This window comes from Pyrus communis, chromosome 7 (assembly GCF_963583255.1).
Source record: "Pyrus communis chromosome 7, drPyrComm1.1, whole genome shotgun sequence".
In the NCBI taxonomy this organism is placed as follows: Eukaryota; Viridiplantae; Streptophyta; class Magnoliopsida; order Rosales; family Rosaceae; genus Pyrus; species Pyrus communis.
Genome location: NC_084809.1, coordinates 3979214 through 4099425, shown reverse-complemented (window position 1 = coordinate 4099425; position 120212 = coordinate 3979214). Strand labels below are relative to the sequence as shown.

General features: G+C 37.8%; 15 protein-coding genes and 2 pseudogenes across 27 annotated transcripts; 10 read left to right on the top strand and 7 right to left on the bottom strand.

The window, feature by feature from the left end:
• Window positions 1-6421: 6421 nt before the first annotated feature.
• On the top strand, window positions 6422-9969 carry LOC137741129 (protein NSP-INTERACTING KINASE 1-like). Its single transcript, XM_068480929.1, has 11 exons — window positions 6422-6812; window positions 6914-7046; window positions 7166-7237; window positions 7341-7484; window positions 7574-7645; window positions 7783-7842; window positions 7944-8041; window positions 8176-8322; window positions 8411-8752; window positions 8845-9224; window positions 9445-9969. The coding sequence occupies exons 1-11, from the start codon at window positions 6671-6673 to the stop codon at window positions 9763-9765; spliced, it is 1911 nt and encodes a 636-aa protein (XP_068337030.1). The 5' UTR covers window positions 6422-6670; the 3' UTR covers window positions 9766-9969.
• LOC137741130 (F-box/FBD/LRR-repeat protein At1g13570-like) lies at window positions 9851-12816 on the bottom strand. 4 transcript variants are annotated; one of them, XM_068480934.1, is made up of 4 exons: window positions 12630-12816; window positions 10864-11889; window positions 10583-10743; window positions 9851-10465 (listed from the first exon to the last, which is right to left on the bottom strand). In XM_068480934.1, exons 2-4 carry the CDS (start codon window positions 11782-11784, stop codon window positions 10195-10197), a joined length of 1353 nt encoding a protein of 450 aa, XP_068337035.1. In that variant the 5' UTR covers window positions 11785-11889; window positions 12630-12816; the 3' UTR covers window positions 9851-10194. The 4 variants fall into 4 exon arrangements, with proteins under 4 accessions (XP_068337035.1, XP_068337032.1, XP_068337034.1 ...); XM_068480931.1 differs by having other exon boundaries at window positions 9851-10470; window positions 10585-10743; XM_068480933.1 differs by having other exon boundaries at window positions 9851-10470; window positions 10585-10743; window positions 10864-11886.
• A 3583-nt stretch (window positions 12817-16399) lies between these two features.
• On the top strand, window positions 16400-18827 carry LOC137739163 (zinc finger protein CONSTANS-LIKE 2-like). Its single transcript, XM_068478678.1, has 2 exons — window positions 16400-17285; window positions 18224-18827. The coding sequence occupies exons 1-2, from the start codon at window positions 16452-16454 to the stop codon at window positions 18581-18583; spliced, it is 1194 nt and encodes a 397-aa protein (XP_068334779.1). The 5' UTR covers window positions 16400-16451; the 3' UTR covers window positions 18584-18827.
• A 5706-nt stretch (window positions 18828-24533) lies between these two features.
• On the top strand, window positions 24534-24863 carry LOC137739396 (protein GLUTAMINE DUMPER 1-like). Its single transcript, XM_068478965.1, has one exon. It carries the CDS (start codon window positions 24534-24536, stop codon window positions 24861-24863), a length of 330 nt encoding a protein of 109 aa, XP_068335066.1.
• Window positions 24864-36858: 11995 nt separating this feature from the next.
• LOC137739395 (protein GLUTAMINE DUMPER 2-like) lies at window positions 36859-37194 on the top strand. Its single transcript, XM_068478964.1, has one exon. It carries the CDS (start codon window positions 36859-36861, stop codon window positions 37192-37194), a length of 336 nt encoding a protein of 111 aa, XP_068335065.1.
• An 8547-nt stretch (window positions 37195-45741) lies between these two features.
• On the top strand, window positions 45742-46116 carry LOC137739394 (protein SOB FIVE-LIKE 3-like). Its single transcript, XM_068478963.1, has one exon. It carries the CDS (start codon window positions 45742-45744, stop codon window positions 46114-46116), a length of 375 nt encoding a protein of 124 aa, XP_068335064.1.
• Window positions 46117-53522: 7406 nt separating this feature from the next.
• On the bottom strand, window positions 53523-56469 carry LOC137739369 (6-phosphogluconate dehydrogenase, decarboxylating 2). Of its 5 annotated transcripts, none has more exons than XM_068478938.1 (2): window positions 56286-56469; window positions 53523-55392 (listed from the first exon to the last, which is right to left on the bottom strand). In XM_068478938.1, the coding sequence occupies exon 2, from the start codon at window positions 55309-55311 to the stop codon at window positions 53845-53847; it is 1467 nt and encodes a 488-aa protein (XP_068335039.1). In that variant the 5' UTR covers window positions 55312-55392; window positions 56286-56469; the 3' UTR covers window positions 53523-53844. The 5 variants fall into 5 exon arrangements, with proteins under 5 accessions (XP_068335039.1, XP_068335037.1, XP_068335038.1 ...); XM_068478936.1 differs by having other exon boundaries at window positions 53523-55369; XM_068478937.1 differs by having other exon boundaries at window positions 53523-55329.
• Window positions 56470-58284: 1815 nt separating this feature from the next.
• Window positions 58285-60977, bottom strand: LOC137738695 (probable galacturonosyltransferase 9). Its single transcript, XM_068478171.1, has 3 exons — window positions 60612-60977; window positions 59101-60339; window positions 58285-58867 (listed from the first exon to the last, which is right to left on the bottom strand). Exons 1-3 carry the CDS (start codon window positions 60780-60782, stop codon window positions 58592-58594), a joined length of 1686 nt encoding a protein of 561 aa, XP_068334272.1. The 5' UTR covers window positions 60783-60977; the 3' UTR covers window positions 58285-58591.
• Window positions 60978-61603: 626 nt separating this feature from the next.
• LOC137738692 (pentatricopeptide repeat-containing protein At3g49170, chloroplastic-like) lies at window positions 61604-64399 on the top strand (annotated as a pseudogene).
• A 1212-nt stretch (window positions 64400-65611) lies between these two features.
• On the bottom strand, window positions 65612-66388 carry LOC137738694 (basic leucine zipper 43-like). Its single transcript, XM_068478170.1, has one exon. It carries the CDS (start codon window positions 66312-66314, stop codon window positions 65706-65708), a length of 609 nt encoding a protein of 202 aa, XP_068334271.1. The 5' UTR covers window positions 66315-66388; the 3' UTR covers window positions 65612-65705.
• Window positions 66389-78917: 12529 nt separating this feature from the next.
• Window positions 78918-80740, top strand: LOC137739391 (protein MICRORCHIDIA 4-like). The gene is made up of 2 exons (XM_068478960.1): window positions 78918-80641; window positions 80734-80740. Exons 1-2 carry the CDS (start codon window positions 78918-78920, stop codon window positions 80738-80740), a joined length of 1731 nt encoding a protein of 576 aa, XP_068335061.1.
• On the bottom strand, window positions 80642-82730 carry LOC137738693 (uncharacterized). Of its 2 annotated transcripts, none has more exons than XM_068478167.1 (2): window positions 81549-82730; window positions 80642-80876 (listed from the first exon to the last, which is right to left on the bottom strand). In XM_068478167.1, the coding sequence occupies exons 1-2, from the start codon at window positions 82680-82682 to the stop codon at window positions 80784-80786; spliced, it is 1227 nt and encodes a 408-aa protein (XP_068334268.1). In that variant the 5' UTR covers window positions 82683-82730; the 3' UTR covers window positions 80642-80783. The 2 variants fall into 2 exon arrangements, with proteins under 2 accessions (XP_068334268.1, XP_068334269.1); XM_068478168.1 differs by having other exon boundaries at window positions 80642-80855.
• Window positions 82731-84618: 1888 nt separating this feature from the next.
• Window positions 84619-85919, bottom strand: LOC137739390 (UMP-CMP kinase 4-like). The gene is made up of 6 exons (XM_068478959.1): window positions 85863-85919; window positions 85662-85713; window positions 85316-85433; window positions 85014-85170; window positions 84830-84910; window positions 84619-84723 (listed from the first exon to the last, which is right to left on the bottom strand). The coding sequence occupies exons 1-6, from the start codon at window positions 85917-85919 to the stop codon at window positions 84619-84621; spliced, it is 570 nt and encodes a 189-aa protein (XP_068335060.1).
• Window positions 85920-90062: 4143 nt separating this feature from the next.
• On the top strand, window positions 90063-92731 carry LOC137738690 (pentatricopeptide repeat-containing protein At3g02330, mitochondrial-like; annotated as a pseudogene).
• Window positions 92732-93003: 272 nt separating this feature from the next.
• Window positions 93004-106928, top strand: LOC137738961 (uncharacterized). Its single transcript, XM_068478430.1, has 17 exons — window positions 93004-93249; window positions 93821-93939; window positions 94135-94180; window positions 94323-94395; window positions 94486-94543; window positions 96590-96685; window positions 97109-97226; window positions 97297-97563; window positions 98233-98334; window positions 98515-98872; window positions 98954-99067; window positions 99540-100168; window positions 100298-100494; window positions 100614-100836; window positions 101179-101298; window positions 101930-102703; window positions 103540-106928. Exons 1-17 carry the CDS (start codon window positions 93154-93156, stop codon window positions 106606-106608), a joined length of 6459 nt encoding a protein of 2152 aa, XP_068334531.1. The 5' UTR covers window positions 93004-93153; the 3' UTR covers window positions 106609-106928.
• Window positions 106929-108332: 1404 nt separating this feature from the next.
• LOC137738921 (amino acid transporter AVT6A-like) lies at window positions 108333-111841 on the bottom strand. Its single transcript, XM_068478389.1, has 5 exons — window positions 110648-111841; window positions 110330-110482; window positions 109673-109876; window positions 108924-109389; window positions 108333-108735 (listed from the first exon to the last, which is right to left on the bottom strand). Exons 1-5 carry the CDS (start codon window positions 111072-111074, stop codon window positions 108600-108602), a joined length of 1386 nt encoding a protein of 461 aa, XP_068334490.1. The 5' UTR covers window positions 111075-111841; the 3' UTR covers window positions 108333-108599.
• Window positions 111842-115141: 3300 nt separating this feature from the next.
• Window positions 115142-119363, top strand: LOC137739702 (WPP domain-interacting tail-anchored protein 1-like). Of its 5 annotated transcripts, XM_068479380.1 has the most exons (6): window positions 115185-115218; window positions 115931-116029; window positions 116169-116767; window positions 116989-118127; window positions 118341-118514; window positions 118773-119363. In XM_068479380.1, the coding sequence occupies exons 3-6, from the start codon at window positions 116203-116205 to the stop codon at window positions 118971-118973; spliced, it is 2079 nt and encodes a 692-aa protein (XP_068335481.1). In that variant the 5' UTR covers window positions 115185-115218; window positions 115931-116029; window positions 116169-116202; the 3' UTR covers window positions 118974-119363. The 5 variants fall into 5 exon arrangements, with proteins under 5 accessions (XP_068335479.1, XP_068335477.1, XP_068335478.1 ...); XM_068479378.1 differs by lacking the exon at window positions 115931-116029 and having other exon boundaries at window positions 115142-115218; XM_068479376.1 differs by having other exon boundaries at window positions 115170-115218; window positions 115931-116767.
• Window positions 119364-120212: the final 849 nt, after the last annotated feature.

The following is a 120212-nucleotide window of genomic DNA, read 5'->3' as shown; positions in this document are numbered from 1 at the left end:
TAGGATTGAGGCACATGATCTCGGCGTCAGAACATTTCGATACAGGTATCCTCGAGTCTTCTTCATGTAGATATTATTCCATTGTCCATGTCTTTTCCTAGAAATTCTTTCGTATTATTCTTAGTAGTTATATGCTCTAAACACATTCCTAAAGTGGTTTATTTCGTTCTAAATGCATATCTTTTATTTGTAGGCATGTTTTAAATGATTTCGTCACCCTCAGATGTCGACCAGCATGTGCCTATTTGGTATGTGAGGATATCGGGGTTGGGATGTGTCAATGCCGAACTCATAAACTTTTTATTCTTCTTTAACAGTACTTGTTTCCTGGAGCTGATGAAAGTTGTTTCCTGGAGCTGGTTATACCTATCATCGGAAATTAAATAACACATCGAACGTCTTTTCTGTTCTGCTATGAATTGCACTGGTCTTAGCAATAGATTTTGCCATAACATACCGAGCACCAAAGATTGTTGTTAGTACCTCAGTATGTGTTTTCATCAAAGTTTGAACAGATTTACGAAGATTTTTCCGGAAAAATGTGATCTTGAATTGAAGTTGGGAACTGCATCTTTAGTCTCAGTTGCAGTTCACAGGCATGCATCTTGATATCTTTCTTGTGTTCTTAATCTTTTTGTTGTTTTCAAGACAATGCTAAATTTGCCTCATTTTATCTTCTTTTCTGTTTCGAAATTCGTTTTCGAGCTTGCTAAATCTGCTCTTTTTTCCTTTATTCTGCATCCCAAAAGAGATTGATGAGGTGAAGACAGGCATGCCAATCTGGAAACCAAAATGGATGGAATGAGACTTTTCAACGAGCAAAACGCGATGAGTGCGACTGAACATGCCGTTAGGTACAACATTGGGACTTTTTTTCCCAATTCACACCAGACATATCAAATTACTACATTTGAGTTTTACGGGAAGTGCAGGAAAGAAACAAGACAAGTGATATTCTTACAGACAATGTGACAAAATGCCATCCTCTTTTGATGATAAGTAGCTATTGGTTCCCTGCACGGTTTCCATCTCTGTTTTGACAACAAGTTTTCTGCAGTGGGGGACCAAAATTTGGACCCTTGAAGCAAATGCAATGCATAGGAGTTTTACACACACACACACACATCTCTCAGGTTTTAGGCCCATCAACTCTGCATGCTACGCATATGCGAGTGAGTTAGGACAGTGTGCTCGTCTCCTCATATCCAAGTTTGATATTTTTCTCCTCGTAAACTGTTGTGGTTTATAATACATATGATCTCGTCAAAGAAAAAAAAAAAAAAAAAAAACCTGGAGGCGGCAATATAATGTGATATCTTAAGGGCTTAAACCTTGTAACCCCGTAACGACTTTTTACTTTCTCAGTTACATGTGAGGGAATCAAACCCTGTGCTTGTTCTAATCCTAATCCGTTACCCTAACTTTCCCTCACCGTTCGAGCTAACCCCACACGCTTGCAACAAAGTATGCTTTAGCACTACGTCGGCAGTGCGCAAAAATCATATCACACGGCTTAAATTAAAGTGACGAGTAACTGTTTAGGAGGCAATTTTTCCCACCCAAAAAGGAAAAAGAAGCCAAAGGTGAGGATGAAACATTATTGTGTAACAGTTTTAAAGAGATAAAAAGTTAAAAGAGAGACGCGTGAGCAAATCGACAGAATAATTTTGGTAAAAAGAAGAAAAGATGGGGCATCTTGTTCCCTTAAACTTAAGCTTTATCCAAGCAATCCATCTCTGGTAATCTGAATGTCTTTCGTCTTGTGAACATGTTAATCAGTTTAGATTTCTTGTGAATGAGACCTCACATCACATAACTTCAGGTAATGGTCACCTTCTAGAGCCCTAGAGTCGGAATAGGAGAACGTCGTCGTCCTCTTGTACATCCTTGTATATTTATGGTATTTGAATTGAATAAATCAAAGAGAAATTAAGAGAAAAACATGAACCTAAATGTGTAGAAGGAGAAAAAAGAGAATGCGAAAATAATTTTCCTATACAGAATAACGTTAAGAAAACTAGACAACAGTGCAAATGTTGTTGATGTTACATTTCTATTTATTTTATACTAGAAATGATACAAAAAGTGTTCATACATGATCCTAAGAGTAATGTTTTCTTTGTCATAGTGCGGTATCTTATGTTATCGGACTTTGAATCTAAGATCGTGCATTGAAAAAATTGAATGGCATAATATCATTGATCTCTTTCTTCAATATTAATTAGGAAATTTGAGAAATGTTTTGGCTATCTTGTACACTAAACCGTTCCTCACAAGGATTGAAGAGAAAAAAAGAGAGCTTATCACCAAATGAAACCAAATGATGTTTTTTTGGGTTGGTAAAAGACCAAATGATGTTCATTCTATAGGGAATCATTATTGCAATGAGGAGGGCCAGAAGCTCACTCTTAGGGCCACACAAAAGATGCCCATGTCCCTTAAAAAAGCACTTTTGATACCTTCACAACATAATTACTACTAATCTTAATTTTACAGAATACACTATTAAGATGTTAATTTGTAACACTTCTCTGATATACATCAACATTAATTATAAATTTAGAGCTCATCAATATAATACTGCCAATGAACATTGTCATGATTAGTTTTCCCTTTGGATTCCATGCCTTGGAGAATAAAATGGAATTATGGATCCACTTATTTTGTGACCAATAATGGTGGGCATCAGATTTTTACTGTGATAAGCACAATTTTTGTGACATATGGGGTCTATAATTTCTTAACATTTTAGCTTTGTTTTTGTTGTGTAATGTCATATACTCAATGGCTTAGCCAAAGCAAGAAGCATGTGGGTTTGTACTTGGTTTGATCAAATGGAGGGAGAACTGCAGGAGTGGAGAGGCCTAAAGGGTTCTTTTCTTCCATTGAATATATTCAACTAAGTGGAAACAACAATTATTTCCTACTCATTTGGATGATGCCCTTGTTTCACTCTCCCTTGTTATAATCTTACAAAGCACATAGAAACAAGAAGTAAGTTATTCAAATATAACCATCCAAGTGGTTAGAAATGAAAATTAGGAGTAATTTGTTTTTAAAGAAAAATTACAATTTAACGTGTTTAGAAAACATAATAGCGGTGGTCAAATATGGAACACTATAAATATGATAAGTGTAGCATTTTTAATATCATTGTTTTAATTAGTTACTTTTGCATGCGTGGCAAATTGTGATTTACATGTAAGTAGAATGATCCCTTAAATATAACGAGCCAAGTAGATTAGCAAGTCAACTAACTTGTTCAAGTTCTTTCAACCTACTTTTGATATAAGATCGTTCACCTTATCGTAAGCAATCATTAAGAAAGTAAGTTACCTTGCTCGGTTAAAAATCTTCTGTAAAAATTGAAAACCTGTTGTAACCCTCCTTTCCCATGGAAATAGATACAATAAACAATGAAAGATGTATTTAGTTTTTGGTTAGAAAACAATGATTCATGTTAACTTTCATTATTCGTAGTGCTTTAAATTGATGGTTTTGAGAAAAATGGGGTTTGCTGCTGATGATTGTTCTTTGCGAAATCCAAGTATAATTTATAAACAAACCCCTTGCGGAGAGCATAAGCAAACAACTCCTAAGTTTGTCAAATAAGACAACTTCCCACTATTTAAAAGGGACCCGACAGATCATGTGATATTTTCTTAATCAAGAGAGCCTTGCTAAATTGATCATTTTACCTAACACAAATTCGTAAATTATAAATTTATGAAAAAGTTCAATCAAATTAGCTTATACACGAACAATTAGATTATGAAGGAAAATATTGCTTAATCTCGATTTTATTGTAGAAGTTCATGGCTTCAAATTTCATGATATTACCTAAATACGACACGCAATATTCGATTCCTAAAACCCTAATTAAATCACAGACATAAAAGATGTACCAGCTAATTTTCTTTTATCATGCAAATGGTAGTGCATGTCTTGTTCGATCAGCATCCCACCTAAATGCTCACTGCATGCCCACATTTTCATTCAAACTACGTCTCTGATCCTTATGAATATGTGCTTTCCTCCTTTATGGAAGTGCATACAGCTGCCGCTCAATCCCCCTTTCATGCAGGTCAATCAGAAAATGGCACGTGTAAAACCCAAAATCCAAATCGCCTTCTCTGTGCACTTGTCTTCTTCCCGCAGGCTGTTCTTTCTTCAGCATCATGCAGCACCCACATTGTATCCTTGCCTCACTGTCAACCTTCTTCGGCGATAAAGGAGAAAGGGGCATGCAATGGGGACAAAGGGTGGGTTAAAACTTTATCTTTGGGGTTTATTGGATTCAAAATCTAAGTTCATGGTTCTGAGAATCTGCTAGTGGGAATGCCCTTTTTTGGAGGATTGAGGTGATGTGAAGAAAGGGACAATAATGCCTTAGCCCCCACCCCCATATATATTATTTATTTTCTCTGTTCTCTTATTCTGTTTGGTCAATTTTCATTTTCTTTTTAGTCACAGTATATTTGGCCATTTGGTGCATTGGGTCCTAACACATCAAAAACCAATATTAGAAAATGAAACTACAACTAAAAGCTCATGGATAAAGAAGAGTTGAAGTGTAATCGGTTGCATAAAGTTAGAGAAAATTTTTGCTTGTCTTAATTAACTTATCCGATTTAAATTTTGTGTGTATAATTTCTCTTGTCTAGAAAATTATTTTCATTTTGATGTTATAGATAATCCATGGGTACAAGAACAACAATTGTTGTCTGCAGCTTGAGGCATGAGAACGAAATAGTATGATTTGGTCTCAATATAATTTAGAGGGAGGGAGAGGGAGAGGGAGGGGGAGGGGGAGGGAGAGGGAGACATGTCGTGGAGAAAAGCGATTTTGGATGGCAGCTTTTGCTTTTCACAGTTTCTGCTTTTGAACAAGTCGTGGGGAATGACCGTTTGCTGAAGGTGAGAAGAGGAGAGCATGTGTGAGATTGTTAGCAGATAGTGCTTTGTGGAATCTTAAAAAGCTTCCAACATTTCCAGCACAAAAGCTGCCAAAATTATAATTAAAATATTTATTTAGTATTTCAAAAATATAATTGTGCATTTAAAAAAAAATTATATTAAAAAATACTCATATAAAGATTGCATAATTAAAATTTTAAAGCGTCAATAATAGTTTTTTTAAAAAATACCTACATATAGTAATATATTTAAGTGTGTGTGTATATATTGATCATATTGCCAAATGGTTATATAGTAGAATCTTAATTTTTTTTATAGTATCGGAGCAGGTTATCATGCATGAAACTTAACGGTCACACGTGCTCTATATCACCTTTGCGTTGTCCCCATGTTCGCCACACTTAAGAGGGTGTGTTGAGAGTATCAATCTCTCGTCAAGAAACAAATGACCTTACATGTGCTTGCAAATAAATAAATTTCCTTTCATATTATCAATTAATTTTATGTGAAATTTTTGTCTATATATAAATACATATAATATAATTATTCTACATGATGTAAACAAAAAATTCAAAACAAAATTGTAACAAAGATGAGGGTGGTTGTTGACCAAATCCAGCGTTACTTTCATGTCCTCCTCGAGATTCTCACATTCTCATATTTCTTGAAAAAGGAAGACGATGTTTTTGTAATTTTACTGGATGGCCAAGCGCAGGGAATGTTGGATTCCTTATGGTCAAGCAAGGCATTTCCCAGTTCCACATACATACCGACCATTTTGTGTCCAATATTTGAGAAAAATTCAATAAATATCACCGGATAAAAAAATAAAAAAAAAAAAATAAATAAAATAACACCCATCTCTAGGTAAATGATATGTATGACTCATAGAAATTTGGTTCTATCTGTAGGAAAGTTTATAATATTATTCAGCATTTTATTTTTTTTTGTTTTCTTGACTACCCAATTAACACTTATAATCACAGAAAATACAAATTCATTACTTTATTTCTAATTTTTAAAAACATTTGTCATTCAATGGGGATTATCTTCACAATAGAGAGATTATGTCATGTATCAATTTCGATCTCATTCTTTGTTTATCCCTTTCATCACGTAATTAGAGAGATAATAATAATAAAATAATTACGATAAAGATTTACCCTTACAGTTGCTTGTCTTCCTGCTTTGTGGAAAAAATGTGTACACTTTATGAGAGAGAAAGGAAAGAATGACAGTGAAACTGTTACATTCAAGATCTTGCACGCTTACAACAGATTAAACTCTTTAAATACTATTGATACAAGCTGATTGTTCGTTTTTTATTTTGCGGGTACAAAGCATAGTTCACTAGCTTAACATATTTATGTGTTTTTTCTTTTTCTTTTTATTAAAAAAAAAAAACTGATGATAAGTCACGATTATCTACTTTTTCCAGATCTAGATGGGGCAAGTTGTTCTTTCTTTTTAGGATTAGAGCCATTTTTTTTATATAATTTCCTTCACAGCCTCATGACTCAAATACAGGCATGCTAGTGTCTTTTTTATACCCCAAAACAAGTGGCTTTTTCATGGCTCCTGACACAGAGTTTCGGTGAATGGGATTCCCGCATGGACAGAGAGAGATAAGAGAGAAACGAGAAAAGTGGTTGCAACTTGAAGATCAAACAACTTAAACAAAACAAACCCAATTGAGATTTTGTCATCCCAAAAGCACTCTCAGTCACCATAAGCAGCTTTCAGCTTCTGGGTTATGCTTGTGCCATTTGAAGCAATGGGAATGGGGATGGGAATGAGAATGAGAGGAACAAACGCTGCTCTCTGTTTTCTGGCATTTCTATGGTCCTTCACATGTGTGAATGGGTTGCTTTCTCCCAAAGGTGTAAACTTTGAAGGTAAGTTGCAAAATTTCTGCAAAAAATGGATTGCTTTCTTCAAAAGCTGTAAACTTTGGAGGTAACTTGCAGAATCCTCACCTGGGTTTTTTTCATCTCAGTGCAAGCTTTAATGGGCATCAAGGGCTCTCTGGTGGATCCTCATGGTGTTTTAGATAACTGGGATGATGATTCTGTTGATCCATGTAGCTGGACTATGGTCACTTGCTCTCCTGAAAGCCTAGTTATTGGCCTGTGAGTATTTTTTAAGGAAAATTTAAATTTTATGAGAGCTACATGTTTAATTAGTAGAACATCATAAATTTAATGAGTGGATTATGAAGTAATTGGAATTTGAAATGGTGTTTTTGCAGAGGGACTCCAAGCCAAAGTTTATCAGGCACTCTTTCTCCGAGCATAGGCAACTTAACAAATCTTCAGATTGTGTAAGTTCTCCAAAAAAATGCCAAATCTCAATGCTTTTTTTTGTTCTCATGGAATTAATTAAGTTATGGTGTTTTATTTTTCTGAATTTCTGCTCCTCTACAGGCTATTACAGAACAACAACATAACGGGAGCGATCCCTTCGGAGATTGAGAAGCTCTCAAAGCTACATACACTTGATATTTCCAATAATATGTTTACTGGGGCAGTTCCTTCCTCTTTAGGTCACCTGAGAAGCCTCCAATACTTGTAAGCATTTTGTGATCCATGCACATGAATTCAAGTATGTTTTCTACTTGTTTTATAAGGCTAATGTAGATTATTTCAACTGGGTTTAGGAGGCTCAACAATAACAGTCTCAGTGGAGCATTTCCGGTTTCGTTGGCTAACATGAGCCAGCTTGCCTTTCTGTAAATCTCTCCCCCCTATCCATCTTATTCTTTTATATGTATATATGTATATATGTATATACACACCCACATATATATAGTTTTAAAATTGTGTTTCTGAAGTGAGATTTTGTTATTCTGTGGTTTGTGCAACCCAGAGACCTGTCCTACAATAACCTGAGTGGCCCTGTACCTAGATTTGCTGCTAAAACATTCAAGTAATCTCTCTTTCTCTCTCTCTCTCTCTCTCTCTCTCTCTCTCATAACAGAGAATTGATTGCTAAACTCTCTCCACCCCCTCTCTTTGCTGGTGTTGCAGCATAATTGGAAATCCTCTGATCTGCGCAACGGGGTCTGAAGCAGAATGCAATGGGACGACGCTGTTGCCAATGTCGATGAACTTGAATACTACACAAAGTACGGAGTTTGCATTAATTCATTATGCAGAGACTATGCATAAACTACTTCCGGCTTCCACAAAGTTCACAATTTCAATTTTTCGTGCGATACTTGTTCTGATCCTGACTTCATTTTGATTTTTTCTTTTCAAGCTGCTCTTCCCGGGGGACCTAAAAGTCACAAAATAGCACTTGCATTTGGTTTGAGCCTAGGGTGCCTCTGCCTGATTGTTCTTGGATTTGGAGCAGTTATATGGTGGAGGCAAAGGCGCAACCAGCAGGCATTCTTCGGTGTTAAAGGTACTTTTTGGATGAAAAAAATCTGTGTTCTGAGAAAGTAATTGGATAACCAACCCTCTACTTAATGCCGTGTATTATGAAATTTCAGACCGGCATCACGAGGAAATTTCCCTTGGGAACCTGAAGAGATTCCAGTTCAGAGAACTTCAGAATGCAACACACAACTTCAGCAGCAAGAACATACTAGGAAAAGGTGGATTTGGACATGTCTACAAAGGAACTCTCCAAGATGGGACTTTTATAGCGGTCAAGCGGCTTAAAGATGGCAGTGCACTTGGTGGAGAGATTCAATTCCAGACTGAAGTTGAAATGATCAGCCTAGCAGTTCACCGCAACCTTCTCAGGCTATACGGCTTTTGCATCACACCAACCGAAAGACTTCTAGTTTATCCATACATGTCCAATGGCAGCGTTGCTTCCCGTCTCAAAGGTAAGATATCAACAGCTCAAACTAACTGTAATCGGTCCATTTAGAATCCCTATGATGTGTAGCTAATTGCAAATTTTATTGATTTTTTGCAGGGAAACCGGTCTTGGATTGGGGCACTAGGAAGCGGATTGCCTTGGGAGCTGGAAGAGGATTGTTGTATCTTCATGAGCAGTGTGATCCGAAAATAATCCATAGGGATGTGAAGGCTGCAAATATACTTCTTGATGACTACTGTGAAGCTGTGGTGGGAGATTTCGGGTTAGCAAAGCTTCTGGATCACCAAGACTCACATGTCACCACAGCTGTTAGGGGTACTGTGGGGCATATAGCCCCTGAGTACCTCTCCACCGGCCAGTCCTCTGAGAAAACTGATGTTTTCGGATTTGGGATCCTTCTACTTGAACTAATCACAGGCCAGAGAGCACTGGAATTTGGCAAGGCAGCTAACCAGAAAGGAGCAATACTTGATTGGGTGAGCACACAAATCTCATTTACTTCTTACTATTGCATAACGCTCGTTTGGTGGCTGGGACTGGAAATAATTGGTATTAAGTCCATGCTAGTACTGTAGAGTCCCACCGCTCCGGATCGAACTTGGAAGACGTAATATGTTGGACTGTTGTCCAATTTGATAAGTCCAGACCCGAGATTTTACTTCATTTAGCTGACGTTTATCGTTTATTTGATCACAGGTTAAAAGGATTCATCAGGAAAAGAAGCTTGAGATGCTTGTGGACAAGGATCTGAAAACCAACTATGACAGGATTGAGCTTGAGGAAATGGTTCAAGTGGCACTCTTGTGCACACAGTACCTTCCCAGCCACAGACCGAAAATGTCTGAAGTGGTAAGGATGCTTGAAGGTGATGGACTTGTGGAAAGATGGGAAGCCTCTCAGAAAGCAGAATCAACAAAGTCCAAAGCCCCCGAGTTCTCGTCCTCGGACAGATACTCCGATCTCACTGACGACTCTTCGCTACTAGTACAAGCAATGGAACTCTCCGGTCCACGGTGATTTCCAACTTGAAAATTTTCTGCTTCAAAAGAAAGCATATCATAGCAAGAAGTTATAGTTGAAGGCTTGAAGCTATTAGGTTACATGAAGATTATAAGTTTATGTTGTATATTAGCAGTTTGCCAGAGCTCCGAAAATTTTGATGTTTTCTTTCCAATTGTACAGATTCTTCTTCAATAAATTGACAATCTTAGATTCATAGTTCTTCGAAATCTTGATTCCTGAGGTGCAAAAAGAAAGTAATTTCCGGGAGACCGTTTCAGCGGTTGCTTCTCTCCAACCGTTTCAGCAGGTAGCTGCTCTTCAAAAGTGTTTAATAATGTAATCAAACCAATAAATAGGGGATTAAAAAGCTTGTTATATGCTAAAGAAAGGTACCAAATTCAAGTTAAACCACAAAAACACAGGAATGTCTCGATGAGATGAGATTTATACGCTTAAGTTGAAGATTTCAACATCTTTTGAAGCCGGCACAGATTGCTCCAGCACTTCTGTTGGAAGAATTTTGCTTCCATAATGTACAATGGTCATTCTTTTCAGCACGGGCGACTGAGCGAGTAAGAGCTGGATGAATATTGTCTCATTTTGAACATTTTGTACCGCTCTTATCTTCGCTACTTTAAGTTGTTCGAAGTAATGGTTTGACAACTTAGTGATGAGGAAGTCAGCAGCAGGTCTGGAATACTCAGTTGTATCAGCAGCAACCTGTAAGTCCAAAAACGAAAAACAAATCAAAAACCAAAGTCATCTTGTAATTCAAAGTCCTAGAGCAGATGAAAAATGCTTGAACTAAATTGCTAGTTGTTCAGAGAAACTAACTGAAAGGTGTAGTTCCTCTAAATTTGGAGCACTTCGAAAAATGCAGACACAAACCAACAATTCTATCAAAGAATCCAACCGTACGTCCTTGAGTTCGAGAACTGACAGATGCGGAAGCAGAGTAGGAAGTTTGTCTGGTACGTCAATATTGCCCAGAAACTAGAAAGTAAAAACAAATGAAAGCAATGATCATATCAGACACAAACAAATGTTATGCCAACCAAATAGCAAAAGAGGCCAAACAAAACTGTGAGAAAAAAATAAAAAGAGAAACATTACCGCTAGGATGGCACTGGATAAGGTCAGTTTCTTGATAGCATGCAGACATCCTATAACCCTGATTAGATTCCCTCCTTCGGACCCAAAAGATCGCGGTATGACCCTCACCCTCAAGCCAATGTCAACACTAGCCAGAGATGGACTATTTTCAAGATATATGTCGTCAAAGTTGGAATCTACTTTCAGATACTTGAGATTCGCGTTGCCAATTCTAAGAACAATTTGATGATCAATGTTCAACAGTGTCAATCTTTCAAGAACCGGGGAGTTTAGAACCAAACATTCTAGCGTGCCACCAGTTACACAAACTTCATTAAGATGGAGGTTCGTGAGGCTCTTGAATCCGATAGCTTCAGAAGATGGCTTGATTCTACAACCGAAAAGCTCCAAGCGATTCAAAAGTGGACATGAGAATAGACAAAAAGGCAAGTTAAAACGTTTTATAGTGTCAAACTCCTGCAGGATGAACTCCTTGAGACCTTTGTCAGTTAAATAATGAATCCACTGGTCTAAATCAGAATGGTCTGGCCGGCAATAAGCAGCGAGCTTAAACTTTTCTATAGGACCGGTGTGATGCAATTGAACTTGACGAAGAATTTCCATGATCAATTCCCATCTTGCGACTTTGTCTGATATCCGGCTTGGTATGCATTTGTCATCAATAACAAACTGTGAAATGCCAGTCCATTTATGTCTCCACCATCTGGATAAGATGCTAGTCCTTACAACTTCTTTCAAAGGCAAGCGAACGAGGATCCCATCCAATACATCCCAAGGCAGATTGCTAATTCTATCTTTTTTTGTAACGCTTTCCATCTCAGTAATCTCATTACCAGAAGACTGATCAATTCTTTTTGTATTCCTCTTCAATACTTTCCAAAGCAGCTCTCTCAGACCATAACTGCAGTTGGAAGCTGGCATTTATCCGAATCCAACCTGTGACATCGTTTCATGTAAAATACCAAAATTTGAAACTACCCATTATCCATTTAAAACCGAAGATTTTCACCAAGGTATCATGATCTGCTGCCAGGACGAATAAGCAAAATAAGGAGTATAAAACAAAACTGCATACAATTTAGTGCTTGAAGACATCCCCAAGCAAAAAGAGAAGTGTGTTCAATGACACCACAAAGCAGACAACTTTTTTTGCCGAAAAACAATCAAATACATTTTGTAAAATGTACATAACTCTAGCACATATAGAAAAAATACAACAACAACAAAGCCTTATCCCACTAAGTGACGTCGGCTATATAAATCCCACAACCCCATTGTGATCGGTTTTGCAACATATAGAAACAATAAATTTGAAAAATTTACTTAGGTGATCCAATTATAGGCACATCCCAGATACCATAATTCTGAAAAAAAATTAAAGAAAATCAAGTCCTAAAAATGGGGAAAAAAATATTCCATTTCTTTGTGATCAATTCTGATCAGATAAAAAAGATAGAAACTTTAAGGTATGATTTTTCAGTAGATCATCGAAATTTGATTCATCGTTATGCCGTTGATATTTAATTTTGATCAGTTCAGCAATTGAAACTTCTGATAATTTTAGCCAAATTCCCAAACTTTTACTAACCAACTAAGCATATGAAGAAGATCAAATCCAAAATCATACTGAGAAAAACCCAGCAGTAAAAAATTCTCAAACTTCCACATCAATCTTGGTATTTTATGCAAAGAAACCAACCCACAAGTATTTATTGTTTATTCAAACAAACATACATAGAGGACGGAGGAAGGAGGAAGAAGGTTACCGGAGAAACAGAGTGAGTGATCGGCGGTGGCGGCAGCAACAAAGTTGAGACTTATGTGAATTTGAACTCCTATGAAACAGAAGATTCTGATCACTGCACTGGCATGGCATCAGGTCTTTTGCTCCTCAATCCAATAAAGTCGCTTTTACATTCCATTTTTACTTTAAGGACTAACACTGTAATAACAAAGAAATGCGCGCTACACTTTTTATCTTTTTATTTTATTTTAAAAGGACGACAACGGATGACAAGAGCAAGTCATGGTTATCCATTATTTAGATGCCCAAAAATTCGTACGCAGAAAAGGGAGAGGGTCCGAGGGTGGAGCTGCATGTCAACAAGGCAAGACGAGCAATCCTGAATTGGCTTAACTTTGTTAGCGACCTCATTTTTTTATTGAAAAAACGACTCAAGGGGTAGCACACAAAGATGTTATCAAGAGTGAGACTATTGTTTTTCTTTTCTTATCTTTTTAGCGGGATTGGAGTTCATCAGGTATTCCTAAACTCAACCTTTGGGTTAACATCTCTTGTATTTTATGTTACAACAAATTATAGCGTGATATGTAACGTAACGTATTTAACTTTATAATTAGATACTATCGTCGGTGTCAATTTCGTATCATGTGTAGAATTAGTTTGGAAAATATGCGCCAATGGAACCTTTGACAAATTTTCAATGAACACTAGACTCTGTTCACTTGAGGAACACTAAACGAATAACAAATATGTATGGAAACGTGCTTCAAATCTTCAATGAACACTAGACTCTTTTCACTTGAGGAACACTAAACGAATAACAAATATGTATGGAAACGTGCTTTATTGTTTGTTTAGTGCTCCTTTTAACTCATGGAAACACAACTTACCTAATATGCTACTAGAAATGAAGTTTTGTAAACCGAAATAAGAAACTACATGCTGTTATCAAGGCCCATGGTCAGTACTCAAGGTCCAAATCGTGAACAATCTCTAACCATTTTCCGGTTTTCCAAGGTCCTTGGGCCTAACCTTACAAAAAAAAAAAAAAAAAAAAAAAGCTCCCCTGGGCTTCACGATAATAAATATTTAAAGATTTAATTAAGTCGATTGGAATAAGCACGGTGAGTTACGTCGGTTGATTAAAATAGTGTGTTCAATTCGTTGAGTGTGAGTTCAGAGCTGTACTCACATAAAGTAGAGTAGTTCAGATAGTCGCCTTGTAAAAAACAAGATTTGATTCAAAAATAATGAGTTTGTAGCTCAGTTAGTTCATAATTTTATCTTGATCTTGTGTTCGGTTTTGTATTTTCCCAATACCGCTAGCTTATATATATTAAGAAAAATTTGGGTACGAAAGTATTGATTTTGAGCTTTGATAACAGATCGATGATCAAGACAAGAAGGTGCAGATGAGTAATTTGAATGCAAACACTACTGAAACAACACTCATGGAATGGTTAGCAAAAAAGAACCTGAGCTGGGCAAATCAGTAAATATGTCCAGCTGAAAGTGATAGATACATGTATACATAGAACTTGTGGTAGAGGTGCATCCTAATCTAGTCTCTTAAGTGGCAGTATCCTATTGACTGCAGGAATTTGGCCCATATGGATTGTCTGAGTCAGCATCTGTGCTGTTATAGATGTATCGTACTGGAGGAGTTGAGAACTCTGTCTAGATCTCACTGTTCGGAATCCACATTCTAAGAAATTCGGACCATTCAAATTGAATTATACGGTCCTCATTAATCTATTCCAATAGCTTACCTCACATAAAATAAAAGCGTGCACCTCTCTCTTTCTCTTGAAACGGTCTGGATAATGAGATCCGGAGATAATCCTAATTCGTACTAAAGTACTCAAGTTCCACGTCACCACTGAATACTAACGGGGGAGCGAGAGTGTTGCTGATGAAGTTATACAATTCAACATCCAACTCAGTATTACATGTGTTCGATCCAAAACTGCCAAATCTCTCTCTTGAGAGAGAGATACTTGCTATTTCTGCGATTAATTGTAATATTACAAATCAATAACGCACTTGTGCCTGTAGCAAAATCCCATGCATGCATTCTCAATTTAGCAACACATTTGATATGTTGGTCTGTGTTTCCCTTTTTTTTTGCAAGGTGGAGTGTAAGACTTTTATTGGGCTTACATCTATTTAGGAGTCCTAATTGATTAAGAATACAAGATAGGAAGTAATATTTATCTTGATTACTTGATGGTGAAGTAAAACAATAATCAATGGGAATATCTATCCTATTAGATCATGGATTATGGAGATGCTAAAAATATGTATTAAGCTATAATTTCACCAATACAAAGTGATCAAGCACTACCTTTCATTAGTTATGAACTTCTTTAATTCTACAAACTCATTTTCATTATTTATAAGATCAAGGCAATATATAAGCTATAACATCGTTTAGCTTTAAGGTGAAATTAGGATTTAATTAATCTAACATTTATGTTTGACCTAAGTTCAAATCCATTCCGTTGATAAAAAAACATATATCCAAATGATATTATTAAAGTTGATGAACATAAAAAATTAGTGAGTTTTATATCAAATAAAATCTTTCTTTTAACATAACTTCGAATTGATTAATCCTTAAAGTAGTATTAAAGGGAGACACCATGCAATTTGAAGCTTGTCAAATGCCAAATCGTAGGGGAAAACACACCATATTCATTCACCCTTCTTGTGGTCGGCAAATTATAATGAACTTTTTCTTTCGTACTGTGACAACAACACGAAATTTGCTTTAAAGTTGTGACAGGCTTGACAACTGCACACCAGCCAAGCAAATTGGCATTGTAGATGCATGTCTATATCATTCTTACTTTACTAACCATATGTCAAACTAATTACCACATAAATATTATGCTACATTACTCAATATCGATACATGCCATATCAACCAGAGAAACTTTTATGAATTAGGGACGTAATGGTGGAAAGTGTCCCAAACTTATTATGCGTCGGCATATGTTTAACTTTTTTATATAACAATGTGTAATTGATTAAAGACATCACCGTCTTAGTGCCTATAACATATCCAAATGATCACAGTATATAGTTGAATTATTTGCTACAAGAATCCGAGTTTTTCCTTTTGTCCATTTTGCCCGGTTGTAGTCTGATGAATCCCATCCATACATCTCGTGTCAATTCGTTGTTGCATTATCCAAGCAAGCAGAAAACACGAGTCTTTCCTTTTTCTTGGTAGTGTGAGATTGAACTACTGTTCGATCCAACTGGCGGCAAAACCACCCAAGCCTTCTCCACCACATCTTCTACTGCATTGCCACATGTACTCCCCGAATCTAAGCTGCTCAGAGTGGGCCAGCGCCAAAGCTCTAGTAGCCCTAGTAGCCAGCCATGGACCCCACAAGAACCTCTGACTTGACAGGGGGACCCACACCCCACAAAGCATAGCCAACTGAATGAGGATTTGTGAGGATCTTGAAATCATCTAATTACTAATTACGTCTGTTTACAGTGTAATTATAAATTATTAAAAGAAATTTTATTTAAGATTGAATATGCAAAAACTGATCGTGTAATATACGATAAACGAACGTGATCGAAGAATTTCCGAAATTCTCATCCGGAGAAAACCCTTATTCATAGCCAACCACAAGATAACGTAACAACTTTTCTAGGCCACTTATTATTTTCCACGTGTCGCTTCCTGATTCCTTCCCTCCCCACTGTTCCTTTGGCGCTCTGCCTACGGTTAGACCCCCAAACTACCTCTCCCTCCGCACTCACAAGTCACAGGACTCACAACTCAATTATTACTCAAAATTTTAGAGTCTGAGTAGTCGAGAGAGAGATGTTGAAGGAAGATCAGAGCAATGGGACTGCTGCCAACCACAAGTGGGCACGTGTTTGCGACACGTGCCGGGCAGCAGCTTGCACGGTGTTCTGTCGTGCAGACTCGGCGTACCTATGCTCGGGCTGCGACGCCACCATTCATGCGGCTAATTGTGTGGCGTCGCGCCATGAGCGTGTGTGGGTATGCGAGGCGTGCGAGCGTGCCCCAGCCGCTTTTCTGTGCAAAGCGGATTCGGCCTCGCTTTGCACGGCCTGCGACGCGGACATCCACTCTGCCAATCCTCTGGCGAGGCGCCACCAGCGCGTGCCCATCCTGCCTATTTCTGGTTGCCCGTACGGCCCTCAGGCAATTGAACAAGGCAGGATGAAGTTGGTGAGGTCCGCCACGGCGGAGATGGAGGATGGGTTTATGAGCCAGGAAGGAGATGAAACCATTGATGAGGAAGATGAGGATGAGGCAGCATCATGGTTGTTGCTCAACCCAGTGAAAAACAACAACAACAACAACAACACCACCACCACCACAAAGAACAATGGGCTTTTCTTTGGAGTGGAGGTTGATGAGTATTTGGATCTTGTGGAGTACAACTCATGTGCTGATCAGAATAATCAGTTCACTGATCATCATCAGCAAGAACAGCAGCAGGAACAACATTATGGGGTCCCACACAAGAATTATGGAGGAGATAGTGTTGTGCCAGTTCATCAGTATGGAGAAGTAGGGAAAGCCCACCAGATGCAGCAGCTGCAGAAGCAAAGTTTTCATCAGTTGGGTTTGGAGTATGAGTCCTCAAAAGCTGCATACAGTTACAATGGTTCTCTAAGTCACAGTGTAAGCTTCTTAATTCTCTCTACTCTACTGTCTAATCATGGTTACTGTTAATTAATTAACTACTCCAGTTAATGTTGATAGTTTGTTAAACTTTGATTATCAGAAGTCAAAACCCTAGATAATTTGAACAACAGTTTTTAATTAACATATCCGGTGGTTTATCTTGGAAACCCTAATTGTGTTCCTCCTAATAATCTAATCAAGTCTAATTTCTGTGCTCCACTACACTATCACACTTTTATCATTTTTCTTTTTAATTTGTACACCTTCTGAGCTTGATAGATTGCCATGTAATTCTATCCACATAAACTTTTCTTTCTACAATGGTACACAGATATTAAGTTTTTGCGCATAAATTCAATTTATAGGGTGTGACTTTCAATGCTATGTAATACTAAGTGCTAAGGGTGTTTTAGTTGTTAGATTTGATTTTCACAACTATTACATCTTCTATTTTCAACTTCAACCATTTATTTTTCGTATCAGTCAATGATACTTACTAATGAAGAAAAATTACAATTTTTTAGGACTTTTGTAAGCTCTTTTTCTTTGCTTTTGTTGTTCAAAGGGTGGAATCTCAAAGGGTGGAATCGAACACCACGAATGTTTTCGTTCCCTTTCTTTTGCCGTCCCGTTTTTAACTCCAAGTCAGAGAAAATAGAATCTGGTCCAAATGTGCTGTACCAAATTGTCATGATTTGCTTAGAAAATTTGCCTTTTCAAGTTTATCCATAGATAATTTTTACTTAACAGGATTTATGCTCTCATTTTGCTTTGAGTAACTCAGTTAGCTCGTCGCACATGATGTTGTGGATTATCCAAAAAAAAATCGCTATAAAGAGGTTTTACTGTACCTTATATTTCTACATATTTTCATTTTCAAAGCCACTTGAACTAGCAATTAAATATGCTGCTGTTTTCCTTTGGTCATGTAATAGGTTTCTGTTTCATCCATGGATGTTGGAGTTGTACCGAATTCAACGATGATCGATATCTCAATTTCGCACCCGAGAACTCCCAAAGGAACTATTGACCTTTTCAGTGGATCTTCCATTCAAATGCCAACCCAACTAAGTCCAATGGACAGGGAGGCCAGGGTTCTCAGGTACAGAGAGAAGAAAAAGACGAGGAAGTTTGAGAAAACAATCCGGTATGCCTCAAGGAAGGCCTACGCCGAGACCAGACCCCGAATCAAGGGCCGATTTGCAAAGCGAACTGAAATGGAAGTTGAAGTCGACCAAATGTTCTCCACAACGCTGATGGCGGAAAATGGATATGGCATTGTTCCATCATTCTAGTTACGACATTCAAAAGATGAAAGATGACCCTATCTCTTCAAATAACACCTTGTGCTGGTTTTCAGTCATATCAATTAAGTCTGCTACTGATATTTAGTGCATCTTTTTCCAGTTTAGTTGGTCTAAATTATTGAGATGTGTGAAGTGTGATTGGTAATTCTGTATATTGTTCTCATCTCCTTGCAAATTCTGTGTTGTAAATGCATTTACATCTTTTTAACTAAAAATTTAACATTCTCAGAAATTTCAACTTCAATGTTTAGAAGTAATTATCCATGAATTTGCAATTCTGCAGTAGTTGCTTGTTTTCTTGAAGCACAAGGAGCCTTCTTTTCTTTTGTTTTGGAGCTTGATTCTTCTAGAGTCTTGCTCTTTCCACACGGGATATACATTTCAGTAGTGCCAACTTACTGGACTCACTTGTCTACCCTCAAGAACTTTGCTAGAGGCATATTTTTACTGCACCCAACTTATACCGCAAAAAGGTCCACCAGCTCGATTACGGTCTATGATCTACTAATTGCAACTTTTAACGAAATGAAAAAATGGCATCCAAGAAGCAGTTTTCCATGTATATCCGATTCGGAGGTTGATCTAAATTTCTTAACCGCTGAACGATGGTGAAAGAAGTGAAAGGTGATTGAATGCCATTGTAAACTCTAACAATGACATTCCTTCGATAGGATATTTGGGGTATTTTCCTTATAGGAAATATGATGGAGGTCCTGTTTGCTTTATTTGCTAGTGTCATTGTGATTGTGCTGTCTAGAAGTTAAAATGCTACTTAATTTATGCAAGCAATCAAAGCTCATATTTCATCAGAAAAAACTGTGACCACCAATCCTTACACGGCCTTATTTTCATCAACGTTCGTCCTCAATTTTCTCAAAAATCAAAACATTGCTAGCTACACTTACGAAAATTCGGTTTTGTGTGAAAGGATTATGTATTGAATATTGGACTACTGTATTGCTACTAGAGGCTCAATGATATCTGAAAGTGAAACTTAAGACAAATAGACACATTGGCTCAATGATATGTGAAAGTGAAACTAATTAAAGTTCAGCCGCTGAAAGTAGCTTCATGCATATGGAACTTATTGAAGATTTAAAGCTGGATGTGTGTTGGTTGCTCCGAATTTTGTCCGATCAAACTCAAGAAGATACCAGAATCTGTGAGTAATGGGTTGAGCATCTGCCTCGCTGATTTCCCTTCACTCCTTTAGACAGATTCTAACTTCATCATCACCTGCAAACGCTCATAGCAACTAAAACGAATGTCCAGATGCATTCATTAATATGTGCGCCCTTTTTAACCAAGGATGAAGATTACTTTCTGTGCAAGAATGGCCTTGCAAGGGTGAAGTAGCTCCGGCGGTGTACGGTGTGGATTGACATAGGACATGGTCCTTAAGTGCATCCACAGAAGACATTCATGGGATGTAATCTGTCACGAATATCTTATCTCAGTATTCGAAGGGAACACCTCTGATTTGAACTTGCAGCAGAATCTGCAAATTATTCATACAATTTGGTGGTTTTTACTTTTTTCATTCCAAATTGCCATCCATTAACCATGAGTGCATAGAACAAACTGAATAGTGAGTTTCCATGGGTAGGATCTACATCAACAAGGACATACTGCATTTTCTTCACCCTTTTCAAAAGATATATGCACATGATCAGCACATGGGAGAACAAAAGTTGCACCAAAATCATAGATATATGTAGATTTTATCGTATAAAGGATTCTTAACTTCATTGTGGTGTGTATCAAGTTGCACCAAATCGGTAATTAGTTGACAAAGAAAAATCCTCAATATGATGAACGCTTAAGTTCTGTATGTACATCGATTTTGTTGAAAATGCATCGGTAACATGCTACATTTGTTAGCAACAATAATACTTACACATTAACAGTTGCATATAGACAATCCGTAAAATCTTTTACATAGCGAGAGTATGCTAAAACACTCCAAGTTTATGTTAACTTGTTCGTGCTTGGATATTTGATCACGAAGAAGCAAAAAGTGCACAGAAAATTGTATGCAGTTGTGTGAGAAAAGTTCACTCCACTTTTCACTTTGCAGTATGCACAAGGGCAAAAAAATGAAGGGAATGAAAGAATATGCAAAATGCCAAGTTGCCAACTTTTATTATAAAAGCTAGATAGTGTTGGATGATGATTTTGGATAGCCCAGAAGGTCTTATTCTCTTGTCTCATCAATAAAACAATTTAAGCATGGCCAAGTGCCCTCGCATGTTTACCTTTATCTCTTCTTCTTTCTCCTGGCTGGTTGGGCAAAGATGACTAGTCGTTGTGCCTCACTTTTCTACATGATCATGCATCATGAGCCACGTACTAATCATAATCATTGCGAGGAAATTCTCTTGTCCAGACGTCAATATCATGTCATCGTTCAGATAAAAACATGAAACACCTCATACACAATACATCATCATTGAACATCAAACATTAAACATAATTAAGATAATGCTAAACTCTTCTCATGTAAAGGGTTATTCTTTTTTCAACGAAGACGTAACATTATTTGATCATACAATGTTATAATACATCACTATATTGTTATTTGTAAAAACTTCGTTCAATTTAGAGTCCATTTAGTCACACATATATGCATGAACAAACTAACGATTATGTTTAGAAGTAAAATCATGATAAAAAATCGTTAATTTATTTAATTCATAAGGAGAAAATGGTCTATAAATTAAATGAATTTTTCTAGGGTTGATCTTTAAATGATAATAAACAAAATTACTTAATGATTTTGATTATAATGTTTATACAATAAATGAAGTCACATTTCAGTTGAATCAACTGGGAAATGCAGTTAGTTATCAGTGTGAGCTAGCTTCTGGGAATCTTAGGCTTCCACATTTCAGTTGTGAAGATTGAAAGTCGAGAGAGAGAGAGAGAGAGTTGGATTTTCAGCAGAAAATATTTGGGTCAGGTAATTAAGGTCGAAATGTTGTTCTTCTTCCTCCAGAATCCAGAAAAAGGAAAAAGCATAATGATGAATGATTCAGTTGCATCATTTTTGTCAGCAAAAATGGAAGAGAAAAAACAAGGAAGGTGGAATCGGGGGTAGAAATATAACGGGCTGCTCAAGAATGTTCAGGACCTACAAACTCCCCAATTGGGGGAGGCCCAGCACTTGTAACCCAACTAAAAAACACTGCTACTTATGTAACGAGACAAAATTACCGAAGACTTTGTCAACTAAAAATCAATTAGAACATGATAAATAGCTGAATGGCTTATTTTTCTTCTTCGATTCAGCTTTTTAAGTGTTATTTTGATTTGTCACAAAAAAGAAGTTTGCGTACCCATGGATTCTAAATCCGTCCCTATCTACATATAACAGTAAACTAATTTCAATTACATCTCACAAACATGAGTCCCAAATCTTGTAACTGCTAGATAACTTCAATTGCATCTTACAAATGTAATCTCCAAATCCCATCTCTTCTCATCCTTCTTTCTTCCTTCCTAGATTTAACATTTCAACCAAATTAATTGACAAAAACATAATGTTACTCACACACACCTATTTTTACCTCTCACACATTCTTAATAATTTTTTGTTATTGATTTTCTTTAATTCATTTGATCTACAGTAAAAATTTGACAATGTGTGAAAAGTAAAAATAATTGTACGAATAACACTATTCTTAATGGGATTAAGTCTACTTGGATTTTTTTTTTTTGGAAATTACTCGGATATTTTTCTAACACAATTAATTATAGCTAGATTTGGAATTACGTGCATCAGTAAAACCTTCCAAATAACGCCATAATATCATCATTCACCTAACACATGGCGATACAGTAAAATATGCCCATTTGATGTTGCAGAATTTAATTACTCGGACGCTTTTAAAAAATAAAAGTAGGTACATTGCAATCATTTTGTGTAAAACTAATCCCATATATCTTTGTAAATGTCCTAAATTTATACATCAATCAAACTTTCCTGTTGTCATCAGATCACTTATACGAGTGTGATAGATCGGAAATTGAACTGGAGAGCAAAGCATCAGATGGCTATCTAGCTAGACAGTGTGATATAGCAATGTGGACTGCAAATTCCACCACCGCGCCTGGCGGTTTCGTTGGGCTCGTACGGAATCCAGCGACGCCTGCCACCGCCATAGCCTTCATTCTTGGCTTTCCGACGGCGGTCCTGATTCTAGTTTGCCTCTTACATTATTTTCTTAAAACTTGGCCCAACTCAAGAAGTGATGCAAGAAGTGATGCAGGTGATTCTTGTGAGCCAAAGATTCTAGTGATAATGCCTGGAGAGCAAACACCCACATACTTGGCAAAGCCCCTCCCTAATCCCACTCACCAGACTCAAAATGCATGACATGTCTTTGCTTCTTATTCCACATGCATGATTCTGTAATCACTTATCTTGCAGGATTTCTTTCTTCTGGTTTTAAGTTACTAGTTAGTTAGCGCGATCGCTCATGGTATAATGTATATGTATGTGTATTTACATTTTTTTACAGAATATTGTTGGCAAATTGTTTTGATGGGTGGTTGGTTTTGTATATATTTATGTATTTTACGATGATGTTGTGATCTCTACTATGGGAGAGCTCTTAAATAGGCATGCTGTACCCGGTATATCAGATCTGCTCATCATTTTCATTTTCTTCGTTGATAAAACGCTTCCGTTTTCTTTCCAGCAGATTTTGTACTGTGATGTGGTTTCATTTGTCATAAGAATGTTCTGATTCAATCGAAAAAAAGAGAAAAGTATGCTAATGGACATTCACGAAACGTCGATACCAGATGGAATTTAGGTCTAGAACAAAATCAGCAAGTCGCCACAACGAAGGTCTTCCTATTTGGTTAGCTACAGCATCTGAAAAGTAAACTATCCTTTAATCATCCAGATCTAGTAGGAACATTCACCAAATTAAACCGGCCTGTACTAGTTAAAACAACGGAGATTTTGACGTTGGTAGGGTGCTAACCCTGCGGGGGAAAGTTCTAGTAAACCAATTTTAACCTCCAAGAGAGCGTCTTTCAGTGTTAGCGACCGTATCAAGAATAATTTCTTGCAAAGCTCTTCCATGTTTAAGCAGAAACCTCGCGAAGTTGATCACACCCTCATGATTTTCACCACCTTTAGGTGACGGAGGAAGGGACTTAACTTTTTTTATAGTATCAGAGCAGGTTGTCCCACGTGTAAAGCCAAACAGCTGCACCCACTCCACGTCACCCCTTTGTATTGTTCACGTATTAGGCTTGAAAATTTGTCACACGTGAGGAAGCGTGTTGAGAATGAATCTCACATTGATGGGCTTATAAATAAGTTGGGGTACTCCTTATATTGCAAATTGGTTTTATGATGGAATCTCTCTAACTTCTTCAAAGTCCCCCATTGGTGAGGAACCAAACCATGCAAAAGCTTATAAGAGGTTGAACGATTCCCCATATTGCGAACTTTCTTCACCGAATACTAATTTTTCGTAGCAAATTTTTAGGCGAGCACAGCCTGCTAATCCAAGTTCTTGTATGAACACAAATTCAAGGAAAGAAAAAACAGTTCCGCCAATCAACAACAGCTAGCTCCGTGAAGTTCATTTTCCTTAGCTTTTGTGATAAGTACGTAAGAAACAAATATTGGATTCGAATATAATTCCGAAATAGAGAGAAAGAGACGCATGTGAAAACAAGAAAACTTCTATAACAATCCATGACCAGGTGGCCAAGCAAAGTCCAAAAAAAAAAAAAATCACTATCACTATTCATGTACAACAAAGGCAATAATTGTAAATTTATAGCTTAGATGATAAAATTTCCTTTCTTCTTATCAGGTCACTGTGGAACTTTATATAAAGCTAATGCCAGCTTATAAAACCAAAGCATAGTTCATTCATTTGTCACATTTGCATTGTAAAAAACCAGAGAGACAGCAATGAGGCCTTCAGCTGCAAACTCCACCACCGCCGCTACTGGTCACGACGCCATATTCAGAAACTGGAATTCTCCGATCCCATACCTCTTTGGAGGCCTAGCACTCATGTTGGGGCTCGTTGCGGCAGCGTTGCTGATTCTTGCTTGCTCCTTACACAACAGCTCAAGCAGCAGCAGTAGTGATCAAGATCAGAAACCAACTAGACCAGTGGGCATAGAGGCTGGAGATTCTGAACCCAAAATTCTTGTCATAATGGCTGGAGAGAAAACACCAACATACTTGGCAAACCCCATCACATGTTCTACTACTCTCTCTCATGCACCAATCTGATCATCAAAACGTCTGAGTTGAGCTTTGGTTTGGTTTTTCTAGTTTAATTCTAGTTTCAGTCTCCTCCTCCTACTACTACTGCAGGCTTGTCGGATCTTGCGGAAATTTATGTAAATTGAAGAGAGCATTATAATTGTTATACAAACCATTTTCTTCCCTTGATTTCTGTTTTATTGTGAGTGTTATGATCATGGTTTCTCCTTCTAGTTTTGGGATCAATCTGAAAGTGCGATTCAATTTGTTAGGCTTTAAATTTTAGGACAATTGCATGGCACCTAGGTTTGAAATTACACTTTTTAGGCTTTTTAGCTAAAAAAATGGTCTTTGAGGTTAACATAACTCCTCAAATTTTGGTTCGTCACAATAAAAATCGATCGAAGTGATCTTTAATTTTGTCCACTGTAAATCCTTTTGGTCCTTCAGTAAAAAACCAACTTTTAATTTTCTGCTGGGTTTTCTTCTTCTTTTTCATGGTTTGGAATATTTGTTGGGCATGGTTTATGATGATGTTCAGATCTGAAAGGCAAGCAAACTAAAAGTTTGGCATATCTTGGGAAGCAATTAAACTTGAAAGTTCAGTTCAACCTTCCATACACAGGTGGTGATTTAACCAACTCAAATTACCTCCAAAATTACACCCTTTTAGTAGCTATTCCAAAACTCAAATGAGAAGAAATTGCACATCAATTAATGTTTACGCTTCTTAATCGTACACGGCGGTGGCCAATGATATTTGCTAGCACTATAACACTCTGGTATCTTAATTTTGATGTATATGTAGATTACTAAAGAAGACTATTAAAATCTGAGGATTATTGTGTGATACTGAAACACTTTCACGTGATATAACCAATCTATTATTGCTCTAGTGTGACAGCTCGTCTCAGATTTTTCGTACCATAGGGGTAAAATGACGGTTTTGCCCCTAGCGATTTTGTTTCGTTGTGTGGTTGTTTTGGGGATTTGGTTGGCTGCTTTTGGACCACACACACACCCACACTCATCCTTATCACCTTCCATGTCCCGTATCTCTCTCTCTCTCCCCCTCTTCTTCATCATTTACGTACGGACAAGAACCAAAGTACTCGAAAACGTTACGGATCGAGGAAGAAAATTATACCTTTGTGTTCGTGAGGTTCATACGAGTTCAACCATACCCATTTTAGGTAAGGAAACCTTTGTCTTCACATCGAACTCGAGATCCCCGATTTGGTCACTGTTCATGCACACGTAAAATCGTGCGTTTTTGGGAATTTCAGGTTTATAGGAAGCTTGGTGAGGTTCTTAGAAAGCTTGAGGTGGTTTGTTTAAAGGTTTTGGACGTCGGGATCGTGAGTTGCAGGTTTGGCCGGATTTTGTGAAGTTTTTCCGACGAGATTTTGTTGGTTTTAGTGCTTGAAAGTGGTAAGGTTTTGTTCCTCTAGTTGTAAGCTTCATTTTGGTACCAATTTCATGAAATTTGGGTGAAAAACGAGTGAGAAACGAAGGTTTGAAGTTTTTCCAGTTTTCCAGCGATGGCGACGGCGCTGGAGGTTGGCCGGAGAAGACGACGGAATATTCCGTCAGTTTGGACGAAATATTCCTAACGGCATTAGGTTAACTTTAACGGAATATGTTAGTTTTAATGGAATATTCCTGACGGCGTTAACTAACGTCGTCAGTGTGCCAGGCACGTGCCTGTGAGTGGGCGACGCATGTGGCTGTGCCTTGGCCGGTGCGTGGGGGCGCGTGTGACGTCAGAAAATTATTTTAAAAATATAGGGATGTTCGTGAGGTTGAGTAGATCACGTTGGTGTATTCATACACCCCATTTGAGCATTGTATGAGAAGTTATTACCTAGTTTTGGTTATGTGCTTTAAATTAACGTTTTTATAGTTGTTTCGCATATAGGTGAGACCTATCCCGAGGATGAGCGCAGTCACTCGAGGCAAGGGGGTTATGACCTTTCTACATACCAGTGAGTGGGCTTTTGGTTTTCCGTATATACCTATATACTTGTGATTTTCCTAGAAAATGAAATGATACGTTCATATGTTTTAAATGCCATGCATTGCGTTTGCCTATTTAATGATGCATTAATAGTTGCATATATGTATGTTTGGTGCTGCGGACGCACAGGTAAGTGTCAGGTAAGTTATGGTTTATGTTTGTGATTAGTAGTGATATGAGATGCATAGACAGCTCATAACTTGCACTCCCGGTGTTAGTGCTCCCGCCCAGAGTAGGGCACAATCCTTCATGTGATGTTCACCTTCCGCACCACACGCTCATCTTGGATCCAAGTTAGGTGCACAGTCCTGTCGTACAGACCACTATAGGTGGTTCCGACTCGTAGGTGACCCGTGATTATTCGCCCAGTCTTCACATGATCGTAGCAGTTGAGCGTACTTATTTACACCCAGTCCTGTCTTACATACCACTTTAGATGGTTCCGACTCGTGTGCAGGTATAGTTAATGAGTTGGAGATTTAAGCTCTAGATTTAGCCATACAGGTCACGTTAGGTGACTCTGGCTGACAGATTGCATTGCATTGATTGACATTACCTGGTTTCCTTACATTTGATGTAGAGGCATTCGACATGGCATATTTCTGAGCATGTTTTCTATATGTGTTTATTTTCTATTTTCTGGGAAACTATATAGGTTTTACGGCGAGGGGTTAGAACTTTGTTAATGAAATGGTTTTGAAAAACTTTGTTTTTGCCCACTCACTTTTTTTTTTTTGCGCCCCTCCAGGTTCTAGTTTGGATTGCTCTTTTGGTGGCTCTCGAGGGATTCACGGCATATCTGACAGATTATCACCAGTGTAGGACCACCTCTAGGTGTGTTTCGTTAGTGTTTGTTCTTCTAGATTGCACTAGGTCTTTTGTGCTTTGAATATTATTTTTCACACTTACGCTTGCACATGTGTGTTATCTACTAAGTGTATAGCTTGATTTTTTATTTATTCGTACTTTTATTATTATTCTTAGCTTCCACACTGTGCACATGGTTACGTCACTCTCACGTGACGGCCGGCATGCCTTGATCTCGGTTGGGATGTGTCATCTAGTACCATAGATTAACGCTTCATAATTGTACGCGTTGGCTAATGATTTCAAATTTCATTTTTTAGCTTTTTATACTCCTTTTGTGAGAGCTGATAAAAATTGTAATATATATATATATATATATATATATATATATATTTTAGTACATAGGAGGAGTTCAGCTAAGTCACAAAGTGGACAACCTAATTTGGTATTGTTGACCCTAAAAATTACAAAACCTACGTGGCGCGCAGGCCGAGTAACTAATAAGCTAACTACGTCCTTCGGTCGAATGCGGGGCGTGCCAACTCGTCGGCCGAGCCTGGCCGAGGAGTAAAATTTGTTGATGTAGCTTTGAGCGCGTTGCTGACTTCTTTAACTTGCGATTGCGACCGAGGAAGGAACACTCTCGGTCTCTGGGTTCTACAGCCTGAAGACAAGGCTGCTAATTCTGCGGAGTTCACAAATCGTCCGAGCCCGATTCGGTCACTGTGATTATATTCGTGAGAGTATAAGCACGTTGAATCGAGACCAAGGTGTATGGGCACAGGTACTCGAACGTGATATATGTCTTGACGGTAAACGTAGTTCGGCCGTCGGAATGCCGAACCCTGAAACTCACCTGTGAGTATCCAATCATAAAACCACTCGGCGACCAGTACGCCGAGCAATGTAATTCGTAACACCTAACTATGCCAAGAAAGCTTAGCAAGGTGACCTCTGCCAACAAAGGTTCGAAAACCTTTCTCGACCGAGACTTGGATAGATAATCGGTCGACCTCGACGCAGTGCTGTTTATCCAAACTGAAGATGCTTCTCGGTCGGCTGATTCTGCGGCAGCAGTGCTGTTTATCCAAACTGAAGGTGCTCGCCGGGCGCTTCCACAGTGCTGTTTATCCAAACTGAAGGTGTCGGCAAAAAAAGAAAAGGAAAAAATCTCAAGATGTTGAGAGGTTTTGCGCAGGGCAATTGTATTCTGATTTGAAGGTCCTTTCTGTTTGCATGATTTCTTGTATTTATAGTGCCCCATTCCTTGAAACTGACTCCGATTTGGGTTGGGAGTTCTTGTCATATTTCGCTTCTTCCTCGATCAAACCTACTCCTACTGGGATTCTGAATTTTCCTTCTTTTCGGGACTTCATTCCTTGCTGTTCGAGAATCCTGGTTGCAACAGGACTCCCTCGACCTTTCTATTTATCTGGACTATTTATGATAGGATTTGGCCGACCCTGTTAGCTGGCCCGGGCCTTATTATTCGGCCCATAGTTTTTATCATCTCCTTGGGCCGAGCACATCTTGCTGCTCGGCCCAACAATAATATTTTGGGCCCAAACAGGTATCGAATTCGTCATCCACTAGATTCGAACCTAAGACCTCTTATTTTCAAGGGAAGTAATACTACAAAACTGTAGTACTTAGTGACATAATTTGGATTATATATGATTAGTAAAAGAAGTGTGTCAATTAGGTATTATGTGATATTGAAACTACAACTATGATATAATCAAATCCATTACGTTCTCTAATACCATATAATTTCGCAGCCCCATGGAATTATACCTTCCACCATGTAGACTTCTAATTACAAGCTTTTCACTGTTACAGCTTTGCCAATGAATTCTAACTACGATCACCTTTTTTTTTTTTTTTTTTTTTTTTTTTGGAGCAAAACTATCACTTAAGTGATAACTCTGAAGATTATGTAATTAAAGAAAGCTAATTGCAAGGGTTTTATTTAATTAATTGATCAATATGCTGACTTAATTGGAAGAAGTGTCCTACTTTGAGAACCTGCCGTCCGCAAGAGTCTTTTAGTAGGTTACTTTTTCACATCATTAGCCAACTAAATTTGACAGATCAAAACGCAAAAGCCAAAAAGTAACTGATGGATTAGATCAAAAGAGACGTGGCTTCTCGGAGTACGTATTTATCATTTTTGGTAAATCCACTGTCTCCATTTTCTTGGACATTTGGCAAGAATAATACTTACATTTCATTTCCCTTTTAGTAGATGAGTTCATTCTTTATTGTAAAAATTTTAAAATCAGAATCGTTTAATGTTTTATCTTTATTTAAAAATCATCTACATAAAAAATCATTCAAATCGGATACCATTTGGACATCTAAATGTATCAAATAAATCAATGATTCATTATGAATATACAACTTGATACTTTCGTCGTTAATTTATTTATTTGAAACATTTGGATGACTAAATGATGTCCGTTTTGAATGATTTTTTTGTTGAAATGATCTTCAAATGAAGATTAAGCAATTAAACAGTTTCGATTATAATATTTTACAACGAAGATACATTATAAGTAAGTAGGGGTATGAATTCATCCCAAGAAGGAATGCAAGCATTATCCTTTGAAAAATTAGTCCAAAAGGAATACAATTTCCATTTTCTACGTCAACTTTAGTGGGGAGCATAGGAAATGATGAGATCCACTGGGTTTTTATATTTATAGTCACATTTCTATGAAGTTTCTTGTGAAAGTTGATAGAAATTGACCAAATCTAGCAAATCTCTCTCTCAACCAATGTTCATGGACAGCATCAAAGAAAAAACCAATGCTCATGGATATTATAATATCAATTTCTTTTGATAGCGCGGCAAAGTTTATGTGTAGTTGGTTTAGTGGGGCCAATGTTTTGCACCATTTTACCAGCAGCAAAACATATATACACACATGCATATACATAAGTTTTTAGGGTTATTCCAATAATAAGGAGGGATAAAGTAATGGATAGGCATATCACGTATGTCATTTGAATTAGTTCAGAATAATTCCATATTATTATTTGGCATTTTAGTCAAAATCGTCATTGAGATTGACACAATTCCTCACTTTGGTCCATGAGATTTGGATTTGTTAAAAGTGGTCCCTGAATTTGTTCATCATCAATAATTTTGGTCATTCCATAAAAATTTCTATTAAATTAGGATCAAAATGACTAAATACCCTCAATTTAAAAAACAACAAGCCAAAATGATTTGACAAAAATTGGGCAGTTTTTTTCATTTTGGTCTTATTTAACAGAGATTTTCACGAAATGATCAAAATGATTAATGTCAGACAAACTCATGAACCATTTTTGTCGATTTTAAATCTCAGAAACTATTTTGGCTAAAAAGCCTTATTATTTTGCACCAAAATTTTATTCCTAGATGGGATTAGAAAGAGGTTGATTTTGAAGCACCCTTATAGCCTCTCTCACACCCCTCAAATAATCATAGTTAAATAGGAATATATAAAACCCTAAATAGGGTGTGTGTTTATTATCTTTCATTTATCCAGAAAATTTGGGCGCAGGGATATATATGATGACTGAAAATTCACTAACGTTAGTTATTGGAGAAACACCTAAACATAGAATAAGTTACCAGAATTTCTCTGTAGCTCAATCCCTTGGCTTACGGTTAGAGTCTTCCACCACCGGTTGCCCTAGTAGATTACTAATTTTATACTATATTAGTCTCGTATTAGAGCATTATTTTATAATTTATTCAACTATATTAATTTCTCTATGGCTCAATCCCTTGGCGTACGGTTAGACCAAAGAGTCTTCCACCACCGGTTGCCCTAATAAATTTCAAATTTTATACTATAGTCTCGTATTATAGGCTTAAAGCATTAGTTTATAATTTATTCAACTAATATGGTTGAGGTTGTGGAGGTTTGGCAGAACACATGGATCATGGTGTTTTTATCCTAAGAGAAGTGGCATCTCGGAAAAGTGTTTTAGTTACTGTTACTAATGGACGACCTAGAAATTTAGACCCACAGAATATTAACACTAAATGGAGAAAAAGGTGGTGGTTTTCTTAGTAGAATTATCTTGGATATTGCTAATTAGTCTAAAGGGAAGTGCATTTCCACATCAACATTTCTATAGTGGAAAACATCGGGCATGCGAAATGCTAATTTCCCACTAGGTATTGTATTTTATTTACGTTTTTTACATTTAAAAAAAAAATTCTCATGCAGAGCTACGAGTTAATTAATCAGCTTTATTCTCCTTGCTATATCGTATGATAACGTACATGCCGTGTGTGAACGATTTTATAATATTTGTTCGTTACGTTAAACATATCATAAATCTTATTAACTATGCAAATCAGAAATTTTTTAAATAGAAAACTTCATTTTAATTTTTAAAAAAATATGAGTTTTAGATTATAACCTTGTGTAAGATTAAAATTCAATTTTAGTGCCTAGTACATTTAATCATCTCATTTATTAGTTATATTTTGATGTTTTATTTATCTTTTTATTTTTATTTTAATGTATTAATTACATTTAAATTTAATTTTTATTTCATTCATCATAATATATTTTAATGTCTACATTTAGGCAACTAATTTTTTTTATAATATATATTTTGATAACAATTTTGTGTGTTAATTATAATACATTTCGGGTTTAGGGTTTTAGTAAATCAGATGGTTCATTTATAATTAAAGAACTAAATATGTGCATATTAATAAAATTAAAATTTAACGTGGAAAGATTAAATAAAAATACACATTAAATAACAAAAATTGAATATAAATTTTAATAAAAGTACACTTCAAGGGATTAAATTGAATATGTAATCTAGCATCAATTTTTTTTTAATTTTAATCTTTTGCAAGGACTAATGTTCAAAAACTCATTTTTTAAATATTAGATAAAAATTTCAACATTGAACCTAGCTTATTTCTACTTATTATCTCACTCATCCTCACCACTAGACTGGCTCGATCCAATGGCTTAGCTAAGAATCGATGTTGATCTTTCTTTCAGTCTTCCTCTTGGCAAAGAAAATATGTTAAAAGAAATTATTAGCTAGTAAGCCGTATTTGATTAGGCAAATACTGTCTGCCATTATCATAAGGACGATCATAACCTGGACCAGGAAAAGGAAAATGTTTCTATGCTGTAGGGTTTATGTGTCTGTGCATGTATATATGCGACGGCTCGAACACGCAGGTTTACAATGCTATACATGTGGATGATATGAATCAAACCGAAAATTCGAAGCTAATAGTCATGTGGGAACAAATTTGTTGGGTTGGGAGAGGTTGAAAAGTTTTCAAAAAGTTGGTTCTCCATTTCAACAATTCTTTAAAATTGTGGGGCAATATGTTAACATGAATATTTCTTCATAAATTAGTTAATTACAAATAAGGACCCAGCTATGACAACTTTTAGATCGCACTCAGAAATTAAGGGGAAGATGTAAACATCTATAGCTGGCATGCCTATCCGTACCTCATAATATTTGATGGGTTTTTGACATTACACGCCAACAAATTGATTGAAGCTGCTAACCACATGTAATAAGCTAATCCACACAATTTTGTTCATACATATAATTATTATCTTAAAAGTTATACGCAATGGCATGCTGCAAGAAATTTAAGGAAGTTTCGCCATCACTCTCATAACTTTTTTTCAACCATTATTGCTTACAAAATTTGAATTGATAACCTTTTTTTGACAAAATAGATTAATAGAGGCTAAATATAACTAGACTACAATCTTTAATAGAGGCTAAATATAACTAGACTACAATCTTTAGGATAATATCGAATTTCTGGGCGTGAGCAGCATGAGGATCTCATTTGACAAACAAAATGAATGATTAAATTGATATAGTAGTGTCGGCATATGCTGAGGTAGAATGTGGAGTTAAGGGTCTAATTTTCTTTTTCTTGCTCTTTTGGTTCGTTGGACGACAGGACATGGATTTGGCACATCCTTAAGAGTGTTGGGAGGGATCGAGGGTGAAATATTATGGTGGGCTAGCTACTTCTATTCCAAATAATGGAGGGATCACTAACCAACTTTTACATCAATTTTTTAAAGAGTCTTCTTTACAATATGCTAGGCTTTCAACCAGTTGAAGAAAAAAGAGTATCACACATCAAACTATTATACAACAATATTTACCTCTAGTAAAGAGTTAATGACTACATCAAAAGGTTCCTCAAATCAACCACTACGTACATTAGAAGGTTTCTCGAACTAAGTTACCTCTCGAGCCAAAGATAAGTCATACCATGGGAGTTGATGCACCACTCACTCACATCTCGCTTATTTAATTAAGAAAGACCAACATTGGAACAATGTATCATTTCAATCTTTAACCTACGCCTTAAATTATTACTAAATTCTTCTTTAGAAATTGAACCAATAAGGTACTAAATGACATATAGCTTTCATACAAGAGATTTAAGCACTTTTCAAGATAGATTGAGATGGCTAGCTAAGAGCTTGTACGTGGATCACCAAGGACCACATAAAACAAAAACTTGCATGCAGTTGCCATCTGATTTACTAAAGCTAATTAAGATTGGGAAGTGAGTCAGATAGAGTGAGCATCTAAGCAACTACACCAGATGGAAATAAAGATTTTAATACAATAAATTGGAAGGTTAAGGAGAACATATGATATTTGCAGGCGGAAAAAGATTGAATATAATACTATATATGTAGTAATTTTTAGGTCCACTTATGTTCCCTTCTCTTTTCCCATGGATGCTGACGAGGAAAAGAAAACGAATAGCTTCAAGGACAAAAATCTTATATGTCTTCGACCATGAGCAGGGGAGAATCGATTCCATGCATCATTCATTCTTCTTCGCTGTCCAGTTCTATTGATTAATGCTGCGTTTCAGGAGGGAGAAGAAGATAAAAAATGAAGGACAATACTTGCATTCAATCATGGGTGCATATCTTGTCCACCCACTTACAATTAATATATTGTTTTTCAATTGTACAAGTTCTATAATTGGATGGAGTCATTTATTTTCTTAATCATTATTAAATTATCATATACGATAAAAATCAAACAAATTTGAGATAGATTAGTTATCTACGGTCGCATAAATGAACATTTTATCATGAGTTGTTATTGATTTGTTCGATACTTATAATTAAATGTCTAAATAATTACAAGTTAATTAATTTTTTCTAGAGAAAACAATTAAGAAAATAAACGGTTGAGATTAAAAAAAATTATGAGAAGACTACGTTAATTATAATTATTGCTCAAGGTGGTGCACCCATGGAGTGTATATAACATTTCAAAAACCGAAACCATAGCACTTGTTCTGCACATTAGGTGCAGGAAGTTTGGACCACCACATCCCCCAATTATTTTGAGTTAAATCCTCGATCGGAAGTTCTATGGATGTGTCCTGTTGCTAATTATACAGTTAAAGAGAAAAGAATCTAGCAAGCGTCAGCGTACGTGCTACGTACTTAATGGCTAATGCTATGCATATATCTGGAAGAGACATACAAGTCTTAAGAATTCCACAATATGTTCTCATTTTCCCACTAATTATTTATATCATTTCGTGTAGACATGTATAAACTACTACAGTTGGGGGGCTTCTCTTATACTTAGGTCCTCTCAAGATGACAATGGAATTAGGACATAAACCATATCCAAAAGAATAGTTTTTGTGTTTTCCTCATATGGTGTGCACATATCTCACCTTCTGTGAATCAGAATAATGTATATTCATCGTATAAATTTCATAATCTAAACCGTTCACTTTCTTAGTCTTCATTTAAAAATCATCCCTACGAAAAAATTATTTGAATCAGAGATCGTTTAGTCATTCAAATGTATAAAATAAATGGGCACTTCATCATGAATATGTTACTTGGTACTCATATTGTCGATTTGTTTCATGCATTTAGATAACTAAATGATCTCCAATTTGAATGATTTTTTTTTAGAGATTTTCAAATAGAGATTAAAAAACTAATTGATTCCGATTATGAAATTTATATAGTGGATATACGTTCTTCAAAAGAAGTGAAATGTATATTCTCTCATGGGAAATGCAAGTATTGATGTTGCTAGCTAGCTACACAAGCAACCCACACATCTACACTAGAACCAGCTAGGAGAAATTTTTCTAGGTTTTCAAAACACCAGCTCAGAATTGGCAGTTAATTATTAAATTTTCAGCTAATTCTGATATTTAACAAGTGAATGAAAAAAAATGAGTATAAATTTATAGATTTGCAGGTAAATATGAAGAGCTCCTCCAGCAACAGTCGAACATATCCTTTAAGATTTCTCGAGTGGTTAAAATTTTAAAAGTTACAAGAAAAAAGACTATAAGCCTCTAACGTGTCTGAAATGTAACTACTTTCTAAATTTCCCTCAAAATATATTACATATCGGCAAAACCGATCAGCAGACTCCATTTTCTTATGTTGTTGACATCATTTCTGGTACTGCGGAAGTTTCCTGATAATTACGAATGACTTTTAGAGTTTTGATCTTAATCAACACTTTAAAAACAGTTATAGAGAGACCTCTTATATATATCTATGAGCTGTGTTTGAAAATTAGGGCCAAACCGACCCCTAATAAACCTAATTAATGCCAGTTGCACAGATTTTCTTCTTTCAAATGATCAATGAGCCACCAAGAAATAGAAAGAAACACTTCAAAGCATATTCTTTGGTCTTTTTAGGAACTTAGGGATAAACTCACAAGTGATACTAGAAAGACTATCCATTTAAACAATATTTTGTAGACTAAATAATTGGCGATTGATGATTGAACTTAGACATAAATATCATTTAAGAAAAAATCTAACCACATCAACTGCTACATCATGTGATCTACAAAATATAGTTCAAAAACATGATTTCCCTAACACTTTCTAAAGTAATTAACTAGCAAGTATGATGATTTCTAATACCAAATGACATGCACTTTTTTAACATCCAAATTTATCACACCAAGTCACTTTTGGCATCTGAGAAAGCACAAGGAATAATCTTCCTTCCTCTTACCAAAGGCCACATAAGGGCCTTATGGTCATTGACAACCCCATTACCAAAGGCCGCTTAACCTCATAAATTAAACCCTATAAATTGCTGCCACACCACCCTCGTTTCTCCACCCAAAACAAAAAAAAACCTATTAGAGAATAACAAGAGAGAGATGAGTCCTGCAACCACAAGCGCCATATCAGCAACCACCAAAGTCCACAACCTATGGAGGTCTCCGCTGCCGTACCTCTTCGGCGGCTTAGGTTTGATGCTGCTACTCATTTCTGTTGCATTGGTCATCCTCGCGTGTTCATACCGCAAACCCTCTTCTAGTGAAGATGATGAAGAGAAGCCAGCAAAGCCCATGAGCACAGTTCTTGGCGACGAGAGAAGGATTGCAATCGTCATAATGGCCGGGGATGACATGCCGACGCATTTAGCTACAGAGGTGATCACTCCAACAACTCACCACTGTACTTGCTCCTCTGAGACCGATCAGAAAGTTTAAGGGGATCATAAATTAAAAAACTTTGGTCTATTTAGATAGAAAACAGGAATAGGAAAAACTGAAATGTCTTTGTAAGTCTTGTCGTTCTTGTAGGGTGGATTGTCGTAGCTTCGCCACTGGTCTCCTTTTTATTAAAAAAAAAAAGAGAGAAAATAGCGACTAAATTCTGTCCCTTGATTTGGAACTTCTTTAAATTTTGTTTCCAATTGTTTGTTGTTTTTTTGTAATTCTCTATTAGCGTTTGGCGGGAATATGTAAATTGATTCTGAGCTAGTATTGGAAAGTCGAACTTTTCTGAGCAATCATATTTTATAGCCAGGAACCTGGGTTTAATTAGTTGCTCCTGATATATTAATTGATTAAAACGTATATCGATCAAAATTTGTGAACAGAGAAAAAACAGTAGAACTATTTCCAGGGTTTTTGAAGTCCATTTAAAAAGATTGAAAGTGCTTTTGATAAAAATGTCTTTTGACCAATTTTTAGTAAAAACGTAATTGAATCCTAAAAAAGTACTTAAAGTGCTTCTGGGAATAAGCACATATATAATTAGTGCTTCTTCAGGAAGCACTTCAAGTGCTTTTAGAACCTAAAAATATTTTCTCTAAAAATACTCATTTTAAAAGTATTTCCAAACAAACTCTTAGAGAAAATTGAAATCTAATTATATCTTGATATAGTATTGTGGGTTCGATCGTCCACTTTCAGTCAATATCATCTGAAATTTAACCATGGTAGTAGTGAGGTGGAAACCTAATTACATCTTCTGCGTTCCAACTGAACCATCGGATCTAATACCAACTTTTGAGCATAGCCTGTATCATTCCTGTTACGCCTATATTGTTCCCCAGTTTAATTATTTTGTACCATTCGGAAATTCAATATTGGTGGATGTCAATCTTAAGGAAAACTAATGAAAAAGACTTAAAAATTTTGAGTTTTAACTATAAGGACAAAATAAAAGGTAAAGTGAGAATAGTACCATGATTGACTTTTTAGTGTAAAAATGTGGTTTTTCGTTAAAATGAACAATACCGGAAGCTTTTCATTAAAGTTCCCTTTATCTTAAGGGCTCGGTGCAAGTTAAAAAGATATAGTAAATGTTGGATATATAGTCACTTATTTGATATGGGAGAAGTGTACTTAACTCTCAACTCCTATCGCATTGATGTGGTTCTTACTTATAATTGTTGCGATCCGAGAAAATCGTAAATTGGAAAGTGAAAAAAGAAATCAGTCTTGGATCTTTTAGCATCCCCGATCGGTCTAATTTATAACTTTTCAGGTTTTAAATTACATATTTTAGAAGAAAAAACTAAATTTTGGTTACATATGAGTTAGTAAGCATAGGAAAATCATAACATGTTTTAGTAAGGGTACTCAAAGAAACTAGAGAAATGCTAAGGGGACTCTCAATATGAAAACTCTCCATGGACTCTCTGTCACTGCTCGCAGTCTAACGTCAATTTTTTTTGTGCCAACATAAAAACTGTGCCAAAAACATAAGGTGACAGAGTCCATAGAGAGTCTTCTCTTAGCATAATCAGAATAATTACAATTTCGATTTCCTTAAACCCTAAACGCTAAGCCCTAATACGCTATAAAATTCCAAATGGGGTTCATTGTACTTGGACAGAAACCAACCAAGGAACTAAAGACTCAAAAAGGGAGCTAATTAGATATCTAATTGGGAGGTGATGGCTGATGCTTCCTCATCTGAGTGCTAGAAATAACGCCATTGGAGGATACAGAGCATCTTGGCATCTGAGAGTGTCCCTTTCTGCTGTTGTCAAACAGTATTTCGTTAGCCAGGCATCGATGGCTATGAGCCTAAGAGACCATCAGACCATGACTTTGCTTTGCCTAAAAAGTTGTTTTGTTGTTGCTGATTTTATGTTTAGTGCGCTTAGACGCGGCGGCATGTAAATGCAAATAGGATCTATAACGATGCCCTAGTTGAACGGCTTTGACAAAAGGGTCTCTTGGCACTGTGCCTAGTGGGGGGACATGTGCGAGGTTTATTTTTCAACTTTCCTTTTAGTAAACAAAGATATACTAGCTTTTTGCACAGATAGGTTAATGTGAATCGTGAATGCATATTATATAAGTGATTAAGAATTATTGATGCATATTTTATAAAGTTTTAGAAGATATAGATAAGATTTAACGTTAATACTCTTTTTTTTATGTATATAAAGGACATATGCTAGTTTTCCGAACTTCTGAATGATTGTGGATTGTTGATGAACTTAGATAGTGGCTGCCCCGGATGGTAAAATTGCCTAACATCCCCCTTGTACAAAATTCTTCATCATTCGGATGGATATATACTGAGGATATTCCGGGTCAAAACTATAGTTTATATTTAAAACACTGTGGCATGGACAGCTCTTTGGTCATCTCAATATCAACCATGGTGTACTTTGTACCTTCGGAAACAGAAGCTTTCCACTTCTTTTGCGGCCTACCTTCCAATTATATTATCAATTATTTTTGTTCTGGGAAACAAATTAATGGTAGGCAAATGCACCATTTGGAATGATCCCAAGACATAGAAGAGAGTGCCCTTACACAAATGGTACAAATATGATATCACTTCATTACTTTCTTTTGGTTTATTTTTGGAACATCTACAATCATTCTTCAAAGCCTTCCATGTTTTAAGAGTTTTATTCTATATCTTGCATCCTTTTTCTTTTTGGATTTGATGTTAAAATATTCATGTACATGCTTTCAGTTTATTTGTTGATGCATGTATCTTTTTTTATGAATTTTGGTATGCATACATGCATTAACAAATGAACTAAAAACATGTACATGAATACTTAAATATCATTTCCATTTTTAGGTTTTCCGAGATTTTTTAATTATATATTTGAGTACATATTCATTTTTAGTATTCACTTAATATTACGGTTTAGTAACATTATTCTCCAGTTATAAGTGAGAGATATTAAATTCAACGTATATAGATGACGAGTTCGATATCAATTTACTATGGCAGGTTTATTGTGTAGCTCAATCTAATCCATTCACCATTTAGTGCAAATATACCATTATTAGGAATATATACATATACGTGTATATGTTCACGCTTCAATCCCTTTATACACTCTCTGATTAAAACTTCCCTTTATATGCTATTTTTTTTTTTCAAACAAAAAGAAGATGTTTATTAAATAAAAAGATTTGTTATTAACACTCTAAAAATATCATCATGCACTCATCTATGCATTATTTCTCTTTTATGTTTTCATATAAAAAGTGCACGCTTACATTTTCGGAGTGCTATGACTAAGAGCACTTCCACTGTTTGATGAATTGACAAGGCCGAAGGCCAGAATCCCCCATTGGGAAAAAAACCTCCATTGGCTGAATCTTGACCATGCAAGTGGTGGACTAGGGGGCGTTTGTTTGCCCTTACTAAGTTGGACTGGACTGGACTGGACTAGCTATTAGTCCAATACTGTGTTTGTTCCATGCTGGGACTAACTTTAATGAGACTAAAGGGGACTAGCATGGACAAAACCCTTCACTAAGAGGTCTTAACGAGACCCCCCCAATAACCATGGGACTAGCTAAGACTATCCTCTCTTTCTCGTCCTCGTCATGATCAACGACCACTCCCGACAGACTCCTCGTCATCTCTGGTCACCAAGATCAATCATTAACTTTCCGACTCCCTTTCAGATCCATTTCACAACCAACTTTCATATAAAATATACCAAATTGAAGCTGGGAGTGACAAGATTACGATTTTACCTGAATAGAGGCCAAAATGTGGTCGAATGTGGCCGGAAAATGGCTTGGAAGTCTCGGCCTATTTGGGCTTCTTCAAATCCATGACAGATTCGAGCATTCAAAGCTAAGATCTCGGTCTAGGGATGGTGATGAATTTTTTGGCGGTGCTAACTTCATCCAATTTAACGAGGGTTGACCGGAAAACACATCGGGAAACTTGCAACTCGTCGGGAAAATTGGAGTCGTGAGGTTCCATTCGAACAACACATAGCTAGAGAGGGAGGGAGGACAAAGAAATAGACACTGGAGTCAATAAAGAGTTTGACCAGAAATGAGAAAGAGACATGAATTGAGAGGTCTAAGAGGAAAAAAAGAGGGAGAGGGTGGGACGATGAGAGAAGAGGAAAAGAGTGGGACGGAAATCATAGGAAAAGATGAAGAAAAAGATAAGATCATAATAAAATATTAATAATTTATATATTAAATAATATGAATTTGTTATTATCCAGCTTCTTAGTCCAATACTGCACCAAACGCTTCACTAAGTTAGTCCAGTTTAGTCTAGTCTAAGGCAGTCCGGCTTAGTCCTTGAAGCTAATCCAGTCCGAGATAGTCCGGCGCAACAAACGCCCCCAAAGAGCTGCTTGGAGACGTATTGTAACATCTCGAAAATTTTAATTCGGAAGCTAATTATTAAGGTAGGCTCGAAATTTATCATAGTTAATCAATGTACTATTAACCACCAAAAATTTAATTTGATCATATTAGGGTTGCATCTAACATTCTGGTTAGACTAACTACGTACACTAAACGAAGAGATCAAGTTATTCGTAATTCACCTTACGCTTCTAGAACAACGTACTAAAATTTCATTAAGATCCAACAGTCGAATCTCCGCTAATCACAACATTCGAGCGGCAGTCGACATTTTAATTTACTAACTTGTAAATCCAATTTGGGAAGATCCAATAGTGGATTCCCGATCCGTAAGTTCCTAAAGTCCTCAAATATTATGTACTATAATGTCTCAAAGGTTGGTGACGATCCAACGGTTAAATGGTCGTCAATTACGAAAAATCGTATGATGGTACACTTATCCGAAAATTTTGAATATAATCAAATTTCAACGAACGGACCTTGGATATGGGCTCAGGACATCAAAGATGTTCCGCTGTCCAAAATTCATGAAAACAGGTTCTCCCCCACGCGTCTCTGGGCGTGGTGGTTTCCGGCAACCGAAAACCCACTATTTCGTCTAGCTCCAAATTCTACCAAAATTCACAGGAAGATAGAGCTCAACAAGAGAACAACTTTTATACCTATCACGATGTCCAAAAGTGGACGGAAGATGGTCAATTCCGCTGATAAAGCTGGTGGGTGCCTAAAGCTTCTCAGTGTTGATTCGTCGCCCACGGTGGTCCAACGGGATCAAAGATAGTCGGGATTTACTCCTGGGATGATGGGCTATAAAACCCAAGTGGTGGCATTGGCCATCGCTTTGCCGATTCACCAGAGAAATGAAAAGGGTGGCCCGAGCACTATTGGTTTTCATCTGTTTTTATGGCCTCACACTATCATATACGGTGGTTAATCAAGGTGGTTCTTGGTGATTTTGTAGAGGGGAGTAAGAGCTTCAAGATGGTGGTGGTGGCGTTGAAAAACTCCACCGGAGTTGACCGGAATCGACCTCGGAAAATGGGAGGTCGCGGGAGGTCAAATGGGGTTTTTCTGGACTCCTTGGGCCTCTGAAACCGGTTTCTATACATGGGAACCTGCTAATTTTAGGCAGATAGACTTTGGAAACTTGCTACTAATAGTAAGTCCACATGTCTAAAAAGTTTCATTACTTCTGAGGCTCGTAACTTCTCTGTTTTAACTCGGAATTAATAATGGTTTTCGCCTATACGTTCGTAGGGTCGTCCTTTATTCAAATATGCCAAGAATATATATGAGGATAAAATACGTCCTTGTATAATTACGTTAAGTCAACGAGGGATATTTTCATCATTTCACTTTCCAATAAAAAAAATTTCAACATAATCATATATTTAAAAATTTTAAGGATATTACACATATAATGCAAGGCTGACGTGATGCTATTGTGACAATTTTTGAGTGGGTGAAATTTACTAAAGCAATTACTGTTGAGCGTTAATAGTAACTGCCTTAGCCTTCTATTGCCCTTTGTCATCATGGCAGAACGACTGTACTTGTGCTAATAACAATACCTTCGAGAAATAACGGATTACAACCCTTGAAAAAAACCAAATAAAACCATAAAAGAAGGGGTGTGATATCCACACACCCCTTTTTACTTCTCCCACATTTTTTTGGTTTTTAACCGTCAAATCGGATGAATTGAAAAAGATCAACGGACAGAAATTAACAAGAGTGTGTGAGAAGTTAAAAAGGGTGTGTGGATACCCCTAAAAGAAAATGAGTATTTAGCTCAAACTCATTAGGGCAAATTTTCAAATTAATGAGAGCTAATATGGATTTGGATAAAATATGAGCCCAAATTCGATATTGGGCTCATAATCGGGTGGAAGCTCCTAAATCAATCCTACCTAATCACGTTTTACCTCATAAGATTTTGGTACTTAAGTCATCCCAGATTTTGTTGCTTGTGTTTTGACATTCGTAGCTACGAAATCACTGAGGAAACGTGTAAACGATGTATCATGTGAGTTAAAGTGCTACTGTGTTATGACATTAAAATGTTAGTGGGAAACAACCCAAAATTCAAAAATGATTTGCATTTGGAAAATTTGTCTTATCACCGATTATATCTATTCATGCATCTATCATTGATTTTGTTACTTTGCTTTAAACTTATCGTTTTCAACTTTTTGACATTTATTTTTTATACAACGGACATTGTGAGAAAGATAAATCGAACTTAGGACCTTAGGCATAAAGTTGAGTGCTCTTAACTAACTGAGCTATAAACCTTTTGCAGTAGTTAAAACGTTTTTTTGGTTCTATGAGTCATGCATATGATTGTGACTTTTAAGTTTTAGTATTCAAACTGGGATTTACAAGCATAAAATCATGTCTAGCTCTTCTAAGAAAGATTGACAACATCAAACAAAGCAAGGACAGAACAAAAGCATAAAAAAAAGTTGAAAAGTCTCAAAATCTTGTTCTAAAATCCCAATCCCCAGTTCGGTTCTCTGCATTTTTCTCCCATGTTCATAGAAAGCTGACAAGTCACGGATTTAAAGGTTCAGTTCTAACAGTCATGAACATGCATGGGTCTCATATATTCTTCAAGCTTCAGGAGTATGTGCTGGAATGTAATGTTTTCCCTTAGACAAGACAGAATTTATGTAGATACTAGAAAGTGTTTTAGATTTTACACTATTTCTCTTTCCTTGTAAAAAAAAAGAGAACATCTGTATTTTGCACTAAAAGTCTAAAAGTCTAATGGTCGGCAGTTTTGTTAATTATATACAATTATAACGTGAAAAATAAAGATCATATTTTTCACAGACCATAAGACCAACCCCATTTTATACTACATTTCCTTAATTGGAAGATACATGCCACTTCTGCAGAGATTTTTAGTCCTGAAAGTCTACCATTCTTGAACTTCAATCCAATTTAAAATTTTAAAAAGGAAATTGATATTGACACTCTAAAAATTTCATTTTACATTTTAAACTTTTTATAATTAGAAAGAAAAATACACTTGTGAAAGTGCAGAATGAGATTTTTGGAGTGCTAATAACTGTTTCCTCTTACAAAAGATAATACTTAGGTACTCACTAAGTATTTTATGAACTCACTTTGTGATTTAGCTCAACTAAAAATGTCACGTGTTACTTACTTTTTAAAACCCAAAAAAATTAATGACACGTTCATTATTTTTTAAAACAATAAAATACATGTTAATTTATTATTGAACAAAACTAAAAAGTGATTCCACTGAGTACCAAAATATTATTCATTTAATTAAAGTCCACGAAAGTTGTCTTGTTTCTTGTTCATTTTGAGTATTTATAGTAATAGCTTTTTCGTAGGTGCATGCCACATTTTGTTTAATTACAAACAATTATAAAGTGAAAAATAACGATCATCTTTTTCACAGACCATTAGACCAACCCCATTTTATACCACATTTCCTTAATCGGAAGATTCATGCCACTTCTGCACAGATTTTTAGTCCTGAAAGTCTACCATTTTTTAACTTCAATCCAATTTAAAATTTTAAAAAGAAAATTGCTATTAAAACTCTAAAATTTTCATTTTGTACTTTAAACTTTCTGTAATTAGAAAGAAAAATACACTTGTGAGAGTGCAGAATGAGATTTTTGAAGTGCTAATAACTGTTTCCTCTTACAAAAGATAATACTTAGGTACTCACTAAGTATTTTATAAACTCACTTTCTGATTTAGCTCAACTAAAAATGTCACGCGTTACTTACTTTTTAAAACCCAAGAAAAATTAATGACATGTTTATTTTTTTTAAAACAATAAAATACGTGTTAATTTATTATTGAACAAAACTAAAAAGTAATTCCACACTAGTGAGTACCAAAATATTATTCATTTAATTAAAGTCCACGAAAGTTGTCTTCTTTCTTGTTTATTTTGAATATTTATAGTAATAGCATTTTCGTAGGTGCATGCGACTCCCACAAACAACACCGCCCCCCCCCCCCCCCCAACCCAACAACAAAAACCCCTTTCTTCCTCTCTCTCTCTCTCTCTCTCTCTCTCTCTCTCTCTCTCTCTCTCTCTCTCTCTCTCTCTCTCTCGCGCGCGCGCGCGCGCGCGCGCGCTCTCTCGCCCCCACTTTTGTAATGGATCCCTACAGAAATTTTTATGGGACGGAAGGATGCAGCAGCAGTGAATCAGGGTGGACAACATACATTGATTCTCCCACGCAAGAAGATGATGCCGAATGCAGCAATATTGAAGATGTCAGTTACAAAAACCATCATTATATCGCATATCTCACCAGGAAAAAAGTTGGCAAAGATGACAATGAGAGTGATGATTCAATGGCTTCTGATGCTTCTTCCGGCCCAAGTCACCACCATGATCTCGCGCGTCCGCGCAGTAAAGAGACTAAAGGCACTGCGCGCTTCAAGCGTGATAACAGCAAGCAATCTAGGCACAAGAGCACAAGCAAACCAGAGAAGAAAACTGGTGAAAGGAGTACCAAAAAGAAGTGATGCGATATCAGCGCTAATGAATTTGATGGCGGCGTCAAGTCCTACACAAGGGGTACTGCGGATTATTAGGGTCTTTGGAAGTGCTTTTAAAAAAACTAAAAACGTTTTTGGTAAAACTTTTTTTTTGAAAGAAACATCAGATATGTACTTCTTGCATGAAGTACCTAAAGTTCTTTTCTTGTTGGGTTTTACGGCTCAAAATTAGGATGATGCAAAGAATTAGATTTGTGTTACCTATTTGGTTTTGGTGTCCTATTTGGGTTTGGATTTTGACTTCTTAATTATTTTCCTTGGTAGAGAGATTTTGTTAATTACCTATTTGATTAGGATTTGTATTTACTTCCTATTAGGATTCTTATTGTAACCTAAGTCCTATGCACTATAAATAGGACCTTAAGGTTAGTGTATTTTGTGTGGCAATTTGGTGAGAGTCAATTTGTGAGAGTTTAAACACTCTTTTGTAATCTCTATTTGTTTAGTGAAATTCCTTGATGTTGATATTGGTAGTTTGTTAAAATTCGCTTCCGTTTGCGCATAAAAGTACAACATTTCTAGGATCCAATTGGATTTTTACTAATGATTAGTTTCTAAAACATTTTTATCAAAAGCACTCTCAGTCATTTTAAAAGTACTTTCAAATGAGCTCATAATTGCTAGTGAAAACTATAAGCTTGCAAATTAATGACGAAGAAGATGTATATTTGTTCTTTATATGTAGAATACACAAAAGGAAGGATCACTACAAAAAATATGAGCACTGCGCACAATAAATTATCTGTGCCCTTTGAGGTCAAAAAGCACCAACTATTGTGCTCATAGACCAATAGCAACACTGCAGCTACCATCTTTGTGTCTGTGCCCTCTATGGGCGTCACCATTACTAAAAGGGCACAATAGACTGTTTGGTGCTCAAAGAGGCAGGCACAAATAAAGGCCTTTTGTGTCCTTGTTCTGACAACTTGTCAGATGACCTTCTCCATCCACGTTTGCACTATTTTGTTATTGTGCCCAGTAGGTTCTATTAAAAAAAAAAATAGAAATGTAAAATTTTGAAATAAAACCAAAAGTTTAAAATTTTCATAAAATCAAAGATGCCAATCTCGACTGTAAAAAGCAATCCAATAGTAGAAATGGAATGTCTATAATGAAACTACATAAATATTCCTCATAAATAACATGTTTACAAGTGTTCAAGATAAAAGACCAACAAAATAATGAGATTTTCCTATCAATGTATCCATGCATTCCTACATATAGCCACCCATAACTGATTTTACCCTTTTTCCCAGCTCGGTGGATTATGCAATCACCTTCCTGAAATCCAAACCAAAGGAAAAATGAAAAAGGGAAAGGATCACATATTTCCAGTGATGTTACCCAGACATCCATTCAACATTGAGAATTCATTAGCTCTACACATATATGATAACAATAAGAGTTTCATTTTCTCCGACAAAAAAGAGAACATTTTACCATTGGTACAACTAAATGTCCAATGTACCTTAACAAGACAAGGAAGCAAATCCATATCGACACTGTGAACCATAATTGTAGAAGGAAGTTCATCCTCTTCCTGGAAAAGAAAGAAATTTTGTAAATATAAGTTTCATAAAAAATAAAAAAATAGTTATTTTATACATAATAAGAGCAAAACATTAATAGGACCTCCAATAATGTTGTACATATTTCAAGCAAATAAAAACCAAACTTATTAATGTATGGTACATTAAACACTTACAAAAATGAGAAATAGCACGAAGGTAAAGTACACCTCTACAACACAATATATTCCCGTCAATCCTGTAAAAATATGTATAATCCAAAACCAAACATTATATACAAATAACAAGTCATAAAAAAATAATAAATTGAAAAAACTTCTGCAATAACAGAAGCAAAATTTTCATCAAATGGTTTAAGGCAAGGGCCATGTCTTTCTGATCCAACGGACAAAGTTGAGCAAACTAGAAAACAAGAAGCAAAATGTGTGATGTTTAGGGGAACTAATGAACAAACATTGATATTTGAATCTACAAAATGCCTCTGCTAAACTGTGATTTACTACTTCTAAATCTACTACAAATTTGTACTCCTAAATCACAATCAATTAGTAAGGCACATGAAAATTCAGGGCATACAGATAATCAAGTTTGGGAGGAATCACGTGAGTCACAAAATTGAAATACACTGAGGTTTTTTTTTAATTATTCAGTGCAGGGAGCTGGTTTTATACCTTCACAACCTCGTGTTCAACATACATAGTCAAAATCTTTCATAAGAACACGAAATCAAGAAAAGGGTAGGAGTTTTACTTTAGTCACTTTATAGCTTAAACAGAATCCTAATGGTGATGGTGTAGATTATTACAGTCACCTGAAAGTCAACTAAAGCCTAAAGATTCCCGTACACAAATACAGCTCATAACTATATTCAGATTGCGTGTGCATGTCAAATCATAAAATCCTCATAGCAAAATCACAAAGAAATGGTATTATAGCAAGAATTGTTTTTCAGTCTCCAGATATTTCAATAGGTCATAGAGCGATGAACTGATGTCTCATGCAAATAACTTCTAAAGTCAACAGGTCACAAGTCCACCAAACCACATTGTACGCAAGATACACATAACATCTTAAGGCAAAAACGCTTACTGCTTTTTAATCACTTTTATGTAGATTAAGTAAAACAAAAAATCAGATACTGCACATATAGTAGTAAAAAACAGTCTTTTAACATTACTAGGTAAAAATTAGCACACCATCCAATGATGGGCACGGTGCCAACATGAAAAAGAACTGGCTTCCATTTGTATTCGGACCAGCATTCGCCATCGATAAGATGCCAGCTCCAATATGCTTCAACTCTTTTTTTATCTCGTCCTCTTAACTTTTCCCTGAAACTCATTATACAAAACAAGTTCTTCACTATGGTTCTCAAATCTAATTAAAATCGGGGGTAAAAAAAAATAAAGCAAATTTCAATACATTATGGGTAAATTCAAGGGAATTTTTTTTTTTACCCATAAATGGATTCGCCACCCTTTCCTACCCCGGTGGGATCACCACCTTGCCCTATGAAATCCTACCCCAATTCCAATTTAACCGTCAGTAAAATATATATATCTAATATTTATATACACTACAAAAGCAGAAAATATGAAACCTGGATGTTTCTGTGAAATTACATTGTCGTAATATCCTCTGCAAGCGAGCCCGATGAAGTTCCTGCAAGTCCTCGGCGAGTGTTTGTAATAAAGCTGCTATTGTTAACGATTTGAAAACACAAATAATGTCAAAGATACAAACTTTATGGATTAAATTGTCCGTTTGGTTACTGAGAAAGTGAAAGAAAATTGAAGGGAAAGTTTGGGAAGAAGGAGAATTTACCTCGATGGTGAAGATGGCAATGGTGGTTTCTAGGGCGGCCTCCGGCGACCCTCCTTTTTTGCTTGCCCACATCTTTCTGACTCGAAGATTCTCCTTCATCAAATCCAGATCAATGTAGCTTGAAGAAGACAATAGTAGGAAAGACAATCAAATAGATCTATATATTTTTTGAAAATCAAATCAAATAAGAGAGAATTAGAGAGAGACCGAATCTGGGAGTTATGCTTTGGATTGGTTCATCAAAAACCACCAGATCGGGAAAAGGAAAAGAGATGGACCGAATCTAGGAAGGTAGAGAGAGAAAGGGAGTCGAAGACAGAGATAGAGGCGAGAGAAAGAGAGTCTGAGGGAGGCAGAGTAGAAGATGAAAGTAGGGAGAAGGATAGATGAGAGAGAGGGAAAGAGAGATGAGAAAGAAAGAAGAGGAAAGAGAGATCATTTTTACCTCTTGCATCGAGGTCCAATTCCGGCAGCCTTTGCCGGAAATTGGCAGGAAAGCCCACGATCACCGTTGCTTAGATGTGAAATTGAGGAAATTTGGCTAAGAATTTGGAGAAACAAATTTGGGAGTTGGAAAGAGGACGACAAGAGGATCTAGAGATATAATTAGACAGTCGTTGGTGACGGGTGGACAGCGGCTTTGTTGCGTGAAAGAGGAGGGAGAGGGGGAGGGAGGAAGAATGGAAGACTGCTCAGGAGGACAAGGAGTAGAGTTTAAGAGAGGGGGAGAGACGAGAGAGGAAAGGCGTGAACTAATGTAAAGGAACTGAAAATGGGAAAAAGTAAAAGCAATGGACACGAAAACCTACTTTTAATTTAAATATATTACATCGGAGAGCACGAAAACTCTTATTGTGCTTTCGTAAATTAATAAACAAATCTCATTTCTGACATTTAAAGGTGACACAGCAAGTAGGCACAAATACACTTCATTTTCGGCACAAACTAGTGTTCCTTTTGCTTAGAGAGCACATATAAAATAGTTTTGTGTTCAATGATACTCAAAACGCACAGATTTGTATTTGTGCTCAATGAAATTGAAAAGGACACAAATCAATTGTGTTCTTAGCCCACTTTTCTTGTAGTGGATATATATTTCTTCTTTCTTCCACGAAAGTTCTTGGTGCGTTCTTATATATTTCGCTCTTTTGTATCTCATTAGCACATTTTCTTCTTTTTTTCTGCATTTCTTTTTGAACTTCATCATCGCGGAAAACATCCGTTGAAAGTGTAAAGGTTAAATTTTGTCACAACACATTCTTTCAATCTCGGAATAACTAAGTTCCCGAGAAGAAAAAAACGATTTTTGATGTTCTGCAAGCAAGAAATTGTGGTGTGTTTGTCTCTCAAGTTTTCTCAACAATAATGCGTCTTGTGTATTGAGTGTTTGTGCCGCTGTCTCATGTGGCTATGAAGCAAACAGTGCGTGCAATTTGCTGGAAAGAAGAAAGATCACAAAACACACATGTGGCTATTTGCAGTAAAAGAAAATATTGATGCACTAGTTTGAAAAGCTTACAAATTATTATGTAGAATGTGTGTTTATGTTAACAAGTTGTGCTGGAAAGAAAAAGATCAACATAGAAAGACAAATGCCATGCTGAGGTTTTTTTGTTGTGACAGTCACAGGAAAAATTGATAGAGTTTAATAAAAAAAAAAAAAAAAAGGGGTAAATTACATTTTTATACATCTGGTTTGGGGTCTATTCAATTCCTTACAACATCTTTAAAACATTTCACTTTCATATCTTAAGTATTATTTTATTTCAAAATAATACCTCCATTACATTTCCATCCATTGATCTGTTAAATGCTGACGTGGCTGCCAAATGTCTGCCACGTGGCAAATAAAATATTTTAAAAAAACCTGAATTTTCTCAAAAAAATGAAACCAGTGCCTTCCCCCCCCCCCCCCCCCAGAGCTACCCTAACCTAGAACCCAAAAACCTGCAAGAAGAAGAAGAAGAAGAAGAAGAAGAAGAAGAAGAAGAAGAAGAAGAGGAGGGAGAGAGAGAGAAAGAAAGAAAAAAAAAGCCCCAGTTCGTCCCACCCAAGCCACCCCTTTCTCCCATCCCCCATCACCCCTCCAAAAATTCCGCATCACCAACAAAATTTCCACCCGAGATTAGGTAGATCTACTACAAAACCAGTCCAAAAATCATCTCAAACTCAAAGTATTTTCAAAACCCACCCATATTGAAAATCACGAGAACCTGATCCGAGGGGGACGGGGAAGAAGGGAAGGTCACGCGACGCTGGGGGGGGGGGGCCGAACTGGGTTTGGGGTTTTTTTTTTCCCTTCTTCTTCCTCCCTCTTTGTTTTGTGGGGGGAGGGGGGGGGGGTTTGGGAGGGATAGTAGGTTTTTTTTTTTTTTTTTTTTTTTTTTTTATAAATATTTTGAGAAAATTCAGGTTTAAAAAAAATAAAAAATTATTTTATTTACCACGTGGTAGACATTTGGCAGCTACGTGACATATATGTGGCAGTCATGTCAGCATTTAACAGATCAATGAATGGAAAATGTAACAGATGTATTATTTTGAAATAAAATAGTACTTAAGGTATGAAAGTGAAATGTTTTGAAGATGTTGTAAGGAATTGAAATAGACCCAAATCTGAGGTATGAAAATGTAATTTACCCAAAAAAAAAATTACAAATTGGTAGGAGTAACTGCAATTGAAGATAAGATGAGAGAAAATCAATTAAGATGGTTTGGACACGTAAATTGAAGACTTACAGGTGCCTCGATTAGAAAATGCGACTATAAGATGGAGGATCAGACAAAAGAGGTAGAGGAAGACCAACGAAAACTTTGAAAGAGACTATAAGAAAAGATATGGAGTGCTTGGAGCTAACGGAAAACTTGGTATAAAACTAAACGTTATGACGTTCTAGGGTTTATACAACCAACCTCACTTAACGGAATAAGACTTGATTATTGTTGTCGTTGTTGGTAGAGTGTTTCTGCAACAAATGTGTAGATGCAACAGCAAAGCAAGTACCCAACATGGGCTGTACTTCCAACTGCACAGAATATTCTACCACTTTCAAAGACAAAATCTGTGATTTGTCATCAAATTTGCACGTTTTATCATGTAATCAGCATATATAAGTTCTCTGATATCGCAAAATGCGAGTGACCGGTTGAATGATTATATTGCGGAGATCGACCGGTTACTCATATCTCGCAATTATCTAACAAGATGTGTCCGCATCATAGAAAACCGCACAGAACACACTCAAACATTTGTTTAGCAAAGTGAAAAATGAATTTTACAGAGAAACAAAGAACCTGTCCTTTTGCCTTGCTTTTTGACTTATTATTCATTAAGTCAACATGATCAGATAAGATTCATAAGAAAACCAACCCCCACAATTTGGGGAGTCCTCCTATACAACATGTCTTTTAAATGGATCACGTTCACTTGAAGAATTCTTCGATTCACATTCAGTCGTAAAATTCTTTTGAATTCGTCGATTCACATTCAGACGATTGTTAAATCACACATTGATGTACTTTAAAACTTTTGATACTCTGAGAATTTGTATGGTAAAGTAAAGTGAAAATGAATACAAGTTAGAACATGTGGGATACAATTTTCTTAGCTAACAGTCAACAAAGATAGAGCATGGGAGGAAAAATAGTTCATGGTTGACAACCAATTTAAGCTTTTTTGGACCCTATTTCCACAGCTGTGATGCCTCACTGATTTGGTTCACCTAAAAGTGAATTTAGCACATGGAAGCCACATTATTCAGATTTATGGAACACAGTTGACACCCAAAAAGCTAACTAAAAATTTGAGTTACTACTGTCATTGTCGGCACACTTCTTTTTACTGTTTACCTTATCAATTTTTGATCGTCGGATTGAATAAATTGAAAAGAATGAAAGAACACAAATTAATATAAGGTGTTTGGATAGCATCATCCAAATACTTGAGGAATATTTGGCACATACAATAATTGCAGGAAAAATGCACAAAAAAAAAAAAAACAATAATTAGAGCTGCAAAGATTGAGAAATATAAGATTTTTTTTCATTGATTTTTTTCTTCAAACATTACAGTCTAGATTATCACCCCACAAAGTCCCTACATTGAACAGAATTATGTCTTCCATATTAGAGAGGGGTCTGTGGGGGTGGACAGATCTGCCAAAAGCACAAGAAAAACAAAGCACACTTATAAGTCTTTTAAAAAAAACTGATAAAACATATTTGGGATAAATTTTTCACCGAAAAGAGTTGGCAGAAGCTCCGCCCAGCATAAAATCGTCAGCAGAAATTATTCGGATGAAGGAGGGTTCTCTGCTTGAGTAGGATGGCAAGGAAACTGGACTTAGATCTTTGACTGTTTGGCGATCTTGAACCATTCGGTATGGAAAGTGCCTTCCATGTCAGTTCGTTCGTATGTATGAGCACCAAAGTAGTCTCGTTGAGCTTGGACCAAGTTCGCCGGCAGGCTCTCCCTTCTGTAGGAGTCAAAATAAGCAAGACTTGCTGACATACCTGGGGTGCTGATGCCTGAGTTGATAGCAAGGCATACCACCCTTCTCCAGGCAGACTGCCTCTCAACAATCTCTTTCGAGAACTCTGGGTCCACGAGAAGGTTTGCGAGATCAGCATTCCTATCATATGCCTTCTTAATTCTGTCCAGGAACACTGCACGAATGATGCATCCTCCCTTCCAAATCCTGGCCAATTCGCCCAACTTCAAGTCCCATCCCTGCTCAATACTCTTTGCACGGATCAGATTCATCCCTTGTGCATAACTGCATATCTTGGATGCATAAAGAGCTTGCCTCACATCATCGATCAACTTTGCCTTATCCACCTCTGGGGCATTCAAGCTATCCTCAAAGCCAGCTGATTTGAACACTTTAGCTGCTTTAACCCTCTCGTCCTTTAACCCACTAAGGAACCTTGCATCCAAAGAAGATTCAATTGTTGGAGCTGCAACTGATAGTTCAGCAGCTTGCTGTACAGTCCATTTACCAGTACCCTTCATGCCAGTCTTGTCCAAAACCTTGTCAACCAAATATCCATCTCCCTTGTCATCCTTGATTCCAAATATATCGGCAGTGATTTCAATCAGGAAGCTGAGAAGCTCACCCTTGTTCCACTCTGAGAAAGCTTTTTGGAGTTCCTCATTTGACAACTTTCCCACTGATTTCAGCACATCATAAGCCTCCGCTATGAGCTGCATATCACCGTATTCAATCCCATTATGAATCATCTTGACAAAGTTACCAGACCCACCTTTGCCAATGTAAGTCACACAGGGACCACTGTCCGGAACTTGAGCTGACACCTTAAGAAGAATGTCTTCAATGTACTTATAGGCCTCAAAGGATCCTCCAGGCATCATAGAAGGCCCGTATCGAGCCCCCTCCTCACCACCTGAAACTCCCATTCCAAGGTAAAGAAGACCTAATTCAGCCATGGCCTTCTCCCTCCTCTCAGTGTTCTCATACCACTCATTACCACCATCAATGATGCAGTCGCCTTTCTCCAGGTAGACGGAGAGGGTCTTTATGGTCTGGTCAACAGGCGCCCCAGCCTTGACAAGCATGATCACGACACGGGGTTTCTGGATTGACTTAACAAAAGATTGCGGATCATGGAATCCATAAAGGGGAAGGTTTCCTTCCTTCTTAGCTCGCTCAACAGTCTCATCAACTTTGGAGGTAGTTCTATTGTATACCGAAATGGGGAAGCCTTTCTCTGCAATGTTGAGGGCCAAATTTTGGCCCATGACAGCCAAACCGGCAAGGCCTATTCTTGTGGGTTTTGGTGGCGCAGCCATCTCTTTCCCTGTCTGCTACTTGCAATTGTTAGTGAGACAGTCAGACTAGATCCACATACTGGAGAAACATAGAGTACAAATCTAAAAAACGGGAGTCCCGGGGAACAAAATGAGAGGATAATTCAATGAAATCCAACAAACTTCAATAGCTCAAATAACAGAAACACAGATCATAAAAATAATTTCACATGTAATCACCTATTTCAATGCCTACACACTAATTTTAGCATTGTATAACACTGATGAGATTGAAAATTATGTATACGATGCTCAGATGTATTAAACTAAAACAACAAATCTAACGAACGATGATACTCCCGTAAGAACTTACTAAGCCCTGCATACTAATTTCGAATTGTAGAACATAGACGAGATTAAACATTAAGTATATGATCCTCAGATGAATAACACTAAACTAACAAATCTAATGTAAAACGATGGTACTCCAGTTTGATCACCAAGCCCTAACTTTTACAGTCCAATTGTTCCGATCGAGTCAATGGACAAACAAATATAAAAAAACTAAACTTTCATCGTCTCACAACCTCCGTAGAAACCCACAAGAGTGAATTCTCTGAACTCTGAAGCTAACCAAATTAAACCAGACCCACTTATACTTATCTATAACAAAACTCAAATCATATTTAATATAAAAATCATAAAATTGTAGAACCCATCAACCAAACTGATTGGATGAACTAAAAAGCATGATCTAATCAATCTGAAAAATCCCAAGAATCCACAGATTATTGCAAAACCAAATTCATCGTCAAGATCAAGAGCAACCCAATAGCACACTAACAAAACGAACACAGATCAACAATCCCAAATCATAGGAACCAATCAAATGTCAGAAAAGCTATGATTTTTAGCCGCAGCAAGTCAAATAATTTTATGGATGTAATTACATTCAGTAAAGTAAATCAGTAAGGGGAGCATTTTGATCAAGACCCAGAAAGCAAAAGGATCCAAACCTGAAAGTGTTCTTCTGTAAGGAGAGAAAGGGGATTGAAAATCTGAGGAAATCGAACAGAACCCAAGAAATCAAAGATCTGTGGGAGGCGGAAAGTGTTGAGCTTTTATATTAAGAAAAAATATTTTCTTGGTATAGCGGGTCAAGATTGGCATCTGGCTCGGTAGGTGAGGTGGACAAGCCGTCGTTGAAGATGGGTTTGGTGAGGTGGACATATGCTAAGCCCCTCCAACGTACCGCAACAGTTGAGTGGCGCAACAGTTTTTCTCTTTCGTTCAACATTTGTCATGTCTGCCAGCTTATCTAGTGGTATTCCGAAGGTTTTAGGTTTGAATTTCGTAGATGATGAATTTGATACCAAATTAGGTTGTGGTTTAGTCGAACTCTCCTTCTTCTAATGTAAAAATATCGATGTACTAAAATAAAAAAAACACACATTTGTCACCTCTACGTTGTATTTTACTATACAAATATTACAAGAAAGTTGAACTCAAGATCTCGAACACACGGTCAAACGTCATTAACTCATTGAGCTAGAAGCTCTTAAAAAGTTTTCATTTAATCAAAAGGGTCCTTTGTGGCTTGTGTTCTTCTTTGTGAAAAGAAAAATTCTTCTGTTATCTTAATGAGAAATCGTGCCAAGATTTCTATGAGTGAACTCATACGTTGTTGCTCCTCATAGGCTCGTACCCTTGTCTCGAGAGGTGAGTATTGCAAGTATTTTTTTTTTTTTTTAACAAACGATATTATCTACATTATGGGAGAGAGAATAAACTTTATCTCATAATAAACTAGCAATTATGTGATTCAAACTCAAATCTAAAATCATTTACTTACATTATTAGACCGTAGTACTAAGTAGCGCATTACAATTATATTATAGCCAAATGATAATCATATAGCATTTTCTTCCACTTACACTATCCTGTTTAATCTCAACACTATTTTCAACTCAATTGACCTTTCAATTTTAAATGCGATAAGAATCTGAAATGGATCTAGGAAAGCATATGCATCTGACCTGGACATTATTTCAGTGGACACTTTTGTCCAATTGCAAATTACATGAATAAATTAGACATTAACCATGTCAACATGATGTCACCATTTGCAAAGCATCCGCACACCACAAGATTCCGTTTGCGTCTTTGTATATTGAACCAGATTTCCTCCGGACCCAAAGAAACTGAATTCACTCATCAAATGATCCGGATCATTAAAATTTGATTCAATGGTTACAAATAAGGGCCCTCTAAAAGTTATAATAATTGTAATCGTTGAATCAAATTTTAATGGCCTGAATAATTTGATCATTGGGCTCAATTCCTATAGGTATGAAGGGGATCCAATTCCTTTGTATATGAATGTGAATTCTTATCCACCAATCACAAATAAGATGACCCCGATATATGCATTTACTTAAAAGAAAACTAATAAAAAATGCTTGAAAACTTTGAGTTTTAACGATAAGGACAAAATAAAGGGTAAAATGAATAGTACCAGAATTGACTTTTTAGTATAAAAATATGGTTTTTCGTTAAAATGAATAGTAATGTGGACTTTTCGTTAAAACGCCCTTTACTTAATACATTTATAATCTAAAATATGCAACCAAAAAGAAACAAAATATCGTATCCAACCATTAGATGCTGAATTTATTATGGACCCTAGCCGAAGTCCCGCCACAAATAAGATTCCTACTAAATTTGATAAATGAATAATGATTATGTAATAACAAAATTAGGTGGAATACTAAGAACATGGATCAACAACCCTCGCCACAAATAAGATCTTCCTACATTAGGAGGAACACTAAGAACATTCACGAACAACAAATGCTTCAACCATTACTGCATTCTATTCGACTTCCCGTCAATAAAAAGTGAGAGATGAGTCTTCTGATAGAGAGAATTTAGGGTAAGATCGGATTCGTTTGATGAATGCTTCAACCATCGAAACTTCGGTGGTAGTTGTCGCTGGGTTTTCGCTAAAGCTTCAAGTAATCCGAATCTGTGAATTACATTTATATACTGCAAAGTGCAAAAGAATTGCTACGTACACATTCCCAATCTGGCTGTTTACAATCCATGATTCACATGAAGAACAGATACAACATTTAGGCAAGCATAACAGACAGCTTTTCCCAACAATAAAAAAAGAAGACGACATAATTTCTCACCGAGCTTCGCTCTGAGATTGCGACCAACGAAGGAACACAAAACTTGTGAGAATTAGCACGTAGTGACTGACAATAGCTGCGACTCGCTGATGAACTTAGATCCGAGCAGTGAAGATGGTTCTTCTTTTCTATAAGCCAAAATTGCACATTTGAACAAATTCCATATCATTGTCCAAATAATTCGTCCACAGTTTCTTGTATTGGTTCATAGCAATGTCCAACCAAGGTTTCATGTTTCCGTTGTAATGAATGACCGCAGCTTTTCTAATCTCGTCCATGCTAATACTGGGATTGTACCCCAGCCCAAGAACATGCCATGACTTGTCCAAAGACTTGGTCGTCGAGTAGAAGGTAATCAGCCCCGGCGGAAGAGTCCCCAGCTTCCATAGAGTCCGGTCCTCATTCTGCAAAAATTCATGGGCAAAAGTACTCACCGATCACTATGAATGATGCATTCCACTTATGAAAAGTAACGGCTCAATTGTACTTCAACTACATATTGTGCCATTTGGCTAGCAATTCCAAAGTGAAATCACAAGTGTTTCCGTGGAAGGATTAACATACTTCGAAAATGCTAACCCGAATGGTACTTAATCTTCATACACACAAGGAATTTACGATTAAAATAAACACTTACCAAGTTCTGCCAGTAATGGTACTGCTCGGTGCTTTTCTCCAGCCTCCAAGCATCAAGATCAAAAATATTCATCCCGTAGGCCCAAGCACAAGCCCGAGGATTGAACCTCTCCCTGATAAGTGGGTGTGAAAAATTCAAATACTGGGCGTAACGATGGAAGGACCCAAAGCACGTCTCAACAGCTCCATTCACCTTCCCATCCAAATCAATCTTCCACAATCCTGTCAAGTCCTTCTGAACCACGACGTCATCATCCAAAAAGAGAATTTTGCGCAGTTTAGGATACATCTCCGGCAAATAAAACCGAAGGTGATTCAACATTGACAAGTACTTGGGGTTCCTGTACTTCATGTTTTGTGTATCCTTGGTAGCATTCTCTGCCCGATTCTCAAAGTAGAACTTCTGCAACTTTGCTGACTCAAGTTGCCTCAACACCGGCACATATGAAGAATTCAAGAAAGTGAAGTCTTCTACTGCTTTCACCTCAACATACGCACCGCGCTCCACAGGCCTCATCTTAAACCAAACCTTCATCGGAGCAAGATTCATCCTATCTGTAACAACATGGAAAACGTGTTTCCACGGTTCAACCGAGTTCTTCACCACAGATCGTATAACCACTGAGACTGCAATGACATTATCCGAAAAAATTGCATAATGATACAAACTTGGATCCTCAAATTCGGGGCTTGGTTCTTCTTCCTTGTACTTCTCCGGATGTGATATTCTTTCCTCAACAAGTCTCATGGCTAAACAATGCAAACTTTTTGGTATCGATTTTGCGGCAATCAAGCTTGCAAATGCCCCATTCTTCTTTGCCTTTATAAGCAACTCATTAACAGCAAAAATGGTATCCTTCAACTTCTGAATCTTGAGCTGATTATCATAATTTTCCTTTGACTCCGCGATCATCAACCGAGCAATTTTGACCTTATCCTTCACCTCCTTCTCAAAATGCCTCAAAACATCCTCATCCAACGGACCGTCTGATTCAAACAATGCGGTTCTGTAACCCGGCTTCATTTGAAGATCAGAGAAATTTGACGCCAAATCATCAAACATCCTCATTTGCCTAGATATCTCAAGCTTAAGCTTCCTGGCGTACGCCGCGTAAGCATTCACCAGAGTAACATGATCATTGGCTTGCTTATATATCAAATCTAATCGGGTTTTCAAAGGGTCGGAATTTAAAGCTAAAAACGTCCTACGCATGTACTCGTTTCCAGTTGTTGGAAGTGCCTGCAATCAATTAAACATCAAGATTAAAACTTCAATCCTATATAATTGAAAAAATTAACATCTGGGTTTTGTACTACTCCAAGATTTTCACATGGGTTTTTTCTTTCCAATCTGGGATTTGTTCAGATGTGAAAATTAGAACGTGGGTTGTGATTGATAAGTGAAATTAACATCTGGGTTTTGCTAAAGCTTCAAAATTTCAATCTAAACGTCGATTAATTAAATAAATAATTGGGAGAAAATGGATTTAGGGAAGAGGGGGCAATACATACAGAGTCGTGGTGCGGAGTTGAAGGATTTGTGGTGAGGATAACAGAGAGCGTGGCAATGAAGAGGAGAGAGAACATAGCCGAGACAAAGATCCGGTACGAGAAGAAGCTCCGGAGGCTGAACCCGCCAAAACCCGACCCTCCTCCTCGGCTGCCTCGCATGGCCACCGCCATTGGAGCAACCAAAACTTCCGATCAGAACGCTCAAAACAGAGTATGATCGATTATTGATGATTGAATGGTGTTTTGATTCTAGCAGCAGCAGCAGCAGCAGAAGGGTTTGAGTTTTCTCTCTCTCAGCTGATTGGAAAGTGGAATGAGGAGAGAGAGATAGAGAGAGAGAGAGAGAGAGAGAGAGGTGATTGGAAGTGTGTGAGTGTCTGTGAGATCTCAGCTGGGTGTGAAGAAGAAGACCATGTGAAAGCGTGGAAGGGATCAAACTTCCAAGTGAGAAGGACCCAATTTCCGTGTCGGTATTATTATTTAAAATAAAAATAATAATAATAGGTGGTGGAAAGGGAATGGGCAATATGGAGTCTAATTTGCAGTAAGTTCAATAAAATTTTAAGGTCACTAGTCTAACCCACCCAATGAATCTAAAACTCGTCCTGCAAACCTAAGATTAATTAAGTTGGTTAGAATAACGTGCTTTATTATCCGAATAGCTAGTTCAAATTTTTCTCTTCAATTGGAGTTCATAAAATATTTCATGGGTTCACACATTTTCCACCAATAAAATTAGACTCAAGTTTAAATCTACATTGACAAACTTGGATTAGGTCTGAAATCAACTTCTAATCTGCTCAAGTTTAACCATATTTAGGATCTCGACAAAAAAAATTCCAAGATAAATTTTGAGAGTAGCGTTTTTGTACAAGTGATAAAGTTCAATTCTTCATTCACTGATATTTATTGTCCTAAACATAAAATGATAGAGCGTGTATGTTTCAAAATTGTTAGATAAAAGCCCATCAATTTTTCTTGAACCATAATTAAGAGCCCAATAAAGCCTTTGTGTTTTTGTTTCTCAGGCCCAACCCAAACTAATGGATAATCAAACTCCCACAAGCCGTACAATAATAACAGAAATTTGAAATGGAATTCAGAGTTAGCCGTTAGTGACAAACATGCCGAGCCTGAGCCTCTATCTTCCGGCTCCCGCCAAACTCCCCCCACCTCCTCCACTCCGCCCCAAGAAAGCCACCAAATTTGACCCTCTAAGCAACCGTCTGATCAGCCACATTAATGTCGGCCATCTCCGCAAAGCAATCACCACCCTCGATCTCATGGCACAGCGACGGAAGCACCGGGACCTCCCCACCTACTCCCTCCTCCTCAAGTCCTGCATCCGATCCCGGAACTTCGACCTGGGAAAGCTTGTCCACGACCGGCTGGCTTGCTCGCAGCTCGAACCCGACCCGGTGCTTCTGAATTCCTTGATCAGCTTGTATTCGAAATCTGGGGACTGGAAGAAGGCGAATTCCATCTTCGAAAACATGGGCAGTGAAAGAAATTTGGTTTCTTGGAGTGCCATGGTGTCTTGTTTTGCGAACAATGATATGGGATACGAAGCGATTTCGACATTTCTTGATATGCTCGAACATGGGTTTTACCCGAATGATTATTGCTTCGCATCGGTGATTCGGCGTGTTCGAATGCCCAAATATTTGGGATTGGGAAGATAATTTTTGGGTCAGTGATCAAAAGTGGGTATCTTGGGTCTGATGTGTGTGTTGGGTGCTCATTAATCGATATGTTTGCCAAGGGTAGTGGAGATTTGGGTGAAGCGTATAAGGTGTTTGAGAAAATGCCTGAAATGGATGCGGTGACATGGACTTCGATGATTATTAGTTTTGCACAGATGGGTTTCCCCAGAGAGGCTATTGATTTGTATGTAGATATGTTGTTGAGCGGGCTCATGCCTGACCAGTTTACACTGAGTGGTGTTATATCAGCGTGTACAAAGTTGGAATCACTATCATTATGGCAGCAATTGCATTCGTGGGGTTGGCTTTAGGTCATTATGTCGGGTGTTGTTTGGTGGACATGTATTCCAAGTGTACGGCTGATGGATTGATGAATGATGCGAGGAAGGTATTTGATAGGATGCCAAACAATAATGTTGCATCATGGACTGCAATTATGAATGGATATGTGCAGAGAGGAAGGGGTGATGAGGAAGCCATCAAACACTTTGTTGAAATGATGTCAGGTCTTGTTCCGCCAAACCATTTCACCTTTTATAGCATTCTGAAGACTTGTGCAAATCTTTTGGATCTGTGTACGGCAGTGAAATCAGGTCTCGCTTCCATTAACTGTATGGGAAATTCACTTATTAGCATGTACTCAAAGTCAGGCCAGGTGGAAGATGCCCGCAAATCTTTTGATGTTCTGTATGAGAAAATTTTGATATCTTATAACACAGTCGTTGATGCATATGCCAAGCATTCAGACGCAGAAGAAGCCTTTGGACTTTTTCCTGAAATTCAGGATACAGGATTTGGGGCTAGTGCTTTCACATTTTCTAGTCTCTTGAGTGGAGCTGCAAGCATTTGTGCAGTTGGTAAGGGTGAACAAATCCATGCCCGGATAATAAAGTCAGGATTTGAGTCATACCAAAGCATTTGTAATGCTTTGGTTTCCATGTATCCCAGGTGTGGAAACATAGATGCTGCTTTTTTAGTGTGCAATGAGATGGATGATTGGAATGTTATATCATGGACTTCAATGATCACGGGTTTTGAAAAACTGCAGCTGCAGCGGTAGAAGTGTTTGACAAAATGCTTGAGGCCAGAATAAAGCCGAACGAGATCACATATATTGCTGTTTTATCGGCTTGTAGCCATGCGGGTTTGGTTGATGAGGGATGGAAACACTTCAAGGCCATGGAGAAAAAACATTGTATCACCCCAGGAATGGAACATTATGCATGCATGGTTGATTTATTAGGCCGCTCAGGATCCCTTGTAGAAGCCCTCGAGTTTATTAACTCAATGCCTTTTACAGCTGATGAACTCATCTGGCGAACATTTCTTGGAGCCTGCCGAGTGCATGGTAACATAGAGCTTGGTAAACATGCAGCAAAGATGATTATCGAGAAGAACCCACATGATTCAGCAGCATATAGTTTACTATTGAATTTGTATGCTTCCACTGGTCTGTCGTCTGTGGGAAGAAGTGGCAAAAGTAAGAAAAGATATGAAAGAGAAGTACTTGACCAAAGAAGCAGGTACTAGCTGGATAGAGGCGAAAAATAAGATCCACAAGTTTCATGTTGGGTATACTTCACACCCAAAAGCGAAGGAGATTTATGATGAACTGGATGAAATGGGCTCAAAGATAAAGAACTTGGGCTATGTCCCGAATACAGATTATGTACTTCATGATGTGGAAGAGGAGCAAAGGGAATTCTACTTGTTTCAACACAGTGAGAAAATAGCAGTGGCGTTTTGTCTTATTGGGACATCGAAATCAAAACCATTAGAGTGTTTAAGAATCTCCGTGTTTGCGGAGACTGTCACACTGCTATTAAATATATTTCGGAAGCCACTGGGAGAGAAATAGTAGTAAGGGATTCAAATCAGTTTCATCATTTCAAGGACGGGACATGCTCTTGCAACGAATACTGGTGATGTTGTTGCACAAATTCAAACTGTAAATGATAGAAGAATCTTGCAGGCTGATTCGTAAGTTTCTTATTCCAATTTTTCGACGCCCCAGTTCTTTGTTTTTCTAGTTTTAGTCTGTACAGGTCATATCCGCACATTTGTGTTACTATTGATGTATACTGCTTTCTGATTAATTTTAATAAAATCGTATGACTTTGCTTCTTATTCTTTTACGTTTAACGTATTTGAAGTAAAATATAAATTGGAAAAAGCACCCTAGGAATTTCGGAACAAACCTTTTGCTAGAGCTTTCCTCGTATTCCACTTTCTGAAAACTTTTTGTTGGAATTGAGCCTTGATATTCTCTCTTCTTCTTTTGCCGTGGATTATTTTGTGCACTTCTCTGAAAGGTAAAGGGATATATTATGTATGTGCGATATAATATTAACACAGTTCAGGATTAAACATATCTACTCATAGAACAATCAGTGTTTCTGTTATGCTGCTAAACAACACTTTGGAACTTGATTAAACTGCAGTAAATCTTGATGGGATTCATTCTGATGAGATGGATTTGAAATTTATTGGCCGTGAGCTTGATTTCAACTCTGATTTGATTGCATATAATGCGTGTAAACGATCATCACTGGAAATATATATAAATAGAAAATCAAGGCTCTTACGTTTGCAGATCTTCGTAGGCAAATAAGGTATTGCAGGAAAGAAAGAAAGAGAGAGATGAAGTCTCTGAGAAAATATCCAAATCAAAGAGAACAAATTGCAAAACAAAACAAAAGAAAACATGTCGTTGTGTTTTGTCAAGCCAGCTCTCTAAAAAGCTAGAAAACAGTGCTTAATTGGATGTATATGTTAGTGGATAGCTTTTGTGAATGTCTTGCCTCTTTATAGTAATTTTAATATGACGAACCAACTCCCATTTTCACCACCTTTATTTCTGTGTCATGACCAACTCCCCGCCCAGCCCCCCACCACCATTGCCACTTATTGCTCCACCCATTGGATTTTTTTCTCCTCCCTTTGTTCTAGTACACCTGAAATTATTGCTGTACTTTCTTCGTTGTGCGATAACCTTTATTTTTTAACAATTTTTCTAGAATTATTGATGATAAATATCTAGCTCGTTCGGTAGTGATCAGGTGATCTGATAATTTTTCGGTGATCAGGGTTTTTTGGAAAGTTTTTATGTAAGAACAAACAGTCTTTAACTTTATGCAGCTAGTTAGCAAGAGTTTACATGATTTAAGAATTTTTTTGAGATAGATAAGATTCTAGCTAAGAGATAGTGGCGAAATTTTTGAGCAATGATTCAATAAAAAATGCTCAGAACATTTTATTGCTTATTTGATTGGATCTGATACAGATTTTAAAGTGAGTTAAGGACTGGTTGACTTCTACACAAACAGAAGATCACCATATAGATGGGCAATGGGAACAATGGGGAATTGATAAGAACTTGTGTCCATCGATATTAGCCTAGCAAATCCATGGAACTTGTGATGGACGGGTTTGAGGACTCCGTTCTCAGATAAGCTGTGTTGCATGGGACATCCTCGAGGTCTCGAAGGAAAGAATGATAAGGACTGTGCAGTTGCAGGTCATTGACCATTTGGCGAAGCTCAGAAGCTTCCTCTTTGAGCTGAGCATTCTCTTCCAGAACCTTGTCGTGGGACTCTGAGACATGGTTCAGCTTGTCCACAAGTTGGTGATTCTCATTTCTGAGCCAAACCACTTGTGACCAGAGCTCATCCAAGTGCTTCTGCTTGCGCATACGCGATCTGCGCGCAGATTCTCTGTTAGATAACATTCGTCTTTGTTTCCTCTCGTTGATGAGACTGAGTTGCTGCTCATCAGCCTCATCAGAGGTTGAACTACTGAACGAGGATGGTTGCTGTGGATTGTTATTAATTTCTTGAAGTTGGGAATTAGGGAATTGAAAATTGTACAATGGGCTAGAATACCGGTTAAATTGAAACGCAGTTGCGTTGCCTTGAGTGCTCATGCTGAAATGAGGAGGGTAGGGAGATGATGAGCTCAAGGGAGCGAGGTAATGGAGTCCGGTGGCCTCACCGGGCTGCATGGCTCCTCGAAGTTTCAACGGATAAATTCAAGGTCTTAGTGGTGAAGAAGGTGAGTGGAGAGCACTTAGTTTTTGTTTGCGTTAGGAGGGGGGAAGAGAGGCTTGAGGAGATGACGTCTTTTATAGGGATGAAAAGTGTGAGAAAGTGCCTTCAGGGCTCAGCTGATTGGAAGATCATGCACATCATGTCTCTGTTTTATGCAGCATCATCACATTCATCTATGTGTACATGAATGTCCGATCGAGAGATGTCTGTCTGTCTCTCGTTTACATGTTTGTTATGGGCATGCATCCATCGATTGATGGCTACATGCATGTATGCATGAAATGATATTTTACATGCATACATTCAACATGGGAGATTACAAGTAGGGTTAGTGGATAATAATTTTTCAGATCAAATCTCCGCTTACATGAGAGAGAGAGAGAGTTCATGTCATAAATTATTGGGAGTACAATTATTTTGATGGAAGAATGTTTAGGCAAAATAATGCGGTGCAAGAGAAAATGGGATCAACTAGTCAATCTTAATTTTGGTGTGCCATTGTCAAGTCTATAGGGATGGATACTTGCCATCCAATAGAGCCTTGTGACGTAAGGAAATGGAAGAAATTAAAGAGGTTTTAGAAAGCCTAGAACTTTATACGTACTGGTTATAATAATTAAGGAGCTGATCAGTGACTCATCAAACACTTAAACTCCCCATCAGTTTATCAATTAATCAACCGTAAACAATAATTTGTTCGATCGTTAGCAACATATGCCCGCTGCGGCGTTTTTAGTTGTTGGATTGATAGTGTAGTTTCGGATCTTCTACGATAAAATACGAAATACGTATAGCGATATGCTAATCCTATACACCACTTAGTAGTTAAAGTTGATAGCAAAATTCAAGTTAGAAATATATATCGGGGACATTTAAAGTGAGATATTGGATAACAATTTTCTTGTCCTCTTTTGTGAGCTGAGATACAAAGGTGCAAGCATATATTCTCCAACAAAGAGAAATGCAACTCAATTATCAACAATCTGCATTATTATAGAAATCAGTTTGTATTGCTTTATTGGCCAGTTGAAGACAAATTGTACTCACCCAAATTAGTTTCGCCTTCTTTAGAGGTATACTTTTTTGTCACTAATTCACCACGTAACAAATGTTTATTGGACAGATGATTCACTTTTCGAGTACATGACAAATATTTATTTGACAAGTAACGCTACTAGAACCATAGCAACTAAGCTTGTGGTTTCTGCATCCATTTAAAACTCTTTTAGTTAGTGGAAGACTGCATTTTAAAGTACATCCATAAATCCCATATATCCATTTCCCACCACTACTCTACAAGAGTTTTCCACTAAGTAACATCTGCTAAATTTGAATGGCTTGAACAGAAGCTAATCTTTTCTCCATGTTCCTGCTACAGCTGACTTAATTTGATCTAAGTGCACCTTTAATTATGCTTAAATATTTAACGAAGTAGGGAAAAAACAGAGATCCACTCTTGTAACTAAGATGTAGTTTCAAGAGTGGATCTCTGTTTTTTCCTGGCTTGGTTAAGTATTTAAGTATAATTAATGGTGCACTTAGGTCAATTAAGTCAGTTGTAGCAGGAACATGGAGAAAAGATTACCTATTGTTCAAGCCATTCAAATTAGCCGATGTTACTGAGTGGAAACCCCTCTTGTAGGGTAGTGGTGGGAAATGGATATATGGGATTCATGGATATGTACTTTAAAATGCAGTCTTCCACTAACTAAAAGAGTTTTAAATGGATGCAGAAACCACAATCTTACTGATGATCAGGCAATGCTCTCTCTCTCTCTCTCTCTCTCTCTCTCTCTCTCTCTCTCTCTCTCTCTCTCTCTCTCTCTCTCCCTCCCCCACCTGAGGGTTTGAGTTGGGTCAAGTTGAGTGGACTGAATGGTCAACAATGCCATTAGACAGGTTTAGACTGCTCTATCTTTTCTTGTCTTGCAACTGTCCTTCCCCTGTTCCATACGTCTCTCAATTTTATTTTCTTTGAGGATTTGAAGTATATAGAGGTGGATGAGTAAGTAATTGAAAAACCCCAGACTTTGGAGTATGTTTTTCTGCTCAACTGTACTTGTAGTGTATATTGTATGGACAACTGCATTTGGTTGGTCAATGTTGCATCACTTAGTTTCGACTCCTTAGGTATGTCTGTGTGTGTGCAATAAAGGAGAAATACTTCGCTGACCCTGGGTTGTATGTTCCCCTTCTCCATGTAACGCTGATCACGGAACATAGTCAACATCACACGAAAATAAGGAGCCGAACATACACCTGGGTATGCAAGTTTCTCTGTTGGTATAGGGTTGGTTCGGAATTTTCTGGTGAAAAGAATGAGTGTTATCAATTCTACGCAGCTAACTTTAGCTTTAGTAAACCTGTTTAAATGGTCAACTATTTTCCATCATGCCTATATGGTTTGTTGTTTATGTACTACGCTGGCCAATTGTTCAGTCAAGGAGGCCAGAAAATGCAGCAAACTTATAACTATAAGCATGCTTGGTTTTGGTTGTAATTCAACAGATAGCTTACAACTATCCGTTTCACCAATTTTGGTAGTGCATGGCCCAAGCATGTTTGAATTCTGCTTTCAAGTACTAAAACATAAATGAACAATTGTTCCTAACAAAATTCTTAAGTTTGGGAGTATAATAAGAGAGATTTCCTCGACCACGGTTCAGTTCTCTCATCTCTATATCTCTCTTTACGTGCCCATGTTAAGTAAGTTATTGACGCATACTTAGCAACGTATACGTATGCACTCAAATTGAAGGAATACACCCCAAAAGAAACTTCAACCTCAATTTTGAACGCATACTTGGCAATGTATATACACTCAAATAAATTGAAGGAATACACCCCAAAAGAAACTTTCAACCTCAAATTTGAATGGCACTTTTCCTTCAAACCAAACGTGAGTGAAAGTGAGATTGAATCTGAAGATAGAACTCCTTTTTTCCCCTCACTCAACTTACATATCTTATCTACCTCTCAAAATCATTCTCCATATCTCTTCATTTGTTTCTATTTTATCCTTGAACTTTGTTGGACAATCACTACAATCCAAGGCTCCAAGGGCATTTTGGGAAAATAAAATGTCTCCGTCTGGGACATTTGCCCTACAATGACGGTCTAGTTGTGCACGGAAGGGCACTTGATTTAACTCCTGCACTTTTCGTACCACAAGACACTCCAAAAGAAATCCGAAATTTATTTTAAAAAAGGAAACCCTAAAATTTTAACAACAAACAATGATAGACATGAACAAAGGTAAAGACTAAAGTAGGCAGACGACAAAACGCGAGAGCACGTTAGATGTCACAGGTTCGCCTGGCAAACGTTAACAAAGAGAGATTTTTCAGCTTGCTTGGAACACGACTTGTTATTCTAAATGTCATAATTTAAGTAGTTGAATACTTGCAAAAAAAATTTTAATTACTTATATTATGACACTTAGTATATCAAATCGTGTTTCTAATATATGAAAAAATTTCTCAATTACAAGCGCCAATGGATGCTTAGTGCTCCACCTCCTAGCCCTATTGCTTGGCTTGTCAAACTCTCTCTCTAGCTAGGTGGTCTAGCTAGGGTTCTGTAGTGTCTAGGATTCTTGGAGAAAAATTTTAGTGTATTGGAACACGACCTAGTAAACTAAGTGTCATGATACAATTGATTAACATATTTTCTTTTTAAGTTTCTAACTAATTATATTGTTATACTTAGTGTACCGGATCGTGTTTCTAACACACTGAAAATCTCTCCTAAATTTGGTGGCTTTTTTAGGCTCCTCCACCAATCAAGAGGGGTTTGCAAGTTTTTGGGCATTGTCCTTAGATGCCCAGATGACAATGTTCATCCCACTATCATTGCAGTTTTTGTTTTTGTTAAAAATGGTGATGGCATGGTGATGAAGTGGGTAGCTAGGGTAGGGCGTGTAGGTTTCATCCAACCCAGGCCATTCATGACGGTGGTTGGCTGGTGGATTTGCTTTGTTTTTCAACCGTTCTCAAATCATTCGTACGTATGCATTATAATCCTTATTCAAGTTATAACTTGATATATATTTGTTGGTTTATTTCCTCCCAGTTTAACCTTCTAGAGTGTACGTAGTATCAAGAGTCTTGGTTTGCAAGAAGTTATGCGTTTGAAACTTATAATTTGTTGGGTTGCAAGTATATATTAGGAAGTTGTGTATTTGAAGGCTACTCGAACTTATATGATTCTCTCACAGTTTCTTTCTAGGGATACACTTGTGAGTCTGGGAAAGAAGGGTTTAGGCACTCACAGTTATTCCAATTCAAAATTATGTTTTCTTGTGATGTGTGTTCTTAAATTCAAGTTTTGTTGTTTTGAATGAAACTATGAAAACACAAACATGAATTTAGTCAAGTTGGCTTGTATTCCCTCCTTTACACTTAGTTCGAATATACAATATCGCTTATATTAAAAAGTCTATGAAATTAGTTTTATCTTACAATAATATTTTCCAATTCCAAATCATGTCTTTATCTTATATTTATATATGTTTGCTGAATTTCATTTGCTAGTCTTTAGCATGATTAGTGAAAAAGGTTGAATTAATTTATCCCTTTAAATTGTTGTTAGCTATAATTCGTTGATGTAAGTCGGAAAAAAAATCCATGCCAATAAAATGTGTTGGTGCTAAAACTCGGACAGAGTTTGGACACGATGTTTAACACGTATTTGTTCCGAGTGTTATTTTTGGTCTCAATATCACGAGACGGCTCAAGAGAAAGAGAGAATATGCATGACACTATTGGTAGTTGCCAACATATAGTATTTGTATTCGAGTATGTGAAGCTTGTGCGTTAATCTAACTTTTTAAACAAATGATTGTGCACCGAGTGGGACACTAGTTCGGTTAAATTCTTTTATGTGCCTCGAGTGAATGAGGACTTAAAATTCAGTGTAACTTCATGTATGCTTGCCTAAAAAGTAAATGAAACTGAAATAGAAACTAAAACGATAAATAAAATGTAATCATTTCATGATGGAGTCAAGATTACAAACATTCACAAAATAAAACGTAGGCTAGTCTTACCTTAATTTTCAAAACTTCACGGTGAGGTGAATGTGAAAATAAATAGATTGAACGATGATTTAAGTACTACTGGGTGAGGATCGGTAGCGTGGTACTGATCTTTCCCTATTTCAATTTATTTATTTTATTTGAGTAACCACTATTAAATTCAAATATCTTTAAAATTAGGTTTTAAATTGTTGATTACAAATGTTTAAATATGAATTATAATAGATTTTGCACGGAAAAATATATTTTGAAGAACGTGAATATGATGGTTTGTTGTTATGGTCAGAGAAATAAAAGAAATTTTTAAAAAGTACAAAAAATAAAAAATAAAAAACTAAAATGAAAAAAAAAATTGAAAAGAGAGAATCGGTATGATGATAGCGACTTTTTTGAGGTTTAGTTGCTACCTTGACAGCAACAGTTCTTGTGTATAATCGGTAGTAAAGTATCGATCGTATAATTCTTTTTTATTTTTTTCTTTTTTCTTTTTTCTTTTTTCTTTTTTCTTTTTCCATTGAATTTTTTTTTCTTCCTACCTTACTTTATTTAGATTCAAATACCTTTAGATTTATATTTACATCCTTGTTTTCGATTGTTTTGACTTGGATTATAAGAAAATGCATTTTGTAGAACATGAAGATGATAGTTTGGTGTTAAAGTCATTGATGAATGAAGGAGCTTCGGTCTTTATGGCACCCTATGGAAAGTACAAGTCATAAGGGAAAAAAAAAAAAAAATACAACAGCGGTTTATAAATGTCCCACCTTTGGCAACAATGTTTCGTCCAGCCAACCATGGTTGACCTTTGAGATTAAAACTAAACTTTACCCCTATTGATAGTGGCTTATAAATGCCGACCTCTGCCAAGAATGCTTCGTGTAGGCAACACTCCCTACCCCTTACAATGCCCTTCCCTCGGCTCCAATGGTTCATTTAAACAACAATGGTTGATTCGTGCAATTAAAATTAAACCCTACCCCATATTGATAGCGGCTTATATATGCTCCACCCACGGGACCAATGCTTTGTGCGGGCAACAATGGTTGACCCGTGTGCTAAGCCCGCCTCATTTTGCATATCGTATTTTTGGTACGTTGAGTCACCTTAGTTCCCGCGCGAATCATGTCACGTTTTGTGTGCCTCATTTTCCATGCGCCGAGCCCTCTCTACAGTTATACAAAACCTTGACTAACTCTTCAATCAACCCAATTGCTTTTTAGCACAAACCCAACTGCTTTTCAACAACACTCTCCTGTTAGCTTTTCAGCTACAATCTCAAAGTCTTCCTTCGAAGCAAATTGTCACATCCCTACCCAGGCTTGAGTCTGCCGTAGCACGATATTGTCCGCTTTGGACCCTGACCATGCCCTCACAGTTTTGTTTATGGGAACTCACGAACAACTTCCCAAGAGGTCACCCATCCTGGGATTGGTTGATGTGGGATGTTACAATCCACCCCCTTTAAAGGCCCAGGCCAGGATGTGACAATTTGGTATCAGAGCCACTATGTACCTAAGGGGGGTGGTTTGTAACATCCCACATCGACCAAAGGAGAAGGGGTGATGTTCCTTATATGTGCATGCTCCCCTCTCTATAACATGAGGCATTTTGGGAGCTCATTGGCTTTGGGTTCCGTAGAAACTCCAAAGTTAAGTGAGTTTGGGCTAGAGTAATCTCAGGATGGGTGACCCCTTGAGAAGTTGCTCGTGAGTTCCCAGAAACAAAACAGCATGGTTGGGGCCCAAAACGGACAATATCGTGCTACTGCGGAGTCAAACCTGTGTCAAGATGTGACACAAACACTGCTTACGATCCCTAAGATACTAAACTTTTTACAACTCAGCTACCCCGTGGTATGATTCCTTTGATGTCCATTTCCAACCACCATGATTTCCTCTCTAAGGCGCATGTTTTGTACTAAATCCAATATGACACTAGTGATCTTGGGTGGACTTCTCTAACATTGTGTTGCAGTTCATGGGATGAATCTTGCTAGAGTTTTACTACTTTCTTTACATTTCTAGTCAATTTTCATTTCAAGTTATGTAGCTCAGCTTATCAGCTTAACGAAGGTCATGAGTTTGAAGGTCTATGGTTCTATTATATAGGCAGTGGAGAATGAGCAACCTCGATCATATCGTTGAGCTGAAACTGAAGTAGATTGGTCATTTGGTGTTGACGGTAATTGTAATTCATGGTAGGTGACCTTCAACTATGTCTTAAGGCGGTTAGCATGAGCATTTGTGGTGACTTCATCATGTCGGATGATGCTTACATACGTATTTAAAAGGACAAGATATTTCCGATCTCTGGTCGTCTGAGTGGCAAACATACTTTGGAGGGATTTCTGTCTCAAGCCTCGGACTAAGTGAGATGGTCGTCCAAATTTTGGTTTGGGCTTTTGAAGTTTTGGGCCCGCGTTGTGCAACTTTTGTGTAAATAAAAATGAATAAACCCCATAACAAGCCTTATTTTTGTTCATTTTTCAAACAAAATGAAGTGTATAGAAATGAGAAGAGAGGGAACATTCTTCTCTTATTTACATAAATCTAATTAATAATCTTTTGTGAGAACAAAATGTTTAATTAGTACCACGTCACATTCTTATCCCAAGAGCATACGCATTATATGCCTCCTCTCCCACAGAGAAGGATTCTCTCCCTTCTTTTTTTCACTCCCCTTTTATTTGAACGGTCACGGTTAAACCACGTCAATATCTTATATTAAGTTTTTATAGAAAGAGAAAGACAAAATAAAGAGTGTAAGAAAAAGGAATGGAAGAAGATAGAAAGAGGAGGGGAGAGAATCATAGTCCCTCTCCCACAGCCAAATCCTACTGTTTCTATATCATGAGGTCATTAGATCTCAAGAGATTGGTTAATACAGGATAAGCCCATCATGAGCTGATCACACCCTCTTAAGAATTTCTTCTTTTTCAGTTCCACTTTCTACTTATGCAATTAAACTAATCTCATTTCGCAGACAAGTTAATTACTCCATCAAATAATATTTGTTTAATGCTTTACACAAGATTTGCCATCTCTGGTGCAATGTATGTATTCATTTACTTAATTCTGGGTGGTGCATTTTGAGTAAGACTGACTCACAGTTGACAGGTACATGTGCTTACGTACTTGTAATAATAAAGTATCATTTAAAGTTGCAGGTTTATTTTAAGCAAAATGATTAGTTTAAACTTGGGTGCTTAATTACATGCTCGTCATCAATATTGTTTGTTTTCACTGATACTTGTTGGTTGATACTGCTACTAATTAATTATATGGTAGTCTTGTAGTAAAAATGTCTTGGATTATCCAGCCACTGCTTGTTTTCATAAAAGGTACACGACTGCTGCTCTATTTTTATATGGTATATGGTGGCGATCTAATTATAAATTTAATTAATACAATGAGTGGTGCTTAAACACTGCGTTTTTTTTGTTTAATTACTTTAATTATGCACAGCCTGAAGTATTTTGGGTTTTAAACTAATCAAGTTGGCTTCTGAGTTTGTTTATAATTTCTTGATGCATGTCCTTCTAGCTAGGCTTGCTTATAACATATGAAAATAGGGGTTTACAAGCAATATTGGCAGAAAAGAGGATCTTGTAAACGCTCCGAATTACAAGACCTACGTGAAATTAGGGTTTCCAATATTAGTTAAGAATCATTGTGCTGCTAGCTAGCCAGCCCTCTGAATTTGTCTGTTACTTCACACTGATCCTTAAACACTATATATCTATAATCTGTATGCCATTGTCTCGCCAAGTTTTCATAATCCATTGATCCTTGACCAAAATTTCTTACTAAGTTACAAATACAATATTATGGGAAAACAAAATGATGGCCATATCTAGCAGAAAAGAGAGGGCAAGATTGGTTTTGGTTGTATTCTTTGAAAAATCCAAAACTGCTTGCATATGCTTTCATAATTAAGCCATTTGGAAAGGGTTGTGGACTAATCAATTGGTCTTCGTTTATAGTTTTTAAGAATTAAGATGGTTAAACACGACACCCTTGCTGCTAGGTCTGCCAATGGCAACAAGAGACATTGTTTGGTGGGCTAATTGAAAGGGCTAGCAACAGAAAATGGTAACAAAAAATGACCAAGAAGGCAAATCATAACGAATAAGTAAAAAACCCCTGAAGAAAACAAAAGCAATAGGCAGGCACAAATATTGCTACCTGCAATATTATCTCCTTGTTACATCAATTTCAAAGGAAAAATGATTGAAGTAATAATTCCAAAGTCCCCACTCGTTAGAAAAAAATATCGGCTTGATCTAAATCAGAATGTGGCCTTTAACTAATTTGTGTAGAATTTTTGAACCAAGGCCACTCCCAAAGTCCGCATAATATGACAATATATTAATGTAAAAGTTTTTTCTAGAGGGACTCAGTGCTCTTTCTTTCTCTATGGAAACTACAAGAGCCATAAGGGTTTTATCCCCCCATTAGTGAAAATGACTGGTTTATTTATTTCTTGCATTTCTCTTTTCGTTATGTGTTTTGACGATGATGATTTAGGTTAAGGCATAGTTCTTTTTTTTTCTTTTTTTCTATTTTTTTTGTCGAAAAGTTAATGCATAGTTCAAACAGCTACATTTGGAAGTGGGGTGAACTTTTTACCATTCTTTATATTGACGTTTTGGAAGTCGGGGAGATGATCAATACTACTCGTTGATGTTGATGATAGTGATGGTAGCGACAGTGACGTTTTTGATATCTTCGGGGTGATGAATATGGTCATCTCCTGGCGACTCAGATCTACTTCTTTGGGTGGCGGCAACACCTCTCATGGTGCCAGAAATTTGGAAGACGCCAGAAGACAGTAGATAATGTACAGATATGATCAGTCACGCGTATATAGGAAGAGCTTCATCTAGGGTTTCACTTAGAAGCAAACTCTCTTTCTGTAAATAAAAATAGAAACTAACGGACGAGGAATAGCTATACCTTCTCCATTTACCTTTTCCTTCTTACATTCCCTATTCATCATTTGACATTTGTACTCGACTTACACAATAAACTAAACACTTAGTAACTGGAGAAGGTAACTAGCATTCTTCTTTACAAAAATTTGGTCAATGGATAAGATCATCTTTTTAAACCAAAAATTACAGCTATATTGTACCACAAAAAAACAAAAACGCTTAGTAAATGGAGAAAGTAGCTAGCATTCCTCTTTACTAAAAACTTGATCAATGGATAAGATCATCTTTTTAAACCAAAGATTACAGTTATATTGTACCACAAAAAACAAAAGACAAACAAATAGAGGGTTATATTGATCAACATACATCAACATACGAAGTTATATATATTGTATAGATACAGTGACCCACCGCCTTGAGGGAGTTGTGGAAAGATTTCAATCACTACATCGTCTCGGAGATCACTAGTTCTTGATGACGATGATGCTGGTGATCTTTTTTATTCTTTTGAGTTTTGAATATGCTGGTGAACTTGTTGGATCAATCTACATAATTCTTTTATCCATAATTAACGACTTGCAGAAGAAACATCGGCAGCTTGTCAAACTTTGTTAAATAATGATCATAAAATTTCAATTAACGACTACGAAATTTTCGTTGCTAAAAATAATATATCAACTTACAGACAAAGTGGATGGATAACTACTACAAAAGTGACCAATATTACTAATTAAGTGTGACAAATTTTAGCTTGTCTACGTACGATACAAATTAATTGATGAACTCACAAACAAAACTAGAAACTTCAGTATGAAAAATCAATGTCCTTCGAGATATGTCAATTTATTATATCTTCAAGAAAGAATTAATGGCTAGCTTATATGATCAGATTCTGCCATGTGCCTCATCTCTCTTGCACTTCCTGCGTAGACGTAGTTTTGTGACAGATACTTTACCCCTAGCCCTAAGTCTGCTAATCTACGCGATGATCCGTCCAATCTCCCCATTATGCGGTCACACATTCCGATCGACTATGCCTTCCAGTCTTCCGCTCATTCGAAAACACATACTCCCCATCTTGAGGTCCAATCGTTCCTCTAAATTCATTGATGCAAAGGTTAAAGAATTAGAGATGAGAGTGAGCCAACACCTGGACATATACGTGCACTGACAAGCGGATATATATGAAGGGAGTCGGCGAAAAATTTCAACTATTACATCGCCAAGGGTCTATCAACAGACAACTTTTTTTTTATGTTTTTGGGTGATGAATATGGTGAGAGGCCAGTATTGCTCCAAGGGGCGACTGGGATCTGCTTCTTTTGGTACCAATAGCACCTCTCATAGTGGCAGAAATTTGGAAAACGATAGAAGATAGTAGATGCAAGTCACGTATACATAGGAGAGTTTTATATAGGGTTTTACCCAAACCTAGATTCCTTATTTGTAATTGAAGTGACTCTTGATGGTCAAATGGACAAGGTCTTCATATGAAAGATTGCTCGCCAAAGCATTCAAGTACCGGCTTAGACCTTCAAAAAGATTGCTCACCAAAGCGAATTACTTTCGTCGATGATGATCAATGGATCCAAGACGATGAGAATGTTCTGAAGATGATCACTAATGCCACCAGGGCCTCCACTCATCCAATACACAATTGGCTTTTCTCTCGGAGTGGAAACTCATGAGCCTTTCGAATAACGGAGTCAGCGGCTTGGAGGACGATGATTTTCTTGCAAGGAATTCCTCTGATTTGTGGTTTACCAGGGTACGGATTATCAATTTGGAGGGATAAAAAGCGCTTAATGAGATAAGAATCAGAGATGAGAGTACACCAACGATTGGAAACGCACTTGCACTGAAAAATAAATTTAGGGTTCCCACCAATACAACGTCATGAAGATCATCAAAATTGATAGTGTTATTCATCAATTTTGATAATCTTGTGTTTTTATGAGGATTTTTTACTTTTTTTAAATCTTTGTATGTTGATGGATTCCATTGTAGCCCTTTTTTGTTGCAGACTTGACCTACAAAACCGAAATCGAAGTACATATATACTTCCTCGCTTGTGACGTTACTTACGTGCCCTTCATTGATTTTTTATAGTTTTTTAGTTTCTAATTGCCACCCAAAAATTAATTGTTTCCATTAAATAAATCCCGATTAATTAGGAGTGGTATCTTTGGTAACACAAATATTTCTCCTATAAATTACCACATGATTGATCTTTGCATTCCTATTTCCAGTAGGATTAGCGTGCTTTCAAATTTTTAGTAGGATTAAAATTGCTTAATTTCCTTTTCGTTTTAGGATTAATTTGTAATTTGCTTAACATCCTATTTCAGCTAGGATTAGGATTTCTTTCAAATTTCTATTAGGATTAGGCATTTCCTGTTTGTTTCGGGTTATCTCCTTGTGTATAAATACACAGATCTTGGACTTGGTGGATCATCACATTCGTGAGTGAACAAATTTTCTAGCATACTTCCACGCGCTATAAGATTTTTGTGCGAAGCCCTTTTTTAGGTTTACTTTCTTCTACAATTTTCTAAATCCCTACCAGTTAATTAGCCTGTATCATCCAGCATGTCACAAGAGGGCGAAGTTTTGGGAGGTTCTTCGAAGAAGCGGAAGCTGGGCGGGGCGGGATCAGGCCCGGTTCTGAGTCCTCAGCCGCTGAGGCAGGTGAGAGCCCGGCAGAGCTGTAAGCAGTTTTGGAAGGCCGGGGATTATGAAGGAGCTCCTTGTAGCGACGATCATACTTCTGCTGCTGGCGGGATCGACCACGTTAGGGTTCATCCCAGATTTCTGCATTCCAATGCCACAAGTCACAAGTGGGCTCTCGGCGCTTTTGCCGAGCTTTTAGACAATGCACTGGATGAGGTTTGCAGTGGTGCTACTTACGTCAACGTCGATGTGCTTGAAAACAAGAAAGATGGAAGCAGAATGTTGCTGATCCAAGATGATGGCGGTGGTATGGATCCGAGCAAGATGCGACACTGCATGTCGTTGGGGTATTCGGTGAAAAGCAAAATTAGAGACACCATAGGACAGTATGGAAACGGTTTTAAGACGAGCACTATGAGGCTAGGAGCAGATGCGATCGTGTTTTCACGCTGCGAAGGAATACATGGAAAAAATGATACGCGGAGCATCGGATTGCTGTCTTACACTTTCTTGAAGAGCACTGGAAAGGAAGACATTGTGGTTCCCATGCTTGATTATGAGAGAAGAGGAGGAGCTTGGCACAAAATGTTTCGATCCTCCGAAAGAGACTGGAAGACAAATATCGAGACAATCGTTCAGTGGTCGCCATTTTCTAGCGAAGAAGAGCTGCATTGTCAGCTCTTAACGATTAAGAACCATGGCACCCAAATAATCATATACAACCTTTGGGAGGACGACGAAGATCAGTTGGAGCTTGATTTTGACACCGACCCTCATGATATTCAACTCAGAGGTGTCAATCGGGACGAGAAGAATATACAAATGGCTCAAGATTATCCCAACTCGCGAGTTTTCTTGACGTACCAGCACTCGCTGAGGAGCTATGCATCGATTCTCTATTTGCGGCTTCCTTCTAACTTTCGGATCATCCTTCGCGGGAAGGAAGTTGAGCACCACAACATAGTGAATGATATGATGATGTCCCAGCAAGTCACCTATCGGCCAACCGGGGCTGACGGGAACCAAACAAGTGCAAATGTGATTGCTGCTGTCACCATCGGGTTTGTAAAGGATGCAAAATCTCATATCGACGTTCAAGGGTTCAATGTTTATCACAAGAATCGACTGATTAAGCCGTTTTGGAGGCTTTGGAATGCTGCAGGAAGCGACGGCAGGGGTGTTATCGGCGTTTTGGAAGCTAATTTTGTTGAACCAGCTCATGATAAGCAGGGGTTTGAGCGTACTACGGTTCTTTCGAGACTCGAGAAACGATTGATACATATGCAAAAGGATTACTGGGGTTCTAACTGCCACAAAATCGGGTATGCTCGGCGACGTACTAAGAAGATCATCAACGACTCTGCAAATCGTAAGGAGACTAGTCCTGATCCTCCATCTACCACGCCATGCAGCAAGAAGAGACCATTTTCGGGTCCTGATTCACCCGCACTTCAGGGTGTTCGTTCAAGAGCTTCTGAAAGGATCACCAAAGATAGAGTCCAAACCCCCAAGCAATCTGGGACACTAGGATCATCAAGGTCTTATGAACCATCAGCACCACCTTCGCCCGCCAATGTTCCATCATCATTACCACCTTCGCCAGCCAATGTTACCGATGCAGATGCAGACATGCATGTTTCCATGTCTGCTGTGGGTGGCCGTCGTCGTGAGGGATTTGCTGCTAAAGAAGACTCTGGGAAAGATTGCCCGACTCAGTTATCTTCACGTACAAAAGATACTGAACAATCACAGCACGACTGTTCACCAAGTAGCCCAGGAGCCAGTTCACCGCACGGTCATGATGTCAATGCTGAGCGTTCCCGCATGGAGCGTGGTCAAGTTGTAGGGGTGCAGCAACTGAAAACAGCATATATCCAACTGAGGAAAATATTGGAGAAGAAAGATCAGAGGTGCAAGTCACTTGAAACTCAGCTCCTAGCGGCACAACAAAAAATTACAGAACTGAGCAATGAAGAAGACACCATAATTGGCATATTCTCTGAGGAGAGGGAGCGTCGAGACAAGGAGGAGAAGAGTTTGAGAGAGAAGCTGAAGAATGCAACAGATACCATTCAACAATTGCAACAGCAACTCGAAGCAACCAAGTCCGCCTAAGTCTAGCCTTTTGTTCACTACTTCTTTAGTTAGGACTTGGGGGCGAAATGCATGTAGTTTGATCTGAAATCCGGTAGTAGTACTTTAACGTAGATCTCATGTATTCGTTTTTCGCAATTTGACAAATTTCAAACTCTAATAAGATACTTCTTCAAAGTTCAAACTAATTTTCATTAAACCTCTTGCAAGGTTGCTGCATAAACACTACTAAAAACTCAAGTAACATGAAACAAAAAGCAATTTATTACACTGGGAAACTCCACCAAATTAACAAAAGTTTTACGATGTTCAAAACCATTACAAGCTTCATTTCATCATCAGATATAGGACTGCCCGAAAAACGCATATTTACAATTTTTACATTTCGCAAAGCAAGATTATATATATCCGTATAGCATCTTAGACAAACTGTTCAAACCCAAACTCAAACCTGACCTGTGAATCCCCTGGCTCGCCTCGAGCAGCGCTTTCACACTTGTTTCTTTCGTAATCTGGATCATCCGTGGGAAGCTCATACCGACAAACAGGGCATGTATTCCGAATGCCCAACCACGGCACAATGCAGTCCTGATGGTAGTAATGGCAACAGGGCAAGCTCCTGACTTTATCCTCCACCAAGATGTTGTCTTTACAAACAGCACAAACCGCTTCTTCTTTCTTCAATTGTTCCACTGTAAACTCAACAGATGGAAGATCCTCAACCACGCTTAAGGCCGCCGGAGGACTACCTTTCATGGCATTGGCATTCTCCACGAACTGCCCGAAAATCGTGTTGATGTACTCTGCAGTCTCCAAGTCAAGATCGTCATCATCGGCGAACCTCCGAAAATTGTTGACTGTCAAGAGAATTTCCCACTCCAGGCTCCGTGCCGCACCTTCCGGAACCTCTTCTTCTTCAGTGGAAAACCCAGAGGTCACCGACAGCTCTTCCACTCCGCCGTTGACCGGACTAGTCTGAATCGATTCGGAACTTTCAAGCATATTCCTCTGCTCCATCAAGAAAAGATTATCCCAAATTGACTGGATACCCGAATCGGTGATCCGATTACTTTCTATGTCATCGATAGTACCGGAATCCGAATCCGATTCAGATTCCAGCCCAACAATCCGAAGCCCACCAGCTCGCGAGTCAGCTCCCGATAGGCTTATAAACTCCCCCAATTCAGAACCCAGTCGCTGAGAATTTGACCCAAACCCTAAATTCGACTCCGTCTCGTCGCCATCCTCAAGACCCCCAATTTCCAATTCGGTCGCAACCGGATCCGACCGCGAACCCGAATCGACGACGCCGTCGGTCTTGGGCTGCTGCTCGGAGCTGCGGCGGTCGAAGAGATCGGTGACGAAGCAGCTGACGTCATGGTCCGAATCGGATGCGACGTCGGAGAACCAGTCGCAATCGGAGGAGCTCCGGGGATCGAGGGGATCGGCGGCGAAGGGGTTGCAGTTTTGGTTGGCGCACCAGTGGGTGAGGGGATCGAGGAGGGGGGTTGGGTGGGATTGCGGGTCGTCGGGTTCGTTTGGTGGTTGCGGCCCGCGGGGTAGGTGAGAGGTGGCGGAAGGCTCAGACATTGTTTACGAAAAATAATAATGCAAAAAATTAGAGGAAAAATTTCGGTTGGTGGCGCCTACGGTTTATATACTGCGCCCTGCGGGGTTTCTTCCCTCGTCATTTTTTTATTTTTTATTTTAAGGGTCTTATCCAAAAATAAAAGTAAGCACAAAATTTAATAAAGAAAAATTGAGGTCAAGACGGAAGTCATCCTATGGATGATGTATTCGTGCTGGTTCGACATGCGAATCATAGTATTCATTCTTATGTGAATTGGAATGAAAAACGATAGATATTCTTTCTCGAAATGGTTTAGTCCACAACTCTCTATCTCCGATAGGTATTTGTAAATCAAACTAATATAACACTTGTGTAGATTAATTTTTTGAAGACATATTACTAAAACTTGTCATTTGTAGAAGTCGAACCTAAGACATATTACTAATTTATAGTGTTATTACGTTCTGTATGTTAGGGGTTTTGTATTATTTTCTCTCTTCACGTCTTTCATTATTTTCAAGTAAAACGTTTTGTTGTGGAAATGAATTTAGTTTGGATTTTTTTTGTACACTAAGAATTGAAATGTTGAAATACGGATGAGATGACAGTATATTACTTAAGAAGAGAAAGTATTTTATGTAAAAAGTACATATATCATGTATAAAACACATTTCTATTTAGTTTACAACTTTATATAATAAAAGTTCTTAATTTATCATATTTACCGTTGAGGACTAAATATTTCTTTTTAATCAACACAAACATTTGAGCATAGAACCTTTTTCAACTTCAAGAAAAAAAAAAACAATGAACATCTTAACTTACAAACTTACGCATTAATTACTTCCGAGCAGATAAATACACTTTCTACTGCTTTGCAAACAGGGACGGATTTAGAATTTAAAACTACAATAAATTTTTCTATGTGATTGAAATATACACCTCAATAAAACAGGTGGTCCCCACTAATAACCTGTTGACACCTGTATTCTTATAACATAAATACAATTATTAAAAAATAAAATTAAACCGACTCCCCATATTTTGAGTCTCCAAATCACCTCCCACACCCTTCTCCTCCCATGCCTCCCCCATTGGCCAACTCCTTGCCAGAGACGTGCATCATCCACCCCACTCATCCCTTCCTTCCCCACACATTTTTCTCTCCCTTTCTTTTTCATCTCCATATTTTGTCCTCCTTCTTATGCTCTTTCTGAGATGGACACAAGGGATGCCGAAAGACAAATCTTAAATTGGAGGTCGGAGACGGCAAATTTGGTCGATGGAGGTGGGGGAGAACGAGAGAAAATGGGGGAAAGAAAAAGAGGAAGAGAGGATATATGGAGTGTCGCCGATGGAATCACAAAGTGGCGATGGAGGTGGGTGGTTTCTGAAGAGTGGATGGTCAGAATGGAAGGGTAGTCAGGAGAGTTTTCTGACTTCTTTCTCTTTGAACTGTAGGGGTAAATTAGGAATTTTGTTTATTAATGCCCATTATAAATATCAAAACGTGACAATCTTTTTATTTCAATAATAAAATAGGCACGTGTTAAAGTTGTATTGATTAGGAACTCCAAGTAAGCTAATGTGCCCGTCATCTCAAAAAATTTCTCCAAAACTACATCCTATGTATACATAAAGTGTCCCAATTCTCGAGATTTGAGAGCATCCAATTCAAATAGCTTAATTTCATACCTAAGAACAAAGAAGTCCATTCTCCTTAAAAACTAGGGCATGGTTTCCTCACGCTTCTCTTCGAGCTCATAGAATGCTTCCTTGACTACCTCAAATACTTCTTCAGGAGGCCTTTCAGCATCAATCTAGGCAGAATCAAAGAAGAAGAAAACAATTAACATACTAATTACAGATAAGCTCCATCACAAACAGTTCATTAAACTATATGGTAAGACTAGCTATATGTCGACGAGCAGAAGCCCTTGAGGAGATGGTTACCTTTCAAACCTTTCCCTTGGTGCTGTAATAATTGACTACAAGAATGGTGCATTCGAAATAAACTTGAAGACGCTTCTGAATCGTATCAATGTTATCGTCAACTCTTCCCTTCGAAGATTGCAAAGAGTACGGATGAGGAAGAGTTCGACAGGTTTACAGACATCGACAATCTGTAAACTAAAGAAACAAGTTAAGAACTACACAATTTGCTCACCTGGTTTTTGTTTAAAAGACGTCTTGTCATTTCTCCTTCTGAGCAGTCAAGAAACAGTACAAAATCCGGCTCGAATTTCATCTGCATTAACATAAACTTTGGTTCTTCATGAATATATTAAAATCTAACAAACACTACTACTTTTGAAGAACATTGATACTTTTAACGAAAACTACAACCCTACAATTCTTTCAGCTGCAGCTATATTTTCTACATTCCACGGGAAGCCATCAACGAGAAACTTCTTGTTTCGGCTCATTTGCATTGCCTGTTGCAGAAGTTTGACAACCAAATCGAAAGGAACCAGTCGTCCTTCCTTCTTAAAGTCCTTGATCATCTTACTGTAGAGAGAAATTTGCAACAAATATGAGATGTGAGAAAATGTGGCTTAATAGGTTTTGAAAAAAATGGTTGCTAGATTTCCATCATACAAGAATGATGACATTTTACTTGTGAAAGAAAGACTTTTTTGAATGAATCAAATACCTGTATTCAGATCCAGCCTCAGCTTCTGCTTCAAGAAGATCACCAACATTCAGATGGCAAAACCCAAAGTGTGAAACAATCTTAGCGCACTGTGTACTCTTTCCGCTACCTAGACCACCTGTAAAACATGGTTTTAATTAAGACCATGAAATTGTGTAACAAGTAGCAGCCGTTTGATAGTCATTTCACTTCACTTAAAAAAACAAAAACTAAAAACTAAATAGTTATCAAGCAGACTGAAAACGAAATAGTTATTAAACAGCTCATCTAACATAGATGATAGTTAAGATGCTTCCTAATTAACCAGTTCTATTAGTTGGGAGGAAAAATGTCGTAAACTTCTTACCTGAAACACAGATGATAATTGTGTGCCCTTTAGGCTTACGTTCACTTGGGTCCTGACAAATCAAAGATAAACACACACAAATACATTCAATAATTTCACTAATAATAATTATCTAAAAATCACACCAAAAAAAAAAAAAAAAAAAAAAATAAACACAAATAAACAAACAAACAAACAAAAGAATTGACACTTGACACCAACCTTGTTTGGAGTCACAGTTGCCCCTTGTGGTGCATAATCTTTTTCTATGGTCTCCATGAATCCTGTTCATCATGAGCTTGTTTAGAAGCAAATTTGTTCGAGAAATTCGAATAGTACAACAAAGACGTATGCAGGAACGCCAATCAGAGCACCACGTTCAAAAAGAGAACAAGGCCATTGCGGCAAAATTACATAGAAGCTTGATATTATAGTTTCTATTGTATCAAACTCAAAACATTAAGAACCTAATCACCTGACAAAATGTTATACAGGGAGTGATAAGGATGTAGAGAGGGTCTAACAGGGAGAAGACTTGCTCAAGAGTGCATGATGGTAGCAGACTTTGTAGCAAAAAACGATGTCGATCTTGGTGTAAAACGGTGGCATGGGTTCTGGGACACCGATTAGACCGTTTGGAGAGAATTGAGGCGGTGCTTTTAGTGGTTTATTCGTTTTATATAACAAATGAATTAGTCTTTCCCATGCGCACATAAGTTGAGAATATTCGCTACACGTGAGGGGATGTGTTAAGAATGAGTCACATATTGATGGGATGAGGGACTTTGCATGGGCTTATAAAAAGTTGAGTTACTCCTCATATTGCCAATTGGTTTTATGGTAGAACCTCAATTTTCTTTATAATATCAGAGCAGCTTGTCGTGTGAAAGCCCAAGGGCCACACGTGCTCATGCGTCGCCCACTTGTTGTCCACGTGTAGGCTTGAAAATCGGTCACACGTATGGGGTCATCAGTGATGGACAAGATTTGCTATGTACTTATACGGTCTTGGGCTACTCCCCATATTGTCAATTGGTTTTATGGTGGAACCCCAATTTCAAGCCTAACACATGGACAACACAATGGGGTGACGTAGAGCGCATGTGTGGCCGTTTGGTTTCACACATGGGACAACCTGCTCTGATACGTGTTGGGCTTGAAAATTCGCCACATGTGAGGGAGCGTGTTGAGAATTAGTCTCATATTAATGCGAGGAGGGACCTTACATGAGCTTATAAGTAAGTTGGTGTAACGACCTGTCCCAAAAAATTATGGTTTTTATAATTTAAAAAAATGAATTTACGAAAATGCCCTTCGAGGCAAATACGTTGACTTATGTTGACCACCTTGTCGTGTCATGTAAGGTTCATTTTCTTGACGTATCCTCATAGTACTCGTCGCTACGAACGCGTGGGTGTAAACGGAACGTGATTTGGAGTTATAATGAAGAAGTTATGGGCAAGTAAAAATAGGGACAAAATAGTCATTTAAATATTTTCTGGAATGCTCTAGATTTTTGGAGCAAAATCTGGAAAGCCACGTGTGTGGCCCAAATTGAATGAAAGAAGAAATAGACGGTTGGGATAAGAGATAAATGAGAGAAATGAGGGGCGGGACACCCAATCAAAAAGAAGAGAAGAGAGACTAACCAATAGGGAGAGCAGGAAAGGAAGGGAAAAGAGATAGTGGAGGAGCACCGAATCATACTTGACCCGGGTCCTCCCTGTCGACCGGACCAGTTCTATGCTATTCCGACGTGATTTTCGTCAGTTTTTTCCGTTAAATCATCGTTGTCCACCACGTGGAAAACATTCCATGATCTCCCATCTTCCATTACCAATCAAATTTCACTAGATTTAGCCTTGATTTCGTGAAGAATGGAACCCGTGGGTTCCTGGGGTGCCACGGCGGAAATCCGACGATTGTGAAGTTAACTCCATCAACCACCACCACCAACAATGGACTTTCCTCAACCCTAGGAAGAAAGCCCAAGCAATGGTTGAGGTGTTGGAGCTTGTTTGGAGTTGAATAAAGAACGCTCAATTTTTAGGGTTTCCGACGGGTTTTAGTGAAATTGGGGATTTTCCCGGCCAAATTGGCCTTAGTCACATGTATGAAAGTTGCTCCACTCATCGAAATCTTCATTCCTGTAAAATTTGGAAATTTTTGGAGTTCGATTTTCCGGCAAGTCGGGGCGGTTGGTCGCCACGCACGACGACGTGTGCAGGGGCCCGTGGAGGGAAAACCCGAGGTCTGTACTTAGGTTTTCCGAAGTGTCAAATTCAAATCCGCTGTCTAGTTTCCCAAATTTTATCCTTTAGGTATAGTTTTACTAAAAGGTCTCTAATTGTGTTTAGATGCGTTGGTGGGAAGCGATGTCATTCTTAATAGTTTGAGAGGCTTTCGGGCAATGGAAAAACAAGTGAAGGATCCCTTCTTAACCTACATATTTTTATAAATATTTACCTAGCATGCACGGCATATTTCATGAATTGAATATGATTTATATTATGCCTTTATAGAATTCTATATTTATGATTTAACATAAATCAATAGTTATTTAATTTACGTTTATGAATGTTTATTATTTATCGGAATTATTTTCCGCTAATGGTGATGAATTATAGGTTTGCATTTATGCATTTTTATGATTATGAACTAGTGGATTTACATATATGAATTCTAAGGTTTTCGAATATGATTTATAATACTAGTTTTGAAATATGTTTTTAGTACTTACCAAGTGGGTTATCATATGGCACATCCGCACACCACGGGTATTATGTCTATGGCCATAGGACACATATGATGGAGGAGTGAGATATGATATATTACATACCCCCAGCTTCACCGTCGAAAGCGGTGTCAGACAGCTTTACTAGCCACGGCTAGTGTCTATGTGGATGTTTTGTTATTTGATTCAGCTTCACCTTCGGGTGATGGACAGGTACTGCCTTCGGGCGACTATGATACCCCTAGTTAAGTACTTCACTGATGAGATTTAAGGATTTGACTTCGACGACATTTTCAACATTATTGAGCATGATTTTACACATACATGTATTACGAAGGTTTTGCTTGGCATGCTAGGGTTTTTTTTTTTTATAAAACCTACATGTAGTATTATATATGTTTTCAAAATAGGGGGTTAGTATGTTCATAAAGAAAATGGTTTTCTTGTTATTAGTATTATTATTATAAACTTGGTCCACTCACCTTTCTGTTTTGCGCCCCTTTCAGGATTTAAAATCAAGGCACATAATCCCGATGTCAGGACACTTCTACATATTTATTCTCTAGTCTTCTCGGTATAGGTATCATTCCTTTGTTAGTATATTTTCCTAGTAATTTTTCCATATTATTCTTAATAAATGTATGCTCTGAACACGTTCCTGTTGTGGCATTTTACGTTTTAATTGCATATCTTTTACTTATATGCATGTTTAAAAGGGCTTCGTCACCCTCGGGTGTCGCCCAACACATGCCTACCTTGATATTTGGGGTTATCGGGGTTGGGACGTGTCAGTTAGGCTATTTCCCATATTGTCAATTGGTTTTACAGTAGAACCTCAACTTTCTTCAGTGAATATTCTCAACAATATCAACGCATGAGCTAATCGACTGTTTTGCACCGTGTGTGGATATTGTGTGTAAATATTTGAGTAGTGTTGTGTGAAAAACATTGTTCTAAAAATCCCAGCCTAGCCCCGGTTAGGTTCCGCCTAGGCACTACGTGGCTTGCAACCGTCTCGATCAATTTTTACGTTTTTGACAAATTTAGAATGGGTGTCTAGACCTATTTAAGCAACCACTTAACCCATCTAGTCGCCTGCTTAGCCCATTTATTCGCCTGTCTGACCCGTCTAGATATCCACTCAAGTCGCAACTCTCACTTAAACAATAAATAGATAATTTTATTTTATATTTTGTTTTTTTAATAAATTATAAAAGATTTGTGAATACTTGAATGAATCGTTATCATATTATGATTCCCATGTATTCAATATGTCTTATCTATATGTTAGTCTATTTTTTAATTTATGTATCTCAATATAATTATGTGTTTTTAAGCATAAACATGCACTCATTTATACAATATATAATAATTTACTTAAATATGTCTAAATTTCGTCTAACCGTTTGTGCGTTAGAACTTAATTCGTGGCCCCACTAGTGTCTAGCGTTTTTAAGGAGTAGGATTTTCTCTCCTCTTTTTTTCCCTCCCCTTACCTCTCCTCCTAATTGAACGACCACGTTTAAACTACGTTAATATCTTATATTAATTTTTTATAGCAAAACAAATAAAAAAATGTGAGAAGAGATGATGGAAAGATGAGGTAGAGAATTCTAATCCCGTTTTTAAACCTTGGGGAAAGGAAACAGTAAACGAAAAGTGTACAGCATATGAATTTACCCGCCAAAGAATGAACAGCACGGTGGATGGCAGCTGCTCACCATCTCTCTCAGACATGGTTTACCAGAATCTTCTCCTTTTCTCCCAAATCTCTCTACCCACAAACGCGAACCTTTTTTTCTCCCTCTACTTTCACTCACAGTCGCAACCAACCAATACCCGTAAAAAATTTCAAAACTTTCTCCCACATTTTCCAGCTATGCTCCCTCGGCCGAGCTCTGAATCCGGGAAAACAGGCCCACGCTCGGATGATCGTTTCTGGATTCAATCCTACTGTGTTCTTTACGAATTGTTTGATCCTGATGTATGTGAAATGTGGGGGTTTGGAGTATGCAGGTAAGGTGTTCCATGGAATGCCGCAGAGGGATATGGTGTCGTGGAACACCATGGTTTTTGGGTACGCTGGGAGTGGGAAGATGGGGTTTGCGCAGTCTTTTTTTGATGCTACGCTTGAGAGAGATGTGGTTTCGTGGAATTCTTTGATTTCCGGGTACTTGCAGAATGGTGAGTATTGGGAGTCTGTTGAAGTTTATGTGAAAATGATGAGTGTGAGTGTGGAATTTGATTGTACTACGACTGCAGTTGTTCTGAAAGCGTGTTCTGTTATGAAGAGATTGGTTTGGGGATTCAAATTCATTGTTTCTCGGTCAAGATGGGTTTTGACATTGATGTGGTAACTGGAAGTGCTTTAGTAGATATGTATGGGAAGTGTAAGCAATTAGATAATGCACTCAAAGCCTTCCGTGAATTACCCAAAAAGAATTGGGTTTCTTCGAGCACGGTAATTGCAGGTTCTTTTCAGAATGATCGGTTCGTTAAGGGTATAGAACTGTTTAATGAGATGCAGAAAGCTGGAGTCGGAGTGAGCCAATCTACGTATGCTAGTGTTTTCAGGTCCTGTGCAGGATTATCGGCATATAGGTTAGGCACTCTCATGGGCATGCTATAAAGACGGACTTCCAATTTGATGTCATAGTTGGAACTGCCACATTGGACATGGATGCAAAATGGGATAGGATGTCTGATGCTAGAAAGATATTCGACTTGATGTCAAAGAGTTTACAGTCATATAATGCAATTATTGTCGGCTATGCTCGAAACGAGCAAGGTTTTTAAGCTCTGCGACTCTTTCAGCTTTTGCGGAAGTCTGGTCTTGGTTTTGATAAGATAACGTTATTCGGTGCACTTAGCGTTTGTGCTGGGATCAAGGGGCACTTAGAGGGGCTTCAACTACAAGTATTAGTGGTTTAGTGTAGTTTGAGATCAAATATATGTGTAGCAAATGCCATGCTGGACGTGTATGGTAAATGCGGAGATCTGTTTGGAGCGTCTTGCGTGTTTGATGAGATGCTAGTTGGAGATGCTGTGTCTTGGAATGCGATTATTGCAGCTTACGGACGGAATGAAAATGAAAAGGAGACACTTTCATTCTTTGTGTCCATGCTCCGCTCAAGGATGGAACCAGATGAATTCACTTTTGGTAGTGTTCTAAAAGCTTGAGCAGGTCAGCTCTCTTCAAACTATGGGATGGAAATCCGTAGCAGAATTATTAAATCTGGAACGGGGATGAACTTATTTGTTGGAGGTGCCCTTGTTGATATGTATTGCAAGCGTGGAATGATGGAAGAGGCAGAAAAGATACATGACAGAACAGAAGAACAAACCATGGTTTCTTGGAATGTAATCATATCTGGCTTCTCGCTGCATAAGCAAAATGAGGAAGAGCAGAGATTTTTCTCTCTGATGTTGGAAATGGGTGCAGAACCTGATAACTTCACATACGCGACGGTTCTTGATACCTGTGCTAATTTGGCTACTGTTGAACTTGGGAGGCAGATCCATGCTCAGATTAGCAAGCATGAATTGCAGTCAGATGTATACATAACTAGCACTCTTGTCGATATGTACTCAAAGTGTGGAAACATGCAAGATTCTCATTTAATGTTCAAGAAAGCACCTAAGCGGGATGCTGTCACATGGAACGCCATGATATCTGGCTATGCAAACTTTGGCCTTGGAGAAGACGCTCTTAGTATTTTTGAGTACATGCAGCTTGAGAACGTGGAGCCAAACCATGCAACTTTTGTTTCAGTCCTCCGAGCTTGTGGACATATTGGGCACGCTGAAAAAGGTTTACACTACTTCCGCGCAATGCTTAGCACCTATGGTTTACATCCTCAGTTGGAGCATTACTCATGTATGGTGGATATTATAGGGAGGTCAGGCCAAGTTCATGAGGCCTTGAGGCTTATTGAAGACATGCCCTTTGAAGCCGATGATGTTATACGGAGAACTCTGCTTAGTATTTGCAAGCTCCATGGGAACGTAGAAGTGGCTGAAAAAGCAGCTAGCACTATTCTGCAACTGGATCCTCAAGATTCGTCCATCTATGTTCTGCTATCAAATATATACGCGGAAGCTGGAATGTGGGGTGAGGTCTCGAAGATGAGGAAGACAATGGGGCATGGTAGACTGAAGAAGGAGCCGGGTTGCAGCTGGATTGAGGTGAAAGACGAGGTACATGCGTTTTTCGTTGGGGACAAGGCTCATCCGAGATGTAAAGAGGTGTATGAGAAGCTCGATTTGCTTGTCGCCAATGACGAGAGTTGGGTATAGGCCAGATATCGATTTTGTGCTTGATGAGGAGATGGGAGAGCAGGAGTTTCTTGAAGATGAGCTCGAAATTAGCATGTAAAATGTGTGTTTAATTCAAACCTCCTCCATTTGAGAAGTGGGAAAATTGTTGGTTTTAATCTCTCTTTTAAGTTTACCAAACTAGAATTAGGCCCAATTATTAGCCCACAAACCAGAAAGGGAGTACATAATTACAAAAACACCCCTCAGAAGATGGAGAAATTACTATTGGGAAAACAAGAAAAAAAGAGTGTTATTTGGAAAAGTTTATTTCTTTTGCTCTTGTTCTTGTCCGTACAGTTTTTTCCGATCAAACGATCTCGTTTTCCTTCGCTCCAAAATCACGTTCCCAATTTCCCAATTTCTGCCTCTTTTAGGGTTTCGAATTGGGCGGGGGAGCGAATGCCGGCGGAGTGGGGTCAGAGCTGAGTTGGCAGCGGAGACAAAGGAGTCGTAGAGTGAAAAATGAAGGCGGGAAGCGCCGCGAAGCTTATCGTCGACGCCTTGCTCCAGCGGTTTCTTCCTCTCGCACGGCGTCGTATTGAGACTGCTCAAGCTCAGGTCCGTTTTCTGATTTGAATCCAGTTGAAATTCTGCAAATTTTCACATGTTTGATTGAATTTAGGTTTTTGAGCTCTCAGTATGCGTATCTATGTAGCTCTGTGTGTGAAATTAGCAATCTTTCGTCGTCGATAAAGATATTTGGTCTACTTGATTTTATACTTTCACTTCATATTTGATTCCATTGTTTCTAGCATGCTTTGGCTTTAGTGTAATTTCGTATTCGGCTTGAGCAACTTGATAGAGTTACTTAGGGCGGTCATTTGTTGCTTAGTAATCTTCCTAAACATGATTGCCAAACGTTAGTTGAGGAAAGAGTAATTAACCATGATGAAGAAGTTAAAAGTAGTTGCAAGGTTTTGTCTTAGGCTCCTAATGCCTTCCAAGGTCCTCTATTTATGTAGAACTGGTACAGACTTTGCCATTTGTTGCTGGACATTGTCGATATCTTTCACCCGATGAGTTAATGCCTTTGTAGTTTAGTGAATGTTTGTATTGCTATGATGGGTTGGCATTCATCTTACGATTGAATTTTTTTTTCTTCTCTTTTTGTTATGTGAGGAACTTACAGGATGGGCAATATCTCCGACCATCTGACCCTGCTTATGAGCAAGTGCTGGATTCATTAGCTATGGTAGCGCGGCATACGCCAATACCTCTTTTAGAAGCTCTTCTAAAATGGAGAGAAGGGTGGGTTTCTTCCTTTTCCGCAGATGTGTTATTCTTTGTTCTCCTCAGTTGTTCTGGATTCGATGCCTTTATCCTAACATCTTGTATATAATGGCATGGGTACAGCTACAATATGTCAAAGCATTTTTGTTGATCCGAGTTATTCATTGTTTTTGGCCTAGCCGTTTCTTTTAACATGGAAATCTTCTGTTTCAGTGAATCACCAAAAGGTGCAAATGACGCATCTACATTCCAAAGAAAGGTTTGTATGAAGATCAGTTTGCGTAGTATAGAAACTACAGTATCAAAGTTTATGACCTTTTCCATTATTTTCGTCATGTATTTATGATTGGACAGTCTGCTTCATTAGTTATAACTTTCATGCTATGTTTACCGAAGCTCAGCTTGCGGTGGAGTGCATTTTTTGCTCAGCATGTATTCGCTTTGTTGAGTGTTGTCCACAAGAGGGACTTACAGGTAGTTCATTTCATTGGTATTTTATTTTACCTTGAGGCTTGCGAAGTTGTATTATTCAGTGAAATAACACAAGCTTTGATTTTTATGCAGAAAATCTTTGGTCTGGGCTTGAAAATTTTGTGTTTGACTGGCTGATCAATGCTGACAGGTAAAGCTATAGTTGGTTGTTGGAACTTCTTGGATATATGTCGTGGCTTAATTTTTGTGTCTGTTATATGCTTCATCGTGCGGATGCTTTTCCCATTTCTCTTGTATTTGTCATACCTTTACCATAAATTTGCTATATGCATGGAGTATTTGTTCTGGATTTTTTTTTCTTCTAATCAGGAAAGAGAAAAGGATGCAGATCTTTTTGAAGTTTGCCTCAGTTCTTTGTTGGTTCTGACTTATGATACAAAAGTTATAATAAAATTTGAGTACCAGGATGTTGTTTGGATCTAAACATTTAACCTTATACCCTGGCTATGAAAATGAAAGGTGACTGATTAACTGGATAGTACTGGTTGTTCTTTATTTTAGTTGAGGGAGTTTTAGCATAGAATTTAATCAAGAATGATGCCTTTGGGATGATACGATTTTAGGACAGGACACTGCTATAGCTATTTACTAGTGATCTGAGTCAGAGAGCTGAAATTCCCTACAGCCGTATTTGTTGAGAATGTCGCATTTAAGAATGGGAAAAATAGAACAAACTCCGGAAATCGAAACCAAATAACCAAGATAAATAACACCAAGAATTTACGTGGTTCGGCATTATGTGCCTACGTCCACGGTATCAATAATGAGTACAACCAACAATCTTTGCCAAATCTCTAGAACTAGGACTTGACAAAAACCCTGAAAGAACAAGAACAAGAAATACACTATCTCTTTTCTTTTCTCTCGCACACACTTTACAATATTCTCTCACTCTAATCCCTTGAGTGGTATACAATTTATTGTTTTGCTCCCTCCAATTGAAAACTAGTATAATAGCCCCTTTATATAGACATAATAAAGGTCTTCTTCAATAAGGATTATTAATCCTAATTGGAATATGGGTATAAATCCTATTCCAATTGAGAAACTAACTCCAATTGGGTAAACAACTCCAATTGGGAAAACAATTTAATCCTCTAAGACTATAATTCCTTATGGACTTAGGACAACTTATCATGGGCTGGAAAAACCTAACAATCTCCCCCTCTAGACCATGAGGAAGGTATACCAAAAAATAGGATTACTCCTCTTGACCAAACTCCCATTGATCAAACATTTCATGACCAGACTCCCCCTGATTGAATTACCCATAACCAAGCTCCCCCTGATCGAACTACTCATTAACCAAGACCCTCTTGATTAGACTTCTCTTGACCAGGCTCCCTCTGATTGCAATACCCATGACCAGACTACATGTGATCGAACATCTTTTGACCAAAATTCACTTGACCAAACTTCTCTTGACCAGGCTCCCCCTGATCAGAACTACCATCGTCATTGGCAAAGGCAATTATAGACTTCTTTGCCAGAAAACAACGTTTATCTTCATCTTGGTTCAATCAGCATTAGACATACTTGCTAGCTTGCTCTTAACACCTTCAGTAAAGCATGTCGTCCTCTTGATTTCCACGGAACCCAATTAAAGCGGGTTGCACCCTCCATTCTAAACGGATATCAGCCAAACCTGGCTCCAATACCACTTGTTGAGAATATCGCATTTAAGAATGGGAAAAATAGAACAAACTCCGTAAATCGAAAACATAACCATGATAAATAACACCAAGAATTTACATGGTTCGGCAATAATGAGTACAACCAATAATCTTGCCAAATCTCTAGAACTAGGACTTGACGAAAAACCTGAAAGAACAAGAACAAGAAATACACTATCTCTTTTCTTTTCTCTCGCACACACTTTACAATATTCTCTCACCCTAATCCCTTGAGTGGTATACAATTTATTGTTTTGCTCCCTCCAAATCAAAACTAGTACAATAGCCCCTTTATATAGACATAATAAAGGTCTTCTTCAATAAGGATTATTAATCCTAATTGGAATCTAGGTAGAAATCCTACTCCAATTGAGAAACTAACTCCAATTCGGTAAACAACTCCAATTCGAAGAGACGTAAACACATATCTGAAAAGTTTATACAAGTAAACCACATTAGAAGCTTTATTTTTTGGGTTGCAATTCACTATATTGTTATTGCAGGGTTGTTAGTCAGGTTGAATATCCTTCATTGGTTGATCTGCGAGGACTTCTTCTGGACTTAGTTGCTCAGCTCTTGGGTGCCTTGTCTCGCATCAGGTGACTGAATATCAACAAACTCCCTCACCCCCTTCCCCCTCTCACTCGTAAAGGAAAAGAAAGAAGACAAAGAAGAGAATTGTAAAATGATATTAAAATGTTCTTCATTATTAAATTGGATTTGAAATCTGTTATTTTGATGATTTTGTATCTTTTAATACTCTTGTTTTGTGGTATATTTGATTTAGGCTGCATAGGTAGTAGATAGGTAATGCACTAGCATTTTCTATCAAATTTCATATAGTTTTCTTTAATTTTATCATCTGTCATTTGTGAGGTTGGGTGTATATTAACTCGTTCAGTATTATTTGATAATCTACGTTCTGACCAATTTTAGGCAATCTGGCATCTTATTTACATTTACCTATCCAATATGATTAACTACAAGTTTACTTAATGTTATATACTGATTATGGTGTTCAGGTTTAGCTCGGTCACTGAGCGCTTTTTCATGGAACTCAGTATTCGTCGAGTTGACACTAGTGTTGCGCGAAGTGAAACGCTCAGTATCATTAATGGAATGCGCTACTTGAAACTTGGGGTATGTGGATAGTAGCAGTCATATAGGAAAAATGATATTTGGACTACTCTATAACTAAAGTAATTGTCAGGTAAAAACTGAGGGTGGACTGAATGCATCTGCTTCCTTTGTGGCAAAAGCAAACCCTCTCAATCGTGCACCACATAAACGCAAAAGTGAGCTCCATCATGCTCTATGCAATATGCTTTCAAATATCCTAGCACCTTTGGCAGATGGTGGAAAAAGCCAGTGGCCACCTTTAGGTGTAGATCCTGCACTCACACTCTGGCATGAAGCTGTTGGGCGGATAAGAGGACAGCTCATGCATTGGATGGATAAACAGAGCAAACATATTGCTGTAAGTTGACCTTGCTCTTTTACCTCTTTTTTATCTGTTTCTGATTTTGGTTTTCCAATATCTAAAATGTGCAAAATAACATTCATAGTGCTTTCACTTTTCATGGAGAAAGCTACCCCTTTGCACTTTACTGTAGCCTCCATTTGATTTTGGTATAGAATTCAAAAAAGAAACAGAAAAAGAATTTGATACCATATACAGCGAGTAATAGTTTATATGGCTATACAGACTATCATGGTAGTCCTGGAATTGTATTATGAATATCTCATCTTGAAGCTGAATTACTTGTCGGCGCTAGTGGGGCAGTTTGTTCATGATAAGTTCACGTGCCCACTTTTACAGAGGCATCATTTGGTATTTGGAGTTTCACTTGATTATATTCTAGAATTACAAGTACTCCTCTAAAAGGGTCCTCCATTTTTTTTTTTTTTTGTAGCTGTAGTTTTTCTGATGAAGTTTGGCTTAAATGATTGCTTTTAGATGGTGTGGTTGGTGTTTGATGTTTTTATTTCCAGTTATGGGGACAGGTCAACCGTTACTCTTTTCCCCCTTTGCCATTATTGTTAAATATGCATGTTTTGTAAAGCTAGTGCTGTCTATTACATCCCCCCCCCCCCCCTTGCATGTTTGTGGTTTTCATTTTAATTTTATGTAAACAACTTTTGTCAGGTTGGTTACCCTTTGGTAACTCTTCTTCTCTGTCTTGGTGATGATACATTTTTCATCCACAACTTAAGCCCTCACATGGATCAACTCTACAAGCTTCTCAGAGTAAGTTCAAGAAACAAATGGTGTAGGGGACAATAAAGCCTGTATTTGGTTAATTGGTTGTATTTTCCAGATCCAATCATGTTTTCTTATCATGTTCATTTTTGAGGGGTGGGGGCCATATCCTTGTAGCTTTCCATTTCATGTGTAAGTTGTATGACATTATGTACTTTATTCATTCAGGACAAGACCCATCGTTTCATGGCTTTGGACTGTCTTCATCGAGTTTTGAGGTTTTACTTGAGCGTCCACGCATCAGGCCAGTCACATAATCGTACATGGGATTACTTAGACAGTGTAACCTCACAACTCTTAACAGTTCTGAAGAAAGGAATGCTTACTCAGGATGTCCAACATGATAAACTTGTGGAGTTCTGTGTGACTATAGCAGAACATAACCTTGATTTTGCCATGAACCATATGATACTGGAACTACTGAAACAAGATAGTCCTAGTGAAGGAAAGGTTATTGGTCTCCGTGCTTTGCTCGCCATTGTAATGTCACCTTCAAGTCCGCATGTCGGCTTGGACATATTCAAAGGTTCAGTCATATGCTTGTAATCATATTCTAGTAGCTGAAGTTTTCAACTGATCCTCATTTAAGTTTTCTTACATACAACAGGTCATGATATTGGCCATTATATTCCAAAAGTGAAGGCTGCAATCGAGTCAATTTTGAGGTCTTGCCATAGAACCTATAGTCAGGCTCTTTTGACGTCTTCAAAGACCACCATAGGTATTTTCTTTACTAATACTAAGCACTGACAATAGTGAAGGAATCGAATTTTTATTTACATATAATATAGTAGGTTTCTCTTTTCATTTTTGCATTGATATGCTAATTAAATTTCAATGCTGTCAGTTTTATATGTTGTTTATAATCCGTGTTGTGTTGGGCTCACTGTCTTACTGAGCTTGTCAAATACACAATTGATTCTCTCTCTCTCTCTCTCTCTCTACATGTCACTGCACACAGCAAACCATTGAAGTTTTCTCTACCTTACTAGGCCAACCAGTAGTTTTACTGTTGTGCGGGCTTTTTATCAACATTCCTGCCTGCCATTCTCATTTTGCTAAGATACTAAATGTTTTTATTGCAGTTATGGAATATTAGCTAAAGTATAATGTAATCATTATCTGCGCACACTGCTGAACTTTGTGCTTATGTTGCTGCAATGACAACACTAAATAAATTTTATGCTTTCCAGATTCTGTAACCAAGGAAAAGTCTCAAGGATATCTATTCCGTTCTGTGCTGAAATGCATACCGTATCTAATAGAAGAGGTGGGACGAAGTGATAAAATCACTGAAATAATACCTCAACATGGGATAAGCATTGATCCTGGTGTTCGCGAGGAAGCAGTGCAGGTACTGAACCGGATCGTGAGATACCTTCCCCATCGTCGCTTTGCAGTGATGAGAGGGATGGCCAACTTCATCCTACGACTTCCTGATGAATTCCCACTTCTCATTCAAACGTCGTTAGGCCGTTTGTTGGAACTCATGCGTTTTTGGAGAGCATGTTTAATTGATGATAGACTGGAATGTGATTCTCAAGATGCAAAACGCGTAGGGCGAAATGACGGATTTAAGAAACCTTCTTTCCATATAGCAGGAGAATTGATTGAGTTTCGTGCATCAGAGATAGATGCAGTCGGTCTTATCTTCCTTAGTTCTGTTGACAGCCAGATTAGACACACTGCACTGGAGTTATTGCGGTGTGTACGTGCTTTAAGGAATGATATACGGTACCTTACAATATGTGCGCAGCCTGATCATAGTTTGAAATATGAACCTGAACCAATATTTATTATTGATGTGTTGGAAGAGCATGGGGTGAGTTATCTTCCTATCTTTAACCGTATCTTCATTTGTTCTCCCTGTCCCGTTTTCCATTTGAGTTGCAATGTTGCAAATGTGCATCTTATTGAGTTTCATTCATGAATCTTTTTTCTAATGTTTCAGGATGACATCGTCCAGAGCTGCTATTGGGATTCTGGGCGTCCATTTGATTTGAGACGAGAATCTGATGCTATCCCGCCTGACGTGACACTTCAGTCTATAATATTTGAGAGCCCTGATAAGAACAGGTGGGCTCGTTGTCTTAGTGAGCTTGTCAAATACGCTGCTGAACTTTGCCCAAGATCTGTCCATGAAGCAAAGTAAGTATATTCCTGTTTACGTTTAGTTATCTTATACGTCTTTGAAACACTTTATAATTATCAGGATTTCCTGGTCAACCCGAATTTCACGATTGTCATAACACATTCTTAATTTGCAGGGCAGAGGTTGTGCAACGTCTGGCTCATATCACACCTGTTGAGTTGGGTGGGAAGGCTCATCAGTCACAAGACGCAGACAGCAAACTGGATCAGTGGGTCATGTATGCTATGTTTGTATGTTCATGTCCACCAAATAATAGAGAAGCTGGTAGTATAGTTGCAACCAAAGATCTTTACCATCTAATTTTTCCGTCTCTTAAATCGGGATCTGAGACACATATAGTAAGTACTTGCTAGATGATTGTTTAATTTCAGTATTTTGTTATGTGTAAATTGATATATGGATATAAGAAGATTTTTTCATGGTTACAAATCATGTCTATTGTACCTCGTCCTTGTTTTCTTTTTCTTGTTTTCTTGTCATTACAACAAATTTGTGGTGGGGGGTCAGTTCTAATGCCGGTACAATTGGATCCTATTGTTTTGTTGCTACTAGTTTGAGGTCTTTTGCCTCTGTAAGGGTTTGCTTTAACTAGAAAGCATATCTCTTTTCTTTGATTAATTATTCCCTGCTTGTTGATTCTCTTCAACTGGGTAGACTAAATTTGTCCTTTCTAAATTTAGCATGCAGCAACAATGACTCTTGGCCGCTCGCATCTGGAAGCATGTGAAATCATGTTTACTGAACTTGCATCTTTCATTGATGAGGTTTCGTTAGAGACAGAGACAAAACCAAAGTGGAAGGTGCTGTATAAACTCCTCAAATTTCTTTTAATCAAGGCTAAAATTTGAAGACTGAGCATTTTGACATTTCCAATGTACTGTATTGTTTGGTACTCGAGAGTATTGATTTGCTGTACTTTAACATAAGGGGAAAATTCATGTTGCCAACTTCAAAAGTGGTAACCAAAACTTATTATTTTGTTACTTGGTATTGATCTAGCATGCAAATCATTTGTGTGGTCTATACCTGTTTTGGTTATATTACTCTGGTGTTTTTGGAACATATGATTATATCCCTTTTATAAAAATTAATATAATTCCCTTTATTTCATCAAAATGAAAATATTTACTATCTCATGTTCTGTGTACAAATTGGAAATATTATAATTTTGTGCAGTACTTAACGACAACTCAGATTTGTATTAATTACATTGGCAGCAGTAGATCATTTTATCCATTTTCCAATTGATTTCTTGTCTGTATAGCTTTCAGTTTTGAGTTGTTTCATATTAGCAAAATGTTTCGTCAAACTGATTATATGAAAAAGCTAAAAACTAATATCCTTTTTTTTTTTTTTTGCTTCAACAGTTAGTTAAGTTCTTCATTAGTTAGATATTGATTATCAGTGTATCTGACTAAACATAATCTACAGACTCAAAAAGCTCGCCGGGAGGAGCTGCGTATCCATATTGCAAATATATTTCGTACTGTTGCTGAGAATGTTTGGCCTGGCATGCTGGCCCGTAAACCGGTTTTCCGTCTACACTATCTGAAGTTCATTGATGAAACAACCAAACAGATCTTGACAGCACCTGCTGAAAACTTCCAAGATATGCAGCCTCTCCGCTTTGCACTTGCATCAGTTCTAAGGTCACTAGCCCCTGAATTTGTTGAGTCAAAATCAGAGAAATTTGATGTCAGAACTAGAAAGCGACTGTTTGATCTTCTTCTCTCCTGGTGTGACGACACGGGCAGTTCATGGGGCCAAGAAGGTGTTAGTGATTATCGACGTGAGGTGGAACGTTATAAGTCTTCTCAGAATGCCCGGTCAAAAGATTCTGTGGACAAAATATCATTTGACAAAGAACTTAGTGAACAGGTTGAGGCCATCCAGTGGGCCTCCATGAATGCTATGGCTTCACTCTTATACGGGCCTTGCTTTGATGATAATGCAAGGAAGATGAGTGGCAGGGTTATATCTTGGATAAACAGTTTGTTCATTGAGCCAGCACCTAGGGCTCCATTTGGGTACTCACCAGCTGACCCAAGAACTCCATCATACTCGAAGTACACAGGAGAAGGAGGTCGTGGGACTGGTGGTCGTGATAGGCATAGGGGTGGTCATCATCGTGTTTCTTTAGCAAAACTGGCTTTGAAGAATTTATTACAAACAAATTTGGACCTGTTTCCTGCTTGTATTGATCAGGTACTCAAGTCTCCTTTGCTTATTCTGTTCCTATATCATTCAAGGTTCTAAAAGCCGCTAGTCCGTTGGCAGGCCGGGGCCTAGCACCTAAGCGTCTAGGCAGGGCATAGGTTGTTTTTTATTTTATTTTAATTAAGTTTATTATATAACATATGAATAAATGTCTACTTATACTTAAAAAATACAGAATTATTTTGGATACATAAACTGCAAAATAGAATGACATATAAATTATAAAGTACTAAAACATATTGAAAACAATGGGAACAAGCATATACTGAGAGTGTATCCAATTATGCAACAGGTCTCTTACAATTTATTGAAAAAATAATATGCAAATTGGAAGTTATTTATTTTCTGTCTATGGGAGAGTCGCGACCTAGGCACTGTAGGCGGGTCTAGGCGGACTAGACGGGCACCTAGGCAGATCTAGGCACCCTTTCTTAATTTTTCAAACACCTTGGGATTTAATCGTGGTAGTGGACAACTGCCTAAAAAGGCCCTAGGCGGGGCTTTTTAGAACACTGATATCATTATATTTTATTCAAATAAAAAGAGCCAGAGGGACAGTGCCCCTACTATATGATATGTAGAATGTACTGCACCCCTGAAGGCTGATTAACCTATGCTAGATTGAGTCTGTTGGGGTATAGCTCCTTCTATGAGAATCTTCGCCCTCCTTCTCACTGGTCTTCAGTTGCATTGCATAATTTACTAGATTTCTAGGTTGGTATGCTGTATTGTCTCTGTTTTATTGTGAACTTATGTTAACATCTCAAAATTAAGGATTTCATTTTTATTAAAAAACTAAGAACAAATTTTGTACTTCGTTGCAGTGCTATTACTCCGATGCTGCTATAGCTGATGGTTACTTCAGTGTGCTGGCTGAGGTCTACATGCGCCAAGAGATACCAAAATGTGAAATCCAGAGACTTCTGAGTCTAATTCTCTATAAGGTTGTAGATCCATCAAGACAAATCCGGGATGATGCCCTTCAGATGCTTGAGACACTTTCTCTTCGTGAGTGGGCTGAGGATGGCATTGAGAGCTCAGGGAATTATCGGGCTGCCGTTGTGGGTAACCTTCCTGATTCCTACCAACAGTTTCAATACAAGCTCTCGTGTAAACTTGCCAAAGATCATCCTGAGTTGAGTCAGCTTCTATGCGAGGAGATTATGCAGAGGCAACTTGATGCTGTTGATATAATTGCACAGCATCAGGTCTTAACATGCATGGCTCCTTGGATTGAGAATTTAAATTTCTGGAAACTTAAGGACTCGGGTTGGAGTGAAAGACTACTAAAAAGTCTTTACTACGTGACATGGCGGCATGGTGACCACTTTCCTGATGAAATTGAGAAACTTTGGAGTACAATTGCTAGCAAACCCAGGAACATTAGTCCTGTTTTAGATTTCTTGATCACGAAAGGGATAGAGGACTGTGATTCAAATGCATCTGCAGAAATAAGCGGTGCTTTTGCTACATATTTCTCTGTTGCAAAGCGAGTAAGTTTATACTTAGCACGGGTATGTCCTCAGCGTACGATTGACCACCTGGTTTACCAGTTAGCTCAGCGCATGCTGGAGGATAGCATAGATCCAATTGGGCCGATTGCAAATAAGGTTGATGCTAATGGAAATTTTGTGCTAGAATTCTCTCAAGGGCCTGCAGTTCCCCAAATTGCATCACTTGTGGACGTCCAGCCGCACATGTCACCATTACTTGTCCGGGGTTCCTTTGATGGTCCATTAAGGAATGCAAGTGGGAGCCTGAGCTGGCGAACAGCAGGTGTGACAGGCCGAAGTGTCTCTGGCCCAATAGGTCCAATGCCTCCCGAGTTGAACATTGTTCCTGCAAATGCAGGCCGATCAGGTCAGCTCCTTCCAGCACTGGTTAATATGTCGGGGCCTTTAATGGGGGTCAGAAGTTCAACAGGAAGCTTGCGGAGTCGCCATGTTTCTCGGGACAGTGGGGACTATCATATTGATACTCCAAACTCGGGTGAAGACGGGTTGCACTCTGGGGTTTCCATGCATGGGATTAGTGCTAAAGAACTTCAGTCGGCCTTGCAGGGCCACCAGCAGCATTCACTGACACATGCAGATATAGCACTGATCCTACTGGCAGAAATTGCATATGAAAATGATGAAGATTTTCGCGAGCACTTGCCTCTTCTCTTTCATGTTACATTTGTTTCGATGGATAGTTCGGAAGACATTGTGCTGGAACACTGCCAACATCTGCTCGTTAATCTACTATATTCTCTTGCAGGACGACACTTGGAACTGTATGAGGTTGAAAATAGTGATGGAGAGAACAAGCAGCAGGTTGTGAGCCTGATCAAGTATGTTCAATCAAAACGAGGAAGCATGATGTGGGAAAATGAGGACCCCACAGTCGTGAGATCTGAGCTTCCAAGTGCAGCATTGTTGTCTGCACTAGTTCAGAGCATGGTGGATGCTATCTTCTTCCAAGGAGATCTTCGTGAGACCTGGGGAGCTGAGGCACTGAAATGGGCCATGGAGTGCACATCGAGACACCTAGCCTGCCGGTCACATCAGATTTACCGTGCATTGCGGCCTAGTGTAACAAGCGATACATGTGTGTTGCTCCTCCGGTGCCTTCATAGGTGCCTAGGAAATCCAGTACCTCCAGTTTTGGGATTCATTATGGAAATCCTGTTGACATTGCAAGTGATGGTGGAGAACATGGAACCAGAGAAGGTGATACTATACCCCCAACTCTTTTGGGGGTGTGTAGCTATGATGCACACAGATTTTGTTCACGTCTACTGTCAAGTGCTTGAACTCTTCTCACGTGTGATTGACCGTTTATCATTCCGAGACAGAACAACAGAAAATGTTCTTCGTTCGAGCATGCCTCGGGATGAGTTGGATACCAATAATGAACTTGGGGACTTCCAGCGAATGGAAACCAGGAGTGGCTATGAGCAGCCTCCTTCTGGTGGAAATCTGCCGACATTTGAAGGTGTGCAGCCTCTTGTTCTTAAAGGACTCATGTCAACTGTTAGTCACGGCATTTCTATTGAAGTTCTCTCACGGATCACAGTGCACTCATGTGACTCTATATTTGGAGATGCTGAGACAAGACTCTTGATGCACATCACAGGCTTACTTCCCTGGCTCTGCCTGCAGCTTAGCAAGGATCCGGTGTTGGGGCCTGCTTCGCCACTACAACAGCAGTTCCAGAAGGCTTGCTCTGTTGCGGCCAACATCTCTATTTGGTGTAGAGCAAAATCATTAGATGAGTTGGCTACTGTATTTATGGTTTACTCACGTGGTGAGATCAAAAGCATCAACAATCTCCTTGCTTGTGTCTCGCCACTCTTATGCAATGAGTGGTTCCCAAAGCACTCAGCTTTGGCTTTTGGGCACTTACTACGACTACTGGAGAAAGGGCCGGTTGAGTATCAGCGTGTGATACTGCTCATGCTTAAGGCATTGCTCCAGCACACTCCCATGGACGCTGCCCAAAGTCCACACATGTATGCGATTGTGTCCCAGTTGGTAGAGAGCACACTCTGCTGGGAGGCATTGAGCGTCTTAGAAGCTCTTCTGCAAAGCTGTAGCTCAGTGCCAGGTTCTCATCCTCACGAACCTGGGTCGTTTGAAAACGGGATTGGCAGTGGTGATGACAAAATGCTAGCTCCTCAGACCTCATTTAAGGCTCGCAGTGGGCCCCTACAGTATGGTATGACATCTCCATTTGCAACAGGTTCAACACCAGCACACGGGAGCGCAACAGAATCTGGAGTCTCACCTAGAGAAGTGGCTTTGCAAAACACAAGGCTCATCCTCGGGCGGGTTCTTGACTGCTATGCGCTGGGGAAGAGAAGAGATTACAAAAGGCTGGTACCTTTTGTGACCAGCATTGGGTACCCCTAGCTTCCATATAACCTGTATGTTCTCTCTCTGTTTTTTCAACGACTTCGTTACACAGTAGAGGGGGTAGTCCCTTCCCGCATTGTAGAGGTTCAACTATCTATCCCATTCCCTTAGGAGTCGCACCAAGACTATGTGGAGAGATGTTACCGCGCTAAGAGTGGTCGGTTATATATTTGATGCATATTAGTGTACGAGGATGATGATGATGATGTTGCGCAGGCCATGGGAATTTTGTAAATAGGGTAGTAGTTTGTGAAGCTAATAGTGTACTTTGTACAGTTTGACGCCTTTAGAGGCCTTGAATTTAATCTTGGCTACCTACATATCGTTCTTGAGTGCAATCCGCGTGGTCTAACCAAGTGTTGTTCCATTTCTGAATTTATATCTAAAAATAGGGTAATTCTCACTTTAGTACCCTGATGTTTGTGGCTGCTGCCATGACCACGACATCGAGCTCAGTCTCCGTCGACCTAAATCTTGTGGTTCTTCCTTGCTACTTCGCTGACGTTGAGCATGCGCCACGGTGCGAATTTAGATGATCCTCACCTTCGCTTTAGAGGAGGGAAGAGGATCCTCTCCGGATTCACTTTGTGGAGATCGTAGGGATCTCGACATTCTAGCCGTTCATCGTACATCGTGCGGTCAGTTTTCGTCAGATGCTATTTGTGTTTAATTTTAAATAAAAAACTCAAATGATGGTCGCACGATACATGATGAATGATTAAGATGTAAGGATTCTTAGGATCCTCACACAGTGGATCCGGATGGGATCCAATTCCCCGTGAGCAAAGCTGCACTCTTGCTTGTAGGTTTTTAAAGTGTCAACAATCTACTTTACCTTCTAGTTAAGGACAGGATCGGTTTTAATAGAGGATTTCCCTGGGGCATCTACGTATTCAATATCTCAGTTGCTTCACATAGTAAGACTAAATATAAATCTTCGGTGATAATACTTGCATCTCATATGCGGTAAAGATACGTTAAGAAGTGAGATATGTGCATTCATCCAAATGTTACAATGAACAATTCACACCATCCAAAAATACCGTTACACATAAAAACAGGGAGCATAGAAGGGATCACATGTTTCCTTCCCCTTTCTAACGAGAGATTTTCTGGAACACGTAAGCCACATATTATTATACTAAGTGGTGGAAAGTTTTTTTGTTCAAGTATCCCACCAATTGTATTATTACATGTGACGTACTGTCCCGTATTTCTAGTACACTGAAAAATCTCTCTTTTCTAACCACCAGTTTCTTTCTATCCTATAAACCTGACCAGTAAAATGTGCTGAAAGGTGGGAACAAACAGAAAAAAATATTGGCACTACCACTAGGAATTTCTCGTCATCCATGTCATGCTAGTTTGTTAACTTACTATATTGGCCGGAGTTTATAAGCCTTTGATCGTTCGATCCAAATGAAGATTAACCGATCAACCTCTTTAAAATATAAAGTCTCAGTAGTTGTTCGCTAGATTGTGCATCATCAGATCATACATTTTCAGCCGTTAGATGGAAGAACTGTTGGGACCAGTATTAGACCGTCTGAGACCAGAATACAGAGAGGGTTCAGCTCTTTGTGATTGTTCCTCCCTGACATGAGCCAAATTTGGGCGATAACTTGCTGCAAAAGGATCTAAACAACCAAACCACTTTTGCTTTCCAGGTTTGAACAAATCTTGGGTCGTAAGAAAGGCTTAGGGTTTAGGAACATTAGACCGAAATCGAAAAGACACATTTACATTTCTCACACCTCACTTGGTTCTAGTACGAAAAAGAGTTCGAGTTCAACAACAATGTAATACAACACCACAAGTGTGGAGGGCAACGAATTCCATTGCCCGCTTCTTGCACTAGCAAACTAACATATTTTACATGTGCAGAGTCTTCCTTTATTTTCCAACTGAACCCTCTCAGAAAACCCTGGTTTTCTAGTACAGATTCAGCCCGTTGATGTCTTCACTAAAGTCATGAGGGCCTCCAAGAATCACTCACGCTTTGATGCGTTCTTGAACAAGGCATAGGCATCGCTGTATATGGCCACCGCGTTTGAGAACACAGCAAGGAAAATCATGAAAACACTCAAGACCTTGTCCTTCTTTGTTGCTATGTTGTGTCGATCCCTGAAATACCAAAAGACAAAACTCAATGTTACATAGAGGAGAAAGAGATGAGTATCGATTCCAATTCAGATGCGGAGACTCAAAAGTTTTATGCTACCTAATTGAAAAATGAAAAAAAAAAAATGGTTATAAGAGTAAATAGAAACGTAAATTAATAGATAGTACTTGTGATCAAGTCAAAAACTCACTTGAGAGTAATTGCAGCCGGGAAAATGAACCCGAGGCAAACAGCAGCAGTTGCCCCAGTGAACTGGAAAGCATCCCAGATGCTTGGTATAAAGTTTGCACCCAAGAAGATAATACTTATGAGCCCAATGGTGACTAGTGCAAATCTCATATTATCCAGAACCATCGGCCTTGCAGAGGGAAAGAGGAGGCCATCCAAGTTGAGCCGCAATGGAAAGAAGACAATGGGAAACACAAGCATAAGGTGAGCAGCATAGCTGACACGCACCGCATCATTGAGCACAGAACTGTAAGGAATGCCAAGGTTTGTGTCGAAGTTGGCAAGCACATCGTCAAGAGTTCCGTCCCCAAATAGGAGGAACCCAAAAAGGCTTGTCATTATGTAAACAGATGAACATAAAGCAAGCGAGGTTTGTACAACCCCTCTTATCTGCGTAGAATCTTCAAGCTCGTTGTGGATGCTGTGGACTGCAGAAAAGGTGAAAAGCATATCAAATATCAGATCTCCCATATTCAAATATTAGTCTTGCATATTTTCAGTAAACTTGTAAGTGTTTAAATTGTCAAAAATGTTAATTTCGAATCACTTTTATGTTTCTAAATGATAATTCAGTTTAACGAAAAAAAAAATTAAAGGAAAGGAACTGCGGAGCACAAGTATACTAATCCACCTGAAATTCCTTATTCTTATAGCAGGAACAGGGTCCGGGTCTGGGAAAATGAACTCTATGTAAGCAAACAGTTTTCATACCATTGTAGTGACAGATGTATGCAGTGACAAGAACGGGGACTACGGTGAAGAGATTGAAGAATGATGAGACGTCAATAACATCAGGTAGCAATCTGGGCATTGCAATGCTTCCATTGATCAACTTGACAACCGTAATTCCAACGGTAATAACAAGAAATACAACTGCTAGTGCAACTGATAGGGCAGATGAGAAGCTCAATGAATCTGCAACCATATCAGGGCTATTAACATCACCAAGAAATTCCATTCCAGTTAGAAAAATGAATAACTTTTTAACAAATAATAGGCTCAAATTCAACAAAAATTTGGAAAACTTATTAATTAAATCACCGCTCCACCAACAACTTGATATAAAAGCTACACAATTATTCTCGAACAGGTTTAAGATAAGGAATATCATAAATGTGTATGGGAAGCGAAGGCATGTTAAAAATATGCTAAACATCTTTTACTTTACCCAATCAGTGAAAAAACTCATGAACTATAATGTAATATTAATTAGCATATCAAAAATGTATGCTGATCCTCCTAACATTGTATAAAAGTAATCAAAGCAAATGAGGCTATCAGGCTAGAATTCAAATCACAAACACATGGAAATGAAACTAATAGAGGTGCACCAAATAATTTCTTCAAATACAAAGAATCCTTGCTCACCAATTCGCTTAAAGCATGCCAATGGAGCAAATATGCCAAGTGTAGTGACAAGAAGAACAATGAATCGCGCAGTCCACCAGTGTACTCCAAACCATCCCTCAAGTACACCAGCGTGGTGAACCCCACTCGAAGATGTTCCAGAAAGCACATCACCTTCACACAAGCAGCACAAAGATTGTTAGACAAATCAAGACATTTTACATATCAATCCCTACGACAAACTAGATTAACAAAAAACTTTGCTAGAGATACCGAAAAGATGGATTTGCAACAATTCGTAAAAACAATTCGATACTATAGATAGAGATATAGTCATACCAATGATAATCATGTAGACAATGAGCACGCCGAGGTTGTTGACTAAAACCGATACCTGCAACAAAATCTTTCCATATTTTCCAAAGGCATCTCCCATAAGACCTCCATAAGAAGCAGACTTCCCTGCCCTGCTGAACCTAAGTATCAGTTCGATCGATGCCTCGGTCAAGAACGCCATGAAGATGATCATGGAGATCCCAAGGACAAGGCCTAACACTTTCATGGTGGCAGGCAGAGCCATGATCCCAGCACCAACAATGGTGGTGGATAAATTAAACACTGCCCCAGTAAAGGAAGCTCCATTGAACTCATCAAACCCTGCATCTTCCACTTGCTTTTTTGGCAACAAAGGAGCATTCTCATCAATCACTTCTTTGTGCTTTCTTGACTTCTTCTCCTTCTTTGGAGGAAGACTTCCAATTGTCATATTTTTTATATCTCAAAAACAGATCTTCCAAAACAAAGGTTTGAAGCTTATGGGAAATCCAGAAAGCAGCTCAACCACCCAACCAGTACTCTTTTTTTTTTCTTTCAGAAAACTGAAGCTAAAGAGTAAGATCTTCAGAAAAAACAGCAAAAAAATCACCAATACCAAATCTTTCTGAGAGTAAAAAGGCTAATCTTTTGCAAATGATACCAAATTCAAAGGAAAATCAAATCCCAGGAGTAAAAGTACCCAAATTTACCCTAAAGTATCAGAATTTAATTGAAAATCCAAGTAGCTGAAGGTGGAATTTTTACAATCTTTAGCGGGATTTTTAATATGAACAAGGGGAGAAAAACCAAAACCCAATTTCCCAATATGCAAATTTGAGAAAACCCAGCTCTCCCAAAAACCAAAACCAATGAAAACCCAGAATTCAAAGACCCAATAACCTTTCGAAGATAAGCTAACCCAAAAACCAATGAAAACCCAGAATTCAAAAGTCAATAACTGAACAGACCCAGTAATCACAAAGAAACGTGACTGAATTTTTCAGGTGAAGCTTCCGTCTTTTATAGCCCAATTGAAAGGAAACGGAAGGAAAGAGAAGGGCACACGCAAATTATAAAGTTTCTGATATTGAAATACAATAACGGAGGTGGAGACAAAACTGCAATTTAATAATTTATTTGGGGATTTTTAACTTTTTTGTAGAATTATTGTGGATTGGTGAGATGACGATGAAACCCTAATCCACAGAATTCCACAAAATTGTGAAATTGGGGGATTTTGGTGTGAAATTTACGGACTTTATAGAGTAGAAGTAAAGGCGTCCGCTATTGTCTACGTCAAATGAGGAGCTTTGTTTATTCACACAGATTTTTTACTCCTTATAGATTCTCGTTAATTCTTATATTTTTTTTTTAATTCTTTTAATCAGACGGTTAAAAATTAAGAAGATGTATTAAAAGTAAAAATAAATGTATGAATAATTACATCTTGTTTGAACCGGATTACGGATCACGAAGTTTATTTGAGATTAATCTAAATTACATTGAAGAAAATCTGAACTTAAATGCATAGAAAAAGAAACTAGTCGTTTTAGTCAATTTGGTTTTAATTCAAGTCTGCGAAATTTAAATATCATTAAAATGTTCATATAAGATTTTTATGGTTGTTGCAACTTGCATCACTTTGAAACTTTCCATGGTACCAAACAAAAAAAAAAAAAAAGAAGAAAAATGTTGCTTTCTCAATTTTCTATGGTTTTCATGGTAACAAACCCAACTAACTTTGGATTATATTTAGTATTATACAAATCAAATTTTTTACCTTTATTATACTCTGAATCTGTTATTATGCTTACAATAATGACAACAAATAAGTTTATCTCATTAAGTGTGTCGGCTTAAAGAATTGTAGAACGTTTTTTTCGATTTTGCGCAAAGTTTTCCATTGCTTCATATATTTTTTAAAGGGAAATGTTATTGGTACTCCAAAAATTTCATTCTACACTCCTCACAAGTGTATTTTTTCTTTCAAAATATAGAAAGTTTGGAGTGTAGAATGAGATTTTTGGAATGCCAATAACAATTCCCTTTTTAAAGGTCTCTTTCAAAATATTTTTAGTTCTTTCTCTACATTTTTTGCCCTTGCCCTATGTTTCAAAGTTGCATCTTATAACCGAAAAATTTATAAGTCTTCAGTCCACATTTAATCGATTTTTTTCTCATTTTATTTTTAATTGCAGCTATTTCTACTTATTTTTAATACTGTAAATAAATATTGCAGCAAATGTATGCCACAAATTATAAAAAGATTAGAGTTGATGTCATCCAAGGTGTAAAGGTCGAATTGATTGAAAACTGCATTAGTTTAATATGTGGCGTTCTCTAACGTAATTATGAACGTCAATTCAATTTTGGAATTTCTCATTGAGTGGGCCAAAAATTGATACATAGTTGAATAATATTCGTAAGACATTTCTCATAAAAATATTATAAATTTTGTATTCGATTTCTTCTAATCTCACAATAGTTATGTATAATATGAGAGTTGCTTTAATCAAACAGTCTCATCTAATATTTCTAAATTTCTGACACATCGAAAATCACCAACGTTCAAACTTTAAAAAAGACTTTTGGAATGCTAGAAATGGCGAGATAAACTATGTTTTTACTAAATTTATTGAATAAAAGGTCGATGAATACAGGGTCTCAGAAAGTTCATATGGGCTTGCTCACCAAATGACAAAGGAAAACAAACCGGCAAACTACGAAAATTAACCCAATTATTAATAAATTGTAGTTTTGACCCTTTAAATGACTTCAAACACCCAAAATTCATCATACGTTATCGTGAAATGTTTTGTATAATTCGTCTCACCGTATCGCCGCCATAATGGTTCTATGGACCAAATTATGACTCTAAGATCAAAAGTTGCGCTAAACCAAATTTGTACCGTTAAACACCTCTTCTACGACCACCCTAAACCAGGTTTGTCCCTTTAAACCCCTCTTTTAATCATCCTAGTAAGGAAAATGATCCCTTTTGGAACCTTTCCACCAAGCCCACCAAGGCACACAATTTAGGTATTTGAAATTTGATCCAACGGCTACAAACAGAGACTCACTTTAAAAGTTGTAATAATTTTAACCGTTTGATCAAATTTCAAAAGTTCAAATTGTGTCCCTTGATAAACTTGGTGGAAATGATCAAAAGGGATCCTTTCCCATCCTAGTAAGATTACATTAAAAAAGAAGACCAAAGGTGATTAAGATATATAATATAAACATGAGGTGGTGGTTGCACCACGTGTAAAATTGGTGGTGCTGTACCTACAAGGAATCTTTAAGCAGTTCCTCCTTAACTCTTCTTCTTACGTCAGCTAATCTATGATTAGTGAGAGATTTAAAAGCTAAATAAGATTACTAACCAATTACCTATTTAAATAATGTTGAGTGGCCTCTTAAGACCAATATGGATCACATGTTAATGTGTTTGATTACGTGTATTAAGAAATGACAGTTTTAAGCAGCCGTCCTACACAAGAGTCTCATATATTTTAGATAGTGAGACCCTTCACCACAATATGTTATCAAAGGATTTGGATCCTCTTCAATTGGTCGAAATCCTACTGACCAGTGTTAATGGACCGTTAGATTTTTATCCAACTGCTACAATTATTATAAAATGACGGCCTACCGTATTCATGATGAAAGAGGTCCATTCAGTTGGACGCGGTGACTCAATGATTATAGTTGTTTACTTTATAAAGTAGTGGTGCACAAATTTACACTGTTGCACTTTTAACTTATTTGTTGTTTGGTTCTCGCTTTTAATTTTTGGTTTATCAGATTTTTTTTTATTACAATTGATATTTTTATAAGTATTACAAAAGTATTAAAGGATTTGTTTAAAAGTGCTTTTAAAATGGTTTAAAGTACTTTTACTAAATATACTTTTGTACAAATTTTTAGTAAAAATACAAACAAAATTTGGAAAACACTTGAAGTATTTCCTATAAGAAGTACAAAACTGGTGCTTCTTACGGGAAGTACATAACTGATGTTTCTTACATGAAACACTTCAAGTGCTTTGAAACAAAAAATATTTCTTCTAAAAACGATTTTAATTATTTTAAAAACACTTCCAAACGAGGTTTAAAGTATTAGCAATCACACACACACTATGCCCATGAAACATAAAACAGGAGAAATAAAATAATTGAGTGAAAAAATATTTACATATATTTAATACAACTATTGCCTCAAATGTTATATATATTCAGATGAATTATACATGACCATCAGATAATTATTGTATCAAACGCATATTTAGGGCCGATTTAAGTTTTGTTTTTAGAAAGTTGGTTTCTTTCATCAAAAGGAAAAGCAAAAATGGTTTTGGGCCGTTTCAACATCATTTTGTTGTTGATTTTTGGGCTCAAATCACAAATTGAAGCCCATTTAAAAAATGTCCACACCCGCCGACCCAAATGCAGCCCAAAATCCCAAGCGCGCAACACGTGTCATGCCAACCCAAAGGAAGCAGTTTTCCTTCCTTTCTCTCTTCGTTCCATCGTTTTCTGTCTGTGTTGTGTGCCTCTGCGAGCTCCAACAGAATCTCACACCCAGTTTTTCCAAAGGTACGAACTTGCTTTTGATCTTATAAATGATTTTTTGCCACCGTCGGATCGAATTCGTCGACCAGGAGGATGAAACTGGTGTTTTTGAATCTGTTTGCTAAGCATTCCAGAATCTGAAGAAGTACAATAAAAAAATTTATGATTTATTTATTTATTTATTTTTCTACCAAAACGGTGACTGAAGTGTGATTACTGTAGTTGCTTCGTGTGTTTCGATTTGTTTTAAATTTCTTGATTTGGGATTTCAAATGGGTAATTAAATTCTTGATTTTGGAATTTAAAGACAATTCCTTTCCTGCTTAGTTCAAATTTAGACTTTTGTTTATGTAAAATACAATCAAGAGAAACGCTAAGGGACTCTTTCAAAAGTGAACTCTTCATGGACTCTATGTCGCCTCACAATTTAACATCAATTACGGTGCCTTGCAGGTTTTTTATAATGTTGGCACGGAAATTGATGTTAAACTGTGAGGCGACAAACAGTCTAAAGAGTCTCACTTTTGAATCAATATCAAATATCGGAGTTGAATATGGAGGCTATAATTAAGGACAGAGCTTCCTTATATAATGTGTTAATAACAATGTTTTTTTTTTTTTTTTTTTTTGAACAAATTGTTAGTAGCAATGTTAAGTATGGAGGTTTACCTTATTCATTCCCCCGTGTGAACTTAATTAGAGTTTTTTTCCTCGCACGATTTTCTTTTCTTTTTAGGTTCATATGTTATTAACTGTTTTTGCTACTGAGGGGATCGTGTTTGTTAACGTGATACTCTCCATTCCGTTGTGTTGGTTGTCTTGTTATCGGAGATAAGTTAGTAATGTTTACCCCAACAGGTTTATTTGCAAAGTTAAGCAGTTTTATTTGAACTTGAACTTCCCCATGGGTGACAACTTGTACATATTTACGTACGGAGCTGCCTTTTTCTTTCTTTGCACCTGTTGATATTCAGGTTTCAGAATCACGTAAACAAGTGCGGTCTTAAAATGGATTATGGTGCTGGTCATGAAGCGAGTGTATCTGTCAATGATGTTAATATTGATGACCTGGAAGTGGAATCGAGTATAGCTTGCAATCTCGGAAGTGTCTCATCTGATGGTGTGGTAATTGGAGAATTAAGACATCTTGGCGAGGTTCTGACCCGAGTGGAACTAGATCTAGCATGTGCATCTGAGAAGTTAGTTAATCTAAATGTTCTTATGATGCATGTAGCAACCAGGGAGAGCGAGTTTGAAGCCTTTGCTTCCGAGGAAGAGCAGACATCAGCTTATTATCTTGAGAAGGCTCTGGAACTCAGTCACTTATCTGGAATTTTAGACTCAGAGTTGAGTGAATTGGATAAACTCATGGCTATACTTCAAACAGAGATCACCAGTGCCCAGGGGATACTATCTTCATACACGTACTTGGGAGAAACTGTCGCGGTGATTGAAGAAAAGCTGTGCGACTCTGAACAATCATTGAAGCAGTTGCAAGATCAGGCCTATGAAATTAGGATGGAATCCTTGAATCTCCAGAGGGCATTTCCATGTTTTGACGGAGAACAAAATCGTAAGCTACAAGCGTTAATTCGGTTCTTGATTTTATTGTCAGGACCATGCTTTTCTCATTCTTATTTTGTTTATGAGTGATGGAGTTGCCCAAAATTTATGGCATACGCCAGGCAGGTTTTATAACCACTTTGGTGCGCACACAAGTCTTTGAAGTCGTGAAATATTCTAGAGTATAACTGTTTATTTTCTTTTGCATTCTAATGCATAGTGTGTTGACAGGGAATGATAACGAAGAAGTGGTTGGTTTAGAGGATGCCAAAGTTTCAAGCACGAATGTAAAGATAAAAATGCAATCTGTTGAACAGCAAAGACATATTCTGAGGATGCTAGAGAAGGCTTTGGCAAGAGAGATGGATCTTGAAAAGAAACTGACCAAATCAAAACAAATTGAAGAAGATCTGAAACTGAGGGTGCACTCTTCGGAGCAAGAAGCATATTGCATGGAGGAGGAAGCGGCAGATGCTTTGGGTAGGTGGTTGCAGGCAGATAATGCATCTGAGGTCCTGATGGGTATTTCAAAAGAGCTGTTGGGTAGACTCCAGGTTCTCCAGTTTAATTTAAATGGTTCAGCTCAGCGAGAAGCTGAGCTGAGATCAAAACTCAACGGTCAGGCTGAAGCCAAAGAAAACACATTGCGGAAGCTTGAAAGCAGCAACGCAAAACTAAATAGTTTCCTTCTAGAACAGACAGCCGGCTTAAAAGACAGCTTGAAGGAAGCTGAAGATAAGTTAATTATTGCTAGTTCCGAGGCCTTTACTGTGAGGGAAAAGGTCAGTGCACTTGAGGGGCAGCATAATGTTGAAGTCAGTGAATTGGAAACTGTTATTGCTGATCTGAAAGAGAATGTATCAAAAGCTGAAGCTAGGGCCAAGAATGCAGAAGCCAAAAGCAAATTATTAACAGAGACTAATACGGAACTTAATGAAGAGCTCGGACTTCTTAAAAGCACTGGCAGTCCCTTGGATATGGTGGATTCACTTGAGAGAAAGTTACGGGAATCTAATATCCAGTTACAGCATGCAGTGGCATCTGCTGAAGCTAGCCAGGAGAAACAGAACATGTTGTATTCTACAATCACTGACATGGACAGTGTGATTGAGGATCTAAAGCAGAAGGTTTTAAAAGCTGAAAATCGGGCTGACATAACGGAAGACAAGTGTATAATTTTATCAGAGTCCAATGCAGATCTAAATGAGGAAATAAGCTTTCTGAGGGGTAGATTGGAATGCTTGGAGGCATCTTTACATCAAGCCGAGGAAGTAAGAATAGCTACTGCGGCTGATATTGGTCTTCGGTCCAAAGTTCTTACAAATTTATTGATGCAACTTGCTTTTGAGAGAGAGCGCCTTCATAAGCAGGTATTCACCTTTCCTATATTTGATCAATTCTTCAAGTTCAAGGTTGGTTTTTGACTATGAAGTGGGAAACTCTCTTTTCGTTGTTTCTCTCACATGACTTGGACAACTTCTTTTTTCCTTTGTTCACTTATTAGTATTTAGGTGAAAAGGCGGGTAGTGTGTTTTTCCAACTCTAGAAATGTTCACCTTAGCTGCTGGTGATTGAATGTGCAGATCTCTTCTTTAGCGATGGAGAATAAAACTTTAAAACTGAAGTTGCAAACAAACAATTCTCGTTCTGTGGTCATCGGGAATGATGAAAGAGAAAGTTGTAAAGATTCGAAGCATGAAATGGCTACTGGTACAAGAGAAACTAAGGAAGAAGATGAGTCTGCTAGCAATTCTAAGGTCGGTACTGTGATGAACCCTGTTTGACTTCTTAAACTGTTGCCTTCCTTGTTTTGTTAATATTTCAGTGTTATTTTTGTCTTTTAAATTAAGCTTTTCAATGTTATACTTCTCATGCTTCAGGAATGCTTTTATTTTTCGCGAAGCAGTGTAACTTCATATTCAGTGTTCTCATTTTTATATTGACCTAAAAAACAAAACTATTTCTCGTCGTACCTTCTGCAGTAGTAAAATGGCTTCTGTATTTGTACTTTTCAGCTGGATAGGACTCAGAACAATGCATCTGTTGGTGAGAGTCGTGAGACTAGAGTGGAACGTACTGATTCTACATCTGAGTTCAAGACCGTGAGGAGAATAGATGCAGGAGTGCTAAGCCTTAAGCATTTACTCATGGCAACGTTCATTCTACTGGTTTCGGCTGGAGCTTATCTTTTTCTCCAACAAGACTGCCCATTTTGATGTTGCTGCAGGAGAAAGAAAATGGAAAAAGAAAGCTTACATTCTGAATTTGCTCGGGGCGATGTGATGCAGTGCACCGTACCTAAGGTACAATTCAGAGGAGATGCGATGCATAGTACCTACGGTACAATTTTGAACTGAAGTTATACGCTGACTGCCCTTTGGCAACTGAGACATAGCTAGGTACTTTTTGATATCCTCTGTTGTATCGTAAAATCTCCGGTAGCGTTAATAGTCCTGCTCGTCGAAGGGGGGAGTTTTTGTTCTACTGAAGTTTCGTTGTAACTTGTTGGGTAATTAGATGGTAATTACTTGTATCATGAATGTAAACACAGGAAGCAACTTCAATGGTAGTTTTTAACTTTTCACCATTTATGAATGTTGAATGCTGATAGTGTTTTACTGAGTTTGCAAATCCGAGAAACTAAAGTAACGTTCCATCAAAGCCATTGGAGTTAGTCCAAGTGGCGAGGAAGGGTGGGGTAATGCGTTAGGATTATGATACGTCAAAGGTGGCCTCCTCTCTTTCCCTCAGCAAGGCCTCTGGCTTTAGACAAGAAGAGAATTGTGTTGGGAATTTTAGGGCTTGTTTTCATTGCCTTTGTAGGTGCAATTATTCATACCAAATATTTGGGTAGCTTATGAGTTCAGCGGTGCAAGTACGACTGTGCAACCATGGGAGGGCCTGTTACATAACTTACATGCATTGTTTTGCCTGCTTCCATCACTCTCAAGTGAGTCGATCTTTTTCTTTCTTCAACTAGAGTTAAAACTCACTTCATTTTGCTAGAACCCGTTGTAAACTTTTAATCGAAAACAGAACTAGAAGAACTATAAACCGACCATAAACCGTACACAGAAAAGTGATTTCCGCACTCATTTTTACCTTCTGCATTTCTCCCGTCAATTATGTCCCTTGATTTTCATGTTATGCAATCCAATGACTAGGAAAGAAGAGAGGAATGCAAAAGGTGAATAGAGAGTGTTGAGTTCACTTCCCATCGTAGATAAACCGCAATTTAGTGCTCCTTTATCGTAAAGTTATTGTCTCTCAAGTTTTATTCTCAATTAAAAGTTTGTAACCAGTTTCATTTGTGTATATATTCTAAAGTTTTTATGAGGTACTGATTTTTCTCGTATCATATTCTCCCTTGAATTTGGTGTGTTTGAGGGATCCTCATTGTATAGCAACTACAACGGACAAGATTGATTACAGCTTAGAACTAGAATTTGGTTCGT

Coding starts and splice junctions, on each gene's coding strand:
- LOC137738693 (XM_068478167.1), bottom strand. CDS start 82,682: ATGTCTGAGCCTTCCGCCACCTCTCACCTACCCCGCGGGCCGCAACCA. Junction 80,877..81,548: donor GCGAGCCAGGGGATTCACAG/GTCAGGTTTGAG, acceptor TATTTTCCTCAG/TTGGATATATGCTGTTTTCA.
- LOC137739390 (XM_068478959.1), bottom strand. CDS start 85,919: ATGGAGACCATAGAAAAAGATTATGCACCACAAGGGGCAACTGTGACT. Junction 85,171..85,315: donor GAGGCTGGATCTGAATACAG/GTATTTGATTCA, acceptor TTCTCTCTACAG/TAAGATGATCAAGGACTTTA. Junction 84,724..84,829: donor GTCTTTTAAACAAAAACCAG/GTGAGCAAATTG, acceptor CAATCTTCGAAG/GGAAGAGTTGACGATAACAT.
- LOC137739394 (XM_068478963.1), top strand. CDS start 45,742: ATGGATCCCTACAGAAATTTTTATGGGACGGAAGGATGCAGCAGCAGT.
- LOC137738961 (XM_068478430.1), top strand. CDS start 93,154: ATGAAGGCGGGAAGCGCCGCGAAGCTTATCGTCGACGCCTTGCTCCAG. Junction 100,495..100,613: donor AGATCTGTCCATGAAGCAAA/GTAAGTATATTC, acceptor CTTAATTTGCAG/GGCAGAGGTTGTGCAACGTC. Junction 100,837..101,178: donor CGGGATCTGAGACACATATA/GTAAGTACTTGC, acceptor TTCTAAATTTAG/CATGCAGCAACAATGACTCT.
- LOC137739702 (XM_068479378.1), top strand. CDS start 116,203: ATGGATTATGGTGCTGGTCATGAAGCGAGTGTATCTGTCAATGATGTT. Junction 116,768..116,988: donor TTTTGACGGAGAACAAAATC/GTAAGCTACAAG, acceptor GTGTGTTGACAG/GGAATGATAACGAAGAAGTG. Junction 118,515..118,772: donor AGTCTGCTAGCAATTCTAAG/GTCGGTACTGTG, acceptor TGTACTTTTCAG/CTGGATAGGACTCAGAACAA.
- LOC137738695 (XM_068478171.1), bottom strand. CDS start 60,782: ATGGCGGTGGCCATGCGAGGCAGCCGAGGAGGAGGGTCGGGTTTTGGC. Junction 60,340..60,611: donor CAACTCCGCACCACGACTCT/GTATGTATTGCC, acceptor AATTGATTGCAG/GCACTTCCAACAACTGGAAA. Junction 58,868..59,100: donor ACCATTACTGGCAGAACTTG/GTAAGTGTTTAT, acceptor GAATTTTTGCAG/AATGAGGACCGGACTCTATG.
- LOC137739396 (XM_068478965.1), top strand. CDS start 24,534: ATGAGGCCTTCAGCTGCAAACTCCACCACCGCCGCTACTGGTCACGAC.
- LOC137738921 (XM_068478389.1), bottom strand. CDS start 111,074: ATGACAATTGGAAGTCTTCCTCCAAAGAAGGAGAAGAAGTCAAGAAAG. Junction 109,390..109,672: donor ATACATCTGTCACTACAATG/GTATGAAAACTG, acceptor CCTTTTCTGCAG/TCCACAGCATCCACAACGAG. Junction 108,736..108,923: donor CCGGCTGCAATTACTCTCAA/GTGAGTTTTTGA, acceptor TTGGTATTTCAG/GGATCGACACAACATAGCAA.
- LOC137739163 (XM_068478678.1), top strand. CDS start 16,452: ATGTTGAAGGAAGATCAGAGCAATGGGACTGCTGCCAACCACAAGTGG. Junction 17,286..18,223: donor ATGGTTCTCTAAGTCACAGT/GTAAGCTTCTTA, acceptor GTCATGTAATAG/GTTTCTGTTTCATCCATGGA.
- LOC137739391 (XM_068478960.1), top strand. CDS start 78,918: ATGTCACAAGAGGGCGAAGTTTTGGGAGGTTCTTCGAAGAAGCGGAAG.
- LOC137741129 (XM_068480929.1), top strand. CDS start 6,671: ATGCTTGTGCCATTTGAAGCAATGGGAATGGGGATGGGAATGAGAATG. Junction 6,813..6,913: donor CAAAGGTGTAAACTTTGAAG/GTAAGTTGCAAA, acceptor TTTTCATCTCAG/TGCAAGCTTTAATGGGCATC. Junction 9,225..9,444: donor AAGGAGCAATACTTGATTGG/GTGAGCACACAA, acceptor ATTTGATCACAG/GTTAAAAGGATTCATCAGGA.
- LOC137738694 (XM_068478170.1), bottom strand. CDS start 66,314: ATGCAGCCCGGTGAGGCCACCGGACTCCATTACCTCGCTCCCTTGAGC.
- LOC137741130 (XM_068480931.1), bottom strand. CDS start 11,784: ATGCCAGCTTCCAACTGCAGTTATGGTCTGAGAGAGCTGCTTTGGAAA. Junction 10,744..10,863: donor TATCCAGTGCCATCCTAGCG/GTAATGTTTCTC, acceptor TTTACTTTCTAG/TTTCTGGGCAATATTGACGT. Junction 10,471..10,584: donor TAGAGGAACTACACCTTTCA/GTTAGTTTCTCT, acceptor TTGGACTTACAG/GTTGCTGCTGATACAACTGA.
- LOC137739369 (XM_068478938.1), bottom strand. CDS start 55,311: ATGGCTGCGCCACCAAAACCCACAAGAATAGGCCTTGCCGGTTTGGCT.
- LOC137739395 (XM_068478964.1), top strand. CDS start 36,859: ATGAGTCCTGCAACCACAAGCGCCATATCAGCAACCACCAAAGTCCAC.